Source organism: Equus asinus, chromosome 9 (genome assembly GCF_041296235.1).
Source record: "Equus asinus isolate D_3611 breed Donkey chromosome 9, EquAss-T2T_v2, whole genome shotgun sequence".
Classification (NCBI taxonomy): Eukaryota; Metazoa; Chordata; class Mammalia; order Perissodactyla; family Equidae; genus Equus; species Equus asinus.
Window position 1 is genome coordinate 25866551 of NC_091798.1, and position 144179 is coordinate 26010729.

The following is a 144179-nucleotide window of genomic DNA, read 5'->3' on the forward strand; positions in this document are numbered from 1 at the left end:
GAAGAAAATTCTTAAGATTCCAATGGCCAAACTGTTTTGTTTTTCTAAATTAATCCAAGATACCAAAAGATTCACAACTGGAAGAGATGGGATAGATCAAAGGAAGCATAACAGCATTTGGTTTCCAGCCAGTTTCATACTAGTTTTATACTAACAGAGAACCACAGCAAAGCCTAGTCTTTAAAAATTCACCTAAATTCCTTTGGCCAATTATAGCAGACATTTTTTGGCTGTCTAGCAGCCATTCCTTCTTATTCATTGATTTTACTCTGATTTCCTTTTGAAACTTCATCCCCTTATTCACTCTCAGGTTATGTGCTTTCAGTGGATATTCTCTCCAAATTCCAAGGACAGAATCTATAACCCGGGCCTAGCTAATAAACTCACTGTATTTCAAAAGAGAGATTGCTCTTTCACTTGAACCTGGAAGAATGTAGGCTGGATCTGCTGCAATCAACTTGTCTCCTTTAGAGGAGAAAGAATATAGGAAGAGAGTCCAAACAGAAGAAGCAGAGAGAGAAATTAGTTTCTGGTGTGTCATGGTAACCCTTGGATTCTGCCATTACTGAAGTTAGACCTATGCCTGGACCCTTCAGGTACATAACCCAATATATAGTCCCCTTTTTAAAAGCAAATTTGGTTAGTATTTTCTATTTATTGCACATAAAGAACTCTAATAGACACAAAAAGCATATGCCAAATAAGCTTTTGTGACCTAGCCCAGGAATCTAATCACAATTTATAACACAATTTCTATTAATGATCATGGGTTTCAAATTAGATCTTAGGATTCTTGGAGACATCTCTTCCTTCCTTGCTGTCGCAGCATTTGTGGATAAAGGGAAAATTAGATTCTATCTGGCTGGGTCAGAGCAGTGTGTCAGAGTCCCTAAAATTGTGAGTGTAGCTCAATATTCAGTAACTTGCATCTCAGAATACTCCTAAAAGCATGTGTGACATCGCAAGTAGATGTCACTTCATCTTGTGAATAAAGTAAAAGAAAAGCATAAGCACCATGTACATAAACATCCTGATTTGGAAAGAGAATACTCATTAACCAAGACAATGAGTAGCTGATTTGTGCTTACTTTCTTTTGTTACTAAAAAAAAATAATTTACACTGAAATGAGAGGCCCAGACAATTCCAAGACAACAAAAATCTTAAAATTAAACAACTTGCATTTCCACTAACAAGACCATAGAATACATACAACAGAAGAGTGTTCAGGGGAGTTATTTTTACCCTCTCTGGGCCTCAAATTCCGTGCAGGAAAGGGACTAAGTCAGATGATCTTTCCTTTTAGTTCAAAGATTTTATGCTTCTGTTGAAAAATAATAGCTAATTCAAGTTACCAAAACCTGAAACAACGAAGGCCTAATATTAATCATAAAACAGCATAATAGTCTAGCATGGAGTATACTCAGATGAGCAGAAAATATTTTAATCTGTCCACAATCACATTCTGTGTGAGGCTTCTGACCGTCTCTCCCCAGAGCCAAAAGGCATGGGGTTCACATCAAGGCTTTCTTGTTATTCCAAACCAAATATATTAAAAGCTTTCTGCAAACGTCTGGCTAAAGTATGGAGTTCCTTAGAGTAGAGACTCTTCTAGTGTCCTCTGAGAAAGAGCCTCCAAGAAAGAAAGGTGAAAATTCAAGGATGCTGGCCTATTGGTAACATCCAGAAACAAGGAAAGGTAAGACTCCAAGTAAAGACAGCATCAGGACCTCTCCATTTACTTCATTCATGATGTGGGTTATCATGGAGATGGAAGGTCCAGTCTCGAAGATGGTGAAGATAATATAAAATTATCTTGGTGAAAATAACATAAAATTGTGACTTATAAAGTCTTTATTTAAGTCTCTCTCCCTAAATCAGGCTTGTAACTGAATATTGCCCAATTCCTTGGCATAGTAGGCACCATTTTACTCAGTAATAAACCAGCTCAAGTATTTGCTGGTCTCTACCATTTTTTAAAGTAACCCTGAGATACTAAGGGTCCAAATTACCTGGAAAGCGGGTCTTGGGTCTTGGTCGTTGTAACAATATACCTGCTTTCACATAAAATCAAGTCTGTGCCTTTTAAATACAGTGTAGTAATTCTGATTCCCACACATCAATCCTAGACCTTAGTAGTATTCCACAGAACTTACAAGTGAAAACAATTTACTTCTATTATTCCTAAAGTAAATAATAGCACTCCCTGAGAAACAAAATCCATTGTGAAGATTCCAAAGAGCCCTCGTTGTCCATAACAATCCTTTATTCATTTTAGACTCCTTTTCTCTGGATTTCTTGAGTCAGACCTGGCTTCTCTCTTCTCCCTCACACACAAAGAAAGGAGGAAGATGCACTGAGGCCAGAGCAACTATTGTTCTGACAATTTGACTGGAAAGAGGCAGTGATGCCTTCCAGAACTTAAAAAAAAATTCTGTGGAAGGGCAGTACAATTTCCTCCACTACCCAAACTCAATCAATAGTAAACCACAGGAGAAGGATTAGTGGATCAAACACCTTCTATAGCTTTTAGCCTTTATAGAACAATGGGAGTTATCACAGTGTTACATGTTCCTGGGGCAAATAAACTTAGCCCCCAGGAGCTCACAATGAGGACTCTTCCAGAGGACATCACAAAAATCCCATCTTGACTCATTTAACAGCAAGTAGCCTAACAACCATCCTATCTTAAGCCTCCAGAGAATATAGATTTATTACTGCTTGAGTCCTATGGACCAAACCTTTAATCCTTCATCAGATAATTCCAGTATCACAAATGATGTGGGATCCATTTTTTATATGCTCAGAGATTTCCTGGCAGTGGCTCCAAGATTCTTTCTGTTAAGGAGGACCAGGTGGTATCTTGTTTAGCGCTAAAGATGCTGCTTCTCCTCACTCATATTGTGTGTGTGTGTGTGTGTAATGGGGATGGAGCTATTGCCTCATTCATTCATTCCGCATATATTTAGAGATTTATTGTGTGCCTGGTACGTGTGATACATGGAAATGCACTGGTGACTACAACAGTCATCAGTTCAAGTTCCTATACTCATGGAGCTTACAGACGAAGGTGGAAGAGAAGGGTAAATATTTGAACAGTCAATTCAATAAGCAACGATGAAGAGAATGAGAGAAGCCAGCCCAAGGAGTGCTAAGAGCATAGAGAGGGATACCTGACACAGGTTTGAGGAGGTAGGAAAGGCCTCCCAAAGATGGTGCCCTCTGAACAAAAACCGAAGGGTGGGAAGGAGCTGAACAGGAGAAGACGACAGAGAAGAATTTTACAGTCAAAGGTCCAGGGGAAGGAGTCACAAAGCACATTGGGAAACTGCAAGTAGTTCAGACTGGGTAGGGCAAGGAATATGAGACTAGGGTGGACAGAGACACGTGGCTTGAGAAGCAATAGGACTCAGATCATGATGAGCTTTTGGGGCATATTAAGGAGGTAATCTGTGTTCTCAAGAAAAATCCCTTCTCAGTCCTTCTTAAGAATGGAGGAAATATATCTGCCTTAGTTAATACAAATCCAAGGCATTCAGTCAGTGAATTAAGGACATTGTCTTAAGGAACAGCACAATATCTTGTAGAAACAGAAGATATGAGGAGGGGATTGGATTCCAGAGGCTTCACGTGCTTTTGTCCCAAGGAAGAGATGAGCCAAGAGTAGAGCTGGAATCTAATTGCTCAGAGCTGTGGTCTTGGCAGGTAGGGTGGACACTGCACATGCCCCATCCTTGGTCCCTTAGTCGTGAGTCCCCACCCTCACCCCACCTCTGCTTCATTACAATAAAAAGAGCCACATGCAAATGACATCAACAGGAATGAGGAGCCTGGCAGTACGTGGTCCAGCTCACTCCACCTTGAGCAAAGTTCTCTATGAGTTTGGAAGGAGATTGATGGTGCAGCACAAAAAAGAATGAGATTCCAAGTAGACTGGGCCTGACAATGAACCTCTCAGGTTCTGCAGACCCATGGTCTTTTCTAATGGCCTTGGTCATCCTTAACTCATAAACCAATGTTTCAGCCCTGCATTGCCTGGTCTGTCCTGATGCTTCATGGAAGGAAACCCCAGAGAAATCAAGTGAGTAAGTTTACAGTAGACAATCCAATAGTCTCTGTTTTACAGATGAGGAAACCTGGGCTCAGAAAGATGAATTAACTTGTCCAAGTTAGGCGGTTGATAATTAAGTTAGAGAGTCAGGATTCCAACCTCAAGGTGTTTGACTGCTAAGTACATGATCTTAGTCATTATATAATATCATCAACAATTTTTTTTTTCAGGAATCTTGAAACAATGCGCAGGTGACTTGTACCAGTGTCACCTCCTTGAGAGCATGTGCAAGCGAGCTGCAGATGACCACTCTTGAAGCATAGCCTCTATTAGTCTGATTGAGATATGGCACAGGCCACATCACTTTACGCCTCCCTTCTCTACTACCTTGAATAAACTCAGACTCCCTATTGTGGCCCACCATATGCTCTGTAGTGCCTGGCTCCACCTCTCTCTCCAACTTCATTTTATGCCTTCTCCTTGACTCCAGCCATATTGGTCTCCTTCTGGAGCTTTCATGTTGGGAAGAGCCTAACGCTGCCTGGAACTCTTCAACTGGCTCACTCCTCTCCCTCCTTCCAGGCCAGTACTAAAAGATGATCTCCTCAGAACAGCGTTGGGTGACAACTCAGTCTAAACACTTCCTGACTCTCAATCCGCAGCCACCATTATTCTTGATCACTTTTCCCTTTGCTCCATAATACCCATCACAATTACACACTGCTTTATTAGTGTGTTATTTCTCTGACTTCGGCTCAGAAGGGCAGTGTCCATGTCTTCCCATCTATGCCTAGAACAGTATTTGGAACATAGGAGGGGCTGGACAAATATTTGTTGAATGGATAAGTGAATTTTCAAGTGAAAAGGATTCAAAGGATGAGGATTTCTTAAATCCTCACAGCTTTCCATGGCTCTTATACAATTGCAAAATTCAGGATCCAAGCTTTCCCAGACTTCCCTTGTCCCTGCTCTGAATAAGAAGAATAGTAACTTCTCTGCACATACCACAGACTCCTCCCTGCTGGAGTCACTGGACGGTATCGACTGTGAGCCCAGGGCTGAGTCAGCAAGTGTTGCCCAGGGTACACACCTTTATCTTAATACTGCAGGAAGGCAGAGAAATCCCAGTCCTCCCACATCTACTTGTCAACAAACACGACAAAGATGAAATCTCTCAGAGCTCTGGCAGATAATGTTCCCAGCTCCTGCTATTTGGATTGGCTACAGGTAACCTCATGAAAGAAACTGCCTCTGGTCCCCGAAGTCACTACAATAAACATTATCTGTGTGCATGAAGGGACTATTGACCGAAAGGGATGAGTCTTTTGTTGAGAGTTCAATTGATTCTCTAAAAAATAAACAGTTATTGGCAGAGAGCCTGCTGATGGTGGATTTGAAAAGGAATTTTACAAAATTATTTTTAAGCAACAGCTCTAGTTTCTTAGGGAGAATGGATTGAATTTGGTGGAAAATGATAGAAAAACTTAATGTGGTTTTAAGCCAAAAACAAGAGGGATATTCTTAGTCAAGAAATATGTTAACTTAAGCTTGGGGTTCTCTGTCTCTACGGAGTTAGATTAGTCTTTCAAAATATAAAGAACTTCAGCCACTAGGCCATGGGTATCAGACAACTTGTTGCCACCTCTGGAGGCATTGATGGAACTGGGGCATCAAGGCTCGGTGACATCAGGAATCCACTACAGCCTAAGCCACTAGACCCTAACCCTGGATCTGGAATTCATGTCACCCCAAGGTCTGGGACAGACCTCTGGAAGCAAAGCTTCTTGAGAGCAAGGACTCCCCTTTAGCCCCCCCCCCGCCCCGCCCCCCCCGTGCTAGGCTCATTTCCTCACATATTGTAGATGCCAGAAAAATGTGTAAGGGTGGGTGAATAAATGTGCCATGATGTGGGACATAAAGCCCAGAGACAGAGAGATGGTACTGTTTTTCTTCGGATTTTGAAAATGTACGAAAATCTTTTTGGTACAAAACTATATACAATGCACATGCAATGCACACTTGTAAAAGAATAGACAATGATATTACAATCTACAGAGCATGTTTAAAGAGCCATAGGTAGGCTATGGCTGCAAAGGCCTCTTGGGTTTCCTTTGAATTGGATGAATGGGGCAGGTGACAGAGGACGAGAGAGGAGAGCTGTTGCCCTCTCCCACTGAGAACCAATTAGAAGGCTTTCTTTTGGAGAGTACCACTGAAGAGCTTTAAAAGTCTCTTTTGGGCGGCCAGCCTGGTGGTGCAGGAGTTAAGTTCACACGTTCTGCTTCGGCGGTGCAGGGTTCACCGGTTTGGATCCCAGGTGCGCACATGGCACTGCTTGGTAAGCCATGCTGTGGCAGTCATCCCGCACATTAAAAGTAGAGGAAGATGGGCATGGATGTTAGCTCAGGGCTAGTCTTCCTCAGCAAAAAGAGGAGGATTGGCAGCAGATGTTAGCTCAGGGCTAATATATGATTTCTCCTTGTGTTTTTTTTCTTTTGTCTTTTCTCAAAAGTTCATCTCTTCACTTTTTTTTTATTTTTTTTTTTGCTGGGGCAGATTTTCCCTTAGCAAACATCTGTTGCCAGCCTCTCTTTTTTTTCCTCCCTAAACCCCAGTACATAGTTGTATATTCTAGTTCTCCAACCTGAGCCGCTGCCACAGCACAGCTACTGACGGTGGTGTGGTTACGCAGCCAGGGACCCGAACCCAGGCCACTGAAGCAGAATGCACTGCACTTTAACCACGAGGCCATCAGGGCTGGCTCAAAGCAATACGATTTTGTAACATTCAAAACATGTATTGTTTTCTTTTAAGCTCATAAAGTTATTCCTCACCTGTAAAATGAGAATTTCTACCTTACAGTGCAGTTTTAAAGAGAAAGCAGAACAATGTTTGAACAAGACTTGGCATTTTGCCCAAGCTATGGTAAGCAAGCAACTGGTAGCTGCCGTTATTGTGACTATTTCTGTCCCCAGTTGGGTTTCCTAGGACAGAGATTAGCATGCAAGGCTTTATTAGGGCACGCTCTTATAACCAACAAACCAACACCTGTGGAAGGGAGGAGACAGAAGCAAGGTTGGCAGAGGGAGATGGTAAACTATGACTAGTGTCAACAAAGGCCTTGGTCAGAACCACAGAAAGCTCTGGACCAGGTTGGCTCTTCAATATTGTCATTGACTGGGGCAAGGAGGCTGGGCCTTTACAACTCCACATTGATGAGTCATTATTGCTGAGAAGGATGCAGGCTTTGGACAAGGCCTAAAGTTTTCCTCACTTGAGGCCATCGCCAAAGAGGGCTCGAAGTTGAAGGCCATCTTCTAGACACACTTGTATAAGCTAACAAAGTAAACTGTTCCTTCCTAAGGGGGTGTCTGGGTGCGTTACAGAGCTTAACCTAATTAATTAAGAAGAAGAGTGCTTCAGAGGCCTTCTCTGACTTGTCCAAGGGCGCAGTAACTAAACAGCAGTGCTAGTAATGAAAGTTACGTCTTCTGACTCTAACGGTCCCCTTCAGAGGCCCAGGACTCTTCTGAATCGTTCGGCATTTCTGTCATTTATTGTGCCAGCAACTGCTCTGCCTCCTTTAAGCCTACACAGATCAAGGAACATCTACGGAAGGTGGTTGTCTTGTCTTTAGCTGAGATCAAGCAGCTGAATTTACTCAAAAAAAGAAAAAAATTATAGAAAGGGGAGTTTTTTCTAATTATGCTTACCTTTATGAAGGTTCTCTTATTCTCACCCTGCTCCCCTCATTTGAAACACACACGTATGCACGCACACCATAGGCCTCTTAAAGGGTCTGTTTAGGTGATGATTTTGACCCACAGACCTACCAAATTAGAATCTCCAGGGATGAGCCCTGTAATATGCCTTTTTCACAAGCACCTCAAATGAGGTTCAAGCATACCAAAGTCTGCGAATCTCTGCTATAAATTAACCATGTTGCTGGTCCAAAGTTATGACTCCATTTTTTCCTTGTGTCTATAAACTGACTCCAAAAGCAATTAGTAGTAGCAAAGAATTCTCAAGTTAAAAGCATGTTGGAGATTAGTAAGTCTCCTTTTTTTTTTTTGAGGAAGATTAGACCTGAGCTAACACCTGCTGCCAATCCTCCTCTTTTTTGCTGAGGAAGACTCGCCCTGAACTAACCTCCATGCCCATCTTCCTCTATTTTACATGTGGGACACCTGCCACAGCATGGCTTGACAAGCAGCGCATAGGTCCATGCCTGGGATCTGAACCCGCATGTGAACCTAACCGTTGCACCACCAGGTAGGCCCCTTAAATCTCCATTTTTGAGAAGAAAAAAATCAGAGCCAGAGAGGAAAGGTGACTTGCCGGGGGCAAAAGAAGAGGTGAACGACCAAAGCCAGGCTCCCACTCGGAGTCAAGCCTTCTTAGTGCTCTAATAAGCTTCAAAGAGGAGTTTCAAACCACTTTCCAACAATGAAAGCAATGATTTTTTTTTTTAAATGTTCCAGGACTGTTCTCAGTAACATTGTAATGCAAAACATATTCATTTGGATCTGTTATAAATACCCTCCACTACCTATAACTATTCCCAACTTCTGTATCTTGAGACTAAAGACACTGCAAGCCTACTTACTTGAACATGTTTACCCAATGGGAAGAGGAGACTTGAAAGCCATCCATTCCAGAAGGAACAGGTTTTTTTCCTATAGATTCTTGGAAATAGACCTTGAAAATCTAACTTTTTTTTTTTTTTTGGGGAAGTGAGCTTGGGTTTCTAAATCTGTTCCTTAGAAAAGCAGGGAGAGAGAAGAAGGACACTGCATTTCAGAGTATGATCATATTTCAGATTATATTTTTCATTTGAAATCTCTCAGACTGATTAATAATTATAGTAACAACAATAATGATGATGATGATAGAAAATCAACCTACAGTTTCCTTTTTATTAGTCCCCATACTCAATGACTCAAATAAACATAAAATATGAAAGATGTGGCTGCTTCTATTGGCATCTGTGGTTCTCCAGGTCCCCAAATGGACTGTTGTTAATTCCATTTATAGCAAATTGAGGACATAAATAAACTCTTAATTTGGGTGCCTATGAAAATATGGCAGGCTGGCATATCAGCACAGCCAAAAATCTGCTTTAACTGGCATTCCTGCCCATTAATTCCATTAAAAGTTGCTAAACTCAGAGCCCAGCTTAGAGTCAGACACAGAGAGCTCCTGAGACTGTTTAGGAAGGCAATCTGGGATGGTATGGAACCCCAGCCAAGCAGTCAGGAGGTTTAAAGCTCCAATTCTGGCTTCCGCCAACACATGGTATATGTTTAGAAAACACTTTCTCTCCTGGTGCCTCAAGCATTGTGTCTACTGCTGGGTGATTTTCATATTCAAGCCTTGTTTCCTGGAGCTGTTCATAAAATCTATGGCTAGAGGAACTTCAGGATGTCACATGGACTACAACTCTGTCTCCAAGCTAGTCTGACTTCTCATCATCCCAGAAAAAAAATAGAGGTCATGTCCTTTTTAATTAAAAAAAAAAAAAACAACCACAGACATAGCCCCAGTAGTGGTGTAACTACAGACATAGCCTCAGAGATCAAGAGATTGGTCATCTCTGACACTCACTAATTATTTATTGGCTACAAGTCCTTGCTCCTTCCAGAATCAGTCTAAACTAGAGCTAGTTCAATATTATGATTCAACAAGAAGTTCCTCAATAATAACTCTAATCAGAAATGGCTTCTTTCTTGCTACCAAAAATATTTCTATTTAGAAATGTATTAGATTCAAAATAGATGCTTCTGGAAAAGTAGGGAAGGACTAGCAGTCATTCAAACTCTAGTGTAGATTTCAGAGCGCCAATTGTATCAATAGGATTAACACTGTCCAATTTAAGAAAGAAGGTGGAATTTAACCATAGGCTCTGGTGTAACTCATCAACTTAAAGGAGTCAATTAACCAGAAGTTGAGAGCACTGGCACCAGGCCTGCTCTAAGTTTGTAGGAGAGAGAACTGAATGATCAGTGTTGGCCCATTGCCTGCCCGCTGCTCACCCCTCCCTCAGGCAGGGGCAGGGACCATGTTCAGCAGCCTCAGCAGAACTGCAAGGAGCCATCGAGAAGGTAGTTCCCCAAAGGGAAGAATGTTGGAAGCAACATATGCCTCCACCCCATTTAAGCATCAGCAAACATACATATTCATTTGTGGGGATTTTTTCTGACTACAAAAATGCATGTTTATTATATAAAATGTGTTGCAAGGACTTAACATGAGTTGAGAGAGAGAGAGCACGTCTCACTTTGTGTCAGGCAAACGGAAAGGAGATGCAATAAACACATCCTGTAGCTAAGTCCCCTGGAAATGAACAGATTTTCAGACTTTTAGGAAAAGAAGTGGAATGTCCATTTGAGCTACTTATAAATGTCTTTAGCTCTTACCACAATTACTCCATGACTCGCTTAGAAAATGAAATAGATGCTATTAACTGGGTTGTTTCTTGCTAGCTCATGAATGACATAATCTAATCAGACATTAGACTTACAAAAGGAAGAGTATCTCCTATGCACCAAGGGAAAAACCTCCCAAGAAATCTTGAGAAAAGATATAATGTGTGTACGAAAGAGCTTTAAAAACTCTAAGTCAGTATTACAACTGTAAGACCCTTTTCTTCTGTATTATTATATAACATATTATTTGGAGTAACACAAGGAAAGGAGCATGTAGTCATTCTCATAGCAGCGACTAAGAAAACCCACAAACCCTTGGCTTTCCTCTCCTTGCCTGTTGGTATTCTCACATAAGGGATACAAGTTAGGGCACTGGGTGCATTCTTCCAATAACTCATGTGACAAAGAGAGGAGCCAAAGCCATCTCACATTTGTGTATGACCTTCTAAAACCATTAATAGAATAAAACAGAGAATTGATAGAAAGACTAAAACAAAGATGTAAATTACACAACAATTATTTAGAGAGTACCTACTTTGTTCCAGTAGATAATAACCCTTTCATTGTATTGGGGTGTCCGAAGATAACTATGAAATATTTTATGTGGTCCTTGCCCTTAGGGAAGTTTTAATCTATTTGGAGTTTAACCATGAATTCATTAATCAGCTCAAGACAATGGACATTCACTGGTAGATGAAAAAGCATGGTCCTGGTCCTCAATACAGCTCACAGTCTGGCAGGGAAGACGCTGTCAGACTATAGAGTAAACATTAAATAAAGGTACAACATGACACAGTGACATGAAACAATCCATTGAAAGGTACGTCACCACAGAACTGTAACAAATACCAAAAGACAAAAAGTTGTTGAAGAGAGCACATTCAAGGTTATCTCTGCAACATGCATTCTGATAGATTTTCTCGAAAACAAGAGAAAGGTGCAGACTTATGCAGTCTCTGACTGAGACTCTTGCAAAACTCTAGGTTTATTCACATGCACACAAAATAAATTAAAAAATTTGTCATTTTCCTTGTTATTGTATGTATTTGCTATGTGCATAAAACACTTTTCCAAATTATGTTGCATAATCCTCATAACAACACAGTGAAGTAGGTACTACTTATTTTCTTGTACCAGGTAGGAAAACAGAGCTGAGAGGGGTTAAGTAATTTGTCTGGGGTACTATAGCGACTAAGTGGGGAGGCCACAATTTGAACTCAAGTCTGCCCAGCTCCAGAGCTCACCCTCTGAACCCCTCCACCACATTGTCATGAGAATTTCATCCATTGCATGTGACATGGTGGGAAATCAGCAAGAACACTTGTTATTGGAACTCAGTAAATTCTGAGAATAAAGAAATGCAATGAGCCCCATTTGGATACACGCTTTTTGACCGCTGGCCCCCTTCTCGCTGGATCTTGACTAGTTTCAGGTATGCCACGAACAGCTGACCTCCTGGAGCATGCGTCACGGCTATGAAAAACCAGAGGGCAAAAGTCAAGTACCCTCAGCATCTCCTAGAAAGGGTAGAGGACTTTCCTGCTGACCTGAGTGGAGACCAGCTGCTGTGACTATTGGTTCAGTTAGAGTGAATTTCAGGATATGTGCAGGATTCGCGAAGATAATTGCTGAAAAGATATAGGCCAGAGCTGCTGTGGCCATCTTGCCACCAGGGGACAACTGGTATGAGAATTGAGCCGAGAGAGAAAATAGGCCAAGAGATGGGAAAGAGAAGTCAAGTCTCAGTGAACTGTTGACCCTCCTGTGTCCAGCTGGCTGGAAGCACACTCTGCCATCAGTACTTTTCAGTTACAGGAGCCAATTAGGACCCTCTATGCCTAAAAAACTGTTGAATTTTTTGTCATTTCCAACCAAAAGAATCCTAACTCCCTCAATGTAAAAGTGATTCCCAAAGAGGCTGAGAGTGTTGCCCAAGGTCATGAGGTCTCTTAATGGATGAGTGGGTCCATGAACACAGATCCCCCAATTCCCAGCTTAGCATGAATTCTACTACACTCCATGCCTCTTACCTGTAAGCATCAATAAACACAACTTCCCCCCTTTCAAACAGGATGAGTTTAAATGCTTTCTGAACTGGAATCACCTGTGCAGTGGCCCAGACCCTAACTCATGGTGTTCTCATCTGCTCAGGACAAGAGAGCCACCAGACATAATTTCCAAATGTGCAGAGTCACAATGTCTTTAATTATCTCTCCGACATGCAAGAAAGGCCCTCAGAGCAAACGCTATGCAACCAACTGTCCTCCTCAGTGTGGTTTCTATGGCATGGCCACAGACAGCTTCTAAATTTAAGCTCTCATTGCCTTTTAATTGGGTGGTTAAGTGTTGTTTCCCGCCCACTCTTGCTACTAGCTTAGCCTCAGGCTACTAATTACCAGCAGGACAGGTCAGTTGTCATGTCTGCATCAACTCCATCATTTCTGACACCCTCACACAATGACAGGCTTGCCCTTTTCCTTTCAGCAAATCTGGGTTAGTCAATGTTTGGCTTCATTTTCATGAATGCAGGATATCCAGTTTCTATCTGTGACTGCAATTATTCAGTTGGAGTTTTCTCAGCTAAAATGTGACTGTTCACTCAACATATATTTATTTATTCAGGGTCTTCTCTGTGCCTGGCCCCCTGCCAAGCCCTGAGTATACAAAAGAGACTTAAATAGACAAGGTCTTGCCCTCATGGAGGCTTTTGTCCAGTGGGAGAGATGGACAATGACCTATTGAAGAGTCTAATAAATACAAATTGTATTCAGGGCCAAAAAAGGAGAAGAAAAAACTGCTAGGAGGGAAAATAGGAAAACCTTATTTAGATGGGAAGAGAGAAGGCAAGGAAGGCCTCTCCGAGGAAGTGATAATCAAACTGAGATCTGAATGACAAGAAGGTGCCTTCCAGGGAAGAATGAAGAGCAGGGAATTTCACACAGAAGGAACAGCAGCAGAGAAGCCCAGAGGCAGGAAGGCTATTGATGGATTCAGAGAACTGAAAGAAGCCTGGACTATAGCAAGCAAGGGAGAGAAGCTGAAGATGAAGGGCAGCAAGAACCTTGGAGCCCATTTTAAGAAATTTGGATTTTATTTTAAGTGTGACAAAAAGCCACTGGAGGATTCATTCATACATTTATTCTGTGAGTCAGTCAACATCTACCAGGTTTACTGAATATCTACCATGTATCGGCCACCATTCTGGGCACCAAGAATACACTAATACAAAAAACAAAATCCCTGTCTTCCTGGAGCTTACATTCTAGATGGGGACTAACACAGAGACGTTTTATTTGTTCCACGTTCGTGAAAAGATTACTTTGGTTCTCTATCAAGAATGGAAGAGAGACCAGGCAACTGTCGTGTGTTACCGCCAGAGGTGATGGAGAAGCATGAGGGCATTCTGTGCTTCCCATTGCAGGCCAGTACTCCCAATGCCCCATTATTTAAGCACGTTGTGCCACTTTTTGGCTAGAGTGGTAATGGCTTTGCATGCTCCATTATTTCATCTCCCCAGTGGTCAAAACAATATTTTGAGAGGGCTGATCAAAGTTGAACTGCAGTGTGTGGCCCAGTAATGACCATTGTTGGGCAGAACCTTTGAGACTCATTGAAGCAAGAAGCTCTACAAACTTGGGCTGTGTGTTGAATACAGTCCTTGGGCTATAAGCTAAAAGCAAGACTGATTACTCAGTTCACCCTGGTAAGGCATTCCTTCCTCTTGACAACCTGACTATCTTTCCATGGTTTTCCTTCTCTTTCCATCTCTTCGCCTTACACACACACACACACACACATAGTGCTTTGCGGCAAAATGAATGTGCATTGGGTCCTACAGAGAACGAATTCAGAACCATGACCACATAATCAGAACAGGTTAATCCAGCTTTCCTCCAGGTGTAAAACCAAGGATCAACTCTATGTGTATTGGGAGCACTGAAGAGGAAATAAATAAATGTCCAGATTTCTATGTGTCCCACCTCTCCCCCTGCCCCTGCCACAGGACTTTCAGAATCTAAACCTCCGGGGGTGAAGCCCAGGAATCCTCATTTTCCACGTATTGTCTGGGGAGTTTTTTGCTTCAGTTCTATCACCATAGAACTAACTCATTCAGCTAAAGGTAAACCACACAACTTAAGTGTCTGCTCATTCCTCTATGCTTAGGGGAATATTACAGGAGCTCTAAAAGCCCTTCCTTCACTGCAATTCAATGACAGGCAGGATGTCAGAGTGGTTAAGAGGCTTTGGGTTGAGCCAGATCTAGGTTTAAATGCTAGCTCCACAATAACCAGCTATGTAACCATGACAAGTTATTTAATCTCTTTAAACCTTAGTTTTCCTCATCTGGAAAATGGAGACAATACCACCTCATATATTTGTCATGAGGATTAAATGAAGCAACAAGGCAAAATCTTCAGAAGAGTTCTGGCACTTAATATGAAGCAATGACGATGATCGTTCTATGATTTTCCTCCTCTCCTTCACCTTTGCCATTAGTAGGAACCAGAGAGGGTAAGAGAGAAGGAAAAAATGGAAATATTACAGAATAGTAGATCCTTGTCCTTTCCTCTCTAAAGTAGAATCTTTTATTCACCTTAATCACCATGCTAGGAACAATTTTTTAGCTGAGGACACACTCAATGGCAGCCTGAATCCTTATATAAGTGTAGAAATAGCTATTCCCGCAAGGAGTAGAAGCGAAACTCCCACACTATAGCCTTCCCATGCCCACTCAAGGCTGCAAAAGCTGGGCTTGTCAGAAAACACCTCCTTGATCCATCCCCAGAAATCTTTCTAACCTAAAGTTAATTTGATGCCACTAGAGGAGGGGGGGCAGGCAAGAGCGGGAGGTGGCATCTAAAGCCATCACCAGAATTTAGTTCTGTTTTAAACTTGTAACCTCATAAAGGCGAGAACCTGCTGAGAAAAAATTGCAAAGAGGAAAAAATGGCAGAAGCGAAACTTAAGGCTTAGAGAAGTAAAACATACTCTTTAGGACTGGGGATCATGACCCAAAAGACAGCTCCTCACTGCTTCTCCCTCTTCTGATGGCTGTCTCTTTGCAATAACTCATCTTTATCCTTTTTGGATGTGACCCTCCTAACCCCATTTTTAGTTATTCTGAGTTTGGAAGCCAAGGGAGTAAAATGAAATGTGGATTCTTCGGATGGAGAAAGGGAAAGACATAGAAATAAAGATGTGCTTTTCAAACAGGCCTTCAGTTTTTGAAAGCAGAAACGACACACATAGAAACATTGAGAATGTCACGGTGAACGTCTGTTACTAAATGACATGACTTTCAACAGAGAATAATGATACATGATAGGGCTTCTCTTTTTAATTCTTGAGCATACTTAGATCTGGGGAGATTGTGTTTCTGGTTGTGATGGCTGCTGTGTTTGCCCAGAACTTCCATTCCAGTTGCCCTCACACCATCTTGTTCTAGCAAGAGACCCTAAAGCTCTGACCACAGATAGAATATAATCTTGATAAAGCCAATCGTTGTACTGCCTCTCTTGGCCACAGTATTTGGACTAGCATTAGATTCGCGACCCTACCCAATATCAAAGCACTTCCCAGGAATTATCTAAAGAGACTGGCTGAGAAGAATCTCTTTTCCTTTCTATTCATGAAGCTATGAAGATGTGTGTCTGGAGCTGCATAGTGCCATATCCCTCAGCAAGGAAGACCATGAGGAAATGAAATTGATGTCTTGGAAAAAATTTGAGATGCTAAGGGAGAGTGACTCCAAATGCCATCAGGTCCTGAGCTTCAAGACATGGATTCAGTGAAGTATCATCTTTCCCTAATCTAAAGGAACTTGGGTCTCTATCACTTGGAATCCCATAAATCCTTATATAGTTACCTTGGGGCCCAAGATTACAAGACCCAGTAGATTGGGCTATGTGCTGACAGGGCCTTCAAGCTCAAGGAAAAAATAGATCTCTTCTTTAAACTTCACTCATTAAAAAAACAATATTATTTACAATAGCAGCAAAAAAATAATGAACTACTTAGGGACAAATTTGGTAAAATGTATCAAGAATTGTACACTGAAAAACTGTAAAACCTTGCTAAGAGAAATTAAGACCTAAATAGAGAGATACATATTTGTTTATGGATGGGAGCAGTCAATATTAAGATATCAATTCCTATCAACTTATATAGATTTAACACAATCTCAGATAAAATCTCAGCAGGATTTTTCTGGAAACTGACAAACTGCTAAATTCTAAAAATTCCAAAATTCTAATATAAATTACAAAATTTATATTGAGATGCAAAGGACCTAGAGTAGCCAAAACAACTTTGAAAAATAAGAGCAAAGTTGGAAGACTTACACTGCTTTGTTTCAAGACGTATATAAAGCTATGATGGTCTCCCAATCTCAGTACTGTTGACCTTTTGGGTTGAATAATTCACTGTTGTAGGGGTGCCATTCCATGTATTGTAGGATGTTTAGCAGCATTCCTGACTTCTACCCATTATGTACAAGCAGCATCCCCACCCCAGCTGTGACAACCAAAAGTATTTCCAGAAATTGCCAAATGCCACCCCCACCCCCCACCCCAGGAAAAAAAATCACTCCTAATTCAGAGCCACTGAGTTATAGTAACGAAGACAGTGAGGTACTGGCATAGAGATAGACAAATAAATCACTGTAACACAAACAAAAGAAAGAGACCCACACATATATGATCAATTGATTTTTGAAAAAGGTCCCAAGATAATTCAATGGAGAAAACATAATCCTTCAACAAATGGCATTTGAACAATTAAATATCAATAGGCAAATAGAAGAAAAGAAAAGAACGTCACTTCATACCTAACAACACATTTAAAAATTAACTCAATGAATTCTATACCTCAATGTAATATAACACTTCTAGGTCTTAGAAAACTTCTAAAAGAAAATATAGGTGAAAGTGTTTGTGACTTTGGATTAGTCAAGTATTTTTAATTATGGCATTAAAAGAAGCCTTTATAAAAGAACAAATTCATAATTCAATGACATCAAAATTTAAAACTTCTGTTCTTCAAAATACACTGTTAGGAAAAGATAAACAGTCTGGGAGAAAATATTTTGAAATCACTTATTTGATAAAAGACCAAATGTAGAAAATAAAAATAACTCTCAAAGGCAATAGTAAGAAAACAAACAACCCAATTAAAATTGGTAAAGAATTTGAACAGATACTTCTTCAAAGAAGATATATGATGGCAAATAAGCATGTGAAAAGATTTTCAACATCATTCGCTATTAAGGAAACGCAAGTTAAAACCACTGAAATACTAGTACATACTTATCTGAATGGCTAAACTTAAAAAGACCAACCATATTTTAGGATGTACATCCGAAAATAAACAAATAAATGAGCAACTACAACAACAACAAAAATTCAAAAAGAAAAAAGACCAACGATAGCAAGTGCTGGTGAGCTTGGGGAAGAACTGGAACTCTTACACACGCCGCTGGGAATGCAAAAGGGTGCAATCACTTTGGAAAACAATTGGGCAGTTTCTTAAAAATTTCAACATACATTTAGACTGTATTAGTTTGTTAGAGCTACCATAACAAAGTACGACAACCTGGGGGTCTTAAACAACAAACATGTATTATCTCACAGTTCTGGAGGATAGAATTCCGAGATCAAGGTGTTAGCAGTACTGTTCACTCCGAGGGCTGTGAGGGAGAATCTGTTCCAGGCCTCTGCCCTAGCTGCTGGTGGTTTGTTGGCAGGCTTTGGTGTCCCTCGGCTTGTAAAAGCATTACCCCCATCTCTGCCTTCATATTCACATGGCATCCTACTTGTGTACATGTCTCCATGTCCAAATTTTCCCCTTTTTGTAAGAGGATTGGTTCATTCATATTGGATTAGGGTCTACCCTAATGACCTCATTTCAACTTGATTACCTCTATAAAGATCCTGTCTCCAAATAGGTCACATTCTGAGGTACTGGGGGTTAAAGCCCCAACATATCTCTTTGGAGAACACAATTCAACTCATAATAGCTATCATGTGATCCAAACAACCCAAAGCTAGGTGAAAGTGTATATCCCCATGTTCACAGCAGCTTTATTCATCATAGCCAAAAACTGGAAACAAACCAAATGTTGAACAAATGGATGGATAAACAAATCATGGTATATCTATACAATAGAGTATTACTCAACAATAAAAGTGAATTAACTATTACTAGACACAATTATATAGATGAATCTCAAAACAGTTACGCTGAGTGAGAGAAGTCAGGCAAAGAAGAATACACTTTTTGTGACTCCATTTATATAAACTCAAGAAAATACATATTAATTTATAGGGACAGGAAGCAGATTAGTGGTTGCCTGTTGATATAGAAGGAGATAGGGAAAGCTGAAAAGGAGAGATTATAGAGGGGAACAACGGAACTTTCAAGGGTCACAGATTTGTTTGCTATCTTCATTGTGGTGATAGTTTCACAGATACAGATATTTATATGTCAAAACTTATCAAACTGTACCATTTATGTATGTGATTTTGTTGTATGCCATTTATATCTTAATAAATCATTTAAAAAAACAGTTTGTGCATAAAGCAGGCATCAGGTAATACAAACAACAAGAAGCTGTCATACTAACCTGATGATGATCTTATAAAACAGTTGGGACATCTTCAAGAAATGCCACTCCATCATTTAAAGACAGAATATTGATGTTTCCACAGTATTCATAGTCTTACCATCTAAGATGCCATAAAAGAAAATGCTACCATCTAAAAGAAGTATGATGCTTTAGGCTGGAGGAATAATACTTGCAAACGCTAACTATTTCACACAATTGAAGTGTAAATGGGAAATGCCATGGAAAGAGAAAAGGCTTTCAGACTGATTTGTCCTGCCAATGCCAATCAACTCATTTATTCAACACACATACACTGAGCTCAAACAGGAGTCTCAAGCTTGGATGTAGTGATGAATTAGATTTGTTCCCTGTCCCTAAGGAGCTCCTAGTCTGGTAGGAAAAGGGCAGAGGCTGCACATTCTCAACTTACCAGAGCACGGTTTGATTAAGGCACTGAGAGTGATGTGTGCTAAGTGCTAAGGGAGTCCAAAGGAGGGAGGGGAACGGGCTTAACAACTCTACCCAATTCTATACACAATTCATCAAAACATAAATCCATCGCAAGTACATAAATTGTCAGTTTAGGTCAGACTTAGACCACCCAGATCAATGTTTTATATCTGACAGTGATTTGTACCAAAGGGTATGGGGAAGAAACATACGATCATCTTCCTCAGTGCCAGTGTGAAAGTTTGGGCCTATTCCCCATACATTCTAGGCTCCTTATATTCTGCGTCTGTAAATTTAAATTTAGCTAAGTTATTTGGAGTCTAGAATACAGTGTGGGAAAGGATATAATTAGTCTATAGAATCAATAGTAGTCTCAATAAGATTAATTTGAACTTGATATATCAATTCAGTGAAATCCATCAGCCAAAGCAATGTTTGACAACTTGCAGACAAAATGACCAATTGATTTGCTATCTTCTTCTTTCTGTAATTGGTTGCTGCTTGATGTAGCACAGAGGAAGAGAACCTGGATATTTAATCAAAATGCCTAAGAGGCAGAAAGTGAGTGAATGGAGGTTAAGCACTGGAATCAGAGACTCTCCCATCAAGCTGTGTGACATTGAGTAAGTAAATGAACCTCTCTGAAACTTAAATCCCTCACTGATAAAAAGGGATACTAAGAGTACCTATATTCAAGAGTTGATCAGAGAATTTAATGAGCCAATGTGTGTGTGGTCCCCAGTTCATGGTACTTAAAAAATAAAATTTATAATTATTATTATTGCCACTGTTGTTATTTATGTTCTAGATCTGTTACTTGCTTTCTAGGTATATCTCCATTCGCAGAATCTTTAACCCTTTTTGAGCTTTCGTTCAATTATCTACAACATGGCAATAATGAGAGCTGCCCTATCTAACACGACAAATTAATTCAAGTAGTTATATTTGATAGGTGTGTGCCAGGCACTAAGGCTTTAGAGATGAGTAAGACATGATTCTTGCTCTCAAGGAGTTTCAGTCTAGTGAGGAAGACAGGCAAACAGGCAATGGAAATAGAGGATGAAGGAACTGTAATAGGCACTATACAGGCTGGTATGGACACTCAGAGAAGGGACTCCTTATTTAGCAGAGGTCAGGTAAGGCTACCTGAATGGAAGTTAGACATGAAAGTGTTCTTGGCAGAGAGAAGAGATATCCAAAGGCTGAAAGACTAGGAACAGTACATGATTTAACAAATAATAGGAGTTTAGATTGGCTGGAGAACGGAGTCCAAAGTAGTAAGAGCTGAAACAAATGCTGATGAGGTAAGTAGGGGCCAGACCAGAGGGACTCTTAAACCATGGGAAGAGATTTCAGCATTATCTTGAAGTATCCCTAATACAAAGCTGGTATTATAAACAAATGTTAAAATGTAAGTGAAAATAATACTCTTTAATTATAACGTTCTATTCAAATGCTGTCACTATCATGAGGTCTAGAGGGATTAGGCCTGAGTTATTGTGCACAAGATAGCTGCTATGGACTAAAGTTTTGTGTCTCCCAAAGTTCATTTGTTGAAATCCTAATTCCCAATGTGATGGTATTAGGAGGTGGGCCCTTTAGGAGGCGATTAGGTCATGAAGGTGGAGGCCTTATGAGTGGAAATAGTGGTCTTATAAAAGAGGCTTCAGAGAGCTCCCTTGCCCCTTACACCATCAGAGAATACAGGGAGAAGATGGCTATCTATGAATCACGAAATGGTTTCTCATCAGACAACAAATCTGCTGTCATCTTGATCTTGGACGTCCCAGCCTCCAGAATAATGAGAAATAAATTTTTGTTGTTTATAAGCCACCCAGTCTACAGTATTCTATTTTAGCAGTCCAAACAGACTAAGACAGAAGCCCATCACCTTATTTTCCCCACTTCCCTAACATACACACACACAACACAAAGAAAAAAATAACCTGTCGTATGATTGCTTACAGTTATAAGTGTGAAGTCCCACGCCTACTCACCACCTGCAAGAATCTTAGGAGGCCAATGAAATTAACCATTGCTGCTTTGTGACAATAGCTGCTGTCCACGGTTCTACTCTTACAAATTTTCTGTCATCCGAAGCCAAGAGCTCCCAGAGCGGCTGGTTTCCTGTCTCCACATTTGTTTTCCCTTGCTGAGAAGCAGGTTTGCTCAGAGCATTAAACGTGTTTTGCCAAAGGGAGGGAAGATACATTCAATGGTAAGCAGAGACCATACTGCTTGTCCTCAGATGTGTCTCTGTGTGGTGCTTTGGTCAAATCACTGAAAAAAATCATATGAGGAAGTTAAACATGTAGACAAAGAGAACAGACTAGTTGCTACCAGGGTAAAGGGGGGATGGGGGTGGGCACAAAGGGTGAAGAGGTGCACCTACAACGCGACTGACAAACAATAATGTACAACCGAAATTTCACGAGATTGTAAACTATCATAAACTCAACAAAAATTAACTTTAAAAAATCCATGAGGAAATGAAAACACTGAATTTCCTAGATGAAAACAAATGGTGACAATTTTATAAAATATAAGCAAACTCTTAGAACTTTTGTTGTCAACCACTCATAAACCTTGTTGTCAGATAGGCATGCAGCCTCGAAGCCCTAGAGAACTGCCAAGAAATGGTTTATACTATCACTAATATGTTACAAAAGGCTTGAACATCTAGTTAAAAAGTAAAAATGGAGAACTGGGGGAGGTACCAGAGATATAAATTGGGAAAGAGTCCATAGCAGAAGAAAGGAGTCTTTGAGGCATGCCAGGAGTAAAGTATACATGCACCATTTTAAATTGTTCTTTGGGTTGAAAATTGAAGTCTCTTTATTTGAGCCCCTTCATAAGAATTACTCAGAGGAAAGCTATAAAGTTTCCCATACATAAGAACATAAAGTATGATCCAAAGAAGCTTCAAAAAGGAAATTATTACAAGATGCCCAGCCAATTATGTGAGACCACACCTGTGCTTTCTATTCTGGACAGAGAAAGGGCTAGAGAACTTGCCTAGTTAATCTTAGAAGAGAAACTGCTTTCATCTGGAACCTCTCCTCTTGTAAGTTAGTTCTCTATGTTTGATAGTCACAGTTACTTAGCTAACTTTGCATAAAAATTCCCATCTTATAATCAAATCAAAAAACAAGACCTGTACACATGTCACCTACAAGAAACATACTTCAGGCCTAAAAACATTCAGAAACTGAAAGTAAAAGTATGGAAAAAGATACTCCATGCAAATGGCAATGAAAAGAAAGCTGGGGTAGCAATGTTTATATCAGACAAAACAGACTTTAAAATAAAAACTGTAAAAAGAGACAAAGAAGGACATTACATAATGATAAAAGGAACAATTCAACAAGAGGACATAACACTTGTAAGTATCTATGCACCCATCATAGGAGCATCTATAAAAAGAGAAATACACAGTAATGCAATAATAGTAGGGGACTATAACACTCCACTTACGTAAATGAATAGATATCCAAATAGAAGATCAATAAGGAACACTGGCCTTAAATGACACAATAGACCTGATGGACTTAATAGACACCTTAAAAAAATTTCATCCAAAAACTGCAGAACACATGGGCCAGCTCTTTGGCTGAGTGATTAAGTTCATGCGCTCCGCTTTAGTGGTCCAGAGTTTGCTGGTTCGTATCTTGGGCACAGACCTAGCACAACGCATTAAGCCATGGTGTGGTGCCATCCCATGTAGAGGAATTAAAATGATCTACAACTAGGATATACACTAAGTACAAGGGCTTTGGGGAGAAAAACAAACAGGAAGACTGGCAGCAGATGTCAGCTCAGGGCCAATCTCCTCAAAAAAAAAAAAAGAGAATATAACTATTTTATACAGGCAGTTAAAAGCAAGAACTTAAAAGAAAACTGCAGAATACATATACCTTTCAAATGTACATGGAACGTTCTCCAGGATAGATCACATATTAGGCCACATAAAAAGTCAATAAATTCAAGAATATTTAAATATACCAAGCATCTTTTTTTACCACAACAGTATGAAACTAGAAATCAAGTATAAGAAGAAAACTGGAAAAGCAAAAAATATGTAGAGATTAAACAAAATGCTACTGAACACTATCGGGTCAATGAAGAAATCAAAGGAGAAGTAAAAAAAAAAAATACCTGAAGACAAATGAAAATGAAAATACAACATACTAAAATTTATAGGATACAGCAAAAGTGATACTAAGAGGGAAGTTTACAGAATTACAGATCTGCCTCAAGAAACAAGAAAAATCTCAAATAAACAATGTAACAGTACACCTAAAGGAATTAGAAAATGGAGAACAAACAAAGCCCAAAATCAGTAGAGGGAAGGAAATAATAAGAATCAGAGTGGAAATAAATACTAAAAAAATAAAAGAAAAAAGAAAAAATCAGTGAAACTAAGAGCTGGTTCTTTAAAAAGATAAACAAAATTGACAAATCTTTAGCTAGACTCACCAAAAAAAAGAGTGAAGGCTCAAATAAATGAAATCAGAAATGAAAGATGAGAAACTACAACCGATGCCATAAATGCAAAGAATTGTAAGAGATCATCATCAAAAGCTACATGCCAAAAAATTGGATAATGTAGAAGAAATGGATAGATTCTTGAACCATACAACCTTCTAAAACTGAACCAAGAAGAAGTAGAGAATCTGAATAGACTGACCACTAGTACAGAGATTGAAACAGTAATCAATAGCCACTTAAACAAAAAGTCCAGGACCAGACAGCTTCCCCAGTCAATTCTACCAAACATTCAAAGAAGACTTAACATCTATCCTTCTCCAACTCTTCCAAAAAATAGAAGAAGAGAGGAAGCTTCTTAACTCTCTCTATTTTAACCAGACTAGGACAACACAAAAAAAGAAAATTACAGACCAATATCACTGATGAACATAGATGCAAAAATCCTCAACAAAATACTAGCAAATCAAATACAACAATACATTCAAAGGTTATATGCCATGACCAAGTGAGATTATTCCAGGGTTGCAAGGATGGTTCAGCATCAACAAATCAATCAATGTAATATACCACATCAATAAAATGAAGAATAAAAATAATATGATCATCTCAACAGATGCAGAGAAAGCATTTGACACAATACAACATCCATTTATGATAAAATATGTGAATAAAATGGGTATGGAAGGAAAGTATCTCAACATAATAAAGACCATATATGACAAACCCACAGCTAATGTCATACTCAATGGTGAAAAACTGAAAGTTATCTCCCTAAGAACAGGAACAAGACAAGAATGCCCATTTTTGTCACTCCTATTTAATGTAGTGTTGGAACACCTACCCAGAGAACCAGGCAAGAAAAAGAAATAAAAGGGATCCAAATTGGAAAGGAAGAAGTAAAACTGTCACTACTTGCAGATGACATAATTTTATATGTAGATAACCCTAAAGAGTCCACCAAAAAACTACTAGAAATAATGAACAAATACAGTAAAGTTTTAGGGTACAAAATCAATATGCAAAAGTCAGTTGCATTTCCATATACTAACAACAAAATAGAAGAGAAATTAAGAATACAATCCCATTTACAATTTCAAAAAAAAGAATAAAATACCTAGAAATGAATTTAACTGAAATCGTAAAAGACCTGTATACTTAAAACTACAAAACATTGTTGAAAGAAATCGAGAAAGATACAAAGAAATGGAAAGATATTCTGTGCTCTTGGAATGGAAGAATTAACATAGTTAAAATGCCTATACTTCCTAAAGCAATCTACAGACTCCATGCAATCCCTGTCAAAGTGCCGAAGTCCCAATGATGGGTTTCAAAATGTACTCCAAAGCTATGGTAATCAATAGAACATAGTACTGGCACAAAAACAGACACACAGATCAATGGAACAGAATCAAGAGCCCAGAAATAAACCCACACATCTATGGACAGCAAATTTTAGACAAGGGAGCCAAGAACATACAATGAAGAAAGGAGAGTCTCATCAATAAACAGTGTGGGGAAAACTGGACTGCCACATGCAAAAGAATGAAGTAGACTATTATCTTTCACCATACACAAAAATTAAGTCAAAATGGATTAAAGACTTGCATGTAAGACCTGAAACTATAAAACTCCTAAAAGAAAACGTAGACAGTATGCTCTTCAACATCAGTCTTAATGGTATCTTTTCAAATATTATGTCTCACCAGGCAAGGGAAACAAAATAAAAAATAAACAAATGGGACTACTAAATCAACTAAAAAGCTCTGCACAGCAAAGGAAACCATCAACAGAACAAAAAGACAACCAATGAATCAGGAGAAGGTGTTTGTAAACCACACATCCAGTAAGTGGTTAATATCCAAAATGTATTAAGAACTCATACAACTCAACAACAATAACAAAAACCCAAGCAAAAATTGGGCAGAAGATATGAACAGACATTTTTCCAAAGAAGATACACAGATCGCCAATAGGCATGTAAAAAGATGTTCAACATCAATAATTATTAGGGAAATGCAAATCAAAACTACAATGAGATGTCACCTTGCATCTCTCAGAACAGTTATAATCCACAAGACAGGAAATAACAAACGTCAGAGAGGATAGGCGTCATACACTGCTGCTGGGAATGTAAACTGGTGCAGCCACTATGCAAATTCCTCAAAAAGTTAAGAATAGAATTCCTAAATGATCCAGCTATTCTACTTCTGGGTATTTATTCAAAGAACACAAAAACAGAATGCAAAAAGACGTTTGTACCCCTATGTTCATTGCAGCATTATTCACAATAGCTAAGACTTAGAAACAACCTAGGTGCCCATCAGCAGATGAATAGATAAAGAAGATGTGGTATACATTCACAATGGAATACTACTCAGGCATAAAAAAGATGAAATCTTGCCATTTGTGACAACATGGATGGACCTTGAGGGTATTATTTCTAAGTGAAATAAATCAGACAGAGAAAGTCAAATATCATACAATTTCACTCATATGTGGAAGATAAACAGCAACAACAAACAAACACATAGATACAGAGATTAGATTGGTGGTTACCAGAGGGAAAGGGGGGAATAGTGAAAAGGGTAAAAGGGCATATAAGGCAACAGGTGGTAACTAGTCTTTGGGTGGTGTACATGATGTAATCCACACAGCAATTGAAATATAATGATGTACACCTGAAATTTATGTGATATTATAAACCAATGTTATTTGAATTAAAAAAAATGCCCATCTTCCTGGAGCTGCTAAGGCCATATAATAATATAAATTCCTAACAATTGTTATGAATTCTTGAAAACAATTTATTAATTTCTAGAATCATTAGAGTAATTATCAGGTAATAATAATTAGAATTACTGAAATGAATTATAGCAGGTAGCCATAAATAAGACAAGCAAATAATGAACCTGAAACTAGAAAAATCAAGTTGTAATATATTACAGATTCTGGAGCTACAGCACATATCCAGAGGAATACAAGTCTAAGAAAACTAGCTTTAAATTCATGAATTCTAATAGAAAACTCTGCTTCCAGTTCAATAGGGTAGAGTCTTAAGGAATGATAATAAGCTGTTGTTAGAGAAATCTCTCTGCCAACTAGCATGATCAGTATACCTGCAAGTAATTGATCAAATGCCTTGGTATTATTTCAAGTTATTCAGTTTCTGCCTTAGAAATCTTAACCTCTGATTTATAAATCCTTTCTGTAGAGTGTTTTCAGAAGTATAAAGATATTTACTAATTTTACAAATTTACTATTTATACAAAGTTAGGTTAAAAGGCCTATTCAATGCACAATTTGTCTCACATTGGTCACATATGCCCAAGTTTAACCGATTTGTAAGAGGAGCAATAGAATGAATACACTTGTTCCAGCAAGTTAGGGAAAGGACCACCAAATATTCAGCCAAACGCAGTATTAGAATAGTTGCTTCAGAGTGAATCCTGGGAGACACAATAATCATCAGAGATGTTGTACCATATTCCAACTGTCAAAAAATCATTGACTGCACAAGGCCTACACATACAACGGTTCAAGTAGTTAAGTTAGAGCAACACAATGAGTTTCTATTCATTACCAACCGGATGACAGGTCCTGAACTAAATGTCATGAAAACTACAAACTTGCAAGACATGGGTGCTGTCTAAAGAAGATTTCCATTTCCCTGGTGAAATAAGATTTTAAATATGAAACCTAAAGGAAAGTAATATAATCTAGCATTAATGAAGGGCTAAAATGTTTAGCAATTATAAATTTATCCTATTCAATTTATCATTTGTTGCATGTCTATGTGACAAGCACTATACTAGCCACTGAATGTATAAAATGAATTACACTTACTCTCTGTCTGCAAGAAACTCGTAGTAGGAAGTATAATTTCCAAAATTGTTTTCCATGGACACTGACATTTCCCAAACCACTTTGACAATTGAACAATTTTTTCCAGACTTGTGTTCTTCAGAGCAACTTCAGAAATGCTGATTTTAATCCATGAATGTCATAAAAATTCAAATAAGTGGAATACAGGATGATGGATAGGCCTTGGACTGGTGGATAGATTCAAGACAAGGAGAGCTCACGAGCAAGGTACGTACACAAGGCACACAGCAGATGATAGCTGGAATGACTGGACTGCCTGGACCACAGGCCCCAGACCGAATAGAAAATAAAATTTGGTAAGTGAATTGAGACCAACACTGGAGGATCTAAAAACACAAATTGAAGACTTTATTTTCTTATTTTTATTTTTTCGAGGAAGATTAGCCCTGAGCTAACATCCATGCCCAGCTTCCTCTACGTTATATGTGGGACGCCTACCACAGCACGGCTTGCCAGGCAATGCCATGTCTGCACCCGGGATCCGAACCGGCGAACTCCGGGCCGCCAAAGGAGAACATGCACACTTAACCGCTGCGCCACCAGGCCAGCCCCAAAGACTTTATTTTTGTTAAGAAAGTGACACGAAGAACCAGCCATATCTTTAAGAAGCAAGCTAGCCATGATATTTTAGTGCATCCTGCACATAAAGAAAAAAACCTGGAATGTACTCAGAGGGTAGTAAGACCCATACTCTCTGTCTCAATGCAGAAAAAGGGGTCAATGTGGTTATGGCAACAAAAGGTCAAAAACGGATACTTTGCATAAGAAAGTATGCTAAAACTACATAGAAACAAGGTAAAAGATACAGGAAACTCAATTTGCTTCCCAACAGCAGAGTCAGTCTGGGGCATTAGAAAGGAAGCCATTATCAAGACAGCCAGAAGGACTTTGATCTTTGAGGTCTCTTGAGAGTTAGTAGCTACAAAAACTTCTTGAGTTTTAAACTTGGGTTAACTGGGTTCAAACCCCATTGCTGTCATTTACTATCTATTACATTTTCATCTAAAACATTTGTTTTGGTTCTATACCGTCACTCACACACAAGGCTCTACAATGTATGAGCTCCAAGAAATTTTATAGTTTTTTTTCACTTTTATTTGGTCTTTCAACAAATATTTTCTAAGCATCTGTTACGCATCAGGGACGGAGCTGGGCACAGGAGGTTCAGCCTTGAACAAGACAGACACTATTGCTGTCCCTAACTACATAAAAATATTATTATTAATGTACAGAAAACTAAGAAGACATCCCTTGCACTATTTTCATAGACCAGCTCATTATGGTAGATCTAATGTCTTCAACAGTGTGCTTCATAGATGTCAGAATTGAACGGGACATGTTAATTTGCTATAGATACTAACCAGACTTTTTAAAGAAAGTACAAAATCATCAACTTGTATTAATACCAGCAACTGACTTTTATTCCTCTTCAGAGGACGTGAAAACCATCACTGGCACTTAGAAACAGAATGGCAGAATTGCAAACTTACCATGGAGTAACCTTCATCTGAACTCCTGTCAAGCTGAGGACTGTATCACTTCCTGTGGTCTCTCTTGTTATTAGCTAATTTCCTACATTGACCTGAATTCAACATCTTTACTGTAGTCATTAATTTTAAAAGGTTCATTTGGCAGTTTGTTGAAAGACATCATCTTTCTCTGGATAGTACCAACCTCGATCTCCAAATTGTTTTTTTGTAAGTTGGATCAGGAACAGGAAGTGGAATTGTTCTCTTGTTTTGATATTGATCTTGCTTCCTTTGGTGAGGATCTGCTCTGAGCAGAGGAGTCCAGCTGCCTTGGACCTAAGATTCCAATTCTTGCCTGTCTAAACAGTGCAACTGACTTGGGACAGAATTCCTAGTACAAGATTAGCATCACTGCCTAGGTGACAGCCACGTTCTGATTGAACTTGCAACTTTTCTCTCATATTTAAAGCCCTGTTTGTTCTAAAAATCTAAATGCTTACTCTACTTATTTCTATAGTTTAGAGTTTTTCAAGAATAAACATGCAATATTTATTACTGTTCTGGCCTCAACCAGTGATACAGCCAGAAACATCAAGGTCAGAATGTTTTTCAGGACACCCTCTGCCCCTGATCCAATCCCACTGCACATTTATGAGGATCTGTTCTAGACAGTCAGGCTATCCAGCCATGGATTTGAATTTATTTCCCGAAACTTCTGAGATTCTCCATCCTCACTGAAAAATCACTGGAAATTTTACATTTTTTCCACTCTTTGACAGCCTCATGGCTCTCTGCTGTTCTGTCACCAGCTGGATTATGGTCCACTAATGGTGGTGGATTCCAAAGAGACAGAAGGCTGTTTTCAATCCATTTGTTATTTTAATGACAAAGAATCACCCTATAAGCCTTGTTAAAACCTCATTTAGTCTAGAAAAAATAGAGGCACCAAGACACTCAAGCAGGAACATGGTAATATCAACATTCATCAAAGCAGAAATAACGGAGTGGAAGGGGGCCTAGGAAGGCGGTCCGGGAGGCATATGACCATCCCAGAATGAGTCAGCAGAGTTTTTAGCATTAGCTACTACATTCTTTAATCCTCATTTTATCAGAAATTAGAAACTTTTCATACTTGTTCCCAAATTTGAGAGAATAAGTAGTTAGTAAAACCATGCACACAGTCAAAACATCAGGAAAAATGAATTAATAGAACAATAACTGGTGCAAGGATCTTAGAGAGTATCTGTTGCACTTTAAAAATGTGTAAAGTAAAGCCCAGAGTGGAGAAGTGACCAAGGCTCTCCCTCAGAGTCTTTTAAATGGCCTAACGTCCCCTGAAATATCATTTGCCAATACCCATTGTTCTAGACTTGACTCTGCCTCTTATTGGCTGCATAATACTGGACAATTTTCCAAACCTCTCCATGCCTCAATTCCCTCATCTGTAAAATGGGGATAACAATAGTGTCTACCTCATGCTATTGTGGTAAGGATTAAATGAGATACGTACATGAAGTGCTAATCACATAATAAGCATCTGATAAATGATAGGCAACACTAGTATTATTTACAATGTGAAATTTTAGTATAATGCACTCCTCTCCCCTAATGCTTTCTTGTTCAGTCTCATTCCCTCTCTTTCACAGATGTGTCCTATAAACACAGAATGTATAGTCAGGAGATCTGGCTTTGAATCTCAGCTTTGCCAAGCCGCATGTTGGGTGGCCTTAGGCAAGTTACCAATCTAGGCTTCAGTCTCCTCATTAGAAAATAAGAGAGTGGGATCAGTTGATATCTATGGTTCTAAACATCTCTACTGTTAAATGGATTCTAGAATCTAGACCACTGACAAGCTGTGCAGGCCATTTCCCTGGATTTTCAGTCAGTGGGAAAAGCTTCTAGTGATACTCAGCCCCACAGATATTCTCTCTTAGGGACTAGGAGAAGGTGGAACTCTAAGCTCCGCTCTCTGTTCCAACATCTCTTTCCAGGAGTTACTCTGAAAACCACCAAATATTTCCCCATGGTTTGATAAAGCCTGGACCTGCTGAAAGACCCCTCCTCTCACTCTCTCCTCTACCAGCATGCCATGGGCCTTCACAATCCGCCATTACCCTCCCCAACACCATGGCAGCTTCTGATTCACTTTCAAGGAACCCTAGTTATCGAGGATCGGGGCAAACGTTGCTGAAGAGGCCCACTGTAGCCCAAACAGAACATTTTCACTTTTAAAGGCCTTTGTTTTCAATACATGAATGTCACCAAAAGAGACAGAAAGAAGTCTGGGAATGAAATTCAAAGCAATTGTCTCTATAACATGGTCTTTGAAGCTCTACCAGATGTCATTTTTTAAATGTGTATGGAGAATTTCCTACATGCAGGTGTTGTTCAAAGAGCTTCAGCTAGATTAGCTCACTGAATCTTCACCACAATCTTGGGAGTTAGGTACTCTGTCATCACTATTTTACAGATGAGGAATCTGAGGCATGGTCCTACCATGATCAAGTCTGTAATTTTCCAACAAACATCACCTGCCTGGCCACTGCAACTACGATTTAATCTGCTGGTCATACTTATCTTGTGCAGTTTTGAAATAGACTTGTTTCTTTTTGAGGCAGTATTTTCTTATTCTGTTATGGGTTTTAATTGAGCCTTCTTCATATCTACATAGCAGATGCGTAAAATCATTAAGCACTACTGAAAACTCTCAACAGGAATATTGATTCTTCCTACAGTTCTTCCCTGACGTGGTTATTACTGACAATTTAGACTTATGCATGTTAAAGTAAATTGACCTGGCATGTGCTGCTAACTACAATCTGTGATCTTTGAAGGCCCAATTTTACATCCTCAGATGAAATGATGCAGTTGTGGGGGGTGGGGTGAGAAACAGGGAAACGTTTGTTATTCTTGACAGCAACTTGAGACTATATGAATGAAAAGTTTCTCTTTTTTTCTGAATGTCTTTTTAAAAATAAATTATCTTTTAAATTTAGGGGCTTTGGTTCCTATATTAGTCAGGTTTTTCCAGAGAAACAGAACCAATAGAACATAGCATTTAAATCATATACATCTCATATTTTATATATAAAAGACTTACTTTAAGGAATTGGCTCAGGTGGTTATGGAAGCTGGGGATGTCCCATGATCTCCTGTCTGGAGCTGGAGACCCAGGTGAGCTGGTGGTATAGTTTACATCTGAGTCTGAAGGCCTGAGAACCAAGAGTAAGTTCCAGTACATGCCCAAAGGTCTAAGAATGAGCAGCAGTGATGTCAGTCCCTGTCCAAGGGTAAGAGAAGCTTGATGACCCAGCTCAGTCAAGCAGCAAGGGCAAATTCTCCCTTCCTCTACCTTTCTGTTCTATTTAGGTCCTCAACCAACTGATTGAGGACCAACTGCACTGGGGAGGGCAATCCGCTTTGCTCAGTCTTCTGGTTCAAATGCTAGTCTCATCCAGAAACACCCTCACAGGCACACCAAGAAATAACGTTTAACCAAATGTCTAAGCGCCCAATGACCCAGTCAAGTTGACACATAAAATTAACCATCACAGTTTTACAGTTCCTGTAAGTTAAATGACACTGTTGAGAAGTCAAATTGTACAACATTAGAAAGTGGTAAAAAAAAAAAAATTAGCATTTTTTTCCTCAAATCATTCAGGAAAAATGGACCAGCTTTGGGTCACAGAAAGTTCCACACATTGTCTTTTTTCCACTCATCTGTAAAATTCCTTAAGGCCAGAAATTATATTTTGCAAACTTACGTTTCCCTCAAAACAGAATGATTCTTAGAAGGTAGGAGGTACAGTAAAACTAATGCAGGAAAATACAAAGTCATTGTATACTTGAAGGGAATTATGAGATCAGCTCATTCCACTGAAATGTAACTCATAAGTAAAAGCACTTATGAGTAGAAGACCTACTATGTGCAAGTTTGGTATTTAATGGCTAAAGAATCAACTGGAATCAGTATCACCCTCTCCAGAGGTATTCACACAGAATTCGGCTCAGACCAAATTAATAGCAACTGTGGGCAACATCTTAATTCTTTCCGTTGCTAAATTACTATGGAGATGAATTTTAGCAACTTAATCCACCCAGCTTAAACTAATTCTTCATTAAAGCGTAACTTTCTCCCATAGGGAAACTTCTAAACCCAGCAGATATAAGCATGAACACCTCCAGTTTGTTTTAATTATTTTTCTTAAATGAGAAGCTGAGCACATTTTGCCAAGGATTAAATCACCTCAGGTCTCACAAATTTGGTATTCTTGAACTAAATCAATGATCTCGTGTTGCAATTCTTTTGCAACTGGAGGAAAATCACTTCACGTTGCTAGGGGAAAGTATTTAAATGACCCAGGAATGTGGCAAAGGGCTTAGGCAAGTCCACACCTCCTAACATTTCTGCTAAATTCAATATGAATATCTTAAAAGCCAGCAGATTACATTTCTCCTTAAATCTCTAATAGGCTTTCAAATGAGCAAGAAATTATTTTTTAAAGTTAAAACACTTAACAGAATGAGAAGACAAACCACCGACTAGGAGAAAATATTTGCAAAAATCATTTCTAATAAAAGACTCTCAACCAAAATATGTAAAGAACTCTTAAAACTCAACAATAAGAAAATGAACAACCCGATTTAAAAATGGGCCAAAGATCTGGACACCTCACCAAAGAAGATACACAGATGGTAAATAGGCATATAAAAAGATGCTCAGCATCATATGTCGTTAGAGAATTGCAAATTAAAACAATGAGATACTACTACATATTTATTAGAATGGCAGAAATCCAAAACACTGACAACACTAAACGCTGGCTAGGACGTGGAACAACAGGAACCCTCAATCATTGCTGATGAGAGCGCAAAAGGGTACAGCCACTTTGGAAGAGAGTTTGGCAGTTTCTTATAAAATTAAACATACTCCTACCATATGTCCAGCAATCACGCTCCTTGATATTTACCCAAATGAGTTGAAAACTTATGTCTATACCAAAATCTACACGTGATGTTTACGGCAGCTTTATTTATAATTGCTAAAACTTGGAAGCAACAACCATGTCCTTCAGTAGGTGAATGGATAAATAAACTGTGGTACATCTAGATAATGGGATATTCAGCACTAAAAAGAAATGAGCTATCAAGCCACGAAAAGACATGGAGGAATGTTAAACACATGTTACTAAGTGAAAGAAGTCAATCTGAAAAGGCTACATACTGTCTGATTCCAACTATATGACATTCTGAAAAGGCAAAACCATGGAGACAGTAAAAAGATCAGTGGTAGCCAGGAGTTAGGGAGGAGGGAGGGATGAATAGATGGAGCACAGAGGGGTTTCACGCAGTGAAACTTCTGCATGATATTATAGCGGTAGGGACATGTCGTTATACATTTGTCAAAACCCATAGAATGCACAGCACCAACAGTGAAACCCAATGTAAACTATGGACTTTGGATGACAATGACAATGCAAATGTCATTGCAGTTTCATCAATTGTAACAAACATACCACTCTGGTGGAGGTTGTACATGAGTGGGAGCAGGGGACCTGTGGGAACTCTGTACTTTGCTCTCAATTTTTCTGCAAATCTAAGAAACACTAAAAAATAAAGTTTATTTTTAAAAAAATCAAACACTTGCTAAACCTCAGAATCCACTCTCATAATATATGTCCCTTTATTTTCACTTTTTAAGATATCTGCTTATTCTTAATCACAAAATACTTCATAAAATTCATGATTCTTTCAGAATTATCTATTAAAGTGGATTTTTAAAAAGTGTCTACTCTTGGACCCAGCAATTCCACTTGAAGGTATCATCTTCAAAGAAATGTTTTCACAGATGCACAAGAAATGTACACAAAGGTGTCCGCTGCAACATTGCTTATGATGTAAAAAATTAATACAACTAAAATGTCCATCAATGGGACAATAGCTAAGCAAAAAAAATTACATCAATACTGTGAAATAATATAGAATGAAGTGAGGCTATATGAGATCATATAACATATTCAAGGCATACTGTGTTATAAAAGAAAGTTACAAAAGAATACACGTACTATAGCCACATATTGGTAAGGAACCACACACACCAAGCAAGTCTATGTAGTTTGACACTTACCCATATTTATGAAATAAATTGAAAAAGTTTTAGAAGAATAAATCCCAAATGATATTAGTTTTTTACATCTGGAAAGAGGAGTAAAATTGGGAGGAAGGTATACCAAAGTAGATCTTTATTTTATCTTCACTGTTAATGGTTTTCATAATAAGATATTCATGTATTACTATTATAATTAAAAATAAATTTTAAACTGTTGTCTACAGTTCAACCTGCTTTGTTAGAAATAGTTTAAAATCTGTACTGTTGAATGTAGCCCTAGTGTTCAGAATGAGGTGATAGTCGATCTGAATTATAACTCTGTTTTTTGCCAGCTCTATTGAGATATAATTGACAAAAATTATATATATTTAAGGCGTACAACATGATGTTTTGATATACATATGCAAACCAAAATGATTACCACAATCAAGCTAATTAACATATCCATCACCTCATATAGTTACCATTTTGTGTGTGTATAAATATCTACTCTTAGCAAATTTCAGGTATACAATAATTTGTTATTAACTACAGTCACACACCATATAATGACATTTCAGTCCATGACAGACCACATATACAATGGTGGTCCCATAAGATTAGGACCATGTAGTCCAGGTGTGCAGTAGGCTATACCATCTAGGGTGCACAAGTTCTCTATGATGTTTGCCCAACAACAAAATCGCCCAGCAATGCATTTCCAGAATGTATCCCCATCATCAAGTGATGCGTGACTGTGTAGCCACCATGCAATACATTAGACCTCCAGAACTTATTCATCTCACATAACTGAAACTTTGTACCCTTGACCAATATCTTCCCATCTCTCTATGCCCCAGACCCTGGTAACCACCATTCTACTCCCTGCCTTTATGAGTTCAACTTTTTAGATTCTACATATAAGTGATACCATGCAGTATTTGTCTTTCTGTGCCTGGCTTATTTCACTTAGCGTAACGTCCTCCATGAACTATAACTTTAAAGCAGCATCAGAAAGATGGGAAAACTGGGTTGGGAGGAAAGCACTCATTAAAATACTAAAAAATTTAATCACCACAATGAGAACACTGACCTCTAATAAAGTATATGTCTCCTCATTGAATTATTTCCACTTGTACATGTGTGATCAAGCGTAAAAGTTTGCTTTTAATTTACTTTACAAGACCTTCTCCGTATCCTTCTCCCCAAACCACACAGTGCATTATTAAAGCAATAAAATAAACCAGATTCCACATAATTCAGCATCTTAGGCACACCTAAGGTCTAATAAGGCAGATCTTAAGAATAGTGGTAGAAGTAGATTCTTCATACCTCTGAGACTCAACATAGGCACCCAATCCTAAAAAGCAATCCTTTTCTTCAAAGTTCAGAAAGAAGGTTTGGACGGCATCCTCCATTAAACTTCCGAAACGCCACATCAACCACATTAGAGCGCAGGCACTTTGTTCTGGTTTTTTACAGTGAAAGATTTCAACATGATTTGATGGGCACCTGCTTTAAGATTTCAGCTTATACTATGAGAATCCTTGCAAGTAGATGATCCTGGGGTAGGGACAACTTCTTGGAACCATGCTGTTTGATTACTGTTTGGTCACCAATCTAGATCAAATGGTGTCGGAAGAATTAGAACAAGTTTTGAACATACCTGGAGCCTATCCTAGGCTCACCTTTTCATGTTCTTATATGGCAGCACGCACAATACCATTTCTACAAAATCATTTTGCATCAGCTCAGAGTAGGTGCCCAAAGAATCAGGTGCATAAAGAGACACGAGTTTTGAAGGATCCAATCAAATAATATCCCATTCATTTGATGGCCTTTTATACTTTGGAAAAAGTAAGTTTGATGTACTTGGACAAAATCAAACTCAGGGGAATCTGTTTTCTATGCAAAACAGTGGTTCTCAACCAGGGGCATTTTGCCCCCCAGGGGCATTTAACAATGTCTAGAGACAACCTTAGTTGTCACAACTGAGGGAGGAGATTGCTACTGGTATCTAGTGGACAGAGACTAGGTATGTTGCTAAACATCCCACAATTAACAAGTCAGTCCCCCACGACAAAATGGATCTGGCTCAAAGTGTCGACAGTACCAAGGTTCAGGAACATTATTCCAAGTTAACATTTTTGTAAATTTTTTTTCAGTTGCCCAAGTCAACTTCTTTACCTCCCACTCACACCACATCCACCCCAACTGGACTCTCTTCCCCTCATCCCAAGATGTCATGAAGTCACCAGTGAGCTCCTATCACCCAGTCCAATGAATGCTTCTCATCCTGTTTGACTCTTTTATGAAATATTCTCTCCTCTTGCTTCTAGAATCCTAAATTCTCCTGGTTTGCCTCTTCTCTGTCTTCCCTGTCTCATTTGTAGATTTGTCTTCTTTATGTGGCCATTACGTGTTAGTGTATGATGATTTGCTTTTAGGCCCTCTCTCTAATATTTCTCAAGGTAACTGGATCCGTTTCCTACTTATGCTTTAACAAATTACCACAAACTTAGCACCTTAAAAAACACAAGTTTATTATCTTACAGTTCTGGAGATCAGAATTCCAAAATGGGTCTCACTGGCTTAAAATCAAAGTCTCAGCAGGGCTATGTTCCTTTCTGGAGACTCACAGAGAAAATATATTTTCTTGCCTTTTCCAGCTTCTAGAGCTGCCCCTATTCCTTGACTAGAGGCTCCTCCCATTTTAAAAGCCAGCAATGACTGGTCAGGTCTTTCTCACATCACCCTGATACTGACTCTTCTGCTGCTCTCTTCCACATTTACAGACCCTTCTGGTTACCTTGGGACCACCTAGATACCCAAGAAAATCTCCCTTTTGTATAGTGAGCTGAATAACAACCCTAATTCCATCTGCTTTCTTAACTCCCCCTAGCCATGTAAGGTAATATACTAACAGGTTTTGGGAATTAGGACATGGACATCTTTGGGAGGCCATTCCTGTCTACCACAGTAACTCACCTTCAATACCATCCATTTGTACACAGATCACTCTCAATTTTATATTTTGTATCTCTAGTCTAAACTCTAGATCCACATATTCAAGTGTTCAGGAGAAAACTCCAGTCTCAAGCCAAACTCATAAACTTTCTCCCCAAAGAAGGTCCTTTGGGTTCCCAGGTTCAATGAACGGCATCATGAGCCACTCAGTTATGCAGGCTAGAAATGTGGGCCTTTGTCATTCTGAACAGTTTCTTTTCTTTACCTCCATATTCAATCTACTACTGAGTCCTATTAATTTCTAAATATCCCATGAATTTATCTACTTCTTACCATCTCCACACACATCCCACCGCTCTAATTCAAGAGACCTTCATCTCATCAGAACTAACTAGTCCACCCACACCTACTTTGACTCCTCCAATCCCCATTCTTCGTATGGCAGAAGGATCTTTGTAAAATTCAAATCTGACCAAGTCATCTCTCTGCTTAAATTCTTTAATGGCTTTATGTTTTTCTAGGAGTAAAACCAAAACACTTGAATATGGCGTACAAGGCTCTGCCCAGTCTGGCGCCTGTGTACCTCTCCAGCCTCATACAGTATCAGACCACATTGCTGTTCTCCCAGCCTGGGAAAGCAGCCACCTCTCTCCTCACAGAACATTGGCGCACAGTGTTCTCTGCACGGAATGTGTTTTTCATTTCTCTCTTACTGTATTTAACTTCTATTCATCCTCAGCTCATAATTTAACCATCACCTACTCAGGGAAGCCTATCCTGGCCTCCCTGGCTGAAGGTTTAAAGCACCATGCCCCTCTCTTTTGTAGCGCTCGTATAGATGCAATTTTAAATTTCTTTGGGAGATTATTTAATTAATAATTCTCTTCCCATTTGATTGTGTATACCATGAAAGCAGAACAGTGTCTGTGCTCACTCCTGAATTTCCCAGTGCCTGGCCCCGGTCTTGGCACAGGGTTGGCACTCAATAACTATTTGTTAATGGATGAATGTGACTGAATCAATGAGTAAGATGTCTATTGCTATATATATAGTCATAGCAATGATCAGTGCTGCTTATTCATTCAATGATCTTGCTGCTTATCCATTCAACAAAGTTTTACTGAATGTGCCTTTGTTTCAAATACCAGTAAGCAATTTTATTTTATTTTCTAATTAGCATCTTCAGCTGTACGAACAAAAGACCAACAATATATTGTAAGGTCAAGAGAAAAGTGAAATGTTCTTTTGGCATCCCTGATTGCTCCTCTAGATATCATTTTCTTCCCCTGAGATAAATTTGGACCACTCTACAGGAATGTGGCTTGACTCTGTCCTCAGCATCATTGGCAACAATTCTCAAAGCTGCCAATGGCAGTTGTGGACACTCATTGGAAATGACAGCAGATTTCAACATGGCCTTGACTTGCATGATGTTTTTCTAATGCTTAAGGAGTTTGGTCATGTGTCAGAGCTGCTCATGTTAAATGATCTATTAGGTGCCATGATCTCCAGAAAGGTCATCTGTCACATTGTAGGCCAGAAGTGTCACCTCTGTTTAATGTGATATGAAGCCAAACTCCCAAATCAACTAGAGAGAAATTGGCATATGTCACTGCTGACTGATCAAAAGCTGAGGGTCTCAGTTCACACGTACAATTGTGCAAATGAAAGCTCCTCTTTATCAGTGCATAAACTAAATGTATAGCGGTTGAAGACTCTATGACTTATGGCAATTGAATTTTAATAGTATGATATTATTGGCTTAAAGTAATCGTATAATGAGTATAAAGTAATACCTTTAACGAGTATTGTTATGATGAGTGAGAACTTTTTTTCAAAGGGGTACAAAAGGGAAACTTTTGGGAGGAATAAGTGCAAATACTAAACTGAATTTGCCAAACAAGAAAGAGTTTAACCATGGAAAAAGTCCAAGAATTCATTTTCAGATATGACTGTGTGATATTTGTGAGGATCACAAGTGATCCCTAAGTCGGCTAAAGATAACACTAGACACAGTAAGATCTAGTTTGAAAGAAAAATCACAACATCAATTAAATTGAAATTAAGTTTAGTGAAGGTCTCAGTAGAAGGGAGATACAGCACTCTTCAGGAGAGCCCCTAATAGTTATCAATAGGCTAACCAACAATGGGCAATTATAACAATTAATTATGAGGGAAAATAATACAATTTAAATATTTGTGCTAAAAAGTATGTGCATGCATTCTATCTGATGTATTTCAATATCACGAAAGACATCAGCTGGGTTCACTCTGAGCCTTTGTCCCAAGATATTTAAAAGTAAAAGAGAAAGTGTGTGCTTTAGGCTGACATTTCATCATTATTTTGCATAATCTTTATATGTTTCCCTTTTTTGTGCTTTTTCCTTTTTTACAGTCCAAGCAATCTTAGCAATAATCAAGAAGGCTGTTAATGTGATTTATACAGCTGAGATATAAGTTGCATCCCTTAGAGAATTCTCAAGTGTGTGAAATTTTTTAAATGGACTAGGACCTTGCAGAGCCTCATATCTTCTTTCCCTTCAGACAAACACTTAGAAAGGCAAAGCACTTGAGTTATTTCTCCAAAACAGACAGTTGCTGCAAGAGCAGGCTGGGACTATAGTCTCCAGACTTATACTTCTGTGCCTTTCCAATATATCATGACATCTCCCACAGCACTCAATTCTTTCAGACATGATTAGTCTTTATAGTCTTTGCTCAAGTAGCATGACTGCCTCCTTACACTTAAAAGAGACATTAAAAGACCCAAAGAGTGCAAACTATAAAAGAGAATTGATAAATTGACAACGTTATACTTTAGAAGTTTGGCACCACAAAGTACACCATAAACAAAAGACAACCTACAGATGAGAAGACATTATTATTGGACATAACTGAAAAAGGACTAGTCTCCAGAATATATAAAGAGCTCTTATAATTCAAAAAGAAAAAGATTACTCAACAGAAAAAACATGACAAAGTATAAAGAAGAAATTCATAGACCAAGAAAATGAAACAGATAATAGGTGAGTGAAAAGATGCTCAACCACATGGTAATTAGGAAGATGCACATTAAAACAACAATGAGATAGCATCAGATTGACAGAAAAAGTTAAAGTCTGACAAAACCAAGTACTAGTCATGCTGCAGAGCCATGGGAAATGTCATATACTGCTGCTAAGAGTTTAAATTGGTTCAATAACTTTGGTCAACCACTGACAATATCTAGCAAAGTTGAAAATGCTCATACCCTACAATCCAGCAGCTTTCTCCTAGATCAGTCGTTCTCAAGAAAGAGAGGAGTGGTTCAGCCCCTGGAGGACATTTGGCAATGTCTGAAGACATTTCTGATTGTCACATCTGAGGTGGCAAGGGGAGGGAAGGGACTAGAGAGGGATACCACTGCAAACCAGTGGGTAGAGGTTAGGGATACTGCTAAACATCCTACACCACACAGCTCGTGCATGCTCAAAATATCTGCCTCAAAATATCAATGGTGCTGAGGTTAGGAAACTGTCATGGGTTGAATGGTGGCCCCCAAAAGATTTGTCTACCTGGAACCTGTGAATGTGAGCTTATTTGGGAAAAGAATCTTTGTATATGTAATTAATTGAAAGATCTCAAAATGAGATCACCCTGGATAATCCAGATAGGCCCAAAATCCAGTGACAAGTGTCCTTATAGAAGAGAAGACAGACAGAAGAGAGATACAGAGGAGAAGTCCATGTGAAGACAGAGGCAGAGACTGGAATGAGAATCCACAGTCCAAGGAGTGCCAACAGCCACCAGAAGCTGGAAGAGGCAAGAAATGGAATCTCCTCTAGAGCCTCTGGAGATAATGATGGGCCCCTTGATTTGGGACTTCCACCCTGCAGAACTGTAAGAGAATACGTTCTGTTGTTCTAAGCCACCCAGTTTGTGGTAGCCCAAAGAAACTAACATACTGTCCTAGACATATGTTCAAGAGAAACACGTGCATATGTATGGGAGGAGAAAGGTACAAGGTTGGTTACTGAAGTTCACCACAGCCGAAAAATTTGAAACATCATGAATTTTTATCAGGAGGAAAATTGGAAAATGTATTAAAGTATATTCACTTAATGCTCTTGAGCAACAAAAATGAACAAATTAGAGCTGCATGTATCAGCATGTATTAATTTCAAAAATATAATTTTTGAGAGAATAAAAGCCAGTTCAGAAGGACATACATGGTATGATGTCATTTATATAATGTTTTAAAATCCGCAAGGCAATATTACACAATATTTGTGGATATCTAAATCTGTGGCAAAAGTATAATAATGTCAGTGATAAACAGTGAACCCACAACAGTCATAACTCCTCTTGGGGATATGGAGGAAAAGGAGACAGGAGGGGTATACAGGAGGCTTCCATTCGCATCTGAAATATTTAATGTCTTTAGTTAAAATTAACAGATCTGATGAAGATTTGGCATGATTTTAAGATCTGACAAAGCTGGGTGTTTGGCATGTTGTAACAGTCTCTGTTATTGCCTATTCTAAGCCATTTATGATAATATTAACTATTCGATGTTTTTAAGAAATGTATGCCATGTAAAATAAATCCCAATGATGTTTATAGGTGTCTGGGGAGTAATGAAGAGAGACTGAAACTATGAGGAAACAGGATATAGGTGGAGCCTTTGATCCAACACAGACATAGAGCCCTAAAGAGCTAAGCTTCCACAGCCCAGATGATTCCCTTTTCCATGTTTTCTTCAGGGATTCTCCCTCCTTTCCTCCCCACCTCTCTCTTTTCTAGCTCTTTTGTTATTTGATCGTAGTTGAGAACCTTCTTATGTAACCTCCTCCTTAGTTTTCCCATGTTAACTCCACTTCACAATTGAATCTGTGACAGTTATAAAAGAGAGGGGGAAATGAGGATGGAGAGACCTCAGTCTTTCCTATTTTGGTCATCACCAGCCTGCCTGGAGATCTGCATCAGTGAGTTATACTGTACCAACCAAACTCTTCCCAGATTCGGAGGGATTGCCACTACGATATTTTCCATGGGACCTCTGAGCATAGCAGCAAAACTGTCTTACCAGTGCTTCTGGGTCCCAGCTCTGGAGTTCCTCTAGGAAGGCAAAACCAGCTGAGCAACACAAACGAATTTTGTGCACCTGGTCCAGCTTATGATTCTGTATAAAATGCAAGTCCAGTTTGTGATTATGAACTTAGTCAAAGAACACTGAAAGAACTGTTAGGGAAGGTATCTAACGGGAAAAAAATTAATAAAAGACTATGCTTCTGGTATGTGGGGGAAACTGGCAGTTTGGAGATGTTTTGGGAAGCAAAAATATCCAGATTGCCTAACAGCCTAAAACACCTAGGCAATAGCTCATCCCTTCCTTTCATATTGTCTCTCATGGCAAAGACCAGATTTTGGTAACTGAATGATTGGCCTGAAATAATCAGGGAGACAGCAATGTAACATCTGTTCTTTTGGCCATAGTAACTGTCATAAAAGGAACTCCCTCACTCATGAATTTTTAAATTGGATGGGGCACTTCCAAATGTGGGATGGAAACACAGCACTATTCTTCCAAAAGAAGAAAAACCACCCTGTATTTCCATTTTTGCAGCTCATTATCTTTGTCCGCTACATATAATCTGCTGCAAGACTTCTCATTAGGAACTTATGCATAGCATTATTCTTGCTAACCTTGATGTTAACCCCAAAGCTTCTGGACAAGTGCTATCTTTACATTTTGCATATAATCTGCTCTTTTCCAAATATATACTCACTAGAATAGAAATGAAATATTTATTTATGCAATTATCTGTTCACTGTCTACATACCTGGCTAGAATGGATGCTCAATGAGTGGAGGGACAGCACTCCATGAGTGCCTGGGTCCACCACTGTATCCTAGTGCCTAGCCTAGAGCTTGCCCCATAGTAGGTGGTTGTAATGGACTGAATTATGTCCCCCCGCAAATTCTTATGTTGAAACTCTAACCCTCAATGTGACCATACTTGGAAATAGGACCTGAACAGAGGTAATTAAGGACAGTGAGGTCATAACATTGGGGTCCTAACCCAATAGGACTGGTGTCCTTATAAGAAGAGCAAGAGGCACGGGAGCTCACTCTCTCTCTGTGCGTGCACAGAGCATATGCCATATGATTTCATAGCAAGAATGTTGCTGTCAACAAACCAGAAAGAGAGTCCTCGCCACAAACCTACTCTGATGTCACCTTGTTCTTGGACTTCTAGCCTCCAAAACTGTGAGAAAATAAGTTTCTGCTGTTTAAGCCACTCAGTCTGTGGTATTCTGTTATGGCAGCCGGGGCTGACTAATGCCTTGTTTAAATAAATTCTTGCAAAATAAATGGTGCTGTGATGATGCTGATGATTATAATAAATTGCAGGCTGACAGAACATAAACAGTAAGTGTCGAAAGGTATACGCTATTGAACCAATTTTAAATAACTCAAATTTAGTTCTTTTTAAATACACAAAAATACTTTTTACCCTCAGATCAAAGATATTTAAATTATATTTAACAATACTAATATAATGATATATGTCAATTTTACCTCAATAAGAAAATGAGAAAAATGTTACATTTACAACTGAAAATAGACTAAAGACTTGAATGTAAGACCTGAAACCATGAAACTTCTAGAAGAAAAAATAGGCAGTATGCTCTTTGACATTGGTCTTAGCAGCATATTTTCAAGTACCATATCTGACCGGGCAAGGGAAACAAACAAACAAAAAAAACAAATGAGACTACATCAAACTAAAAATCTTCTGCACAGCAAACGAAATCAGGAACAAAATGAAAAGACAACCTAACAAGTGGGAGAAGATATTTTCAAACCATATATCTGATAAGGGGTTAATCTCCAAAATATATAAAGAACTCACACATCTCAACAACAAAAAAAACTAACAACCCAACTAAAACATGGGCAACAGACATTTCTCCAAAGAAGTTATACAGATGGCAAACAGGCACATGAAAAGATTTCAACATCACTAATTATCAGGGAAATGCAAACCAAAACTAAAATGAGATATCACCTCACACCCATCAGAATGGCTATAATTAATGAGAAGAAATAAGCGTTGGAGAGGATGTGGAGAAAAAGGAACTCTCGTACACTGCTAGTGGGAGTGCAAACTGGGTAACCACTATGGAAAAAAGTACAGAGATTCCTCAAAAAAGTAAGAATAGAACTACCATACGATCCAGCTATTCTGAATATTTATCTAAAGAACATGATAACATGAATACATAAAGATACATGCTCCCATATGTTCATAGCAGCATTATTCACAATAGCCAAGACTTGGAGGGGCCAGCCCCATGGCCAAGTGGTTAAGTTTACCCGCTCTGCTTCGGCAGCCCAGGGTTTCACTGGTTCAGATCCTGGGAACAGACATGGCACCACTCATCAGGTCATGCTGAGGTGGAATCCCATATAGCACAACCAGAGGCACTCACAACTAGAATATACAACTATGTACCAGGGGCAGGGAGAGCTTTGGGGAGAAGAAGGGGAAAAAAAAGATTGGAAACAGATGTTAGCACAGGTGCCAATATTTATTAAAAAAGAAGAAGAAAAGACTTGGAAGAAACCTAGGTGCCTATCAAGGGGTAAATGGATAAAGATGATGTGATATATATACATAATGGAATACTACACAGCCATAAAAAAGGATGGAATCTTGCTATTTGTGACAATATGGATGGATGTTGAGGGTATTATGCTAAGAAAAATAAGTCAGAAGGAGAAAGTCAAATACCGTATGATCTCACTCATAAATAGAAGATAAAAACAACAACAAACACATAGAGACAGAGATTGGATTGGTGGTTACCAGAGGGGAAGGGGGGAGAGAGGAGGGCAAAAGGGGTAATTAGGCATATGTGTGGTGATGGATTGTAATTGGTCTTTGGGCAGTAAACATGATGTAATCTACACAGAAATCAAAATATAATGATGTACAACCCCCACCTCCCCAAAAAAGAAAGAAAGCTTATTTAGATGATCAAAAAGGAAAACAAACAAAACAAGGATATAGAAAAACAAATTTCATTCTTGATTGGGTTATTTTTTTAAGTAAGAAGAAGTATTCATTTCAATTTTTAAAACATACTTGACCTTCTTAATCCATTTTGGTAATTTCCATGATTATTAAATAGCAATGCAAAATGTTCATACAATCCAAAAAATGTTGAGTAATTCTTTGTCCAAAGCACCTTGATTGCCTGAGGACTTTATTCACCTAAACATGGAATTAAAGAAGGAATAATTAATATTCCTTTAGGAGGTGAATCATTTCTTCTTGGCCAAATATATATGTATTACCTACCCCAACCTCATCGATATTATGTTTCTCTTATCTTCTCTTTAGTGCTCTATTCATTTGCTTCATTGCACTTTCACAACTAGAACTTATAGATTTGTATATTTTAATCTCTTTCACTAAATGGTAAGCTCCATGAGGAAAGAAATTACGTCCAATTTTATCCTAGCACAGAACTCTCTGTAGCTAGTACCATGCCCACCATATAATAGGCACTCAATAAATAAGTTTATTCATTGAATGAATAAATGCACTTTAGTGAAATAAATTTTTTACCCTTTTCATCAAACTCCAAAGGCAAATAAAAACCCTTGCCTTCATTTTAATATCTAAAACCAACCCAATAAATTCAGATACCTCCAAAGGACCATTTGGAGATTATTTTCACACCCCCGGGGTTCTGTTCCACAACCACAGGCAACACAGAAACATTTTCTCTTGCTAGAGCTGCATGACTCCATCAAGGGGAATAAATGCTGCCAGTGACTTCCAAACATGCCTCTGGACAACTGGCAAAAAAGAGGGTAAAACTGGCCTTGCCGAGTGGACCAATCACTTTCTCTGAATCAGCACTCAGCATGGTTGACTTAGCACCCAGGAACTGTTCTCCAAAAGTCCAGAAAACAAATACGCTTGCTTGATGAATGGGAATGTGTTTGCGCTTGCTATTCGTTCTGACTCACAGTGACTGATGTGTGGTGCTATGGGTCATAATGAAAAATCACAAAAATCTAATCATCGGTACCTATAATGAGCTTCCCTTAGCTAAACTCCCTGCAATTGTATCTGAGCAAAGATCTTTCCAACATGCTCGGGTGACTTGGGTCATTACCCAATCATTTATATTTCTGGAAAGGCCTTTGAACAATAAGCTGGGAGTGTTTCATGGTCTTTAAAATCAAGTCTTTCAGAAAACACAGTGTGAAAAAGCAAAAGTTCATGGCATAAATCTTTACGTTGGTTTAAAGTTTAATAACTCTACGCTGTTATCTTCTAGTCAATTACTCTGCATATAGGGGAGTGCATTATACTCAGTGGACTTACTGATTAGTGAGGAATAAGTCGGGGAGGTGCATTAAGCCTTTTAGGCATTAGAACATCATTTAGTTCATTGGAGAAGGTCATTTCCTTACAGCAAGGAGCCAAGTTCCCTCTGAAAGACGAGCCATCTAATCCCAGCTCACCCACATGATCCTGCCCAACGTGCATTTTCCTAGTTTAATTTCCTCTGTAGGTTTTCTTTTATTTGTCCTACTTTATTTCTTCCATTTTATAGTCACGTTGTCTAATTTAAACTTAATTAAAACTTTCCATTAGGAAAAAAAAAGACAGTTCAGGAGACCTCCCAGGAAACACTTCATTAATGGGAACAACTTGATAAGCAAAGTATCTTCCTATGCAGACTAGACCCACAGCTGTGGCTTCAAAGATCTGACATGTTTTTTCCAAAGCCTGGCTCGAGTTGGCCAATGAGGACGAAATGCCTCCAGGCTAGAGAGTTTGGAGTCTAAGATCACGCAGCTTTGGCTTGAGGTGCAGGAGAGCATTGCGTTCACCTGACAAATATGATTGACTCGGGAGTGACCCATGATCCAAACGAGAGCAAACAAAGCCAAACCAAAGGAAGGACTTTTTCTAGAGCTGTTGGGAAGATGCTCTATCTTCTCTGTGCTTTTCAAGCTGATAAGATGCAATTCTGAAATTTCTGGAAGCCTAGGAAGCCAACACAGAGGAAGGCAGAGCCTAAAACTCCAAGAGACAAATTCTTGAAAACACTATTTAAATACCTGGTCCAGCTGTGCTTGAAGCAAGCACTACTACTGTACTCTCCAGGGACACAAGACAAACCTCACCCCTTTTTCTTTTTTTGCCTCAGAGTTCAGACCTACTGAATCAGAATCTGCATTTCCACGAGATTCCTAAATGATCTATATGCCCATTAAAGTTTCAGAAGCACTGTTTTAGCCCTTTTGAGTTACATTCTATCACTTATATCCGAAATGTTCTTAATAAATATAGGTCGGTTCTATTATTATATCTGATTTTACAAAATAGGATACTAAGACTTAGTGAAGTTCGGTTGTTCAAGATCATACAGATAGTAAATCGTGGAGCCGGCTCAAGACGCAGCCTGCCTGGCTCCAAAGCACGTGTCCTTATCTACTGGGTCATACCACACTGACCGTTTGACCCTGATTGACTGTTATCAGGTGAGTCTGAAGTCTGATGGGGGACGCCAGCAGGCTGGAGACTCAGGGAAGAGTGGCAGTTCCAGTCTAAAGGCAGTCTGCTGGCAGAATTCCTTCTTGCTTGGGGAAGGTCCGTCTTTGTTCTATTAAGGCCTTCAAGTGATTGGATAAAGCCCACTCACAGTATGGAAAATAATATTTTTTACTCAAAATTCACCAATTAAAGCTCAACCAAACAAAAGAAACCACTGTCAGAGAAACATCCAGAATAACGTTTGGCCAAAAATCTGGGCACCATGACCCAGCCAAGTTGACACATAAATTTAAGCATAGCAGGGCTAGCCCAGGGGTGTAGCAGCTAAGTTCACATGCTCTGCTTCTGCGGCCCGGGGTTCACCAATTCAGATCCCAGGCGCGGATCTATGCACTGCTTATCAAGCCATGCTGTGGCAGGCGTCCTACACATAAAATAGAGGAAGATAGGCACAGACGTTAGCTCAGAGCCAGTCTTCCTCAGCAAAAAGAGGAGGATTGGCGGCAGATGTTAGCTCAGGGCTAATCTTTGTCAAAAAAAAAAAAAAAAAAAGAATTAATCAACCCAATTTTATGGATTGATAGCGGCAATGCCTTTGCCTCCTTGTGTGGAACCCGGCAGATTCAACCACCTAAGAAAAGCGCAGCAATAGGTTCATCCTAAAGATTAGCAGCTAACGCTCTCCAAGGAGTTTTATGCACCGCTACGGCTTAGCCTGGAAACACAGCAGAGGCCAGTCTGGCCACAGCACTCCTGCTCAGGGGTTTCCTAGGTAGTGACATGCAAGTTCTTGTCAATACCGGTAAGGGCTACAAAGGCCACTGGTGACCAGAAACATGAAGGGTAGCCTGAGAGGACACGGCTGGCCAGGTGGGATCTCTGCCCCTGGTTTTCTGTCTGAGAGGAATGTCACTACTTTAAAAAGGACATGAACGCCACATAAAGCTGCACTCACATAGAGTAGTTTGTCAGACTCCTATCTCTTCCTCATTTGCCTTAATTTCACTGTTTATTTTGTCAATTGAATGTCACATATTTCAAAGAAACATTTGGGTTTCATCACGTTACTCTTTAGTTTGTCACCTTGGTTTTATTCAAGTGGATGTGTCTTCATGCTTTTAGAAGAAAAATCCACCATATTCTCCTTATTTTTATGCTCACCTTTAAACTGATTCTAATTTTATTTCTAAAAGATTTATCTCCATATTTGCTCTATTAGTTGTTCTGTTTTTCAAACAGACAGACCCTGGGAAATCCATAGGTTACCTCCTCCGTAAGATATAATTCCCTGTGTAGAAGGCACCCCTGACTTACTGGGATGACAGTCGCTCCTGACTTATCACATCCATCTTCTGTTCCGTGAGAAGGCATGGGGTTTAGGTCCACTGTCTCTCATATAGAACACAGCTCAGATAGCAACATGCCACAGCTGGAAGGACCCATTGCAATGTATGATTTTGTCTTCCAAGCCTCTGGATACCATTCAGTGATATTTGATGGGAGCTGCAGGCCCGACCTCTACAAGGAACCAGGGCACGGCTAGGCCTCCTGAAGGATAGCCAAGGTGCACAGTAAATAGCCCATGCTCAAGTTCCAAACCTGTGAGACCAAGCAGACAATAAGCCCACTTATTTACAGGTTGATTCAAGTCATTCCTTCTACAGATTCAAAAGGGAGTCCACTCAAATTCCTGGACTCTTACAACCTCCCCAAACTGAACCAGGAAGAAATGGAGAATCTGAATAGGCCAATCACAAGTAAAGAAATAGAAACTGTAATCAAAAACCTCCCCAAAAATAAGAGTCCAGGACCAGATGGCTTCTCTGGAGAATTCTACCAAACATTCAAAGAAGATTTAATACCTATCCTTCTCAAACTATTCCAGAAAATTGAGGAAGATGGAGTACTCCCTAACACACTCTATGAAGCCAACATCACTCTGATCCCCAAACCTGACAAGGACAACACAAAGAAGGAGAACTACAGGCCGATATCACTGATGAACATAGATGCAAAAATCCTCAACAAAATTCTGGCAAACCGAATACAGCAATACATCAAAAAGATTATACACCATGACCAAGTGGGATTTATACCAGGGACACAGGGATGGTTCAACATCCTCAAGTCAATCAACATGATATACTACATTAACAAAATGAGAAACAAAAACCACATGATCATCTCAATAGATGCAGAGAAAGCATTCGACAAGATCCAACACCCATTTGTGATAAAAACCCTCAATAAAATGGGTATAGAAGGAAAGTACCTCAACATAGTAAAGGCCATATATGACAAACCCACAGCCAACATCATACTCAACGGACAAAAACTGAAAGCCATCCCTCTGAGGACAGGAACAAGACAAGGGTGCCCACTTTCACCAATCCTATTCAACATAGTACTGGAGGTGTTGGCCAGAGCAATTAGGCAGGAAAAAGAAATAAAAGGAATCCAAACAGGCAATGAAGAAGTAAAACTCTCGCTGTTTGCAGATGACATGATCTTATATATAGAAAACCCCAAAGAATCCATAGGAAAACTATTAGAAACAATCAACAGCTACAGCAAAGTTGCAGGGCATAAAATCAACATACATAAATCAGTAGCATTTCTATACACTAACAATGAACCAACAGAAAAAGAACTCAAGAACTCAATCCCATCCACAATCGCAACGAAAAGAATAAAATACCTTGGGATAAATTTAACCAAGGAAGTGAAAGATTTATACAATGAAAACTACAAGACTTTCTTGAAAGAAATTGACGACGACATAAAGAGATGGAAAGACATTCCATGCACATGGATTGGAAGAATAAACATAGTTAAAATGTCCATACTACCTAAAGCAATCTACAGATTCAATGCTATCCCAATCAGAATCCCAAGGACATTCTTTACAGAAATTGAACAAAGAATCCTAAAATTCATATGGGGCAGCAAAAGACCGCGAATTGCTAAAGCAATCCTGAGTAAGAAAAACAAAGCCGGAGGTATCACAATCCCCGATTTCAAAACATACTACAAAGCTACAGTGATCAAAACAGCATGGTACTGGTACAAAAACAGGTGCACAGATCAATGGAACAGAACTGAAAGCCCAGAGAAAAAACCACACATCTATGGACAGCTAATCTTCGACAAAGGAGCTGAGGGCCTACAATGGAGAAAAGAAAGTCTCTTCAACAAATGGTGCTGGGAAAACTTGACAGCCACATGTAAAAGAATGAAAATCGACCATTCTTTTTCACCATTCACAAAAATAAACTCAAAATGGATCAAAGACCTAAAGATTAGGCCTGAAACAATAAGTCTTCTAGAAGAGAATATAGGCAGTACACTCTTTGACATCAGTTTCAAAAGAATCTTTTCGGACACTATAACTCCTCAGATGAGGGAAACAATAGAAAGAATAAACAAATGGGACTTCATCAGACTAAAGAGCTTCTTCAAGGCAAGGGAAAACAGAATTGAAACAAAAAAACAGCCCACTAATTGGGAAAAAATATTTACAAGCTACTTATCCGACAAAGGATTAATATCCATAATATACAAAGAACTCACACAGCTTAACAACAAAAAAACAAACAACCCGATCAAAAAATGGGCAGAGGACATGAACAGACATTTCTCCAAAGAAGATATAAGTATGGCCAATAGACACATGAAAAGATGTTCATCATCGCTAATCATCAGGGAAATGCAAATCAAAACTACACTAAGATATCACCTTACACCCGTTAGATTGGCAAAAATATCCAAAACCAAAAGTGACAAATGTTGGAGAGGTTGTGGAGAAAAAGGAACCCTCATACACTGTTGGTGGGAATGCAAACTAGTGCAGCCACTATGGAAAACAGTATGGAGATTTCTCAAAAGGTTAAAAATAGAAATACCCCATGACCCAGCTATCCCACTACTGGGTATCTATCCTGAGAACCTGAAATCAGCAATCCCAAGAATCCCATGCACCCCTATGTTCATCGCAGCATTATTTACAATAGCCAAGACGTGGAACCAACCTAAATGCCCAGAAACTGACGACTGGATAAAGAAGATATGGTATATATACACAATGGAATACTACTCAGCCATAAAAAAAGGACCAAATTGTTCCATTCACATCAACATGGATGGACCTTGAGGGTATTATGTTAAGCGAAATAAGCCAGACAGAGAAAGACGAACTCTATATGACCCCACTTATAGGTGGAAGTTAACATATAGACATGGAGAACTGATCGGTGGTTACCAGGGAAAAGGGAGGGTGGGGGGAGGGCACAAAGGGTGAAGTGGTGTACCCACAACATTCCAACAATAATGTACAACTGAAATCTCACAAGGTTGTAATCTCTCATAATCTTAATTAAAAAAAAAAAAAAACAGCTTAGAGAACATGGAAAAAAAAAAAAAGGGAGTCCACTTGTGGATTTCTTCCCGCAGTGAGAAGGATCAAATAGAAACTCTCTAAATCAGGACCTATCCTTTAAAAAAAAAAAGGGGGGGGCTGGCCCCGTGGCCGAGTGGTTAAGTTCGCGTGCTCCGCTGCAGGCGGCCCAGTGTTTCGTTGGTTTGAATCCTGGGCGCAGACATGGCACCGCACATCAAACCACGCTGAGGCAGCGTCCCACATGCCACAACTAGAAGGACCCACAACGAAGAATATACAACTATGTACTGGGGGGTGTTGGGGAGAAAAAGGAAAAAAAAAATAAAATCTTTAAAAAAAAAAAGGGGGGGCTTTGATTAGGTTCCTGGACTTAAAATGTTAGCATGTAAGGAGAAGGGGAGACCTACTTCACCTCCAGACCCACCTAGAATATTCTTGGAAAGCAGAGAAGCAATTCAGTTTCTCTGCCTCTCCATCGCTCAGTACATTACCAGGCTACAGTCTTCAAGAAGTGACTTTAAACAGCCTAAAATGAAAATCTCATCAAGTTATTCCCCTGCTTTAAACTCTCAATGACTTCAACTAACCTAGTGTTAATAATAAAAACAATACCACCAGAGGCTGGCATAGTTTGCTATGTGTCAGGCCCTGGCCTAAACGATTTATTCACCTCCACCTGCCCTTCTCCCCCACCTCATACTCTGTCGGGAACCCATGCTGAATTTCTCCACTTCCTTGAAATGCCAAGCTCCCTTCCGTGTCTGCAACTTCCAATATGCTGTTTCTCCTACAAATACTTCCCCACTCTGCTCCTGACCAACTCCTCCACTATTCGTATCAGCTTAAATATCACGTCTATAGGGAGGCATCCCAACCACCGCTTTCTAAGTTACTTCCCCTACTTATATGCTTCCTGGGTGCCTTCACTTCCTGTCTTGTAACACTTTCACAAGTATAATTTCCTGTTCAATGTCTGTCTTCCCCACCCAACTATGAGCTCCACAAGTGCAGAATGCTATTTTTTCCCTCATCAACGTACCCGTAGTACACCATAGCTTCACACACAGTAATGTTTGATGAATGAGTATATGAAAACACTCCCCTCATGAAATAGGAAATATTATTATTTCTGACATCTTCCCAGTTTGTTCCCCAAAATTTGGGGGGCCTTCTGTAGGCATCCCATAACAGAAAGTTTCTTTGTCCATGATGCCACCTATCAATCACCAATAGAGGTAACTAAATGCACTTCCCAATGGGTCCAGGCAGAGACAACTACCCCTACCCCTGAGCTTCCTGACCGAGGGCCTGGACTCAAGCCCCCTGTACCACTCTCTCCAGTGACAGTCCTCGAGAAGCCTCCTTATGTGTCTACAAAGTCAGCAAATCCAGTTTGTCAAAAGCCCTGATGGTGCTAAATGATAACATGTTAGATACATCTTAATGCAACACTATTGACATATCATCCCTAAGGAAGAAATTTTTGTTGAGGATGGACCTACTATGTGCTAATATCATTAATGATAATAATGACTATGATGACAATGATGCTGATAACAATGACATCACAATTACTTCTTGAGCACTGGCTCATACTAAACCCATAAGGATATTAATCCACTGCATCAGCATGGTTCTAAATGTGGTCAGAGAACTATGGACATCAGAATTACCTGGTGTTTATTTAAAACATAGGTTTCTTGTACATACCCCACAGAGACTTGAATTAGAATCTCTCAGAGTGGGGTCCATTAAGCTCCCCTTTAACGTGTCTTAAAATTTGGGAAGTGTCACACTAAACTACAATCTCTCCACAAATCGTCTCAAATCTACTGCCTCAGCTTGTTAAGTTAACCTCTCTCTGCTTACTATATCCTTAAAAATGGATTGTAGACCACTCTGAAAGAGAGCATCTCCCCTCATTTTAGCTCCTAAAACCCATCTACATCCCCAATTAATCTGATAAGGACACACACTTGTGTGAATATTTATATATTCGTAGCTAGATATCGTTAACTTTTTATTTTGAAATAGCTAAATTCATAGGAATTTGCAAAGAAATATACAGGAAGGTCCAGTGTATCTTTCATCCAGTCCCCTCAACGTTAACATCTTATGTAACTATAGTACAATATCGAAGCCAGGTAATTAACCTTATTCAGATACATGCACTCATTTATATGTGTGTTTGTGTAGTTCTATGCAATTTTGTCCCATGCGTAGCTTTGTGTAACCACCACTAATATCAAGATGGAGTCATCACAAAGCTCCTTTGTGCTGCCTTTTTTTAGCCACACCCTCTCTCATCCTTCACTCTTGGCAAGTACTAATCTTTTCTCTATCTCTATTATTTTGTTATTTTAAGAATGTTATATACGTGGAATCATACTGTATGTAATCTTTTATGATTGGCTTTTTTCACTCAGCATAATTCCTTTGAGGTTTACCCAAGGCATGTTGAGTTGTTGTGTATATCAACAGTTCATTTCTTTTTATTTCTGAGTAATATTCTATGGTTTAGGTAAACCATAGTTTTTCTAAAAATCCACCCCTTGAAACACCCTTGGGTAATTTTCAGGTTTGGGCTGAATAAAGCTGCTATGAATATTCATGCACAATTTCTATGTAAGCATAGTTTTAATTTCTCTGGGATAAATGTTCAAAGCTATAACTGCTGAATTGTATGGTAAACTCATTTTTAGTTTTAAAGGAAACTGCTAAACTATTTTCTAGAGTGACTGCACCATTTTACATTGCCACCAGCAGTGTATGAGTGATCCAGTTTCTCTATCTCCCTGCCAGCGTTTGGTGTTATCACAATTCTGTCATCTGCAGAAAGAGACAGTTTTAGTCTTCCTTCCCAATCTGTATGCCTTTTATTTCTTTTTCTTGGCTTATTTCACCGGGTAGGACTTCCAGTACTAAGTTCAAGTAACCACAGGAAAGTAAGAAAAGAGAAACAGATGAACAAGAAACAGAGGAAAACAAATAAAATGGCAGACTTAAGCCTGAACATATCAATAATTATTTTCATTGTAAATGGTCTAAATATACTAATTAAAAAACAGATTTCCAGAATGGATTAAAAAAATCATGACCCAATTATGCTATCTATGAGAAACTCACTTCAAACATAACGACATAGGTAGGTTGAAGGCAAAAGGATGGAAAAACAGATATCATGAAACACTGATTTTTTTTTTAAATAGTAGCAATGGCTATATTAATATAAAACAAAGTAGACTTCAGGGCATAGAAGATTATAAGAGATATAGAAGGCCATTACATAATGATTAAAGGTCAATCCTCTAAGAAGATATGGCAATGATAAATGAGGATGTACCAAACAACAGAGTTGCAAAAATGTGAAGCAAAAACTGATAGAGCTAAAAAGAGAAATGGGAAAATCCATATTTATAGCTAGGGACTCCCATACCGTACTCTCAGTGATTAATATAAGTATTAGACAGAAAATCAGTAAGGATACAGATGAATTCAACCACACCCTCAAACAACGGGATCTAATCAACAATCTATAGAATATTCCTTCCCAACAATAGAATACACATTCTTTTCAAGCGCCCAAAACAGACTCTGCAAGATAGACCATATCCTAGGTCATAAAACAAACCTTAACAAATTTAAAAGAATTTAAACCGTACATAATATGTTCTCCCCTCATAATGGAATGAAACTGGAAATCAATAACAGAAAGACAACAGGAAAATCTTCAAACACATGGAAACAAGTGTCTTTCAAAACCTCCCTAAATCTCTCCTCTCTCACATCACCACAATAGATTATTGATAATATAAAATTGTCCTCTTCATCATTTATCCATATATTTATCTTGCAAGGTCTGACAAAAATAAGTAAAATAAGTGAAAGCATGGAAAAGTAATGCTACATGTCCAACCTGAAAAATGTTTTCTTATCCTCTCGTTTTAGGGAAAGTAGAGGGCACGGAGGTACCCCAAAGCTGTAGCCCCTGCCTGAGAGATGCCTGCAGGCTCATTAGTAACTCAGGATTTTAAACGTACTCAACTGAGATTTTAGGCGTCAAAGGTAAACCCACCCTTCTCCTCAGCAGCCTACTTCTTTCTGATGACACACAACCTTAAGTCCTATAAGCAAGGGAGGAATGGGTCCACTGGGCAGTGGTGTGATGATGTGTAATCAGGTGTAATTTCAGTAGAAAATTGCATTCTGCCCTTTTTCAGAGCCAAGAAGTACCGCGTGAATCCAGCAGAAGTGGTTCACTCTTGCCCCTTGAAGGACTGGGCCTGGTTTGTCAAGACTTCAATCTGTTCCACTCAGAGAAAAAGGCCTCTGAGGGACTTTAATCAAAACGCTGATGGACAGAGAAAGAGCCCAGACAGCAATGCCCTTTTCACTTGGGTTCAGAGCCAAAGGAGATAAGCCACTGAAAACAAGACTGTGGTGCTTACAGGGGTGAGACTGACAATGGCAAAGCAGGTGGGGCTAGAATTGTTTCTTGCTGCCTGTACTGAAATGGTCTAGAGGCAGACAAAAACACACGCTGCATGCAGTAAGTGTAGAGCTCCCAATTTGTTTACAAACACAGATGGTGCCTCTAACTTTGGCTTCTTTAATCAGTCTTATGTCCCATTGGCTCCTCGTAGAAAACAACTACCCAGTTCTAGCTAACAATTATGTTTTGATGGAAAAACAAGTGCTATTCTGCTGGTTAAACCTCTTCCATGGCTCCCAGATACCCTTGGAATAATGTCAAAATTCCTCACTGTGGCTTGTAGGCAATCCCTCATGAACTGCCCCTATCTATGGTGTACCTTCAGCTTCATCTGTCATCAACCTTCTCCTTTGTTCTGTACTCCAGCAAGAATGAACTTCTGTCAGTTCCTCCACTATATCATGTTCTCTCTCACCCCTGGGCCTTTTCATATCCGGTTGTCTCTACCTAGCACACACTTATGACTCTCTACCCAGCTCTTACTCATATGTTGGGTCTCATTTAAATGTCACTTCCTTCCCAGATCTCACCCATGCCAGATAGACACATCTGTAGCACCCTACACTGCCTCATCCCAGTCCTTATCCACTTTGTGGTTATTTATGCTTGCTTAATAGCCTCTTTCCCAGCTAGATTGGGAGCTCCATGTAGACAGGAACTATGTTTTATCTTGTTCATCATTTATCTTCTTCTCATACAATGCCTGGTACATGATAGGCACTGAGTAATTACTTATAGATAAATAAATGAATGATCAAAAGAATAAAAGCAGGAAAGCTAGAAGGTATTATTTTCTACCAACGTGTTAACGTTGCCTCTTCTATGAACACCATGCCCACTCAAAGGTACTATCACTAGGCATTAACAATCAGGGCATGGCCCTCTGCTTCCCAACCATGGATGCACAGTAGAACCATCTATACAACTTTCTCAAGACACCAATCTCTCAACATACTGACTCAGTGCTCTTCAATAAAAATTTGATGAATTAATATATAAACAATCATCAGAGAAGGATGGTTTTTCTCTTCCAAAAATCATCTTTAGCCTCCTCATTACTTATTACGTCATTGCTAAACAATGATTCTTTCCTGTCTTTCCATTTCTTTTGGTAAGAAATAGAAAAATAACTAAAATATAGGACAAAAGTTCTGGATTTTAAAAATAGCTATATGATCATAGGCAACAATTTAACCTGCTTGAACGTCAGTTTCTTTTTCAGTCAAATGAAGGTGGTAGACCCTGCCCCATCTAGCTCAAGATAAATGAGAGAGTACATATGAAAATGCTTCTGTGAACCCTAAAGTCTAGCAGAAAGTAAGCCATTTTATTATGTCAAAACTGAAACTCAAGACCAGAAATTAGTGTTCTTTGTTTTCTCTATATCAACTCTTAGAAAGTTATAGAAAAGTTTGGATGTGAATAGGACTAGAAAGGAGGAGATCAAAGACTAAATCATAAAACAGAAGCTTAAAATTCCATCCAGAATGCATAATATTCTGAGAGGTTCCTGTCCTGGATTTCTCTATCATCTAGTATCTGTGTTTTTTCTGGTACTCCATAGAAGGGATCAGAAAACTTTTTCTGTAAAGGGTCAAATAATAAATATTTTAGACTTGTCACAACTACTTAACTTTGTCATTATAGCAGGAAGGCATCATGGATGATATATAAACAAATAAGTGTGGCTACGTTCTAATAAAGCTTTATTTGCAAAAACAGGCAGTGAGCCAGATTATTCCCATGGCCAGAATTTGCTGACCACTGTGGTCCTGAAGAGCACTCTCTCTGTTGCAGACTGAGATTTCTGGAAAGCAGACTCGGAGACAGAAATGAGCAGGCAAGAGGTTTAGTAAGATGGGTTCAACACGTATGGGAGGGAAGGAAGCAAGACTGGACAAAGCAAGAAGTTGAACTGTGATGCTGTCCCAATAAAAATCTCAGTCCACTCCGCAGAAAGCTCTGGAACTGGGATGACTCTTCAGAGTTGTATCAGGTTGGGAGTAGGGGGCCAAATCTTTGTACCCCATATCAACTGGTCATTGGATGGGGCCTGCCCCAAGGAGGGGACGTGACCTTGGGCAAGGAGACTCTCTTCAACTGGGGCAATTCCTGTGAGTGCCAGCAGCCCGCAGCACTCCCAATAGCTGGAGGCATATGCCCTTCATTCCTGAAGGGGAATCCAGGCAGTGTACCATATCATCCACCATGCTCTCCCTTGGGATTTAGCTCTCTGTTTAAAAAGCTACAACTTGCTCATTTCAACATCTTATCAATGTAAAAATACTCATTTTGACTGTTTCTAAGATCACTGCATCCAGCTTTAGAAAATCTTAGCAGCATTGTCATATTCCTCAACTTTCTCTCTGAAAGAACACAGGAAGGAGTCAGATCATTCTAGTTTGTTGCTTTGTTGTGTTCTTGTCCAAATGCAAATCTCTGGTGGACAAGAAGGGCCATGTCGCTAGCAAAGAGGTCATGCCCAAAGTATCTTTAAGGCATTGCTTACTGTTCACCACCAAAAAGGGCAAGGTTTTCACGGCCATGTTACATTTGTGTAAGCTCCACCAGTAACAAGTCTGGTTCCCAAATGCTGCTTCAGGAATAAAGAGGGTGAAAAAAATCCTAGGAAAGGAAAAGCATTGCAGAAGGTTTTCCAGTATTGAAAACTTAAGAGATGTGCTTTAGGCCTTGGATTTAGTGCATTTAGTGGTATCCAAAGAGGAACGAGGTAAATTAAGTTGTGTCCTGGGCTAGATTATTTCTAGGTTGTTTTCTAACTCAGAGTCTAAGACTCCACAGGGTCTTCAACATTTTCCAAACTTTAGTTTTAGTAGTGACACATATCCTAAAGAATTATGTTTATGCTGACCTTTATCAACAAGCCAGTGCACCCACTGCAATCAAAATGCATCCTGAGTGGTTTCACAGCAATAGCTGTGGTTGACCGGCAGAGGAAGGATACACAGGATAACCTATGGCCCTGCAAGAAATTAATGCACAGGTGAAGACAGCCTCAGGGCTTTGAGAGTGGTTCTTATCAGGATGGGACTAGAACGCCTCGATTTTCTGGTGGACAGAGGCAGCAGCTCTAGCTTTGCACAGCCTTGGACCAGAGACTTCCCTTCTGGGCTTCATTTCCCCAAAGGCAAAGTGAGGAGAAGGCCCAAAATGAACTTTAAGCTTCCTCCTAGTCCCAACATTCCATGGCTAAAACATGAACTTAGTCCAGTAAGCTGCCTTGTGTCTGTGTCCCCAGAAGAATTAAAGCAAAGAGAAAATACCAAAGGAATATCTGAGCAAAGATATGATTTCTTTGGGAAGACAGAAAGTTACTGTTGAGACAACAGTTTTTCAATGTTCTCCACAAGTGGCTGCCCACGAGAGCTAGGCTTGTGTTTCATTAAGGTTTTGGGTCAGAGACAGACGAGAGAGAAGGTATTCCTTGCTAACCCAGGCTGTGGCATGCTTCACAAAATACCTTGAAAAGAATACAGACTCTGAGCTCTCTGATGGTTTACAGTCTTATCTAGAATTAAACAAAGGAACTAAGTAAAGTTTCCGGTCTGTTAAAATTCTGTTAACACGTGGATAAAGATGGAAGTGAAACTATTTACAAATAGATTATTAAACCAGAAAAGCTGCAATGGTCAAAGAGAAGCAATGTTTTGAAGTTGCTTAAGCACAGTGCCACACTGGTTAAAAGGCTACTAGCCAATGTCTGGAAACTCAATACCTCCTGCTTCTAATAATGTAATTGGATCTTCCTGTCTGTCTGGGGTTTCTAGTTGAGCATCAATCAATTTGCGTTTCTACCACTGAGGCGCTGAGATGTCTGTAGGTGTATCAGAAGAAAGAAACCTTGATAGATTGTGTAGATTAGCTCCACTTGTCCACATAAGGGTCGGTGAGGGAATCATCTGTGATTTGCAATAGTGCTGCCTGGGATCACCTTCATCATCTCTTCCCATTCAAAACTGAAAATCACCTGAGAAATTCGAATACGTTGAGAAAGAGAAGAGACGAGGAAAAAAGTATCAGAACACAGCTGGGATGCACAGTATAGTCATCTGTTTATTTGAACTGAATGGTTTGTGTCTTCAGGCAATCTCATTATTCTCCCCAGAGCAGAAGTGCTGAGGGAAGGCACAAACCTCATTAACCTTTGAATGCAGAAATCAATAATCTGCAATAAATCTAAGCTAATTTGTTGCCAATAAATCTCACAAAATGTTTTGTTGCTGGGGACTTGGGAGGGTGTGGTAAGAACTTCCACATCCACATCAAGATGCTATCCGGGGTTTGCCTTATTGGTTTTTAGGACCTTCTAACATGAAGCAAGTTATTGACATTTCCAAGAACATGGTTTTTCAGTGAGGTTAATTATGTTTTTTTTCAGTTGAGAATACAATGGGACCTTTTCACTTTCCATGTCTCTCTCCAATAAACGACATGAATAAAGAAAAATAGGCAGGCATCCACCTTCTCATATACCCCTCTGAAAGACAAGGATGTGGCCCATACTGAGAAAGTGGGAAGAGGTTCCTTGAGCTCGAAACTGGCTTTACTCATTTTATGACTAACACATGGTAGGCATCCAGAAAAATTTGGGGACCTTTGAGAGTCAATCTTTGCTTGGTAAATAAATACATTTGCTATATATGTGTGTGTTTCCTACATGTATTGTACATATGCACACATATACATGCATGTATATGTGTGTATGTATATTTGTATGTATACACATTACACATATATATAAAATGTCTCAGCAAGAGAATGGGATACTTACCTACTTATCTAGCAAAAGAAAAGAAGGGGGCAATAAAGTATTTATCAATTCCAGAGAAACGACTAGAAAACAGGGTGATAGGAAACACAAAGGGCCATGAGTCTGTATGTCAGTGAAAACTCCATGAGAGCAGCCTCTTTGTTGTGTCACCTCTAAGTCCCCAGTGCCTGAAACAGTGCCTAGGATAAAGCAGGTACTCAGCAAGTGTTTGATGGTTGAATGGATGGATGCATGAGTGGATGCGTAAGCAGATGAGGAAATATTTATCACAAGAAGGAGAAATAGGAGAGCAGTTGTTAGTTTTCTGTGAATGGTCTCTGTGGAGAGCAGAGTATTTGTAGACTAAAGCAACAGGACCAGCCCTGTGCACACATCACAAGAGACAAGCCATTCAAATGGCTCTCTCCCACGCTTTTGCATGAGCCTCTCATCAGCCAGGACAAGACTTTTGTCTTCCAGTGCAGTGCCTCCAAACCACACGGTCTAAATGTGAAAGAGCAGGTTCCTATCATCCTGTCTTATTTCACTGATGTCTCCTCTCAAGTCAAATGGAACCACTTTACATATCTCGAAACACAATTGAACCCTCTGACAACCAGGCTTTGTATTGAAGTGTTCCTGAGAGAAGAAGTCACCTTATTGCTTTAGCAAGCATCAAAGGGAGGGCTAATTACGTCCTCTAATGCAGGAGCTCCAGGTTCAGTTGAAACCACTTAACCAGATGCTCCTTACCCTGTTGGTTTTGCCCCCAGCCCACTGGAGGCCCTGTGCATTAGAGATTGTTATCTAATGAGCCAAAATCCACGCTGTAAGTAAGGGAAACAGGAAAGGTAGAAATTGTTGCCCCAACTTCAGATATCCACCAAGTGGTGTATGTCACTGCTCAGGTTGATTTAATGAAGACCTTTTAAAAGGATATTGATCAAAAGTGTCATCCTGGTCAGTCTGCATTGGCATCACCTGGATAGCCAGTTAACAATTCAGATTCCCAGGCCCTGCCGCCAGCAATTTGGGTAATAGGTCTGAGGTAGGGCCAAGGAATCTGTATTAACAAGCACCCTAGAAAAATCACAAGCTCACGAAAGCTAGAGACCCCTGATCCAAAAACAAATGTCCTCTCTCCTCCTCCATGAGAGTCTCACAAACACCCAGTCTTCACTGACATTGTAAGCACAGTCAAGAAAAAGCACTGAGTCGGTACATGTCCCTTGCATATGTGCTGTGTGACAGGGAGTATAGCGTGGTGGGTAAGCTTTGTTCTCTGGCGTGAGGCTGCCCGACGTTGAACCCCAGCTCTGCCCCTTCCTAGCTGTGTGAACTTTGGCCTGTTAATTATCCTTTTCACTCCTTACTTTCTTATTGTCAAATGGGGATGATAACCATAGCACCTGTCTCACTGGGTTGTTGGATTAATTAAGTTAATACACACAGAGTGTTCAGAACAGAGCCTGGCCCAAAAGAAGTGCCCACTATTAGCTTACGATGTCATAGGAACTGGGGATAATCTGTGAAAAACAGAGACATGTCCCTGTCCTCTTTGTGCTTACAAATAACAAGAAAAGCAAACGTTAAGCACAATCTCTAAATAGTGTCTCAACAAAATGCAAGTGTGAGAGTGCTTACCAGTGGTCATCAGAGGTACAAAAATACAGTCCTAACAAGGATCTGTCAGGACAGAGTTACCTGAGGCACGAAGGGTTTGGCAAAAGCCACGGGGTAGCAAGAGCAGGGTTCCGGAAGCCTCAAGATCAAGACTCTAGTCTTATTCCTGCCTCTACACAAAACTATGGCAAGCTGAGGCAGGTCCTTCCCCTTTCTGAACCTCGGTTGCCCCAGGTATAAAATTGGGGACTTAGCTGAGATGATTTCAAAGGCCCTTCCAACTGTGGCAGAGCAGCTGGACAGGGAACAGGTAAGCTTTGCAGAGACTGGAGCACCAGAGCTGGGCTGTGAGAGCCAGAGGCTCCATCCAGGAGGGGAGGCAAAAAGAAAGCGGGGCACCCAGGGGTCGAAACCAATCTCCCTCTTGCCAAAGTTTTCCTCAGCTCTGCCCTGCAGGCAAAGTGCTTTTGGTCAAAGGCATTCTTCTCAGAAATTGTACTTCTGAAGAAGGGTGACAGAAAAAAATACGGCTGTATGATGTGGGGAAAATAATATCTGGCTTATTGTTTGGGTCTGCGGAAACAGAGAAATGCACATTTTCACATTGCCATAAGTAATGGAAAATTAGATGAGAAATAAAGGAAGAGAAAGGAGAGAGGAAGGGGGAAGGAGGTCTTAGGCCGGGGGTGGGAGGGAGAGAGGGAGGAAACAAGAGAGGAGGAGGGAAATACAAGGAGATGAATCAGCTACAAGTTTGCGCCATGCTATTAGGATGCAGTCTGCAATTCAGCAGCTCACTCACTGCTGCTCTTTCTCTCCCCCTTAGCTCCCCCCATCCCTCAACTTCGACTCTATTCTAACTACATTACAGAACCTTTCAGCAGCTTCATCTCTCCTCATGTATTTCCTGAGTAGCAATAATAGATGAATGACAAGAACCACCAACCTACTTCCAAGGTAAAGATTGGAAATTGCCTTTATGTAAGTGAGAAAAATTTTTAGATTAACCTGACTGCCTACTGAACTCTTTTTTTCTGTTACAGACATTACCTCGAGCTGGAAAGAGAAAACAAAGAGTAGAAAGATGGAGTGTTAAGAGCCCACCTCATTTTGCAGATGGAGAGGAGAAGGCCCCGAAAGAGCTGTGACCAGCATAGGGTCTCAGAGCGAGGAGGTGGCGGAACTGAGAGTCATAACACAAGCCACCTGTCAACAAGTCCTAACGAGACACAGTCACAAGGACACGAGGGAGCATTTTGTATTGTAATAATTACATACACATTGAAATATGTATTAATAAAATTAGCATATCGCATCCATGATTTGGGGGGCATTATTGCTTAGGGCAAAGCTAAATTATATATCTATATTTAAAATGTGAATCAATTTAAGGGACAATATTAGGTAAATAATGGAACCATTGATATGTGTGTAACTGATGGCTCCTGACCAGATCTTAAATTATTTAGAGACCATGTTTCTAGCCCTTCAGTGAGGAAAAAAGAAAAGCCCAAGAAATGCACCCAGGCTGCAAACCTCCGGAGTGTCCTCTGAAAAGTCAAACAACTCACCTTGTGGTGCCTCCTCCCCCTTCCCCAAGTAAGCCAGGGAAATGAGAGTTCGGTGTTCAAAGGAGTCAGACAAGCATAATATTATATATACCCTCGACATCCATCTCCTGCATGAAACCTCATTGTTCCTGTGTAACAAAAAGTAAATATTTACCGCGAGCCAGGAGAGGTAAGGAATGATCAGCATTCAGGCCATCAATCACTGTGAGCCATGCTCCCATTTTAACAACCCTCGTAAGGGAGGGCAGGCAAGGACAGCAAAGACTGGCCAGGAGATAAGAGTTTGTCAGAGGAGTCAAATCGCTCCAAGTGGCAGACTATAAGGTGAGTTGTTCATGCGTGCGGGTTGTGAAGGTCCCTGAAGACGGTTTATAAAGTTCAGGCAGAAAGGCAGAGTGGTTAGGAGAATAACAGCTGGACTACATGCTCCTCCGCTTACCAGCCATAGGAGCTGGGGCCAGACAAATTCAGCTACATCTTAAAGTGGGGATATTAACAGGATCCTCTTCATAGAGTTGCTGTGAGGATTAAATGAGTCAATAAAGGCAAAGTGTTTATAACATCAGCGGAAGCATAGAAAGTGCTCATTAAATATGTCTAGGGGATGTAGGAAGACAGTAGCATCTCTTGATTGCAAAATGGCGGCTCAGGGGTGGTACCCAATCTGTTAACTATGATGCACTCACCTGTCCAGGAATTCGATCAGCTGATCTAGAATTTATATTATCCAAACTCACACAGCTGGTAAAAGCATATGTAGGACCCAAGCCTAAGCAGTCTGGCTCCAGAGTCCATGGTCTTAACCATTATGACTGCCACCCACCTCTCTTAAGAGAAGGAGAGATCTTTTTTTTTCTTTTATTCTTTCTTTCCCTGCTCTTCACGTTTCTCTCTTCCAGTTATAGGAATTGACTAACTCTCCATGGGAAAGGTAAAATGTCCCAGTGAAAATAAAAGCATCAAACAAGGGTTGGAAAACTGACATTGTAGTCCCAAGTGGTTTGGTTGGGGGAATTGAAAGTGATTAAGGCTGGTGGGGGAAATATTTGAGTAGAGGATAAATCTCTGTATGCTGAGGCGAGCTATAGCGAAGAAGGAAGAAAAGTCTCTCCCCCATGACTCAAGACAGAGACCTAATTCCACTAAGCTGGACGTTATGAGGAGAGAGATTCCATTCCAGTGTAACAAGGAACATTCCAGGAGACACCACATAGTGCCTGAAGACACAAATTCAATCAGACAAATCCCAGCCCCACCTCTCACTATTTGTGTGACCTTGGACAAATTAAACAAGCTCTCTAAGCCTCGATTTCTTTATCTAATATGGAGCAGGGCTTAGCAGTACCCACTCGTAAGACCAGTGCAAGGTTTAAATGATGAAGCATATAAAAAGGTTAGCAGCGCCTGGCTTATCATAAGCCTTCAATGCATGTTGGTTGTAAAGCTGGCCTAGATCATGAGTGAATGTAAATATTGCTCTGAGTAAGGACAACTATTTCCTTATATTTTATTCCTCTCTAGAGACTTTTATGTTTAAAATATTTTTGGAAGATCATTCATCCGTCCTTTCATTCATTTAGCAGATGTTTCCTGAGCCCCAGGGAGGTGTGAAGTTCTGAGGACAGAGCATGAACAGAAATGAAAGTGAACCTCCATTCTGATGAAGGACGCAAGCATGAAGAAATGATCACCCAATTAATTACATAACTGTCATTATAAGATGTGCTGTGAAAAATGACCCTAGTGCTGCCACCACAACATTTAACAAAGGGAATGATCTAGACTTAGGCAGGGAGAATATGGGGCCCTCCAAGGAAATGAGTTTCGAGCTAGGTCACCTGGGTGTGATTTGCGGCCCCACAAAGGCCTATGTGAGCCCCCAGAAGGGAGTTATAAGTCTTGTATGATCCAAGAAATCTTCACAAATGATGGCCTCTGATCTACGTCATGATGGGGAGCATTTCCCCAGGAAGCAAAAGGAAAGGATTTCTCTGCTATGGGACTTTGTAAAGACTTGGAGAAAATCTCAAGAACAGAGGCTCAGATAATATGACCTCTTTTATGAGTGAAATGCCATTAGCAAAAATCAAAGCAAACATCTATCCTTTAAAGATTTTCACTACAGAGTTATTTGTCAAGGAAAACTGGAAATACCACAACAAATAATTGTCCAACTGTTGAGAAATCTGGAGCTAAATTAAGTCTAACAGGACTTTCTACATAATACTACAAGTAAATTAAATATTGTGCTCTTCAAGAGCCTGTGATAACATGGGAAATCTTACTTAAAATACTAAGGGAAAATAGGGAGATGTGAAATCACAGTTAAGTGTGAGCACAACCACATCGTTTAAACCTCCAAAACTTACACTCTTGCAAGTCATGAATATGTTTATGGCATTGACTATGGTGATAGTTACACGGACATACACTTATCTCCAAATTCATCAGGTTGTGTACATTAAATATGTGCAACTTTTTGTATATCAATCATACTTCTATAAAGTAGTTTTTAAAATGCAACTAAAAATACAAAATTATAGTAAGAAACAGAAATGGAAATATAGAAAAATTTCCTATCAGGTTTTTTTCAGGATATACAAAAGTTGGTGGGTTTTTTTTCCAACTTGTATGTACTAAGTTTTCTATAGGAAGAATGTGGTTTTGATTTTGTCAATGATAGAAGTCTTTCCCTTTCTTTCCTTTTACTGGAAAGCTCTTCTGATCAACTTTTCCTGACAGGAAGACGCCCTGTCAATATCATTTCCTGTGCTGAAGTAAAGCCTTGGAGACACCGATGTTCATGCCTTAATATTTGAAGATTTCTTTAAAATGAAAAAAAATTATCTTTGAGGGATCAGCAGTTAAGCCAGTCAGTCTTGAAATACTTTATGAGATCAGCTGGCAGAGCACTGAAGGAGTAGAACACAGCACGGGCAGTTTCTGACGGAGAAGAGGAAGAAAGCTCATTTTGGAGAACAGGGGAGACAAGAAATACGAGAAATGATCCAGGTTAAGAAACCTCCAGGAAACAAAGACTACATCAATGAAGTAAAGGAATAAAAAGAAACAGAATATAAAACCCATTAGTTTGACCATCTTGGCTCAGGTTCCACAACCCTACATAAATTCTCCAGCCCTTCTAACAGATCTACCCATTGATGTGTGGTCTGCCTGTGTGTGTGTGTGTGTATGTACACATATATGTGTGTGCATGTGTCTCTCCATATATATACGTATATGTATATATCCGTGCATGTGTGTGTGTCTCTCTATATACATATATATCTTTGTGTGTGTGCCGCCTTTTTGTTCTCTCATATATTAAATGCAAATAATGACTGAAATTCCTTAGCAAAGAACTGATTTACAAGCAGTACCATTTAGAAGTCTGTGCAATCACAAACTGCTCTGCCGGTCCAGGCTAAGAACAAGTAGGCTACGATGGGGTCGGCTGTCAGGCAAGGTGATAGGTTGAACAATCACCAGCATGAATGTGTCTCTCATCCTTGGCCCTTTGACCATCTTCTGAGCCAGCGCTCCAAGTCAAGTTCTGACCACAACGAGGTTGACAAGATCTGTTCACAATCAAGGTCAATGAAATTCACTAGGAATAAGACACCCCTAGGAGAAAGTCATCCATTGAAAGAGATGGAACCTCACCAGACTGACGGGTTGACTGGTGGGAGTCAACGTGACTCTGAGCGATATTGTTAAGGGATGGCAATCATGCCTTCTGAGTCCACATGTGTATGTGCTTACAATGGTTAACCTCAGTAGTAAGGAGACAATCACCTGCATGCCACCATAGTGTCACATATCTCTATGGTCTACCCCCACCCTCTATTTCAGAATACCTTTTTGGTCTGCAGAAATGCCTGCTTACTCCTTTAGAGATCCTTGTGTGTGTGCAGCTGCACGTCCATATATGTTTCAATTCAGGTGGCATTGTGCAAGGAGAAAAAAAGAAAAAAGTATGAACTCTATTCTCAGGGAGCTTACAATCTATTAGAAAAGACAAATGTATACTCTAAAAAAAAAAAGCAAAAAAACTATTATAAAAGGCAGTATATGATAATCATTATAAAGAGGTAAGAAGAAATGATGCATGCTATTTTAAAGGTAGTTATAAAGAACAGTATTTAAGGACCAGGGCTCTTAGAGAAGTACCCTGCTACAGTACAAATATACTCAGGGGAGACATGTGGAGGGCAAGAGAAGTAACACATTTAAGACTTCGAAGCATGCTATCTTCAATAAACAAGGGATATGTTGGCCAACAGAGGGTATGCCACTGAGGGAATTTAACTGAATCCATTAATCACCTACCATGTACAGGACACAGGACAGGTAAGTTTTGGAGGGGAGACTGTAACACGTGATGCTGTCTCGAGAGCAAGGGCAGATGAGGACTGTCCTGTGATCAATGGGAAGGCACCAAGCCCTTAGGGCAAAAGAGAGAGCAGTGTAACAAAAATGAGTTGGTGGGATGGCTGCCCCACCCCTCAGTGTCTGCTTTAGAGTTTGGGGGTGTTGGCTCAATATTATATCCCAAATTATATGTCAAATATATTGGATCCACAGATATTTCTTAAATTCCAGAGACCATCCATCTAAGTGCTTTCTGGACATCTTCCCTTAGATTTTCCACAAGAACCACAGAGTCAACATGTCAAAAATGGAACTCAACTTCCCACCAAATCTCCACCCCGACTCCACACACATGCACATCTGGGTCCCCTTCCACAAACAGCATCACCGTTCATCCAGTCACCCAACCCAGAAATCTGGAAGCTATCTTCCACTGCTCCTTCTCTCTCATGTCCCACATCCCATAAATTCAAAGTCCTGCCTACTTATCCTTAATCCCTTTCTCTCCACCTCCACCACTACCACCTTAGCTCAGATCTAGTCAGTAGTCTCCGATGAGACTCCCAGGCTCCAGTCAATTACCACATAGAAGCCTAAATAGTACTTCAACACAGATCTTATCATATCACTCTTTCCTCCTATTCAAAACCCGTTGCTGGGCTCCTATTGCACTCAGGGTAATGGACCAAGCCCATGGTTCACAAGGCTCTTCATGACTCCTTTCTGTATCTTCTGCCTCATCTCAAAGTCCGCCCCCTCTTATTTCTGCAACCACCCTGGGCATCTTTCAGATCCCCAAATTCACCAAGCTCTCTCACACCTCAGGGTCTTTGCATATGCCATTTCCTCTGTCTGGGAAACTTATTGCCTATACCTGGGTAATTCCTCTGAAGAAAATCTTTCTCTGACCCCAGAGACCAACTTAGACTTCCTTAATATGTGCTCCCACAGTATCACTCTTGACTGAAAATGCATGTTGTATTGTCTGTTTTCCCCAAGAGCTGTAAATTAGGTGCTTTGTATATTGCTGTCATTAGTGCACAGGAAAAAAGATACAAAAGCACTTAAAAAAGTTTGTTGAATGAAGTAACGAACAAATAAAAACTGCTTGATGGCAAGAGGAGACATACCACCTACCCACCATCGTACTAAATCCTTGATGATACCAATGCTGACGTTCCCTCTTTCTTCCCAGTACAGATAGCCTCATCTGGCTTCTCAGTTAATGACTTGCCCATCACTTCACTAATTTCTTATCACTTCCACTTTATAGACTAAGTAATAAAGCTTGATGCTTTCTGGAGCAGCTCAACCTTCAGAAAATTACCACAGTCAAATCCAATTCTGAATCTTCATCTTCATCTTCTTTTACTTATTAGGGATTTTACTGGATGAACTGTATTACATTAATGGATTGAAATCTTCTATTTTACTCTCAGGCAATTAAACTTCCAAGCCTGAGCACAAATGCTTTATCAGAAAAGTAGCATCTCCGGAGAACTTTTCTTGAGCCAGATGGAATAGCAAAGCATCTTCTACTCAAAACTGCACTGCAAATGAAGCCTGGCTTCTGGGTTTGGGGAGCACTCTGACATCAGACCAGCTATACATTGGACAAGGAGAGGCTGGCTTGGAAGGATTCTGGATGGACCAATGCCTCTCTAGGTGTGGTCCATAGTCCCATCTATAGTGACATCAAAGCATTGAAACATCAAAACTGAGAGTAAGCACTTAGAAACATTTATAGCAAGTTAACATTGCTGGAATACTTTTATTGTATTCTACATAAGTATCAGTCTGTAACAATTGGAAATTAAAAATAAAAAACAAAACTGGTCCTACACTACAGGTAGTTTGGGAAGCGCTGGGCTAGACAAGTCTAGGAATGAATGCACCAGGAATGCCTCCCATTAGTTCTCCTCCGAGCCTCTTACATGAATCTGTGCTATAGTCCATTGTGCTCATCAATAACAGCAGCTCTGTAAGAACCTGATTTAACCAATTCAGGATAATTCAAAGAATCAAAAATATTGATGGCAAAAGAAGAAACAGTCTCTTTCACAAATGTAATTATCCAAGGCTGCTCTGCCTAATGACCCAATGTCATGTAGTGATGCTTGTGATACTCAACAGCTATGAAGTACCACGATATGCCAGGCCATTTATGTTTTTCATGTGCATTATTTAATCTTCAGAATTCTTTGGAGCAGGCATTTTGTAATCTTCATTTTAAGGGTGGGAAATTTGGGCCTAGATAGTTTAATTAAACCATCCAATGTCACACATCTAGCAAATAGTGACTTCTATATTAGAGATTTGATCACAAATCTTTAATAAGAGTCCAGAATCTGGATCCTTAACCCTAAACCAAACTGCCCCTTTCCCATCCACAATCTTTTAGCTCAATGGCCATCTGCTTAATTGCCCTTTATCATTCAGAGAAACACCAAAGCAACTAAAGTATAGAATAACAGAAAGAATAGTGAACTTGGGGTCAGCATACCTGGATGCCAGACTCATATCTATTATGAAGTAACTGCATCATATTAAACAAGTTGAATTCAAATTTTATCATGCATAAAATAGGGAGAACCATCTTGATCCACTTACCTACATCACGGAGTTTTTGAGAGGTTAAAATGAGATAATGAATGTGAAAATTCTTTGAAACCTGTCAAGCTATTGCATCATAGATATCAACATTGTTATCAACTTTGAGAACCAAGACCTGACTATGTTTATCTCAGAGGAGATTCAGAATCATTAGCTTGTTATAGTCTTCTTGTGAAATAGACAGTAATTTGGACTATTTAAATTAACAATTCCAGCCAAGGACATTCATCAGCCCAGAATTATGCAGTGCTGTTTTAAGAGGCATAGGAAATATATTCCCTCCCTCAAACAGCTTATCCTCTTGTCCAAGCAACCCTACTTACATACACTGAAAATGTAGAAGGTAGTACAAGATCATGCAGATGACCAAAGACTGGACAACACGGTACAGAATCAGAAAGAAAAAAGATCACTGAGGTAGAATGATTAGGAAGGGCTTCAAGAAGGAGCAAGCCACGAGTGTGGATGAAATCATACAGTAACTGAATGCGCCAAGCTGGAGAACCTAGAAGTCAGCTCCCACCTTCTGCACAGCGGGAAAGGGAAGCCCAGGTACGGGAAATGACGTGCCTGAGATCTCACAGCACACAGGTGGAAGTCAGGATCATCCGATCACAGTCCTTCCTCTTTATCACCTCTGCAGTTCTATATTTCAAGGGTGCTATGTTTACCCAAAGCAATAGGGTCCCAAAGTGAGGACTTTTAGACAGGTTGACAGATCTGTGGCAGACACATTTCTGGATACAGAAAGGAAGGGTGGCTTACTTAGCAAGAACCCTCTCCTCCTGTGCCAGAAGCCAGCCCTGCCTAAAAGTTAAAATAGGTAGTAATGAGAATAAGAATGCAAACTTCAAATGCCCTACGTGCTGAAACACTGTTTTTCAGACAAATTGTGTCCCGTGGGAGTGTGTGGAGGCATAAAACGTCTCCAGAGGCTCCTGACAAAGAACATACAATGGCCATATACAATTTGCAGCTGCTCAAATAGCACTTCACCCTCGCCTACCCACCTCCAAGATCCAAACAGCAACTCACGGCAAACACAGGCTTTCAGGACAATTCGCCGAACTCTCTGAAGCTGGACATGAGGCCACCATTGCAAAAAGGGCAGCTGGAGAAGTGTGGTCAAAATAAGGGTAGAGGGGCTACTGGCCTTCCTAAAACTTATACCATCACAGATCTGGATAGTGCTTCTCAAGGTGAAGTTGAGGCTACTTCAAGGCAGACCTGAGATTGCACAGGGACAGAAAGGGATCTGCTTTGAGCCCCAAGGCATCACCTCTGGTTCCAAACAGGCTTCCCAACATTTGAGCAGTTCAGGAATGGGGAAATAAATGGCTACAGGATACCCTCCAGCCAGACTGAATCCTTGCCCACGGAACACCCTTTGTTTCTCTGCCCAGGCCATTGGCAGACAGGAGAGAGTCCGGAGAGAATGCACTCACCTCTCCAGGGTGGTCTGGCCAAATGGGCAAAAACCTGTTGACAAGCCAGAACCTCGGCTTCTGCTGGGGCTTTACCACATCAGGAGTCTGCTCCTTGTAAAAATGTTTCCTCCAGATACAGCCAAGGGTGACTGCCACTCTATGACCCTGCTCTCCCCAAAGCGAGATGTTACTGTGTCCAAACATGCCATGGAGGGAGAAAAATAAAAGAGTGTAATCATTTTCCAGGGCTTCTGGCCACCACAGCAAATCTGTGCCTAGTGGCAATGGAGGATTTCTCTCTTTTCTTTTATCTCTCAATGAAAATGCAAAAGGAACTCAAGATGAAGCTACAGTTAATCTTTACTAAACATCTCAGTGTCTTGGTAGCTCATCTTTGGCAAGTCAAGAGCCTTGTCAACTAAGTTCAGAGGGTCCAAGTCATGACATTCCCTACAACAGTTTCATTTCCTTTGGTGGCACAACGAATGTCAGGCTTCCCACTTTGCTGGCCCCTTCCACTGCTACTACCCTGCATCTGGGCCTTATTTCTGACTATGGTCCTAGATGATTAGGTCAAGGAAAACCATTATGCTTCCTTTCTCTTGGATAGTGGGTAGTAACTTCCTTGAGTTCACTCTGACATATCCAGCTTCAATGGAAGAACTGCTGTGTTGGATTAATGATGCCTTCCACAAGCTTGGCGTAGGGTACAGGGATGAAAGTATGTATGTATCAGTGAGGGAAGAGTCTTTTAGTTTCATTGGCTGGGGCCCTGTCAGTTAGACTGACAAAATACAGATCAACAAGAGAAAAACAAGCTTATTAACATCCGCGTCATGCTTACACATGAGAGTACCCAGTGACAAATAACTCAAAGGGGTAGGTAGAATTGGGGCTTATATAGCATCTTAACAAAAGAACAATAAATTTTTAGAGAAGTGACAACACAAAGGAAAAGGGCATTGAGCTTCTAGGGTCAGCAAATTTTGGGAAGGCAAGTATGTGGGGAAAGAAATGGTAGATAAGGGCTCATTTTAGCAGGGTTTGTTATGTACGCTGCTCTGCTGCTGTCTCTGGGCTGATAAGGGTCTAGCACTGTCTCCCCTGTCCCCAGTGATTCACTTTTGTCTTTCCTAGTAGAGAGGGGAAGAGGGACTCCTTACAAATTTACATCCTGCTTTTGGGCAAATACAGGGAGGGCAGAAAGCTTTTCTAATATCCGCTTCTTCTTAACTGCCTTCTGCTCAAAATGATCCTTATGCCAAAGTAGCATGTTTTGGGGTGACTTATTCTGCCACCTTTCACATGGTATATATCCGCTATGCTGTGACATAAACCTTCTCTTGTCTTTTACGCTTGCTCTCAGAGCAAGGTCACTACAACAAGCTTTCAAAACAACTGTTTTCAACACATTAGGAGTATAGTACATAGATCTAAGCATGAGTAATATAAAACTGCATACATATCCACTGGCCGCCATATAGTAAATTCTTAATAAATATTTGAATGAATGGATGAGAGCAAGAAAAAATGCATACAGATCACATACAGATCGTATGTGCAAAGAGAAAAAATAGTAGTCTTGGAGAACAGGCTTCCTTGGGGAGCCCCTGGTATTTCTGTCCGGTTACTGGATCCAGTGCCTGTCTTCCCAGATCCTTTTTTTCCCTGACTGCCTGTGCACGATATCAGCAGAGGTGATATTAGCAGATTTCTTCCCCCCTGCATTTCCTGGTAAACTGGACCCTTCACACTTTATCATTTAGGATGCTTTCACTCCATATCACAGAAAACCCCAAGTAGCCCAAATTAAACAGTAAGAGATTTCTTATCCCATATTAATGTTAATTAATATTAATAAGAGGTCTGGAGTTAGGATGCCCTAAGGTTGATTAACCCAGTGGCTCATCAGCCGTGTTAAGGACCCGAACTCTTTCATCTTAAATAAGAAACCTTTCCAAAATCCTCCAGTAGACGTCGTTTTATGTCTCATTGGTTGGGATTGCTTCACCTGTCTACACTTAAACCAGTCACTGCAAAGGGGATTGCGGCCATGACTGACTTGGACATGGCTTAGGCTCTGAGTCACTGTGGGGCACAGGTCGATCCCTCCTGAAAACTGGGGCTCTGCCAGCAAGGGAGAATGGGAAATGGCTGTTGGGTAGGAAATGCCCCCCAAACAGCAGGGGCGTTCCTTGCCACAGAGGAGAGATGACATGACAGAAAAATGCTCTTATCTTTTGGTTCTTAAATATTAAAAGCCTAGGCTGATCACATGCAAATATTTGGGAAAATATGAGATGAATAAAAGCAAAAGTTTTGCTACATCCTTAGACTAGATAATGAGGACCTGAATCAAGTGAAGAGGGGAATGACAAAGGGAAGCCAAGGGAGCTTAGATACAAGGTCTCCCAGGCTCCCCACTTTACCTCTGTGTCCTCTCGCCTCTACCTCAGCCCAGGCAGAACCTCAGAAGGAAAAGACTACAGGACACAGGAGAGGATTGGAGGTTCAGAATACAGAAGCAGAGGGTTCCACAGCCCCCACTGGTGTAGAAGGAGTGCTCCCCCATCCCAACAAGCACCCAAAGCCAGAGGAACATGGACCAGTGAGTCAGTGACCCTGAAGAAGCTTTGTGGTGGGAACAAGAGAGGAACTCGAGATCAGAAGGTACACAAGACACCTCAGCAGTGGCTAAATGATGATGGTACACCCCCAGTGTTCTGTGAATGCCCTTTGGCTTAGTACTAACCCTATGGAAAGAGGAGAAACCCCCAAATCACTGAGATTAAGCTTCACTCCCAGGCACAAACACAAAGTAAATTCATTTACAGAAAACAAGAGAATGCTATGTCTCTTGCACATATGAGTTGGCAGACTGGGAAAGGTGCCTGCTTCAGATATATTTTCTGCTCAGTTTCACAGCCATACTCCAACCAATTTTTAAAGTAGGCTAGTAAAAACTAGCCTAAGGTTCACACACTTAGAAGCCAGCCTACTTCTCCAACGCTCTCTGACAATCCCATTTAAAGTAGGTTCCTCTCCTCAATATTCTCTCAGCAAACCTTGTTGTTTTCTATGCAGCCCTCACATATTTTGGAACGATACATCTACTTGCTTGTTTGGGAGTTGATTTTCAGTCTCCTCCACTATGTTGTAAGCTCTGCAAGCAAGGGGGGGTCTTTTAATCACCAACTAGCAGAGTGCCTAACACATAGTAGTTGTCAACATAAATTTTTAACTGAATAAGAATTTGGAAACAAGATCTGTGCTTGTGGCCACTATGTTATATCACATTACAGATTGTAAACCTGATCTTCCTAACAACTCTTGAGGTTAGGATCATTAAAAACCCCAGTTCACAGCTGATGAAGCTGAGGCCCAGATTGCCCATCCACATCATGCCAGTAAAGACAGTGTCAAGACGTCAGCTCAGACTTCTGGCCTCCTCATGGTGTTTTGCCCATTGCACTAGAGCTGAGAACCTTCTACTTCTGACATCACCTGAGACCCAAGAAGGGTATTTTTGCCTGAGACAATCCAGCCAAGGAGAAGCGAGTGGGTTTCTGTTCAGATCCCAGTTGGTTACACTGCCATGAATTTCAAAACAAGCCACAATGTTTCTCACTAGCATCTCCAGAATGCTAACGCAGCTTGTGATTTCAAGATATTCTTTCTACAACCAGAACCCCAGGTGGTCAACAGCCCAAGAAGCACTCTGACATTCTGTCCTATGCGTGTTCTATCCTGTACCTCCTGCTGGGGAAAGCTGTTAGTCCCAGCCTGGGTCACTACCCTTTGGAGTATGTGGAAAAGACAACAACAAACTTACGCTGATAAAAGGCAAAGTTGCAGAGAAAGAAAATAATGTGAACTCCCGCTGCTCTTGAATTAATTAGAAATATATTTTTCTTTCTTGAAAAAAGAAGAAAAATGGAACATCTTGTTCTTTGCAATTGCTAAAAAGTTCTCCTTTTCATAGAAAAGGTTAAGTAAAGCCACTTACATGCTCTTAGATTATTTTTTTCAAAGGAGCACACTGTTCCTTCAAACTTGGAGAGACACTATCTCATATGTTTCCAGACTGGTCCAAGGCTGTGTGTCTTCTTTGTATTCTTATTCTTAAAAATTCCTCATTTTATTATCATTGTTTGGAAAGCCACATTTCAAGATTGGTGTTTGGGGTTCTTTAGGATTTGATTCAGCTTCTTAGCAAAGTGACTTGATGTTTAGCACTTTTAGTCTTCATTTAGGGAGCAGCTATCCTACCACTAGGATCTTTAAACTGAAATCTCAGGTTACACAAATTGCCTCCAATAACTGGCCTAACCCCAATTCTAACAGGATCAGAGCCACAAATTTTAACTTTTAAAGAATAAAGTGCTAATCTTTCCAAAATTACAAAATAAAGCCATAGCAACCAACGTCTTAGAAAATCTTAAACTTCCACAATTTTAAGAAGTATTTCGTAAAGTTGTTATTCTTAAAGCCATCGACCATATGACTGATTATGTGTTGCCATGATCAAAACAGGTGATGAATCAGTTTTACCTTGTTAAAAAACAATTCAAAAAAAAATACTTCTTCCTCCTCCTCCTATAGAGAATCACACATTTTGTTTTATTTTTTAAAAAAGGAAATAAAAACTATAAGAGTCATTAAATGCACAGAGGACTGTGGGGTCATGAAGAACATTCTGCAAAGCTGAGCCATATGTCCATGCATCAGGAAGAAAGAAGTCTACAGAATGCTCAGAAAAATAATAATTACAGTTCTAGAGGGTTAGGTTTACAGTTAGGGAGATAATCCTGAACTTGGAACAATCTAAAAGAAGGTAGTGCTAAGAGAGTACCCAGGAGCAAGACAAAAAGAGACTAAAGTTATAGAGGGAAAGGAGAAAATCTCTTAGAAGGTAGCCATGGAAAAAATGTAGGGATGGCAGCAGAGAATATCTGACATAGTGGTTTAAAGATAAGCAAGTCAAAGACTATTGCCCTGGAATGTGAGCCCAGATTATAAATTTAAGTAGCATTACTCTAGAAGACAGGAGAGACAATGAAGAGCTGGACACTCTCAACATATTTTAAAGAAAGCAAAGCCATCAGAAGTCAGAGAATTATGCCTGCTCATGGTGAAAGAGGTGGCTTCAATGACAAGTCAGCTTGGGCCAGAAGTCAGAAGGTGAACTATGAGAACTCTATTCATTTCCTCTACCTGGATGATCCACCCCATATTTTCAACCTGTGAAAGTCTTATCCATCCACCAAAGCCTGTCTCAACTTCCATCCATTCTAAAAGTTTTCCCAGATCCCACTGGGCAAATTAATCTCACCATTTTTCACACTGTGTGTACCCTGGGATTGTAGTCTGCCTGGTATCACAGTTAATTCTGTATTGTTGATTCACTTACATTTCTCCTTCCAGAGTTTTCTTCCATGCAGCAATGGCAACCCATGGGGAAGTTTTATGGGAAAGTTCACACAAATTGGTTTATTTATGCTGCTTTTAACCCAACCATTGAGAGAGATGACAAATGGGCTCTATGTCCAAAATGCTTTTGAGAATGAGGCTTTCCTTTTCATCCAAAACCCACTCCCCTACCCAAATGACCTTCTCAGTCACCACACTTGCAGACTCAATAAGAACACTGTGTCTGAATAATAATAACACACATGTATCTTCTTTCATCCTTCATCAAAACAGCACTAAAGGGCATTGTAACTACTGATCTTAGAAAATAATCACCAGCGCCAAGCCCTAAAATCACAAACACATTTCTGAGGGCTTAAGTGTTCTCCCCAGTCCATGGTTTCGGGAACACTCTGAGCTGCCATTTCTCTGGGTGATATGAAAAATAAACAAGCCAACCTCACTCCTTCTGCCAACTTAAAAATTTGCATGGAATTACCATAATACGTTATGATTTCGTTTTAAAATGATTACTTCTGACAGGCTCCCCAATCTAAACAGAGTATCTGTGGCATAAAGAAGCCTTCACTTTTAAGAAGAGCTTTGTTGATACCATGCCTTTTAAAACATAAATCAATAGGCACATTTTAACCTCAAACAAGATCATGAGAAAAATCAGTTTTCATTTCTAAGAGATACACAAGGAATTATCTATGTCTCTCGTGGAGAATTTAAGGTGGAACATTATGCACTTCCTTGATATAATTAAGTCATACTTTATGGTCCTCTTGTTTTGTCTTCTGACATCTAGGCTCTTTAATGCCATCAGCATAACTTTTAAAACTACTTTTTTCCTTGTCATATGTGTCATACTATTGTTGACATTTTAGAAAAGACCTCCAAAGAAAAAAGAAGTAAAAATTACCCATATTTTTATCTCACACAAATCTTCATTTTATTGTTTAGATCTTCTTAATATGTATTTTCCAGGATTTTTATAAACAAGGAAATTTTGGTAATTCCATAAGAACTACTTTTTTTAAGCTAGTGGAACAAGTTTAGTCGTCTCCGTTTGCTTACATCACTCTGTGAAGGTTCAATGTCATGATTACTCTCAAACATTTTTTAATAAAGGTTCTTTGCACATTGTTTCAGTTTATTACTATTATTTCGTGTTTATGGGGTAGTTAACTTTCAAATCAATGGTGTGTTTACAATACCTATATTCTGACTAATTCATTGACAGCATCAGATAGGAAGTTTAGGAGACCAGAATTCTTGTCTCAGCTCTTTCATTATTTACCCGGATAATTGGGGCAAGTCACTTCTCATGCCACTACCGTTACCATCATGCTGAATCTGTTGCTGCATCTATAAATTAAAGGAATTGAATTAAATTGTCTCTATGTAACTTTCAGTTTTCTTGGTCTAAAATTCAGTGGCCTGCAGGGTCAAAGAACAGCTGGCTGAGAGATGGGGTTGTTAAGAATGACTCTGGGAAAGCCCATGACCACCGTGGGGAAAAATGGAGGAGTCATACTTATCACTAAGAATCAGTTCCTTAAGCAGCAAGGAAGAAGAAGAAACAGTCCTCTGTTCAATAGTGTTCTGGCCAAAATCATGCATGCATAAACAAACAAACATACACTATAAATTGTGAAATAAACAATAAAGTATAATCAAACATAATTTCAGAGAGACAAGTACTATCAACACCATAAAGCAGGGTAAAAGGATAGAACCAACTATTCCCAAAGGGATTTAAGAATAAAGTTTAGTAAAGTGTATGGATACTAGACAAGTATTTAAAATCAATAGCTTTCCTATATCCCAGTAATAACAAATTTGAAGATAGAATTTTTTAAAGTATTCCATTCATAAGAGTGATAAACTATAAACTAGTTACATATAATCATAATGAGAAAAAAGTAGGACATAGTAAAAAATGCATAGTGAAGAAAATACCACAAAACAATGAAAGAAGAGATGGATCATTCATAAATGGTAAATAGCTTTGAAATCCTGTAGCACATCACTTCAGGACAGATGCCAAAATAAATTTCACATATGTTAAAATGAAATAAAGTATTTCTAGTCTAGAAAAAAAATAAGTATTTATCACATACATGGCTGGAAAAATGACTTTCTAAACAAACTAAAGGAATCACAAAAGAAAATATCAATAAGGCTTAACCACCATAACACCTAAACTTCTATATTAAACATATATATACCACAATTGAAAGGCTGAAAATTCCACTTTTAGCCAAAATGAGGTAACAGGAACCAGATTTCCCCTTCATCCTAAACAACTAGAAAGTTGAACCAAACATACGAAACCAGTTTTCAGACATTGAACAATAGGTGGTGGATGACTGTGATCTCTGAGATAACAAACAAGGTGAGCCCTGCAATCATAAGCTTACCATCTGGATGTAATTTCTAAGCTACGGTACAGGGAAGGAGAAAGCAAGCAAAACATGATAGTCTCTTTCAGTTGAGGAGATGAAGATCAGATCAAAAATTTTGCAATCAATATCATAAAATTCACAATGTGCAATATCCAATTAAAAATTACCAAGCATGGAAACAAGCATATAACACATAGCCAGGAGAAAAATCAATCCAAAGAAACAGACCCAGAAATGACAGAGATACTAGAACTAGCAGGCGAGGATAATAAGAGAGCTATAATAAATATTGTCTACAAGTTCAAGAAGGAAGATGAACACTTGAGCATAATGAAGAAAGTTGATAAAAAAAATTTTTTAACTTCTATAGGTGAAAATAAAATATCTGAAATAAAAAAAGGAACCAGATAGGATTAACTGCAGATTAGACACAGAGAAGATCAGTTGAACTTGAAGCTATAGGCATAAAATCTATCCAAAGTGCGGAAAAGATAGACATTATTAAAGTCAAGTCATAGATCACTTAATGACTGGGGTACATTCTGAGAAATGCATCATTAGGTGATTTTGTCATTGTGCAAACATCGTAGAGTGTACTTACACAAAACTAGATGGTATAGTCTGCTACACACCCAGGCTATATCATACTACTCTTATGGGACCACCGTCAAACACACAGTCCATTGTTGACCAAAATGTCATTATGAAATGCATGACTGCCCTGGGAAAAAATTGTAAACCTCAAATATTTTACCAAATGCAGGTATCTGTTTAAAATAAAGTTCTTAGACAAACAACTTCCAAGAGAATTTATAACCAGTAAACCTGCACTACAAGAAATATAAGATTTTTTCTTACTTTTTATTAAGATTATGATAGTTTACAACCTTGTGAAATTTCAGTTGTACATTATTATTTGTCAGTCATGTTGTAGGTGCACCCCTGAAATACAAGATTTTTTGCCATTTGAAGCTCAATGAAAACAATTTGCCATTTTAACAACCTTAAAGAAAAATGACATGATTCAGAAAACACAAAATTCAATGCCAATTCATAATTTGAAAAAAAAAAACTCTCATAAAACTAGGGATTCCCCCAACTTTTCTCAAACAATCAGATATCTCAAAGAACTAAATATTTCTTTCATTGATTTTCTCTATTTTTCTATTTTCATTCATTTCTTCTCTGCTCTTTATTGTTTTCTTTCTTCTGCTTACTTTGGATTCACTTAATCTTGTTTACCTAGTTTCTTTAGGTGGAAGCTGAGTAACTGATTTAAGATCTCTCTTCATTTCTAATAAAATCAGTTAGTGATATAAATTTCCCTCTAAGTACTGCTTTAGCAGCACCCTACACATTTTGATATAGTGTGCTTCCTTTTTTTTTCAGTACAGAATGCTTTCTCATTTCTTTTTAGTTTTTTGACCCATGATTTACTTAGAAGTATGTTATATTGTTTCCAAATATTTGGGAATTTTCCAGAGATCTTTCTATTATTGGTTTCTAATTTAATTCTATTCTGGTTAAAGGACATACTTTGTATAATTTTAATCTTTCTAAATGTATTAAGACTTGTGTAGTATCCCAGAATAAGGAATACTTATTCTTAACTTGGTAAGTGTTCTGTGTGCCATAGGGGGGAAAAAAGTGTATTTTGCTGTTGTTGGGTGGAGTGTTCTATAAATATTAATCAAGTCAAGATGGTTAAGATTTTTGTTTAAGACTTATATATTCTTACCGATTTCTGTCAATCTACTGATTTACTTATTCTACCAAGTATTGAGAGAGAAGTATTTAAATCTCAAATTATAATTGTGTAGTTGTCTGTTGTTCTTTAAAGTCCTAACAGTTTTTGTTTCATGTATTTTTTAGCTCTCTTATTAGGTGTACAAGCATTTAGAGTTGTTATGGTCTTGACAAATTGACCCCCTTATCTTGGGAAATTACCTTCTTTTTCCCTGATAATATTCTTTGCTCCGAAGTCTACTCTATTTGATGTTAATTTAACCACTTAAGCTCTCTTTCGGTTACTACAGAAAAGTTTATCTTTTTCACTTTAAACCTATTTGGGACTTTATATTTGAAGTAAGTTTCTTATAAGCAGAATATAATTGTCTTCATTTTCTTATCCAATCTACTTCTGCCTTTTTATTAGGATATTCAGACCATTTACATTTGATGTAATATTTTTAAACAATAGATCAGTTTCTATTCGTACCATCTGCTCTTTTTTTTTTTCATCACTCTGGGATCACTATCTTTCATTATCTCATGTCCCATATCTTGAAACACCATTTTTTTATATACACTGTGCTTGTTTTTTTTAATTGTTTCAGGTGGGAGGATAAACCCAGTCTCTGTTACTTCATGTTGCCCTGAAATGGAAGTCCCTGGCATCCTCCATAGAAACTTTATTACTAACAGGCAAAGTTGGAAACAACCCAATGTCTGTCAAGAAGTGAATGGATAAACAAATTTTAATAAGGCCATATAGTGGAATACTACTCAGCAATAGAAAGAACAAATTCTAGCACACAAAAAAATGGATGAATGCACTATGCTAACCAAAGAAAAACCATACACAGGGGCCAGCCTGATGGCGCAGTGGTTAAGTTCACATGTTCTGCTTTGGCGGCCCGGGGTTCGCTGGTTTGGATCCTGGGTGCAGACATGGCACCACTTGGCAAGCCATGCTATGGCAGGCGTCCCACATATAAGTATAGGAAGATGGGCACAGCTGTTAGCTCAGGGCCAGTCTTCCTCAGCAAAAAGAGGATTGGGAGCAGGTGTTAGCTTAGGGCTAATCTTCCACAAAGGAAAAAAAAGCATACACAAAAACTACTTAATGTAGGATTCCATTTATAAATAATTCTAGAAAAGGCAAAATTAAAGTGACAGAAACCAGAGTAGTGGTTATCAGGCACCAGGGGTTGAGGGAATGGATTGACTACAAAAGGTCACACGACAACTTTTGGGATGATGAAAATGTTCAATATCTTGATTGCAGTAGTGGTTACATGACTCAACACACTTTTCAAAACTCATTAAATAATGTGCACTTAAAATTAATGAAGATAATTTTAGGTAAATTATACTTTAATAAAATTTTTTTGTCTGTTTTTTTCTGTTTTTTTTTTTTTTTAATGAGGAAAGTGGGCCCTGAATTAACATCTGTTGCCAATCCTCCTTTTTTTGCTTGAGGAAGATTGTCACTGAGCTAACATCTGTGACAATATTCCTCTATTTTATGTGGGATGCCACCACAGCATGGCTTGACAAGTGGTGCCAGGTCTGCACCAAGGTTCAAAACCCGCAAACCCCAGCCGCGGAAGCAGAGTGCATGAACTTAACCATTCTGCCACCAGGCCAGCCCCAAAGTAATATTTTTTAAATATTTTAAAGCCTAACAAAAATGGTGGCAAGGAAAAGGAGATTTTTCCATAAATGTGACAAAAATAAAAAGTTTTCAGTATATAAAAGACGACATAAATCCCTAAGAAAAACGCTAAGATTCCACAGAAAAGATGGCAAAAAATAAACAGAGAGCTCCTGGGAGAGGAAGGAGGAAAAATACTCATTGCTAGTGAGGGAGGGATTATCAAACTCTTCTGGTGAAAATGTAACTTGGCATTACTTCCTGGAAAGCACTTTGGGGGCTGGGACAAGAGTCTGAAATTATTCCTACTCTTTGACCCAGTAGTCCATACATAGGACTCTCTCTTAAGGAAATATTCAGAGAGATTAACGGATACACAGAAACATGAATGTTCACAGTACGATTAATTATTAGAGCCAAAAATAGCATTAAAAAATTGATATTTGATATCAGGAAAGTACTTTAATACCTTGTCGTTTGTCTTTTCAATGGACTGTTTTACAATCATCAAAAATTATATTTTCAAAGAATTGCAACGACGTGAAAATGATCTTGATATAACGTTAAATAAAGGTATTCAATTTTATTCTTGTTATTTGTAGTGAATTAAACATTGTGTGTGTGTTCAAAAATCTGTAAGAAGACATCAACATACTATGTTACAAACATGCTACTATTATAAACATAACTATTATTAACGAGGTTAATAGTGTTATTTCCAGGTTGTGGAATTATGGGTGGTTTTTGTTTCTTCTTGTAACCTTTTCTGAATTTTTTCATCTTCTACATTGATACTGAATTTCTTATGAAAGCAAAATAGGATAAGCATACATATAAACATTTAAGTGTCATTAATCTAAAATAAGAAATATAAAATTAGTCTGTGTTTGGTTGTTTTAAGGAAATAAGTGAGAACATGTTCTCACCCACCTCCCATGGAAATAAGTAGCATTATTTCCAGTATATCAATTTCTTGATAAACCATTACCATCACATATAAAACAGATTGCAAGGTCTATGCTCTTTCTAATTTTTTTTTTCCATCTTTCACTAAAATTTGCTGATTCACAACTATATAAAGATACAATGTTGATATTGGGGATCCAACATCTACAAACCTAAATCCCTGCCCTCAAGGAATCGAGTCTTACAAGGGAGGCCAGTCTATCAAGTTCCAATTGCAAGTTTGGAAAGGCTACCAGTAGAGCACAGTTGCCCTGAGATTACATAGTAGGAAAGAAATAGAATGCATCCACTCACTCATTCATTCATTCAACAAGTATTTATTGAATACCTACTAGTTTCAGGTACTATTTAACTTCCTGGTTATACAGTGGTTAACAAAACAGACGTAATCCCTGTCCTGACCACGATTAGGCAGTCAAGAAAGAGAGAAGGAAATGTGTGACACATTTGTGCTGTGGAGGAAACAAGCTACATTCAATGAAAGATTAATGGAAAGGGGAGTGATGTGAGAGCAGTAGCAAAATAGATGAAGGTATCAAGGAAGCCCTCTCTGGGGAGGTGGTGTTTGAGCTGAGACTGAAGGATGAAAATGAACCAGCCACACAAAGATAAGAGAAGACCATCAGGCAAGACTGAGCTTATGCAGTTCATGGGACTGAAAGACCAGCGTAACTGGAACAGTAAACAAATAGAAGTGTAGAACACGAGAGTTGGAGATGAGGTAGGGACCAGATCATGTAGGGCCTAGCATTTCTCAATGCTTAGATTAGACTGAAATCTGAGCTTCATGTTTTTATTTTTTGCATCTGTCAAAGGCATTTTAGCAAACATGCTTTTCAAGAAGCATTCTTGAAATTCTTTGGGCAGCTAGATGCCCAAGATGCTACATGAACTTGAGCCAGCTTAACATGCTCCGTTTCCTCTATCTACAAAAAAAGGAGCAAATTAGAATAACAGGACTGTTGTGAAAGAAGCTGAAAGTGAAACATGCCATGTGCATAGAAAAGTATTACCGTTCTGCAGAAAGCGACAGTCAGTTGAGACAGAGGATGGGATCTTTTGCATTAGAAATATAAATTTATTAGCTCTAGTTGGATGTTATTGAATGCTATCAAAAATAGCACTTCAGCATTGATTCAGAACTGTAGGGTGCATTATCAGCATAATTAAAATGAAAGAATCTAAGCCATTTCCCCATCTTACTTCCTTATTATTGTCTAATTGTTCAGATTGTCTGTCTGTTATGGAGACAAAGCAATTAAGCCCAGCAAGTTGCAACAATGGGGATCATAAAGCAGGGGCCTGCTTCATTAGCAACTTGGATATCAGCATAGAAAACTAAATTAAAGACAGAAATGCAATTGTAATTGGAAATAATTGGATGGTACAGTTCGCTTAACTAGGGAAGATATGCTATCTGCATTTGTAGGTTTTACTTCATGGGTCTTTTTTCACCTGGGCTCTTTAAATTGAGTTCTATAAACATCACGGTATCATAGTTGAGGTACTGAGCACTCAATGAGTGCCATATTCTTTTTCAGATAATGGCACCTGTCTTCTGGGAAGCCAGAGGAATTTTGTTTCACGTTAACTGTCAACTGGCGCAGGAAGAAGAGAGGAGAAGGGTCAATGCTTCTGTTAAGCACAAATCACCAGAATAAAAACTTCCATGTCTCTCCTGACCCAGCTCTCAGAAATACAGAGCTGTCTTCCAAAAAGCCAAGGTCTACTCTTGGAACATATATTAAAATAGCGATCATTCCTTAATGCATTTACAGTGCAAAAGGTTATGTTACAGCAGAAAGAATCACAGACATTTTTAGATCTTGGATTGACCGTAGTTTCAAAAGCTCCCTCATTTAAAAACTAAGGCTCAGAGAGGAGACTGACACTCCCCAGGTAAAAGCAGGTAGATAAACCAGAAGTGGAAAACACAGATCCCCTAATAATAACAATGACAACAACATCATAATAGCTCCCGTAATTTGTATTAATACCGTGCGGTAGACACTATGTCAAATGTTTCACATACTTTGTGTCATTTAATCCTGTAAGATATAGGAATTAAGATTTTATGGATAAGGAAACAGGTGCTCAGAGAGGTTATGCAATTTTCCCTGCTGTGAAGTAAAACTAAGATTTGAACCTAGTGGTGTCCAATTCCAAAACCTATGCTCATAACTGCTAAATGACACCACCACCCTATACCAAGGACGAAGCATAAAGTAAGTAATGTATCCTATTGTCCCATCACCAAACCAGAAACAAGTGAAAGCAATGGCACAGATGGGAAAATTGCCGATTCCTTAGAGCAAAGATCCACAAACTACAGCCCACCATCTGTTTTTTGTGTGGGTCATGAGCCAGGAATGGTTTTATATTTTCAAGTGGATAAAAAGGTCAAAATAAGAATATTTTGCGAGACAAAGAATTATATTAAACTCAAATTTCAGTGCCCATAAAATTTTTTGGAGCCCAGCCTCCTTCATTTACGTATTGTCTAGCATTGCTTTTGCGCTTGGACGGCAGAGCTGAGGAGTTGACAGAGACTGTGTGGCCCACTTAAGCCAAAAATATTTACTATCTGGGCCTTCACAGAAAAACTTTGCCAACTGGTGTGCCCTAAACCACACTTATTTCTGTCAACTGAACTAAGAATATGAATAAATATTTATATAATCGCTGTTCCACACTCCTGGGGAAAGGAGAAAGGAAGAGAGGATTATGTTGTAAGAGGAGGGAGGGAGGAAAATGCCATCCTTCATCTCAAAAGTTGAGGATCATTTTATCTACAGGGGTGATGTTTGTCCCTCAGAAAGGGGAGAGTAGAGAGGAGAGCCATGTTGGTAAGCCTCCTGAACTGCTTGATCCTCCATCCTGCCAAAGGAGAGACTCAGAGAAAATACTATCCAAAATCTTTTTTTTTTTTTTTTGAGGAAGATTGTCCCTGAGCTAACATCTGTGCCCATCTTCCTCTATTTTATATACGGGATGCCTACTACAGCATGGCTTGATGGGCAGTGCATAGGTCTGTGTCCGGGATCCAAACCAGCAAATTCCAGGGTGCTGAAGCAGAGCACACAAACTTAACCGCTATGCCACCAGGCCAGCCCCTCCAAAATCTTAATGGTGGCTTTCAGGTTGTAACTCTCTCATCCTTAGGTCACACAGTTGGCCCACAAAATGAGTTAGGTGAGATGGCAAAGGCCATCCTCTGTTTATACCAAGGAAACACAAAGGAAAAACAGTAATAATGCCAGGCACTGAACCCTATTATGTTCTCCCTGGAAACTCACATAAATTCAGTTTCCTGTGAATGTGTGAAAGAAAGGTGAATTCAGCTGGACATGAAAGTGATTTGTCCACCATTGGCTCATGCAATTCCCCAACTGCTGAACTCAGAGACTCTTCCCAAAAATACAAGCCAAAAGAATGACTCACTTGCTTGGAAAAAGAGTTAACCTTTTCGTCCACCAGAATCTTTTAGCAAATGAGCTTGGGCCAATTTCATTTCACATTGATTATTTTAGAATTGCCTTTGTAAACATAATTTGGATTCCCGTGTAGGATGCCTGTAGGAAAATTTTGGTGATTTGCTTACACTAGCACTCCAGTCTATGCAGCAGCTCTATTTCTCAATGTAAATTGGCAATCTGGTTCATATGCTCATTGGTCTCTATCAACTAGGGAAATAATCACTGTTGTTGAAATTCTGAAATCATTAAGACTTTAAGAAACAGACTCTGGATTGCATTAAACTCATCAAAGGCCAGCTTGTGACTCCTTCAAATCATGGCATCTGGTCGTCCCCTGGCAAAAACCTTCTCTGAAATTGTATACATGACACAGAGGCATTGCAGCACATGCAAATTTAACATATAAATTCAAGAGTGAGAAAGAGGCAGAACTATTTACATAGTTTGGATAATTCCATGTACCATTCCACTAAATGCACTTACCCTCTACAGCTCAGAAGAGAAGACAAGAATGTACTCTTCTCTCAGTCAGTCTTCATTCCCCCCTTCATCTTAAAATGTGAGCATCTCCTCATGTTGAGTGTGATTCTAGTATTTAAAGATACATGCTAGTCAAACTAGATGGCATGCAGATACTCGATCTGGTACTCACCTAAAGAAACAGTGACAAGTGGCAGTACTGGAGGTAACACAAGCTATATTGGACTTCTTGAGTGATAGAAGCTCAGTCTGAAATATCTCAGAGTAATTTTCAAAGAAAATTTTAACTAAAATGCAACTTTTGCTTTGTGCACTGACTCTGGTTCCTAACCCTCATGTAAGCTGTAACTTCACTGTAGGTGCCTTAACTCTTAGAAAATCTACAAATTCAAAGTGCAGGCACTTAAGCTCGATCTCATATGGGAACAAAGATGGGGAACTTTATTCTACCTGTTTCAATAAGAGCAATGATTCCTCTTAGATTGACACTTTCCATACTATGTTCCGTGAAACATTCATTGTTAATAGGTGTTCCTTCCATGCAGGGTTCTGCAATTTTAAGTCTGTGCAATGTTGCATATTCTCTTAGAAGTCAGAATATACATTAGCATTGCTATGGACTGAACTGTGTCACCCTCAAACTTTATATGTTGAAGCCCTAACCCCAACATGATATATTTGGTGACGGGGCCTTTGGGAGGTAATTAGGGTTAGATGAGGTCATGGGGTAGAGCCTTCATGATGGGATTAGTGACCTTGTAAGAAAAGACACCAGGGAGCTTGCCCTCTTTTTCTCTTTTCACCATGTGAGGACACAGCAAGAAGGTGGACGTCTACAGGCCATGAAGAGAGCTCTCATGAGAAACCAACTCTTCTGGCACCCTGATCTTGGACTTTCAGCCTCCAAAACGGTGAGAAAATAAACGTCTGTTGTTTAAGCCACTGAGTCTTTGGTATCTTGTTATGGCAGCATGCGATGAATAAGACAAACATCTTGAGAAAACCCTGCAGTAAAGAAATAAATCTAACTTTATAGAACCAGCATTTCTACATGCATTTGGGAAGAGGTCTCAGCTGTTTTTGTCCCATCCTTACTCCTCAGTGCTTCCCAGTAGTACAGAGTAGTAATCTGATTGATCAGATTTTGTCTAGAGATTGGTCCCTGATTAGTAGAGGGCAGAGTCACTGTGTACTAAAATCACAAATATACCCACCAGTGAGCAAGCTGACTTAAGGCCAGTCTCCTAGGATAGGTCTCCTTAAATATGAACACGCATACAAATCACATGGAGATCTTGTTTAAAATGCAGATTCTGATTGACTAGATCTTGGATGGGGCCCCAGATTCTGCATTTCTAACAAACATTCAAGTGATGCTGATGTTGCTCCCCTATGGACCATACTTTGAAGAGTATGGTGCTAGGAACAATCCCAACCATCTCGCTCCCTGTCTTCTCGTCTCTTCCTCACTTGTTACGCAGGGAGTTTCTATCTCTAGCAGCCATCCGAGGATCAGATTGGAAATTAAGAGGGAGAGAGGCCTTGAGCCTGAGGTGACTACTTCAACCTAGTTATACAGGACAGCTCCCATAGCAGTACTATGGTACCATGCACTAGCTCACATAGTAGTTTTGATTCCAATTTTCTTTGCCTCTAGTACACGAGGTCCCTTCTGTAACCTCACATTGACAAAAGAAGATTCATGCATTCTCGTGTCCCTTGGGCATAATACCATCTGAACATGATCAAAATTCCACCTGTGCCCTTTACATAATGCTTGCTTGATGATGGATCACTATTTACATGGAACATCTTTTAGCAGGGGGCTATGATGTGGGAAATAGAGCTTCTGATGTTTGTAAGTGTGTTTCTTTACCACTGAGATGATATGTAAGTTGGTCATCTTTCAGTTGATTGAGGAAAAGACTGAAGAAATTTCCTCTCAGATCCCCAGGCTCTGCCTCTCTCTACATATGGCAATTCAAATCCCACAGCCTCAAGGAGTGTAGTTTGGAGTTTGTAGCTCCATCTTTTTCTCACTAGGAAACAGGGGAGCATATGCCAGATCTGCGCACAAGCAACAGGTAGCCAAGATCTTCCATCTACCAGGTTAACATTTGCAAACAGAACAATCCAGGGGGACCCTCTCTGTCACTGCTCAGAGTAATAAACTGACCTCCTGGCGCATGTTAACTCAGCTGGAAAACTGGGCCTTTATTCAATGCCCAAATGCTGAAGGAGAACCATGCATATTTGGGAAATTAAATTACCAAAACAAACAGAAGGATCTTCTTACCTTACACCTGGCAGTTGGAAAATAGTTTCTCTTTGCATTTTTTTTCTGTCCACAAGTAGATTATCTTTGCTATTACATGATGATGGTGATTTCCTTGGAGGAAGAGGGAGCAGGAAGACCAGATGACTTCTCAAACTGCCTTGTAATACTTGAAGCATAGGTGTCCATAAAAATGAGTTTTTAGTATTTCTGATTTTTTCATCCAAGAAGGCAAACAAACTGTCTATCCTAGCTTGTAAGCTGTAAAGGACCAGCCTTCTAAAAGAAGGATTTGACAAATTCTGCTTTCTGATTTCCAGACCAAACGGAAAAACGTTTTTTAAAAAGTTTTAATGTACATTATACTGTTTGGGCTGCATGAATTGTTGGATTCAATAACAAAAAATTTTGGATATATCGGAGGGGATGGCAGAAAATTCTTATTTTTTTTGTTTCCCAGGGGTTCTCTTTAACATGAAGATTTGTTGTTGGCCCCTCAGCCGTCTTCCATTAATGGACTGTCATCACCTGTAGCTTCCAGAAGGGGCAATTCAAATGTGTCAAGATAAAGTCTCATTCATCTTGAATTAGAAATCAAGCATAGAGACCGAGAGGTATGGTTCCCACTTGGAACTCTAGAACTAGCAGAGTGGTTAAAAACAGAGTTATGGCACTTACAGTCTCCTGGGCCAAAAAGGTGAGGTATGTGTTTACAGAACTTTAAGATGATGGAAAGAGTTATTTCACTATCTATTTGGTAACCTAGAAAATTGAATATACTATCATCTATTTTGCATTTAGCAGTGGCTTGAAGGAAAAACTATGGAAGCATAACAGGAGAAGAAAGCTTTTAATAATAACTCCATACCAATGGTATCTCTTCATTTCGTACAACAATAATCCTTGGCATTTTTCTAGATATTTGTACTTTTAAAGTATTTAACATTTAAGACGTATGTGCCTATACAATAATCTGTAAGGTTGGCAGAGTAGGCAATAGAATGCCCAGTTTTTAGAAACCGTGTAAAACAATTTTCTAAACAAATGGGAAATTATTTCTCTCTATATCATTTTTCCAATTATAAAAATAATAATTAGCTACTTTGAGGAATGCGGAAGCTAACCCACTATTCAAATAAAAGGAAGGAACATTTTGGTGTATTTCCCTTTTCTGTGGCTGTGTGCCTTCATGCTACTACAGGTAAATATGTCTGCATAATTTTTTTTTAACTAAATTGAGCTCTTACTCCATATTGAGGTGTTTCTTTCTTGCTTTTAATCCATATTAAAATTTAAACAGGCTCCTAGGAAGATGGAGTAAGCAAACATATCTCTATTCTTCTCCTTAAGTACAACTAGATACCCAGGACTTTATACAGAAAACCCATGTAAAAAGATTCTAAAATGTGGAGAGAATACTAATCAGCTAGGGACCTCAGCACCCAAGAAACAACACAGTGAGTTTCCTAGGTTATTTGGTTTTTTTTGTTTGTTTGTTTCTTCACCTCATATATTCTAGACTCAGAGCTCAAAAAGCCAGCAACCCAGAAATGCCAACAGATACAGACAAAAAATAAAAATGAAAAACCAACACAAGCCTGCTCTCTCTAGCCAAAGACCAGGAAAGGGAATGCCTACCAAGACAGAAGACTTTTAGACAACAACCACTCTATTCTAGCCAAACACCACAGAAAAAACTGGGGCCCCACTGCAAGCCATGTGAGCAAGTAGCCCAGACCTCCACCCTTGCCAGGTTATATCAAGGATCCCCAATCTACCCCCTATCACTAGGGTGATGTCAGAGTAAAACTAATAGGAAGTGGGATCTTTGACCCTCAATGGTCAGTAAAAACTGCCCCCTTGTTGTGTCAAGGAAGACCATGTAGGGAGACTAAACTCCCATCCCTACTCAGCAGTAACAAGATCCATCCACCTCCACTAGGCTAATATCAAAGGAAGTCTAATGGGGACTCAGGACCTTTACCACTGCCCAGTAGTAACAAGACTACTCTCCCATGGTGTCAGCAGAGGCTATGTGAAGAACAGTAAACAAGGCATTCCTGCCCCCTCTGGGCAAGGAGGTATCAGTGGAGACCCAGTAAAGAGCCAGAAATCATCCCCCAGGCCATCAGTAATGAGGAACACTCCCCTTGGATGTCAACAAAGGTCAAGTGGGGAACCTAAACTTCTACTCCTACTTGACAGTACAAGGAGTGCTCCCCCTTCCTCTGCCAGAGTGGTGTCAGGAAAAAACAACTAAAACAAAAGGTTTAAATAAGATTCACAGTCTCACAGCATAATATCCAAAATGTCCAGATTTCTACCAAAACTCACTCATCATACCAAGAACCAGGAAGATCTCAAAATGGTTGAAAGAAGACAATAATTAATGCCAACACCAAGATGACAGAGATGTTGGAATTATCTGACAGAGATTTTAAAGTAGACATCATAAAAATGCTTCAAGAAGCCAATACAGATGAACTGGAAACAAACGAAAAAAATAGAAAGCTTCAACAAAGACAGAGAAAGTCTCATCAAAAATACAGAAGATATCGAGAAGAACCAAATGGAAACTTTATAACTGAAAAGTTCAACAACTGAAATAAAATATGCAGTTCATAGACTCAACAGCAGAACAAACGGGATAGATGAAAGAATCATTGCCAGACAGAACAATGGAAATGATGTATTTTAATCAACAGAGAGACAAGAGCCTAAATAAATAAATATGAACAGAGCTTTGGGGACCTGTGAGACTTTAAGGAAAAAATGTAACATTCATAAAATAGGAGTCTCGGAAGGAGAGGAGAAAGAGGGAAGTGCTGAAAAAGTATTCCAAGAAATAAAGACTGAAAACTCTAAATTTGGTGAAAGACATAGACCTGAAAATTCAGTAAACAAATTCCAGCCAAGATAAACAAAGAAATTTTCACCAAGGCACAGCATAGTCAAACTTCTGAAAACTCAAGACAAAAAAAAAAATCTTGAAAGCCCCAAGAGAGAAATGACACTTTACCCAGAAGAGAAAAATAATTCACATGACAGCAGGTATCTAATCAGAAACCATGGAGGGCAGAAAGAAGTAGCATATTTTTATAGTGCTAAAAGAAAGTTTCTGTCAACCCAGAATCCTATATCTAGTGAAAATATTCTATAGGAATGAAAGAGAAACCAAGATATTCTCAGATGAAGGAAAACTAAGAGAATTTGTGGCCAGGAGACCTACTGTAAAAAAATAATCTAAAGGAAGTTCTCTAAATAGAAAGGAAACAATAAAAGAAGAAAACTTGGAATATCAGGAAGGAAAAAAGAACACAGTAAGCAAAAATATGGATAAATACAATAGTCTTTATTATCTCGAGTTTTCTAACTTATGTTTCACTGTTGAAGCATAAATTGTAACAGTATCTGATGTGGTTCTAACTGTATGCACAGGAAGTATTTAAGATAATGATATTATAAACCAGGGATGGTAAAAGGACATTGAAGGATGTAAGGTTTCTATATTTTACTCAAAATGATAAGATAATGACACCAGTAGACTGTGATGTTACAGACACATATTATGTGATACAACCTCCAAAAAAGTTTTATACTATACTGTAATATAGTATAAACACTATAGAGAATCAAAATTAAATTCTAAAACATGTTTAAGTAACTCAAAGGATGGCAGAAAAAAGAAAACAGACGAAAAATCAGAGAACAAACAGAAAACAAAAAATAAAATTACAGACTTAAGTGCTAACATATCAATAATTATATTAAAAGCAAATGGTCAAAATACACCAATTAAAAGACAGAAATTAGCAGAGTGAACTAAAAAACATCACCCAACTATATGCTGTCTACAAGAAACTCACTTCAAATATAACAATATTGGCATGTTGAAAGTAAAATGATGGAAAAGATACATCATGCAAATATTAATTAAAAGAAGGTAGGAGTGGCTATAGTAATATCATGTAAATTGACTTCAAAGCAAAGACAATTACCAGAAACAGGGAGGGGCATTATATGGTGATGATAAAGTCAATCCACCAAAAAGACATAGGAATCCAAAATATGTATGCACCAAATAACAGAAATGCAGAATACATGAATCAAAACTGATGGAATTCAAAGGAGAAGTAGACAAATCCACAGTTATAGTTGGAGACTTCAACAATCCTCACTCAACAATTTATAGTACATTTAGACAGAAAATCAGCAAAGATATGGAAGAATTCAACACACCAATCAACAGAATCTGATCAATGTTTATAAAACGCTCCACCCAACAAGAGCAGAATACACATTCTTTTCAAATGCCCACAGAACATACACCATTTTTGTATTTGACTGTACCTAATCTGCTGTTTAACCCTCTTGCTTAGGTTTTTTCATAAATTTTTTCTTCAAGTATAACATACATTTAGAAAAGTACACAAATGTTGAATGTGCAGATTGACAACCCATGCAACCACCACCCAGGTGAAGACATAGAACGTTACCAGCCCAATGATGGAGTGGGTAAGTTCGCGCACTCTGCTTCAGAGGCCTGGAGTTCACAGATTTGGATCCCAGGCATGGACCTACCACTGCTCATCATGCCATGTTGTGGCGGCATCCCACCCAAAACAGAACATTACCAACACCCTAGAAGCCTCCTTTATGCTCCTCTCTATTGCTACTCCCTCACTTCCCTCTTTGGGAATGTCTATCCTGACTTCTAAAACTATAGATTACTTTTGCCTATTTTTAAACTCTCTATAAGTGGAATAATATAGTATACAATCTCCTGATTCTGGTTTTCACTCAAGTTTATGAGATTCCTTCACGTTGTTGTAAGGAGCAATCTGTATTTGTTAACATCTGTTGCTATAGAGTACTACATTGTATGGAAGTAGCACAATGTATTTATCCACCCTACTGCAGATGGACATTTAGGCTGCTTGCAGTTTGGAACTACTACAAATAGCTATAGGTGTTCTTGTACACGTCTTCTGGTACGTATGTATTGACTTATTTACGTTAGATATTACCTAGAAGTGGAATTGCTGATTTATGCTTTAAGCATATGTTCAACTTCAGTAGGCAATGCCAAACTTTTTCCCAAAGGAATTATACCAATGTACTCTCTCACCAGAAAGGCACAAGCATTCCTGTTCTCCACATCTTTTTCAACACTTAGTAATGACCACCTTTTTTCTAAGCCTTCTATTGTATCTCTCCATGGTTTTACTTTGCATTTCTCTATTTACTATCAAGATTAAGCACCTTTTAATATGCATGTCAGCCTTTTGTATATTCTCGTTTGTGAAGTGCCTATTAATTATCTCACATTTTTAAATTGGGTTGTTGGTCTTTTTCTTAGTAATTTCTAAAATTCTTTTTTAAATATATAGTATGAACTTCAGCTCTTTTCAATTATATTTATTGGAAATATCTTTTGCCATTCTCTCTTTTCACTCTCCTAATGGGGTCTTCTGATGAACAAAAATTCCTTATTTTCAGGTGGTCCAATTTATCTTTCCCTTTGTGGATGGGAATCTCTTTGTGTCCTATTTAAGCAAACTTGTCCTACTTCAAGATCATAAAGAAGTTACTTTCTGGGGCCGGCCTGGTGGCGCAGCGGTTAAGTGTGCACATTCCGCTTCGGCAATCTGGGTTTGCCAGTTCGGATCCTGGGTGTGGACATGGCACGGCTTGGCACGCCATGTTGTGGTAGATGTCCCACATATAAAGTAGAGGAAGATGGGCATGGATGTTAGCTCAGGGCCAGTCTTCCTCAGCAAAAAGAGGAAGATTGGCAGCAGGTAGCTCAGGGCTAATCTTCCTCAAAAAAAAAAAAAAAAGAAGTTACCTTCTGCAGGAAGATAGAAGTGTTACTGAAATCTGTGTGTGGTGCATTATAAGGGTCAAGATCCATGTTTTATACGGATATCTAATTGACTCAGATCAATTATTGAAAACCACCCTTTTCCCCGCAGCTGTGCAGTACCACTTTTGCCATAACTAAAGTATCTATGTGTGGATCTGCTTCTAGATTTTTTGTTCTGATCCATTGGTCTATTTGTCTATCTGTGACCACACATCACAGTGCCTTAATTATAATTATAATAAGTTTTGCTATTCAGTAGAACAAAGCCTACAACTTTGTTCATCTTCAAGGTTGTTTCACTGTTCTGATTCTTTCGTATTTCCGCATTTATTTCAGAATCAGCCTGACAATCCCCCCTCCCCAAAAGGAGAAAACCCTGCTGTGCTTACTTTTCCTTCTATTTCCTCTTCCCTTCCTGAACAATTTAATCTTAAAGTCATTAGGGATGGCAGAGCAAGGAAGGGCATCCACAGTGGATGAGGCAAGCAAGCTTTAGAGAAGGACGTCAGAGACTAAGCAGGATGAGCAGGAACTCCCTACTATCATTATTATTATTATTATTAAAGACTTTATATTTTTAGAGAAGTTTCATGTTTACAACAAAATTGAGAGGAAAGTATGAGATTCCTCATATACTCCCTGCCCCCACACATGCATAGCCTCCCCCATTATCAACATGAATCACCAGAATGGTACATTTTTTACTAAGGATGAAACTGTATTAACACATCATAATCACCCAAAGTCCATAGTTTACCTAAGAGTTCACTCTTGGTGTAGTACTTTCCATGGGTTTGGACAAATGTATATGACACATATACATCATCATAGTATCATACAGAGTATTTTCACCGCCCTAAAAATCCTCTGTGCTCAGCCTATTCACCTCTCCCCGACCCCTGGAAACCACTGATCTTTTCACTGTCTCTGTAGTTTTGGTTTTTCCAGTGTGTCATGTAGTTGGAACTATACTGTATGTAGTCTTCTCAGATTGGCTTCTTTCATTTAACAATATGCACTTAGGGCTCCACAACATTGGCGCTGGCCTGGTGGCACAGCAGTTAAGTCCGCACATTCCGCTTCAGCAACCCAGGGTGTGCCAGTTCAGATCCCGGGTGCGGACCTATGCACCGCTTGGCAAGCCATGCTGGGGCAGGCATCCCACATATAAAATAGAGGAAGATGGCACAAATGTTAGCTCAGGGCCAGTATTCCTCAGCAAAAGGAGGAGGATTGGTGACAGATGTTAGCTCAGGGCTAATCTTCCTCAAAAAAAAAAAGGTTCCACAACGTTTGTTCACAGTTTGATAGCTCATTTCTTTTAAGCACTGAATAATATTCCATTGTCTGCATGTATCACTGTTTGTTTATTTACCTACTGAAAGATGTCTTGGTTGCTTCCAAGTTTTGGCAATTATAAATAAAGCTGCTATAAACATCCACATGCAGGTTTTTTCATGGACATAAGTTTTCACCTCCTTTGTGTAAATACCAAGGAGTGTGATTGCTGGATCATATGGTAAGAGTATTTTTAGATTTTTAAAAACCACCAAGATGTTTTCCCAACTGGCTGTGCCATTTTGCATTCCCACCAACAATGTATGAGAGCTCCTGTTGATCCCCATCCTTGTCAGCATTTGGTGTCATCAGTGTTCTGGATTTTGGCTATTCTATAGTTGTGTAACACCATCTTGTCATTGTTTTAATTTTGTATTTCCCTGGTGACATATGATATGGAGCATCTTTTCACATGCTTATTTGCCACGTGTATGTCTTCTTTGTTGTCTGTTAAGATTTTTGGTCCATTTTTTAATCAGGTTGTTTGCTTTCTTACTGTTGAGTCTTAAGAGTTCTTTGTACATTTGGGGCCAGCCCTGGTGGCCTAGTGGTTAAGTTTGGCACACTCTGCTTTTGCCGCCCTGGTTCAGTTCCCAGGCATGGACGTACACCACTCATCTGTCAGTAGCCATGCTGCGGCAGCAACTCACACACAAAACAGGAAGATTGGTAACAGATATAAGCTCAGGCAAATCTTCCTTTTAATGAAGTCTAGGTCATCAATTATTTCTTTCATGGATCATGTCTTTTGGTGTTGCCAAGTGTATTTTATAGTCTCCATTTGATAATATTATTATTTAAAGCATTTCAAGATCTGATTCTCCCATTTGTGTTCTGCTCTTTCTCAAGATGGATTTTGTTTCTCCTCATACATTTTGTTGTTTACAGCACATATAAATATATATATATTTATATGATGCTTTATAAGATGAGCTTTGTCTATGGAAGTGTTGTATAACCTAGATTTTAGGTATATCTCCTCAAAGAAGCTTTGCAATTGCTTCTGCCAGGTGCCTCCAAAGTATTACCAGCTCAGGATGACTTTAAGGGTTACAAATTCCTACATCATTCAGGTAGTTGACCTTCAAATACCCACTCCAAATTGAGCAGACCAGTGATTACACTATCTTATTATAAACACTTTATTTTTCAGCCAATGCTTAGAGTGAGACAGACTACCTTGTTGATACACCCTACAATGTATGGACATTTCTCCTAGTCCACCCGTTCACTGGAATCCAACTTTATTCAAAGTGTGAGATGCTACATCCCACCTAGGATATAACACCTCTTCTACCACACATAGATACTATAATCTAAGCCCCACAGTTACAAAGGCCAGAAATCCCTACCTCCAGCCCCACCCCAGGACAGTCAGTGCTTCTGCTTGACATTCTGTTTCAATAGCCTTTCCATTTCTGGCCCCTAGGGATTTCCCTTACATTCTTGCAAGTGCAGCAACCATTTAAATGCATTGTTTAAGGATTGTTACATTTTCTCCAGCAGTTCCAGGTGTTTTGTAACAGGTGGTTTTCAGAAAAACTAATGTGCACATATTACTAGGATTGGAAGTCTTGTTACCTTTCTCAGCCTCAGCTTCCTCATCTGACAAACGAATTAATAAGATCAAATATGTAAAATATCTGGCATATAGATGATCAATAAAAGGCAACTACTATTTTTGTTATTATGTCATAATTATTTAACCTATTGCTCGCTATATTTGTTGACTACTTCTATCTATTATAGATAACACTTTACAGGCATATCTCAGAGATACTGCAGGTTTGGTTCCAGACAATCGCAATAAAGTGAATATTGCCATCAAGCAAGCCACACTAATATTTTGGTTTCCCAGTGCATATAAAAGTTATATTTACACTATACTAAGTGTGCAACAGCATTATGTCTAGAGAAAAATCTATGTACATATCTTAATTTAAAAACAGTTTGCTAAAAAATGCTAATCAACAACTGAGCCTTCAGCAAGTCATAATCTTTTTTGCTGGTGGAGGCTCTCGCCTTGATGTTGATGGCTGCTGACTGATCAGGGTGGTGATTGCTAAAGGTTGTGGTGGTTGTAGCAATTTCTTAAAGTAAGACGACAATAAAGTTTGATGCATCAATTGACTCTTCCTTTCATGAATGATTTCTCTGTAGCACGCAATGCTGTTTGATAGCATTTTACCCACGATAGAACTTTCAAAATTGGAGTCAGTCCTCTCAAAACCTGCCAGTACTTTACCAAGTAAGTTTAGGTAATAGTCTAAATTCTTTGTTGTTATTTCAACAATCTACTCAGCATCTTCACCAGGAGTAGATTGTATCTCAAGAAAACTTTCTTTTCTCATCCATAAGAAGCAACTCCTCGTTTGTTGAAGTTATATCATGAGATGGCAGCAATTCAGTCACACCTTAGGCTCTACTTCTAACTCTAATTCTCTTGCTACTTCAACCACATCTGCAGTTCCTTCCTGCACTGGAGTCTTGAACCCCTCAACGTCATCCATGAGGGTTGGAATCAACTTCTTCCAAACTCCCGTTAATGTTGATATTTTGACCTCTTCCCTTGAATCACAAATCTTCTTAAAAGCTTTGAGAATGGTGAATCCTTTCCAGAAGGTTTTCAATTTACTCTGCCCAGAGCCATCAGAGGAATCACTATCTATGGCAGCTATAGCCTTATGAAAAGTATTCCTTAAATAGTGAGACTTTAAAGTTGAAATGATTCCTTGACCCATGGGCTGCAGAATGGATGTTGTGTCAGCAGGCATGAAAGCAAGATTAATTCACTGTTCATCTCCATCACAGCTCTTGGGTAACCAGGTGCATTGTCAATGAGCAGTGATATTTTGAAAGGAATCTTTTTTTCTGAGCAGTAGTTCTCAAGAGTGGGCTTAAAATATTCAGTAAACCATGCTGTAAACAGATGTGCTGTCATCTAGGCTTTATTGTTCCATTTATAGAGAATAGACAGAGTAGATTTAGCATAATTCTCAAGAGCCCTAGGATTTTCAGAATGGTAATTGAGCATTGGCTTCCACTTCAACTCACCAGCTGCATTAGCCCCGAAGAGGAGGGTCAGCCTGTCCTTTGAAGCTTTGAAGCCAGGCATTGACTTCTCCTCTCTAGCTATGAAGGTCCTAGATGGTATCTTCTTCCAATAGAAGGCTGTTTTATCTACATTGAAAATCTGTTGATTAATGAAGGCGGCTACACTTAACATCTTAGCTAGGTCTTCCAGTTAACCTGATGCAGCTTCTACATCAGCACTTGCTGCTTCACCTTGAACTTTTATGTTATGGAGAAAGCTTCTTTCCTTAAACCTCAGGAACCAACCTCTACCAGCTTCAAACTTTTCTTCTTCAGCTTCCTCACTTCCCTCAGCCTTCATAGAATGAAGAGAGTTAGGGCCTTGCTCTGGATTAGCCTTTGGCTTAAGGGAATGTTGTGGCCGGTTTGATATTCAATCTAGACCACTAAAACTTTCTACCCATCAGCAATAAGGCTGTTTTGCTTTCTTGTCAATCACGAGTTCACTGTAGTAGCACTTTTAATTTCCTTCAAGAACTTTCCCTTTGCATTCACGACTTGGCTAACTGTTTGGTACAAGAGGCCTAGCTTTCAGTGTATCTCAGCTTTCAACATGTCTTCCTCACCAAACTTAATCATTTCCAGCTTTTGATTGAAAGTGAGAGATGTGTGACTTTTCCTTTCACTTGAACACTTAGAAGCCATTGTAGGATTATTAATTGGCCTAATTTCAGTATTATTCTGTCTTGGGACACAGGGAGGCTGGAGGAGAGGGAAGAAGACAGAGGAATGGCCAGTCAGTGGAGCAGTTGGAACCCATACAACATTTATCAATTAAGTTCACTGTCTTATATGAGAGCGGTTTATGGCACCCCAAAACAATTAGAATTGCAACAACAAAAAGAGCTCTTAAGGTTGCAGAAGGGAGAGAAAGTTTAGAAAGTCAAGGTGATGCGAATTCCTAGTACATGTGCCTATACTCCCCTTTCCCACATCGTCAGACATGCCTAATTCATCACAGAACTCCTCCCATAGAGCCTGGAAGCAACCTCAGTACCCTTCCCAATACAGCACTCCAAGTGACAACTGATTACAGTTGACCCCCAAGATAAAGGCTGTTTACCCTCCTTCATTTAGTAGATTATAATTTTCAGGTCATGACAGAAGAAAGAGGTATACAATATTTAATGTTGCTTTATATTTGAGCCAATACAATTTGCAGCTGGACACAAATGCTATTCTTTGATAAGATTTGTTTACCCAACATAGAGCCAGTCTCATTATCATTGCTGGAAAATTCTCCTCTCTCAGGGCAGGAGAAAAGGGAAGAGATCATACCTGGACTCTAGGAGATAATCTCAACAATGGTACCTGAGTTTCCCAGCTAGAGAGTGGACTTCCCAGGGGAAGGAGAATGCAATCAGACCATCTCTAAACCTCACCTGACCTTTAGCAAAGGTTTTTTTTCACTTGTGAAACTAAGATGACAGAGACCGGGAGTGAACATCTGCTTCTGTTGTCTTCCTCTTTGGCCTCTGAAACTTCAGCTCACAGTCACCAGAACTCAAATGCTCTCAGAAAAAAATGAAGGAGTTCCAAGTGATTACCAGACAGTGAAGACTCTGAATGCACCGAGACCTTATTTTTCACCTCATCAACAGCTCTCCATGGAGAGGAGCTCCCTAGAGTGGAACCCTGAAATGGAGATGTCAATCCAGGAGCCATGGACAAGGGTTTCTTTTTGGTCTGGGGCTCAGGGCTTTTTTGACTGAGATGCTGATGTGTAAACTAGTTAATCGCTGCTCAAGGAGCCAACCTCGATCACGGTTGTTAACAAGCCAATCTGACAGCATTCAAGTCCCTCTCACCCTCGTTTGTTTTTCCACTTGGCATCTTACGCTAGGGTGCTACTCGGGTTGTCTGCTGATGTAGTATTAAGACAGTAAATAAAATGACTTGTGTATCATAAAAGTTAACCACCACCAAGGGAACTTTTCCAAAATAAAGAAGTAGATTTATAATTCTCCTCCATCCAAACTAAGCATTTATATGATTAGTCTAACCTATACTTCCTGGCTCTTTGAGCCAATCACATCACTTCTGATAGCCTGCTTTTGCTGAACAATGGCAATATTCCTATCCATTATGAGTAAATTTCTTTATTCTAGCATATATATCAATAACAGTGCAAGCTACACTCTCATATGACACTTCACCATGTATGAGTATATACACACACAGCCCTGCTCTCTACCTTGTCTGGATCCCACTTCTTCTTATGTCCCACCTCCAGCCAAGATGGGACCATCCTTTTCTCCATTCGGTTGGGGAGAGGTTTCAGATGGTGAGGGCAGATAAAGAGAGGCCACAGAGACTCTCAAGGTGAGAAGGAGTCTGCCCTCAGGGTGCACTATTTTAAAGACAATCAAACTTTGCACTGCAATGATTTATACCTAGTAGTATAACTCCTCTACATACTAAAGAATCACTGTCTCCTCCTTCAACCTTGAGTTTAATTTTAAAAGTCCCCTCTCTATTCTTAGCCTCCATTGCCTTCCATCTGCTAGTCTCCGGAAAAGGGGAAGAAAAACACATCCAGGCACACACATGCTCTTCCCTAAGCTAGAAACCCCCACCCTTCTTCTCTGGCTGACAAACACCTCCTTATCCTTTGCTCTCTGCTTAAATCCTCTGTGAAAATGTGGACTGCCACTGGGAGACTTAGGCATTCCTCCCTAACATTCCTTCCACACTCCATTAGAGCAGATCTCTTCATGTTCCCCACAAGGGCCACATGTCTGCCTTCCTGATGCACCATGAACTCCCTGAGGCCAGGGACCCTTGCTTCTGATCTTACTTTCTCCAGCATTTAGCCCATTCTTAGGCAGTTGGATGGTAAGTGACAAATTTTGTTGGATGATTGGATGGATGAATCCCTGTGATGACAGCTTGCCTTATGGCAGGTTAAGAATCTTAGAATATGAAAGCTAGAAAGAACCACTAGACCCATCTTGTTCCATCCTCTCTTTTCAAAGACGAAGCCTACAAAGAAGTAACCTAATTAAGGCCACACAGTGAGTGGATGGCATGGCCTACCTGTGGCTGGACTCATAGCCCAGTCCTCCTTCCACTGAACAGTGTTTTTTTCATTCATTCATAGAAGAAAGACGTACTGAGACCATGCAGTGTGCCATGCCCTGCAGATACTGTGGTGAAAAGCACAGAGATGGTTTCTTCCTCATGGAACTTACAGCCTTGGGGGAAGAGAGCTCAGTATTCAGATAAGCAGCCAGGCCAGCATCAGAGGGAGGCAACTGAGATGAGTCATATAAGGCACGGTCCAATTCTGAATTTCTATAAAGTGTTGACATTTTGTTCACCAAGGATTTTTGGTCTCAGTTTTGATTTCTTTTTTTTTTAATGTTGCATTAAAATGTTATTTATCTTGATCTCCGAGTTTTTTGGTATCTCTTTACATTTTGTTCCTGAGGCAAGAACCTCGCTCACCTCACCCTGGTCCTGGCTCTGTAAGGAAATGAGAATTTAAAAGAAGAAGAAAGCAAATGGCCAAGCCTCTGTGACATGCATCTTCAGAGAACCTTTATGATTTTCTACAATTGTCGGTATATTTCTCAATGAGAAGAGATTTTGTATTTTGGAACATGGATTTGTTAATTCATTGTGTCATTGCTGAGACTACATACTTTTTCCAGATTCTAAAGTCACCTCCTAAAATGTGCCAATTTATTGGATAATTTTTGTGGTCCTCAACTAATTATGCAAAATAATTTCATTTTAAGTAAATTTTCATAACTGCTGGTGGCCTAAATTATCAACACATATCCCGAGATTTGTGTCACAAGGAAGACACCATGGGTTGATTTAAGGTACTTTTATCAAACAAAATAGAACTTTCATTCATATATTACTATCAAGGCTATTTCTTTGAAGTTGTTCACTATGTATTATTACCAATGGTGATGATGATGACAATATTAAAATAAATAAAAAGTATAGAAGAAAATGAAACTAAGCAAAAATGCCAAGTTACCACCATGAGTAGGCCATTACCAAAGGCCACTGAAAACACAGTGAGTCCACAGATTATATAGTTAGCGGCTTAAGTCCCAACAGCATACAATGCACTTACCATGCTGAAGCTGCTTACAGGTACCCACTGATGCTAAGGTGACGCTTTGATCCAGTGGGGAGAGCTAAGGGCACAGAGCCAGACTTACACATCTTGTGCTGGCATCACCACTAGCCTGCAGAATTACTTTGGGCAAGCAATTTGACCTCTCCATGTGTCAATCACACAGCTATCTGGCTGCTACACTGCTACCTTCCCAGAAACTTGTTGGAAAGAGGATTCTATAAGCAAAAAAACACTTTCTTATAAACAACTGGAAAGTGTCAGATTGCAGTCTCAAAGAGGACCCATGTGGACCCACCTTGCAGGGAAGATGGAATAAATGACTGGCGGAGGATACCATTGCATGATGAGCCCTCAGCACAACACAGAACTCAAAGGCAATTTAAAACAATTGACCCATATGAACATTAAAATAGATAAAAAGAATGCAAGTAAGAAAATAAAACTCGTTTATGTTGATGGTGTTAATGGCTGATCTTATTTCACATGTTAAACCTCATGGGATATTGACCTTGATTCTTTTGCCAGAACAATGGATCTGCTTGGGTTCAAATACCAGCAAGCCACATATTGGCTGTAAAACCTTACTTAAGTTATGTAAGCATCTATGTCAGTTTCATCTCATAGCATCACCAATCTTGATAGGGTTTTCTGAGGATTAAAGGAGATCAAGCACATATAAAGCACTTAGTACAGTGCCAGTTACGTTGGAAACAGGTGGTAAATGTGAGTGAGGAGGAGGAGGAAAAAAAGAGGGAAATCATGGTTTAAGTTTCACTTTAGTAATCCTCACAGCACCTAGAACAAAGCCTGGCACAGAGTAGGCATAAATAGGTGTTTGAATGAATAATAAGTGCTTACATGCACCAAGTACTATGCTAAAGAGAAGGAAAAAAGAGTAAGAAAGAAAGAAAGGAGGGATAAAGATAGACATCAAGAAAAATATATGGTCCCTATCTTTGGGGGTCAGGCCATTTGTTACTGCCCATAAGTACATATATATTTTAACCTCTGGCTATTTCTTCTTACACACAAAGTGGCCTATTAAGTACACTGCCCAAAGCTGTGCCCATTGAGAGGATGATTCCTTGTCATTGTCTTTCAAACCCAATCTCAAGACTGCAATGCAGCTTTTGTCATTTTCAACTTGCCCTCACATACCATGGCACCCATCCATAAACCAGGTTGGGCTTCTTTCCTCCTCTAACAGCAGGTCATGAAGGATACCCCATACAGCCAGAGGTACGCACCGAGGGAGGGGCTCTAGTGAGACAGTGGTGGACGACACAGATTTCTGGGATACCTGCTGATGAATTTCGCTTGTAGTCTTAACTGTGCTGAATCCCAGATATACCGCTTCTATCTTATATTGTATTGCTAGGCCCTCTCAACCTTATTACCTGGTGAGTATGTTGGGTGGTTTCAGATACGTGGTATCCTAGTATCCCATGGTGCTCCATCTTTACCAGGATCCAGTAATGTGGCAGGAGTTGTTTTTCAAAAGGCATGTAGAGGCATATCATTTTTGCACAAGATCCCCAGGATGCTGTGTTGTACTTCTCCCACTGTGCCTTGACATAAGCTCCACATGGCATCTTTCCCCATCACTGACGCCTCTAATACCCTAAAGTCTTCCTGGTTGTATGGGCCAAAGAGCAGGTTGCTTGCACTGTCGCCTGGTCCTGCCACAGACCCCTTTCCTGCCCTGGGCCCACTCAAAGCTAGCAGCCTTCTGCATCATTTGGTAAATGGGCTGGAGCAATATTTCCAACTGTGGGGCAGGTTGTTTTCAGAACCCAAATAGGCCTACCAAACACTCCGTTTCCTTCTTACTGGCGAGAAGTGCAAGATACAATAATTTGTCCTTTTCTTTGAGGTTGCCCTTACCACTGGACTCCTAAATATTTCACTGATGTACAGGTCCTGAATCTTTATAAGGCTCATCACCCATCTTGTGGAGAGCGTGTGCCTTCCAAAGCCTCTAGCATGCTAGCCACTTGTTCATTGGGCCTGATGGCATAACAAAATCAATGCAATAGATTAAGGTGATGTTCTGCCCAGCGTCCAGATGGTCCAGATCTCTTCCACAAGAAGAGTTAACATAGCTCTCAGGAAAAACTATAAATGTATACTGATCACTACAGATGAATATAAACTGTTTCTGATTCTTTTTTTCTGATCGGAATAGAAAAGGATTCTTTTGCCAAAAGAGTGGCCACATGCTGAGGTCATGTTAAAGTACTCTAGAAGAGTACTGGGACCCCAGCCACAATCAGGGCTTCTACACGGTCGATTTTGTGAAGATTTTCTTTTTATCCTCCAGGGCACACTGGGTTTCTTCAGGGGTCAGACTGGTAAATTAATTGGAGATTTTATGAGGACCAGCAGCCCAACATCATTTAGATGTTTAAAAATGTCATCTAGCCCCCCGCCATCCTGGAAAGCAATATTATTTTTGATTTACTCTAGTTTTAGCTGGGGTGGGTGTTGGGTTGCAGTTTTGGGGAGTCCGCTTGGCCTTCCCCCCCATAATAGCCCTTACCCCATAAGCTAAGGAACCAGTGTGGGGGTTGTGACAATTACTCAGTAACCTAACTTTGCATTGAGAGAAAGGAGAATTGACCACCAGGGGGTCCATTGGCCAAACAAACTTAATGTAAACTGGACCTTGTCCAGGACTCTATTTATTACCTGAATCCCACAAAACTCCTCTCTAACAGTGTCCTGGCATAAATCTAGGTACCAGGTCTCCAGATCTCAATGTCAAGTCAAGCCCTGGGTCCAGTGGTCCTTAAAAGTTTGACACTCCCCTTCGCCAATGCATAGTTAACAGAGTAGGTGGTCAAAGGTCTCTCTGGGGAAGGACTGGGGAAATCATTCCTACATATATTTTCCATGGTGTTGGGGTCCTTCCTCATACGCACTCAGCCTCCTTTTCAGTCAATGGGTTCAGAGTGAAAACTGGATCAGGTCTTAAAATTGGTCAAAAGGATCAAGACTTTTTATTGGGGCACCTGTCCTCAGCCTCTTGAGTTTTCTTTCCATGGTACCCTTGTTGACTGAATAGTACACTTCTTGGCAGCCCAGTAAGCATATCACAATTCCCTGTGGGTCAGGCCCTCTTTGCTGCCACTCTGACCCTGCCATTCATTATGATAATTGCATCCACCTGGCTTCTATTGTTTTGGGGGCCCTATCATTCCCAGGGCTATCAGTGAGCCTACTTCTGCAAAGGCATCTCCTACCATCACACCTGGCTTTAGAGGAGAGCCATCTTCATCCCTATCTTAACCCTAAGCTACTTACGCTGGGTCTAAGAATTCAGCTGGAAAAGCAGGAGGCTAGAGAAAATAATTTTTTGTGAAAAGGTCAATAGAATTCTATGGCATTTTTTTTATCCTCTCTATTCTCCTTTATCACCTGGCTGCCTCAAGAGTCATTGATATGAGTCTCTCAGACATCTGGAGAAATCATGGACCATTGTCAGACCCTTAACTAAGGAATCTAGAGACTTTGGCTAAGAACCTGAGGCAGCAAGACCGAGAGAGACTCATCTGCATTGGGATCTAGCCACCCATCCACAAAGGGCAGGAAGCAAGTATGCATAAAGAAAGGTCTCTTGGGTGCTAGACATGAGCTACAGGGGAGAGACAACACCAGTCTCCTAAATCCTTTCTTGCCCTTTACTCCCCTCTCCCCATCTTCCCCAGACTAACTTGCTAGGGATCAAGTGGGGAGAGTGAGGATAAGTAAGACGGTACAGAAACAGACAGGCTAACCAGGCCCCCATCCTCAGCTTTCCTTTTGGAAGTGGCCAGCCCATGCTGGGTGTGGGGGAAAAGGTAACTTTGAGATTCCAAGCCCTTTCTGGTCCATGGATAAGACATTAATTGCTGGACTGAGACTTCCTGGGGAACTGAAAATTCTAGTGAAGTTTTTATAATCCAAGAGCATAAAGATAAGCTACAGGACCTGCCTGATCACACCCAGGAGCTGGCATGATCTATTGGCACTGAGAACATGTTTGTGCACATGGACATGAGTGCTATGTACACAGAAGCAAAGGAGGATGGGGATAGAAGAGAGTGCACAGAATAAAGTTGTTTTTTGATCATGCTCTATGAGTCCCATCCATGTAATGTATGAATTACATGTGGTTTAATATTTTTTCTTAAAATTAATTTTTGAGCAAATATGTTTTATAGCTGCCATCGTGAGCTCACTATAACAGTTCTTTTCTATCCACTGGGAGGGAAGACCTTCAATTCTTAGGAAGTGTGTATTGATTTCCTCCTCTATAACATGAAGGGGATTTCCAGCTGTATGTGAGACCACTGTTGTCTGGCGTTATTTTCCTTGCAGCTGCTTTTGAAAAAACAAACTCTATTGAATTGTATACTTCATACATCTCAGGGCTCTGTGCTTATTATCCAAACACTGTGTAACTTGTTTTGAAATATTTCTCATAGCTTTTCTGTAGATTTTCCAGTCCTGTGAGGGAAAACAGCATGAAGTTCTGGAGTTTTCAATTCTGTCTTCTAACGTACAGGTAAGAGAGGCATGATGACTTTGATAAAACATGATGACTCATGTCATAATAAAATTGTTAATTCTTTATAGAAATCCTCACGCTAGGGGCTTTTCTCCTCCCTAATAATATGAGAGCAGATAATAAAACCATTAAACAAGTTTCCTCTTTGTGCTCCAAGAGCTGAAAAAGCTTTGGGAAGGATGGGAGGGAAGGAGGAGGAGGGATGAGCCAGACTTCTCTGAGACAGCTAGATTTTATTACCTCTGTTTTATCTATGAGTCAAACCAAATTAATCCCTTTTTATCCCAGTGCCCAATACAATGCCGGCACACAGTAATGCTCAGTACCTATTTGTTAAATGAATGGCAGCTGAGATTATAGAATCAGTACCTAGATACCAGCCAGATACCAGAGTACTGTGTAGGTCATGCTGAGCAGAACCACAAGGTTAAAGTAATTATTCTAAATCATCATATTGCATCCCCCTAAAACAGTACATTATGATTTTTTTCATAACGCTTATCTTATGAAAGTCTCACTTTATTTCTAACAAATATGAATACTCATTTATGTTAAAAGTACATATATTGCGTATTTATACAAACACACCTAGCTCAGAGGTTAGCACCTCCAACAAGTACTCCACACACACACTCTTCCTCCCCATTATATCTGTTTAACTTCTAGGAACCGTCTACCTTGCTAACCAATCTTATCTCCTAGTCTTAGGTCATGGGCCTTAGAAACAGGTTCAGGTGTACCTAATTTATCCAGGGCGTGCAGGGGAGGTGGCAGGTAGAGGAGGGGAGGAGGCGATGCAGTGAAGTGGGATGGATGTGAGGGGGGAAAGTAGGACAGGGCAGGCAGGGAAGTTGCTAAGCAGGAACGCCGTATCTAGTAAAGTCTAGCCTTGGGTTGGGTTGGGGAGGGGGTGGGGAGGTGGGAAGGGGAAGAGGTAGGCTCTGAAACATAAATCACACCAGAGAGTGTTCTTTCTCTTGAAGCCATACCAGTCAGTCATTGGCCGCTCCTGGGAGGGGGCAGGATGGGGACTGTAACCTCTCAGGATGGACTCAGCCAAAAGAGAGGCTCCAGAGAAGGTTCCATGAGCCACAACACTTGCACGACACTAGAAGGTGGGTGCGCCAGAAGGTAAAGAGCATATGGGAAGAGCCAAAACAGTCTATGACCATCCTCTTTGTACAATGAGGTCTATAAGAATCATAAAGTCCTTGAGAGCAGGCACTAATCTGGTTGCTTTTAACTTCTTACATCCCTCGGCACAGGGTGAGGAGAGCTGAGATCCACTCTTCCTCTTTCTTCAGGCCGTCTGGGAGGAATCTTTGATATGAGGGTAGAGATCTTCCCATAGGAGTACACAGCCTCTCACAATTTTAGCTGCCTACTGGAAATTCAGGAAACTAAGTCCTTCAGTGTGCTGCACCAACCCATGTCTGTGGCCCCCAGGCTGCCTTCTAGCAACACTCATCACTATAGGAAACAGGGAGCGTGTCAGACTCCAGCAGTTTTGAATGGGAAATCTCAGTCCCCCTCGGTGAGCAGCCAACACAGTAGCAGCCATCTTTACTGGCCAGCTGGGAAGATATTTGTTCACAGAAAAATCCCAGACTTCCTGGAAAGCTTCTGTGCTCAGAAGCTGCCTGACTGGCTCTCTCTAACATTGCTTGCAGGAGTGTAAATGGGTAGGACCATTGTGGAAAACAGTTCAGCAACAATAAATATAGCCAACATGGATCGAATGCTTTCTCTGCCAGAAACTATCCTAAGTGCTTTACACATTGACTCACTTCATCCTCATGACAACTCTGTGAACTAGGGTTATTATTATCATCCTTGTCTTCATATGAAGAGCTTTTAAAATGTTCATATCTTTGACCTGGTAATTCAGATTGTAAAAATTCCTCCCTTAAGAAACAATGCTTAATACAAAAGACCTTTACCCACAAAGAAGCTCATCAATGTGATATTTATCATAGCAAAAAAAGGTAACATCTAAATGTCCAACGAAAGGGGAACGTTTACTTTACAGTACCTCTAAACGATGGAATTTTATATAGCCATTAAAATCACGTTTATGAGGATTTACAATAAAAATGAAAAACTCTTACAAGTTTAAATGACATAAAAAGATACAAGATTTTCTGTTCAGAATGATCACAACACTGCAAACTGAAAACTACGCACATGGGGTTTTCTGGCTCAAGATGGCAGACTGAATATGCAACATTATTTTCACTGTAGGAGAAAGTCTTGATGGTGTTTGAAATCCAGATTATAAAAAACAAAGTAGAACAACATATGTTAAATTGGGAACATTTAATACGAACTTCAAAGCTTATAAACAAATACCTTTTTAAGCCCGGTCCCCAACATGGCCCAAGGTGTATAGCTTTTGCTCAAGATCATTTACGCACATGAATTCCTAAAGCCCAGATCTCCAATGCTGTCACTCCCTGAAAGGAGCCAGGACTCCTTAACACTACTCCTTACAGGGCAGTTCTTACATTGTGGGATAGGAAAAGCATCGGAATGGGCTGAATCACCACATCCCACTGCCCAATTTGAGCATCAAAATGGGAATAATAATCACAGTTAATTGAAAAATTGTGAGTCTCCATAAGGCCATGACTGCATAAGGACACACAAAAGAGATTATAAAGTACACAGAAAGGGAATTGTAACACAAAACAGGAATAAATAGGGCATACTTATTTTTTATTGATTTTAATAAGCAGCAGTGTATTAATACATATGCATTTTCTTTTTTTAAGTGCATTTTAATTTAAAGAGCATATTTACATATTGTGATGTATTATAAGAAATATATATTTGGTCCTTGTCCACTGTTCCTGGCACAGAGCTCCTAAAACCCTTGGAATTTCCTAAGTGATGAGAGCAATAAAGGCATCTTTTGTTATGTTAATGAGGTGACTTTTTGGACCACACCTAAGGATGGGGGATGGTTGCCAGTGGAGCCAAGCATGTGATTAGAGGGTTGGAACTTTCAGTCCCAGGCTCCTGACTTCCAGGGTGGGGAGAGGGGCTGGACGTTGAATCAATCACCAATTGCCTTAGGCTCACATGTGAGGGGATGGACTATAATTAGTTTTTGGGTGGTGAACGTGATGTAATCTACACAGAATTCGAAATATGATGTACATCCAAAAGCTAAGTAATGTTATAACCCAATGTTACTGTAATTAAAAAAAATCACCAGTTGCCAATGATTTAATCAATTGTGCCTATGTAATGAAGCCTCCATAAAAAGCCCAAAGGAGGGGGTTCAGAGAGCTTCTAGGTTGGTGAACACGTGGAGATTTGGGGATAGTGGCACACTTGGAAGGAACCTAGAAGCTCTGCGCCCTTTCCCACCTACCTTGCCTGATGTATCTCTTCCATCTTGCTGTTCTGAGATATATTCTTTCCTAATAAACCAGTAATCTAGTAAGTAAAATGTTTGCCTGAGTTCTGCGAACCACTCCAGCAAATTAATTGAACCCAAGGAGGGGGTCATCAGAACCTCCAATCTATAGTCAGTGGGTCAGAAGCACAAGCGATAACCAGGACTTGCAACTGGCATCTGAAGTGGGGGGAGATAGTCTTGTGGGACTGAGCCCTTAACCTGTGGGCTCTGATTGCTCCGAGTAGATAGTGTCAGAATTGAGTTGAGTATTAGGACATCTAGCTGGTGTCCAAGAATTTCTTGGTGATGTGGGGAACCCCCAGCTATGTCAGAATTGGGTGCAGAATCTGAATTGGGTACATATATATACTGTCAATGCAAAATAACCAATAACCATTCTATAGATAAGAGAGAGAAGGTGAGTTTTACTTAAGCCAAACTGAGGATCATAACCCAGGAAGGCCTTTTCCAGAAAGGAGGAAAGCATTCCAGAGAAGCATGGTTTTCAGTACATTCATATCTTTTCCGAACAAAGAATCATACATTAAACATGCCCAGGACACACATTCCTCAAAGTTTCAAAGAGATGTTCAGTTGCAAATTAGGTCAACCTGACCCTGATGTCAGGAAAGGGACTAATATGGGCATTAGCAATAAGGCATTACCAATAGGGCATAGGAGGAGAAGTATGCATTCTTATCTTAAGATAGTGCATTCTTCACTTTAATGGTTAAAGCAGGTGTACAATGTGTTTTGATAGGCCATAAATCAGTCTTTTTAGTTCAAGCTGAATCAGCTTCGAACCTGAATAGTTGTGCTATATACCTCAGTGTGTGAAAATCTCTTGTCAATACATACACACACACACACACACATTTTAAAAATTCGTGAAGTCCCAAAAAATGTAAGGAAAATGGTCCCTAAAGAGATAATTTCAGGAAGGGCAATCAGTGTCAAATGTCATTCCTAATAACCAAGTGGAAGGAAACTCATGCTCTTCATTAGTACACAATAACTAATTAAAAAGAAGGTCCAGTGGAGTGCTCTAAGATGATAAATTAGCTGCATTCCAAACAGTAAGGGGAATGAGGTGGACTTGACTCCTTATCTCCTAGAAGCTTAAACCTCAAGCTGACCCTATTAATTATAACGAGGTCCTGATAAGGCATGCATAAGTCTCCAATAATTTTAACCTACCAGGACAATATATCCTGTTGGCAAGACAATGGGATGGATCACGGCAGCCAGGCAAAACTTAAAGAGTATACCATTTCTACGAAAGACATCAGATTCAAAAAATATTTTAAATCCATATGAAAGGCAGAAATCATGACATAAAAAATAAATCCTGATCATAAAGAGAGATTTGGACTAATGATGAGAGGCTTGAGGTGGAATCACATTGGACCTCATCACCAAGGCCAATTACCTAACCAGTTGGATACCAACCCAAATTCTAAAATATCTACTGATCTTAAATGGTATTTTTTTTTTCTTTTGAGGCTGGCTAATATGACCACAACCCTAGGAAGATGGAAAAAATATCTAGCAAAACTACTGTAACCTTAAGAAGGTAACATTTGGAAGAAATAAGAAGAAGAATAGAGATAATGAAAAACCAAATTTAAATCTACAGTATTCACACTTTAGATTGGATTTTTAATCATAGCATAATAATCAGTTTAGTAATCATTAAAAATTGTTTGTATATATTACATTCTACATCTTAAATACTTAGCATTTAAGAAATTCTGATATATCAAAATTGTAGTTATAATAAATGCCTAAAGAGTTTATTAAATAAGTTTGCAACAATGTTTAAATATTTAGGGAAACAATTTATTAAATTCATAAGTATTGATTTATCAATTGTATAAGCGGTATACAAATATTTAGAAAAGTATTTAGAGGAATGTTTTTATTATTAAATTAGTAAGATTTTAAAATCATACTTAACACCCAATACAAGTTGTAGTGAATCTTTCTTCCATGCCCAGAATTTTTTTGGGCATTAACAAATCTATTAATAGTTATCACTTTCCCATCCTGAGATGCTATTAAAACAACAGTAACAATTTTCTTTTTAAGTCACAACCTACAATAGTGAAAAAAGAGAAGGAACAATAGAAGAACGATATGTTTACAAACTGCTCGAACACAGACAGAGATGGACAAGCGCTGGGTGATGAGCAGAAAGGAGGAAGCTGCAGCCCAGAAAAAGTTCAGAGATGGCTGAAGCTGAGGGGAACTAGGTACAGCAGAGGAAGGAGATGGGGGGAGCGGCGCAGATTAGAGCAAAAACAAGGGGATTGACAGCCAGACCCCACCCACCCACTGCCAGGAATGTAACCACCCACCTCCTGCTCCAAAACCTCCAAAAGCACTCTGGAGAAATTGAAAAAAACATCTGAGGACAACAAGACTAGTTAGCAAGAAGGTCCAGGTTTCGAAAGAGGAAGCGAAGAGGATCAGAATATGCCACTCCAAAATATGCCACTTTGACATAAGCATTATTTTGAGTTAAAGGCAATTGAGAAACAGCAGATGCAGAAAACGCTCTCCACCCTCTCTCTGCCAAAAAGCACGGCATAAATTTCTATTTGTGCAGGTAACATAAATTTCCTCTTGCAAAAGTGTCCCTTACCCCCTCTCCCATACCAGGAAGAAGAGACAGCTCTTATCACTCGAAACATACTGACTTGACTCTATGTAAACAAAGCTTACTGATGTAACCTTTACCTTCCATTACTTTCTCCCTTAGATTTACCTTCCCACAGTTCCCCCCAAGAAGTCCAGATACCTTTTCCAGTTGTGTTGTCACATCTCCACAGTTTTTCACTCTTTGTTAAAATGGTATATAAACTCGCTGATCTATCCATTCCTTTGGGGTTTTCACTTTTTTTTTTTTTTTAAAGATTGGCACCTGAGCTAACAACCGTTGCCAATCTTTTTTTTTTTCTTTCTGTTTTTTCTCCCCAAATCCCCCCAGTATATAGTTGTATATTTTAGTTGTGGGTCCTTCTAATTGTAGTATGTGGGACACCACCTAAACGTGGCCTGATGAGCGGTGGCATGGCCGCACCTAGGATCCGAACCAGCAAAACCCTGGGCCGCTGTAGCAGAGTGCGCAAACTTAACCACTGGGCCACAGGGCCAGCCCCCAGGTTTTCACTTCTTTACTATGAAGCCCCTCCCATGCCTTGTAAAAATATTAATATCAAATAAAATTTGTATGCCCTTTCTCCTGTATATCTGTCTTTTGTCAGTTTCATTTGCAGGGTACAATGCACTCAATCTAAGAGGGCAGAGGACAAAGTCCCCCACCTCCCCGAGCAGCAAGAAAAGCTCATGACATGATTGCAAAGAATGAAGTACCCGGAGTGGGATTTTTAAACATAAGGAGAATTGCTGCCTCAGACAAGGATCATTTCCAACACCTTTGATATTTCCTCCAAATAGGCAACTGATTACCCCACCTGAGGGACTGCTCATCAAGTTCCTCTTCCGTTTTTGTTTTTCACCATTATCTTTAAGAAGTATCAGTGAACATTAACAAATTTAGAGTCAGAAGAGTTCTCAAACCTACTACAGTCCACCCTCCCCGAGGCTGGGAAGGTGAAATGACATGGAAAACCACACCGTTGGACAGTGGCAGAGCTGGGTTTCCTGACTCCCAGTTCAGCACTCACGTAAGCAGGGCAGTTAGGTGAGGGTTTCACAGAGAATCCAGAAGCACAGCTAAAATCTTGCCCCCCCCCCAACCCAATTCTCCAATGCACACAATTCCAAACACACATAAATCAAAGCTTAAGGAAAGATCTGATGTTGAATTTATGGTCCCTCCCACAAACTGCCACCAGATCCATCGAACCAAAGAAATGTTTTCTTGACTTGAAAAATAAAAATATGTAAGTGCTCTTAGTATGTTGTTCACGGCCATGAAGCCACTGTTGCTTGAATAGATGAGAGTCACAGACTTTCATACATTTGAGTAGAGATGAACGCAATTTGTCATAAAATATATACATATGTATACAGAAAAGAGAAAGGCTGGAAATACTTCTGCTTTTTTTGTTTCTTTTTTGACTTGTAATGAGTCAAAGACACGAATAACAAATGATTCTCAATCACAATCCACAGAGCATCCACCTGGTGTGTCAGAAGGAAGCTTGACTATTAAGACTGGCCTAGCATGGACTGCAGCTCTTCCACAGACTTCACAAAACTCCATTTTCTTCTCTTGTCCTTGGTTTTTACCAGCGAAAATCAAAGGGATTGGATAATTCAGATGACCCTAAGAGTTTCTTTCCTCGTTCCTCCCATTTCTAATATTCTGCATCATCCTTAGTCCTCAATTTTTATGTTTATCCTCTTATTCCTGTAAGCATGACTGCTAGCTTTTGCAAATACGCACTCATATCCAAAATTAGAACAGCTGGAAATGAGATATCTTGGCCAATAAAGCTCAAACTATGAGCATTTGGCCTTCCTCATGGAAAAAGAGACTAAGTTGGTCTAGCCAGAAACTGAAAATATCATAATCCAAAACAATGTGAAAGTTGGCACCTAGAAGAGACATTTAGAAACGTATGGAAAATCTTATGAAGAAATCAGCCCCAGAACAATATTTCTAGATACATGATCAAGTTTACGAAAGGAGAACTATGCCTCAAATTTTGAATAGGACCTGGGCTGGGAATCGAATTTATTCAGCAAATTTTATTGACTGTCCAGATTGTGCAAAATGCTGTGCTCAAAGCTATGGAGGACACTTGGTCCCCTTCCCTGGGTTCAGAGTGTACCAGAGTTTAGTCCTTAAGAACATGGGTTTTGCATTCCTTCCTGACTACACCTCCTACTAGTTTTGTGAGTTTAGCCAAGTTACTTTTCTGAGCCTCCACTTCCTTATCCATAAAATTGTGCTGTTAATAATAGAGACTAATGCAACTAAAGCACTTAGCACAGGGTCTCAGGCACAATGAATTCTCAGTAAATATGAATTTATATGTTGTAAATAGTGAGTGAGGCAAAAAAAAAATGTCAACAAGTAATATAATCAAAGGCAAGACAGAATAAGTGTTATAGTAATGGTACAAGGAAACTGGCAGGAGAGGACAGAGGGAGGGGAAATAATTTCAGATAAGCACGCGCAAAATAACCTGCAACAGGTGAAGAAAGTAGGGAAGAATAAAGTTCTCACTTGGTTCTTTTCCTGGGACCCAAGATCAAACCTCAAGTTATTTCAACGTTTGCAAAATAAAACCTCTTTAGCGACAGAAACATTTTAAAAGTCATAACTGGCAAAAGAGTTTGGGTGATGTGGTGATCACAGGACACTGAGGCTGACCCAGGTGCTTGTCAGGATCAGGAGGCTACCTATGCCAAGTAATTAATTAAGATATGTCAGGCTGTAGTCACAGAATAAATTGGTCCATGGAAGCCTAAAAGTTAGGATGAAAAATGACTTCCAGCCCCATACTCTAGTTGCTATGTTTGTACCTATATACAACTCAGTTCAGCCAGAGTGATATCAGATCTGTTCCTATCCAATTTTCCAAGTAATAGGTAACTACTAAAATAGCTATCATCTTATAAAGGAGCTATTAAGAATAGTCCCATTTTACAGATGTGGTAAGTAAAGCACAGAGAAGGCAAATAATGAAGGTCATATAACCAGTCGTATGACCAAGAGGACCTCGTCTGATGGTTCACCATTCTAGTGCCTAGAAGATTGATGAGCACATAGTGGGTACTGTACCAATGTGTGTTTATTGAGTGAGCTGAAAAACCCAGCATTCGAACTCAGAACTGCTTGTCTGCCCTACTACACTCACTGCCTTTCTTGTTAATAACAAATAGTCATGGGTCTCAGGAATCACTTCCAAGCCTCACTTGGCAATCTATAGACACTAAAGTTTGTCAAAAGTCAGCATTCACTATTAATTTTTTTAAAAAGGAAACACTTACTGAGTACTTACCAAGTCCCAGGTACTGTGCCAAGTACTCTGCATATTAATTCCTTTAATCCTCATATCAACCCCTTCACTAATTTACTATTTTTATTTCCATTTTCAAGACAGAAAATTGAGGCACAGAGTGATTAAGAAAAGTGACAGAGCCAGGATTCAAACCCTGGCAGTTTGACTTGATGCCAGAGTCCGCACTGATAACTGCCTCAGCACACTTTATACTTCTTTCACAATTTCATCGTGGGCATCAATCAAATTGACTTTCAGTCCTTGACTGAAGAAGTAACAAACAGTGTGTCTTCTCTCCTCTTAGAATAAATCTTGATGGTGAGTACCCAAGCAGTGACTTTTGGAGGGAAACTTTGCTGACCCCGGCCATAAAACTAGATTCCAGTAGGAGGAAGGAAGTGGAGCCAATGGTGAGTGATGAATGGGTGGGATATTGAATGTGAGAGGAGCAGTGTGTGAGTGACAGCAGCTGCCTTGGTAATCTTTTACCTGCCTCCTCTCCTTGTAAAGTACTCACCCTACTACATTTTAATGAAAAGGCTGATTTGGGCCATGATTTAGTGGGTTTCTTAAACATGTGTCTTTCAGAGACGTGTCTTCAAGACATCTCTTCTCCTGACCTTGAAAGTTCAAAGGCAGAGTCAGGCTCATCCCTGCAGCACTGTAGGCCGTTGCCTAGGAGATGGGGTTTCAGTGGGTGGGAAAGGCTCTTCCCCAGGAAAAAGAGGAGGAGGGAAGCCAACTCTTTCCACTCTGTGAAGCCTGAAACTCCTGGAAAAGGGGGAAAATAACTTTTATTCCACAATGACAGATGGGGCTTATATGCAAAAACTCCTGAGAGAGGAAATACAGTGATTTCAATTCACATTAAAGAGGATAGAGCTAACATCAAAGCATTTCCTGAGAGTCCATGTGAACAGAAGAGTCAACAGGGAGGAATTGCGCTCCTGTAGAAAAGGAGGGGAGGACGCCACCCACTGCACAGATGAAGCCCAAGGCACCCTCTCCACCTCACCTTCAAGACTTCACAACTCACCCCTAATATAATTTCCCTCCTGGGGACTCTCCCCTGAGTTTATTATGCAGATTCCTCCTACTCATCCTCCAAGACCCTGCTCAAATGTCTCTCTGCCCATATCCCCTCACCCTTCCACATGGCTGCTCCATTCTTGCTCCCAGAGCACTTTATACATCCTTTTATCATCATTGTTCATATTAATTTAAAAGAGGAAAAGAAGAGAGAGGAGGAGAAAGGCACCACATGCTTTATGTCATGTCCTGCTGTTGTGAGGTAAGTACTATTATTTTCAAATTACCTATGAAGAAATGGCTCTAAAGATGTTAAATAACTTGCCAAAGTCACATATCTTTAGCAGAGCCAAGACTGCATCCTGTTGGCCATCTAAGCCAATCTGGCTCTAAGACCTCTTCCTAATCAAAATCTATCACCCATTGTCTTCATGGTCATCTTCCCTGGTACTCTACAAGCTAAGTCCTTGGAGCAAGAATTCTGCCAAATTTATTATTTCATTTCCCACTGTGCCCAGCTCAGTGTGTGACACAGACTAGGGGAAGGTTTGCTGAAGGGAGGAGGGAGGAGAGAAAGGAGGAAAAGAGGAAAGAAGCAAGAAATAAAAGAATGCTTTGATGAACAAGGAGGTGGCAAGAGGGGAGGGCTACAATCCAGTGTGTGAAAGCAAAGTTATTCCAATGAATGCATGCGTAGGTCCTTGGGCTTTGTCACCAGCTCTGCAAAGAGTGACACAGGCAGACATAGGCTCTAAACTGCAAACACAGTGGCAGGATCGCATTAACCTTAAACAGTGTCTGGTACAGATTATACCTTCTATCTGCTACGAACACAACTCTTTTAAGGATATTATCTAGTAGTTGGGACAATCTTGCTCTAAGAGGACTGCTATTTTTTTAACAGTCACTGAGCCAGACCCATTCAGTGTGCTTAGGGCAATGATTTCCAATTGCTTTGCAATTCTGACAGCCTATCAGTACTTGGCCTCAGGATAGCGGACACCCATCTTTAACAGCACTGTATGGCAAGCATTTTATCATTATTGCTTTTGCCGATTACCAATGTAAAGTCAGCTCGTTCCAAGATTTCAAATGATGCTGAAATGTGTAACTTATAAAGTGGAAGTTCCTCTGCCTCTCTCACTCTGCCAGCTTCCATTCTACCGTTTTCTTGGAGATAACCACAAGGAATCCCTGGCATACACACTAATAAAAGTATACTCTTTACACAGATGGGATACCGTGCTATATATGGTCCTACAGCCAACTTTTCTCACTTAGCCAATTTTAGATATCTTCCCATGGCAATACAGAAATCTTTTTCATTCTTTTTAGTATCTGCATCAATCTCCACTGTAGGAATGTACCATTATTTGTTTAACCAATCTCCTACTGATAGATATCAGAGCTGGTTCTATTTTCTTTTCTACTAAAAACAGTGCTGCATAAAGATCTCTATAGAGATGTAGATGGTGACGTAGACGAAACAGATGTAAACAGATGTAAACATAGATAGAAGTACACATATCTATATTTACATATATACATAATACGGATAGATATCTTTGAATCTTATGCAAATATTCTGTAGGACAGATTTCTAGGGTGAGATTTCTGGGTCAAAGGGCATGCATATCTGATTTTAATAGATATGACAAACTGCCCTTGAAAAAGTTATACTAATATGTTCTCCCATCATGTACTACACACGATGAAAAGACGACTTTTGGGAGTGTGATCCAGGCAAAAAACTGCTTTCCTAAGAGCTTTGGTTTCCCTCATTACAAAATTAGAACAGCTCTAAGATTCCAAATTTATGTAGAAAGAGTGGGAAGTGTCAGAAAACCAACTTGGAGATCACCCCTTTGAGATCATAACTAGATTCCTAGTGATCTGGAAGAATTCAGGTGAATCCCAAAGGTGCCTCAATGGTCCCCCGTGTGTAAAAGACAGAAAATACTCCCTATCCCCACTTCTCCCACTCCCCAATCCCACACACAGCCTTGCTAACAGGGGCTTATCAAACCCTGGGGCTCCAACCTCAGAGGCCTCCAGGGGCTAGAAGCTGAGGTCAGGCACAAAGCAGGCCAGGATACCCCAAGCTGAGTGATGTTCATATCACTATCATCCAAAATCCCCAGTGTTAAATTGCATCACAGATTTTAGCAGTTGGCTACCATATTTTTATGTCAACTAGCCAAGGAGAAACTAAGTCACTAGAGAGAAAGAACAAGGCAGAAGTTGCACATCATTTCAGGTCATAGGTAAAACATAGTAATCATGATGTAACTTCCTAGGCATTAGCACAAATTGCCTGGGTCCTCTGCTCCTTCCACGAAACCTGAAATCATTCCACTTGTCATGTCTCTTACTCCTTTCCCAGCATCTCCATCATTTTCCCAAACTCATTTTTCACTCTGATGCTGCGGATGAGGAAAAGGTTCATTCACATAGTAATAAATGAACCCCTGACTTTGGAAGAGGTGTAATTAGTGCACATTATTGCTTGGGCTAATGAGATCAGAGTAGCGCTGTCCGCACCCAACGTGCCTACTCAGGAATTTAAATTAAGTCCCACTCTCTGTGATTAAGTGGATACTCACTGAAACACTGCACTCCTAACTACTTTGTATTTCCATTCACCAACTCAGTATCAAATGTTTTATGACACTGAAAAGATGCTTAGTTTAAAAGGAACAGATGCCCAAATCTCCTCGTGCTCATTTAGAGAGACAACCTGATTTTTCTTTATCTGGGGTGTTATCAGTCAGGATTACACACAGGCCCAGGGACGCACAAGTGATTCTAACTGGATTTGGTTGAAATTGTTTCTTTATGAGCTGTATAAACAGAGCTTTAACAAAAATCCCACTGCCATGGGGAGAAAGAAAAGGTTAGACTTGGGAGGGGGTGAAAAGAGATATGTCTAAATGCTACTATCATAAAAGCTCCCTATTTTGTTTGGATAATCATTCTGGCAGGCAACAAGGTACCCTTGAACAAGCCAACAAAACTCTGATGAATTCCTACTCTATATCTGACCCTCTCTCGACACTGTTGTGTGGAGATGGTCCAATCTGATAGAAACAGTTTAATTTTTCTACTCAGATCTGGATTTAAATCTGTCTCAGCCACTACCTACAAAAAGACCCACATAAGACGCTTCAAGACTCTAAGCCTCAATTTCATCTCTTGTAAACTGGATTATATTAAAATTAAGAACTTCTCTTCATTAACAGGCACCATCAAGAGAGTGAAAAGACAAGCCATAAACATGGAGAAGCTATTTGCAATGAATATAACAACCAAAAAATCTAGTATACAGAATATATAAAGATCTCCTGAAAACAAACAAGAAAAAGATAAGCCACCAAATAGAAAAATGGGCAAAAGGAGTGAACACTTTACAAAGAGAGGGTCCAAATGGCTAATAAATATATGAAAAGATTCTCAATCTCATTAGAAATCAGAGAAATGCAAACCAAATGAAATCCCAAGATGCTATTTCAAACGCACACCAGAATGTGAGGGGGAAAAAGTCTAGTAATATCAAGTGGTAACAAGAATGTGGAGCAATAGAATATTTATACACTGCTAGTGGAAGTAGATTTTTTTAATAATCACTTTGAGAAACTATTTGGCGATGGGTAATAAATTTGAAGATGGGAGTGTTCCGTGACCCAGCAATTTTCAAGTTTCTACTTCAGGTACCTGTTTTAAGAAGCTCTCACAAATGTCCACCAGCATTCAATATGTATTTATAGCAGCATGATTTATAGTAATAAAAAATCTGGAAACAAGCTAAATGTCTATCAGCTATAGAGTTGATAAGTTGTGCCATATTCATACTGTGGAGTACTAGATAGTGAGAAAAAGGAACTAAGGTTACAAGGTACAACGTAAATGAGACTCAGGAGCATAATGTTAAACAAAAAAAGCAAATTGTAAAAAAATTTGTATAGCACGATTTGATTTATATAAAGTTTTAATAAATGCAAAATTAAATCCTATGTCAAACCTGGCAGTCTGACTTTAGAGCCCATCTCTTATAAACACAAGCCTACAATCTTCAGGGAGAAGAACGAAAAGATACAAAAGTGGCTATAGGTGAGGATTCATCCACGAATCACCTGGACCTCGTGACAGGACACTCCAGAGGTCTCCATGGAGTGATGCAATGTGGGTAAGGAGTCTGAGAGCAGAGACAGCAGTAACCCACATCTCTACAAATTATGCCTCATAGGTTCACTTCAAGGGGTTTTGCTGATTCTACTATGAGAAGATGTCTTACTGCTTGGAACCCATTAACCAGAGCTGAAGCCAGCAGGCTGTCCTGGCCCAGCCTAATGAGAGAAGTGTGCCTTCAAAGGGCAGGCATCCAGAAGGTGTTAGCTTGTGTCCACTCCTTAAGGCCATGTTAACACTGGGTTGCAGTCAGGATTCCCACTCACACATGAGCATCATGAGCATGAGAATCTCCCCTTCTCTTTTCCAAGGAGAAAAAATGGAGAAGACTCAAGTGGACATGAGGCAATTGCTATGGTCTGGACACAACACACAGGATCACATCTCATCTGCCCTGCAGCCCTGTGCGGCAGTTAAGATTATCTCAACTTATCAGTGAAGACACTGATGCTCAGACAATCTAAGTAACTTGCTTATGGCCACACAGCTAGAAAGTGACTAGACTGCATTCACACCTAAGTCTGCCAGCACCAAAGCCCCATAATCATCCTGTTAGGTATCCATGCCATCTCCTAGCAGCCTAAAGCTGGAGGCCATGTTAAACAACAAGAATGGGTGGTACAGTAGGTATGGAAGAGAATATTGAAGAGTATAAAGTGACAGAAATCACATCTGAAAAAAAGGAAAAAAAGGCTCCTGGCTATTGCAAAACCAGCGTCCTCAAAACACACCAAATGGAAGAGCATACACACACACACACTTTGGAGATTTTGTTATGGGAGAGGATTTGCGAGAGGAGCTGAGGGAAACCTCAGAGCTGAAAAAGAAGAAAAATCTCATAAAAATTACAGGTCTCAAAAACTCCCATCCTAACCCTTGTTGAGACCAGAAGTTGTTAATCTCTCTATTTAGATTGGGGTCGCGGTGCCATCCACCGCTGGGTTGTCTGCCTCAAATCCCTCAAAGGAAATCCAAGCACCTCTGTCTACTCCCACCCTTTCATCCCGGAGAAGTTAATAAATTAGCTATCAGAGGCTGTTTCTGTCTCCCTGCTCACTCGATTAATGATAATCTACTGGGGATGAACAATGTTCGGGCTGATGCCAGTAGAATGCTAAGGGAATTCCAATTAATTCCTCAGAAATGAACTCTCCTTTGACGGGTTCCTCTGCAGAAAGCCCCTGCATTTATCTCAGCCAACCAAAGCTGTGCTATGACTCAAAGCCTTTAGAGAAGGCAGCCTTTGACTCCGACTGGGCACTGCGGGTGTGAACCAGACACAGCAACTAGGGGACTGCCTGGAGTACGAAGGCAAGTGGGGGTCTTCCTGCCTCCCATACACCCCAATACCAAAACCCACCCAACACCTCACTCATTTCCATGACCAATCAGTCTCTCCACTGCCTTTATTCCAACCACTGCTCGTTGCTGTCATTCACAGAGTGTGCACTCTGTGCCAGGGGCTGTGGGGTACTGAGTGGTGGTTAGAAGCACTACTTTGGGGTGAAACTGTCCTGAGTGTCCTGAGTGGAAAGCTGGCACTGCCTTTCACCAGCCCTGTGATCTTGAACAAGTTGCTTAATTCTTCTGAATCTCAGTTTCCTTATCTATAAAATGGTTACAATGAAAATAACCCCATGCACAGAAGGGTTACAAGGATGAAAGCCCCTAGGACAACATATGGTGCAAAATAGATCAGTAGATTTTAACAAGCTCAATAGATATCAACGATTTTGATTATTATTATTATTCAAATTACTTCATTTAACCTGGTAAACTGTGTATTATTAATCCCACTTGACAACAAAGAAACCAAAACTCAAAGAGGTGAAGCCATTCTCATTACTGGCAGAGCCAGGTTTCACACCTACTTCAAGATGGAGTCAAGACTGGGATGTCTCTTCTCTGGTCTTTCTCTGGTATTTCTCTCAGATTTATTTGCAAGTCATCTTTCAGAACAGAGAAAGAGAGGCTTTATTTCAAGACTCCCTTCTGACACCTTCCAAAGGGAAAGAACATCTCTCCAAGAGGTTCAGCATTGAGTCAGAATCCAACAGCATAGGAGATCTCCCACAAGTCTGGAGGAGCGAGCCTGGGGTGCTGTAGCATCACCCAAGAGCTGGGTCCCCGTCTGGCAATAGGCAGCTCTCATTCACCCCAGCCACCAACATCCACCCCTAGCATTGGCTCAGACAGTCACATGTGCCACTCTGAACAGTTCCAGGAAGTAGCTTTTCTCAGCACAGCTTGGACCCCAATTTGAGAAGGATGTGGAAAAATCCAAAGATTATGAAAATCTGATTTGGAGAAGGTAGGATCTTTGAGAAAAAATTAAAAGTCTGAAAGACAGCTATTATCCTTCAGATGATTTCTATTTAAGCCCAGTTTTTCTATTGGGATATTTACTCTTAGGACCATTTGGGGTAATAGGGAGGGCATCCTGGTGCTTCATAAATGGTCGATGGCAATGTTCACATATCTGTTGTCATTCTTGTAGGAAGTAACTATGCCAACTCTGACTCCAAAAGTTTGGAAGGAAATCATCTAGTTAATAATCAATCTCAAAGGTCAGGAATGGCCCCCAAAAGATCCCAGTTTCCTTTTAATCACCTTTATGTGTGGAGATAATACATTTATGCTAAGTGTTCCACATACCCCTCTAGTCTCCAACATTTGTAAACTCTTTTCTCACATGCAGAAGAGGCTCGGCTCTTTCAATCTCTCCAGTGGCCTTTCTCAATAGTAAGAGACAGTAGCATCATATCATAAAGCTTATATGGGAGGAAGCTAAGCAAATCATGGCTGATACAGGGGAAGAATTCTATCCTCTGCACATTATCTCTTCATTTCATCTTTTAAGGCCCACTTTAAGTTTCATCTTTTCCAGAAAGTCTGCCACAGGCATAACTCCAGCCAAAAAAGGCCATGAAAACTCTTAGAAATAGTCTCAGTTGGTCGCTTATTCTTTACTGTACTATTCTATAATGATAATAATTCAATGCTGTATCATCATTCAGTGCTCACAAATACATTTGTCGTGTTCTAGAGTTCATTGTTTGACTTTTGTTTGTATCTTTTCTCTTTAAATTGATTGTCATCTCACTGAGGAAAAGGGATCAAGCTTCTTATTTGTACTTCCTGTTACCTACTGTGACTCAAGATACAAAACTGCGGTTTAGGGAGCTCGGGTCACTTGAAGGTGACGCCATTTGTGTTTGTGTCTTGCCAAACTTGTGGTGGTTTTATCAGCTTTTTTTAGTCCTGTTATGAGTCAAAGAAACATAATGGAGCCATCATGTCTAGGCTGAGACTTCCGGTGAGAAGAGTGGGAAGATGCTAATTTTCTTTCCCCTGTTAAGCCAGGAGGCCCTTCTCCTAGGAAGTCACTGTTGCTTGAGTGGGACCAAGGGAAGAGGAAATAGGGGGGCTACATCAGGCAGATGCTCATTTGGGCCTTTTGAGAATAGGGTTTAAAGGATTCTTGAGGTTTATGCACTGACTATTTCAGCTAACCAGGGTGTAAAGTTTTATTGTTATTGGTTACTCAGTACATTTTCTCTCCAGGTTCTGCGTCTTACACAGACCTAGCTGCTCCTGCCACCCATTATCTCCCATCCCAAGCACTAGGCCTGGCCAATCATAGCTTGCTTTGATTGGTTCAGTGATGAGCCCTTGGCCTGAGCAAAGCCCATCAGAGTCGTTCTCTAAGTTTAATATATAGGCATTAAAAAGGGTTAGTTCTCCTTCTACCATGGGGGTGCTAAGTTGGGACCATTCAAGCCTGCATCTGTTAGTAACCATCTTCTGTGGCTTTGTGAAAGAATCCCACATGTGGTATGACAGAATGAACTCACAAACAGAGGAAAGAAAACACAAGAGGCGGAGGGAGAAAGACAGCCTTCCTAACATCATTGAAGCCTCTGAGTCTAGTCACGCCTCACTCTCTTTCCACGCCAGACTTCCCAGTTTCTAGAGCAAATTCGTTCTCTTTTCACTTATGTATGCCAGTATAATGTGGTTTCCTGTCACTTGCACAGACAGAATCCTGAAAAATACAAGACAGAAGATCCAGCAGGAAAACAAAGTATACTCCATAAGGATACTGTCCTTCTCTGTCTTGTTATTGCTGTATCCTTAGCGTCCAGCTTGATAATTTAGTAAATGAATAAATAAATCTCTTAGGAAGCATAAATGCCTCTTCAGGAACTGGTCCAGCAGAGAAGAGGCAAGAGGCCCAGCAGGCTTCTGCATCATCACCATTTACTCTTTGAAGAAGAATAATCTTCCTTCTCTTTATTCTTGTCTACCCTATGACATCGTCATGACAATTTATTGGTTATATACTCCAACGTCCTAACTTGCCTCTTTTCCTTGGTGATGTCCTCCAGTTTTTAATTTCATATAGTGATTAGAATGCTTTTGAGGTTTCTGTGGAGTTGGTCCCTCAGACCTTTTGGGTTCTTTCTTCATCCATCCACATTCTTCAGCCCACTGCAGACCCTTACCCAACTGCCAAGAAGGTCTCTGGTAGGATGCTCCTTAGACATTTTACAATAACTTTCATGCCCCAAAGTAGAATCCTTCAGCAGTGGTAACTTAGCAACATGACAAAACACCTCCACAAGCAAAAAGAAGCAGGAAAGAATTGGTCTTTTGTCATACTGATTTTTCTTGCCACATGTGTGTCACTTACTGATAAGGAAAATAAACAAAATTGCCACCACGTGTATCTTTCCTCTGTTGGGGTTGACAGAGATGTCTGTGTACAAACATGAAACCAACAGAGCCCGTGTACACAAATGGAGTCTAGCAAATCTGCAATGTTTCTAAATCCCTCAGTTAATTTTTCAGCCCCACTACTTCCATATAAAATACTGGAGATTTAAACAGAGAAAATATTTGGAATAAGTTTAAAAGTACAGTCCTTTTCCTGTGCCTTGGCAGGGAGATATGGAATACCAAAGCAAGAATGTTCACACGTGTTCTGGCACCAGTGCATCCGGTGAATACCAATAAAGTACTTGGAATTAGGAAAAACATGCTGAGGATATCACTCCTGTTCCCTGCTTTTTAGATCTGCATCCAAGGTTACTAAATGGGCTCCTTTAATGAGACACTGGGTCATCAGTGGTAGTGATGGGGAAGCATGGCAGAAAGTCATGGCTAACAGGGTGAAACAGGTACCCCTGAGAAGAAGAGTCTGGGAGACAACAGCATTTGTGCCTTCTGAGTATCACAGGCCTTTTGTGATGTTGCTCCATGGTGTCCATGTTTACCAGCCAAGGAGATCACAGATGCCATCCCAACGTGTGCTCAACATTAAGTAACACTGATAAGACAACTCCAAAATGTCACCAGGGCGATCTTACCTGTAAGGAGATTAGTCCTTATCAATCCACTGCTTTAAAATCTTCAAGGAATCTCCATCTCCTGCAGGATAGAGGCCACCTTTCTTAGCATGAAACACAGAGCCATTGGTGATCCGGGACCTCTACACTCAGCCTCATCTCACACCTGATAGACTCATGCTGTTCCCTCCAAAAGCACAGACTTCCTCAGCATGTCCACCCATCTTTCAATGATGTGACCAAAATCCTATCCATCTCCTTCAGGAATCTTCCATAACCCCTTTTCTCCACCCTATACATCCTCAGGCTGGGTAAGGGCCCCTTCTTGGTGTTTCCAAATGCTCTGTACCTTCTACTCTCATTGCATTTACCACAGATCATTATAATTCTCCACTTATTAGTCGTCTTCTCCACTAGACTAAGACCTACTTCTGGGTGAGAACTGTGTCTTAAGCAATTCTGGATCACCAACAACTGGCAAAGAAATTGGCATATAGGAGGCACTCAAAAACTATTTATTAAATAATGAATAAATTAACTTCTAGTTTTTCCCAAAGTAAATCATAATTCCGCTTAAAATATACCCACAATCACGCACATATCCTTGCATATGCATACACACATGCACACATGGCTCCCCTTATTACAACTTCTAAAAAAAGAGGAAAGGAGTTATAAAACAATAAGATGTCAGCATTAGAAAGCAAATTGTTAAAGGCTAACCCACTTCTATGCGTGAACACTTTCTGTATCCAACCTAGTAAGTCATATCCAACCTGCTCATCTCCAATGACTGACAGGGAACTTGCCACGTCCAGAAGCAACCTTTTCTATTCTTGGGCTACTCTGAGTGTTAGCAGGTTCCTGCCTATGATGAGCTGAAATTTGCTTGACGATACTTCCACCAACTCACTGGTCCTAGCTCTGTTCCCTAGAGCTACACAGGACAGCCTAATCCTTCCCACGTGGCAGCCCTCCAAATAAAGAACCCAAGTCTTCTCTTCTCCAGGATGCTCAACACAAATTCCTTAAACTGACATCCAAACACTTGAGTCCTGAGTTCCCCTCACAGCCCTGGTCATCCTTCCTGGACATGCTCTAGAATCAGCCCTCAGGATCCTCTGTTAAAAACTTTGGTATAAATTCTAAAATGAAATTCTTAAACTTTATTTATTTTTATTTTTTTGCTGAAAAGAGTGGCCCTGAGCTAACATCTCCTCCCAATCTTCCTCTTTTTTTTCTTTCTCTCCCCAAAGCTCCAGTACATAGGTGTATATCCTAGTTGTGAGTCCTTCCAGTTCTGCTATGTAGGACATCACCTCAGCATGGCTTAACGAGCACTGTGTACATCTGCACCCAGGATCAGAACCGGCAAACCCTGGGCCACCAAAGTGGAGCACACAACTTAACCGCTACACGCCACCGGGCCAGCCCCTTAAACTTTATTGAACATTAAATTCACCTGGGGAATTGGTTGAAAATGCACTTTGGGGGACCCTACCCGCAGAGAGTCCAATTTCATGTGTGTACAGTAGGCCCAAGAAATCTTTATTTTAATAAGCTGTCCAATCAATTCAGCTATGGGAGGTCCACAGACCACTCTTCAAGAAACACTCATCTAAGATGCCACCAACCTTGGCATTCTCTTCCACAAATGGGGGTTAAATCTGCCTTCCTCTTAGATCAGAAGGTGAGTTGAGACCTAACTCCTATATTGGTTATAAAATACTGCCTAAATATTGAAAGCACATTAATGATGATGGAATGGGAATTGGGCATTCACTAAGCCTTCACATTTGAGCAAAGAAGAGCTGGCAGATGGCATCCCTTCATCAGAGACTGAGTTAGAAAGGTTGGTCAAGGGGCTGAGAGAGCAGATTTCATGCTCTTCATCCTTCCGAGTGGCAGTCTTTTAAGCAGCACAAAGATAAGTGATCTGCTCTCTGTATTTTCTAAATGTGTCATGGGAAGGCTTTTCCATTCCATAAATGCTCATATTAGTAAATCAAATCAGCTGAAGAAGCACTTAGGCATGATGCCTAGAGAAAAATCACACCAGCGTTGTTTCACTTCGTTAATGTTATTAGTAAATCATTAATTGCCACTGTTGATGAATCCTACTTAAAGAGAATCTTTCTCTTTAAGCTATAGAGAGTGAGCTACAGAGAGTAAGGCAGCTTGAAGATATTTCCAGGAAGGGAGGTGAAACTTAAAGAATGCTGGGAGCTCAGACTCCAGAATCAGACAGCCCTGAGTTTGAATCCTGGCCCTTCCATTTACTTATTTATTACCTTGAGCAAGTGATTTAACTGCTCAGACCTACTATTTTCTCATCCATTAATGGAACTTGTAATGGTTCCAATGTCATGGAGTTCTTACAAAAATTAAATAACGCAATGCAAGGTCCCAATTCATTAGGTATTATTTATTTCTCTATCTGTGCATGTATCTTTGTATTTATTCACTTATTATTTATTCCATATCCATGCTGCATGAATTCAATTGTCAAACTACTACCTCCATTTCACCATTTCATAGATGAAGACACTAAGGTGAAGATTTTGTAAATCGCCATTGGAAATAAAATTCCAGCCATTCAGCCACAAGACCAAAGCTCCATTCCCATCAGTCTCCCTCTCAGAATGATGCCTGGTATCAATAGAGCCAGAGCAGCTTCTCAGAGCAAACTGGCCTGACGCCCATCCTGGGGGAGCTAGAACAACACAAGAAGAAAAGCTACGCATCTAGATTCTCTTCTCTTCCATGTGTTCAATTATTCCTCCACTTGCTCGTTTCACAAATATTTATTGAACCCCTGTTCTGTGCCAGGCCCTGAGCTAGCACCCAGGGAACTGATGAGTAAAGTAAATCAGGTGTCTTTTGTCCCTTTTTAGGTCTCTGCTGAAATGTCACTGCCCCAAACAAGCTTCCTCGACTGACCCTCTATCCAGCAGAGCAGCCTCCATCCTTGTCACTCTCTGTCCCTTAGCTGTTTAATTTTTCTCTATTCCTTCACACACCGTTTTTGTATTTCTTTTCTTCCCCCATCCCCTGCTATAACGTAAGCTCAGGGGAGGCAATGACCTTCTCTAGTTTGCTAGCTTTTACATCCCAGCACCAAGAATAGTGCCTGGCCCACAGGACATGCTCAACAAATATTTGTTGACTGAATAAATAGAGGGAAAAATCTTGGGTGGGGGGCAGGCAGGGAGAGGAAGTAAAGAAGTGACTGTGAATCGTGAAGTACTAGGAGGGAAATCCACCGGGGTTGGCTAGGGAGTCCTGGGCAGGAAGACTCTTGGTGGATGGACAGCCAGACAGTGATGGAGCTCCTCCCCGAGGAAGTGGTGATTAATCCGGGGACAGATGAGCCACCCATGCATGCACAGACAGGGGAGGACTCTGCCCTTTGCCCCATGTGACCTTAGGCCTGTCACTACACTTTTCAAGCTGCAGCTGAATCAGGACTCAGCAATCAGAAGCAATTCTCCCCTGTCAGACCCCTCCGAGGACTCAGCATGCTGAAGATGCTGAGAGCCGGAACAGCACTAGGGCCCTGCCTGGGACGTGATACTTAACCAAAACGCCTTCATAAAATCCACTGCACGCACCACTGAAATTACAACAGAAAGAGGATTTAAGACTGGGCTTTCAGCTCGAGGAGCCATGCGGCTCTGCAATATTTTGGTTATGCTCTAATTAGTTGTTAGCATACGGTGCAGGTGTCAGGTAATCTGCACTTAGTAGAACGAAATCTGTAAGTAGCGGCCTGAATAAAGGGAGACTGGGAAGCCAGGGCACCCGTACCCTTGGAAGAAATCCACCATCCCCTGTGCCAAATGCAGGTGGGACACGGAGTAGAACTCTAAGGGCTGTGGCATGTTAGGGACGCAGGTGGGAGACAGGGATTTGACCATGAGCTGCTTAGCAAAGTTAGCTTCCAAACCAGTAAGGGCCGTGGAGCATCTGCGGGGAGGGCTGCTTTACACTCCTCATGGGGTGGACTGGGAGGGGAAGTATATCCACGTGTCTCCTGTTTTATTGAAAAACGAGACAGCATAAGTCATCACCACATCCTTGTATTAGGAAAGGAAAGCAGGCAGAGGGAGGACAAGCAGCTCAGATAGGGCAGAGTTAACCCCACAGGTCCTATCATACCCTCCACCACACCTCTCCTCCTCACCTACCTGAAAACACCATTCCTACAGTCTGAACCACAACACCCCAGACTCTGACAGAACTCTCACCTGCAGATTAAAACTACCGTACTCTAAGTCAGAGAACAGGATTATGTGCCCATTCTTGCATTTTAATTAGAAAAGAAATCCACTGATAAGGTGGGAACATTTGTCTACTTCAGGCAAAGCTGAGATGCTTTAGACCCAGGGAGACCTTGACGCAGTGTTCGGGAGACCTCACCTGCCCGTGTGTGAGCTGCTTCTCTTCTCCAGAGAAATGATTTTACAGCAGTTGTCCTACAACTCTTGGGCTGAATGTATCAAGTTAGTCTTCGTTAGTTGGGGTACCAAACTCTTGGCACATGGTGGCCAAGCGGCCCAGGTCCATCACTTCCACTCTGGACCTTAAAAGCCGAAGTACAGAGCATTCAGGAGAGAGAGTTTTACACAAGATAATTCACATTAAGCCACCAGCACTCTACCTAGAATATTGTTTGTTGGGTTAGCTTTGAAAAAGACATGATGTTGAGTGAATGGAACCAAGAATGGGCAAGTTTTAATGAAAACAGAAGTTAGAAAAGGACTCAAATATGGCCTACTGCTGGGGAGAGCTGACCTAGGGACACGGGGGTCTTACTGGCCCGGCCTGAGCAGTCATAGGAGGCACTGGGCACCTGGAGATATGGGCTCAGAGAGGGAGGCACAAATCAGAAAACTATCACCTTCCTCGTAGTTCTGCCAAGAGCATGCCCTGCTCTCCACACCCTGTTTGGGACTGAGTCTTTCCACCTGCAAAATGGCCTAATACCACCTACCTCTTAAGGTTGGGTAAAATATTAAGGGAAGTAGCATTTGGTAACGATACTGTGGCAGAGTAAGCATTCAGAAAGAAACCTGAACCCTCACTAACAAAGATTAACTTTATACGTTCAGCCCAAGGTTGCAGGACAACAGTTCTGAAACCATTTCTCTGGAGAAGAGAAGCAGCTCAGACACGGGCAGGTGAGGCCTCCCCAACACTACGTCAAGGTCTCCGTGGGTCTGAAGCATCTCAGGTTTGCCTGAGGTAGACAAACCTTCCAACCTTATCAGTGGATTTCTTTTCTAGTTAAAATGCATGAACTCCTGTAAGCTCCAGGTGCCCAGAGGAAGAGGAGCGTGCTGCGAGGAGGAGAGCAGAGAGCTACAAAGAATTTTCTTCCCTGCTTAAAATCCCACAAAAAAAAGGTTATTGCCTAAAAATGTGAACAAAGATGGTGATTGACCTGGCAGGAGGGGTCTCTATGGAGACACAGAGACATCAAAATAGGAAGGAAGAAGAAAGACAAGAATGGATGGCCCAGAGGTCCTTCCCCAAGGAGGCTGGTGGCGCCCGATTTCTTTCTGTCTCAGCTGGCACTGTCCAAGCAATGGCATGGTAGGGAGCCATGGAGAAGTCTCCATAAAAGGACTGTAACAGTAACAGTTGACCTTTACTGTGCATTGCCTCCATGCTAGCCCTCTGCGTTCAACATCTCATAGGCTCCTTACAACATCTCTTCTAATTTGATACTATTATTATCCCCATTTCATAGATGACAAACCTAAGGTACCAAAGGGGTAACTCTCTCAGGCCTCATAGCTAACAGTTAGTAAAGATGGGATTCGAACCCTAGAAGCTCATTAATAATCACTAACATTTATAACTAAATGCCAGACACATACTAAACCCTTTACCCCATCATTTCATTTAATCCTCATGACAACCTCAGAGGTGGCTATGGTCATGCATCCATTTTACAGATGAGTAAACTGAGGTTCAGAAAGTTAGGTGTCTCACTCAAAGTTATACAGGTAGTAAGTATTGGAAACAGGATCTGAACCCAGAATCCAAACGCATCTTGTCAAAGGCTGTGATCTATACACCACACCAACTAAAGAGCTGAGTACAAAGAGGATACGGGGTGTTACAACTGGAACACCCTGTGCTGTAGAAGCCTAGAGGGCCAGTGAGATGAATTTAACTGGGGGTCATTATGAAAGGCTGCAATGAGAAATCGCCTTTGATCTGGGCCTTGGATTATGCCAAGGGTAGCAAGTCTGTTGGCAGCAAACATTCCAAGCAGAGAAGGGAATGTAATGGGTGGAGAGGGTCAAGTTCACTAAGGGAACAGGGAGTCACCCAGGGTGGTGGTTTTCATGCTTCAGCCTTATCACAATCACCTGGAGGGCTAGCTAAAATTCAGATTGCTGGGCCCATCCCCAGAGGTTCTGAATCCAACAGCTCTGGAAAGGGGCCCTTGAACTTGCATTTGTGACAAGGTCCCAGAGGCTGCAGATGTTAGTGGTCTTGGATCACACTGTGAGAACAGCTGACCGAGGGAGAGTGGCCTGAAGGATGAATGTGGGGCAGGTGGAAGAGTGAATGCATTGGAGAGAAAGGGATGGGATGGGATGGGATCCTGAGAGAGCAGCCGCCGTGTGGCACATACTCTCTAAGACACTGTATGAGGCAGACTGAGGCTATGACCATTGCCCTTTGCAGGGGTCAAGCACTTTGTGCCTCCACCCCCATCCTCTGAGTGACCTTCTGTCCTGAGGGATCCCAGGTTGGATGTCATGAGTTCTAGGAATCTTCTTCCCAAACTCCTCCTGGATTTTGAGTGAGATATATTCTGAAAGGTATGCATCCCCTGCAGGACCAGCGTCACACTGCATTATAAAGGTACGCATCATGTGTGTCTCCCCCACTATAAGATGTAAGTCCTAAAATTAAGATCCAGTATCATGTGCTGCCTCTAAATCTGAAACAGGGAGGGCTTCAGATGGCCTAACCACAAGTTCCCCTCCCAACTCTGCTCCCACGGATAAGGGCCTCCTTATTAAGGTAGACCAGAAACAGTTGCTGCTTATCCCTGAGGAACAGGTTTCAGTTAATTGCCAGCCCATGGAATTGTTCAAACAGGCAATCACATCCTCCCATGGGAACCAGGGTCACCTCATCCTCTTGATACTACAAAGCCTGCTTCCCACAGCCCCTGGTTGTTCACTCTGTCCCAAATTGCAACCCCCATGTGGCCCTGCGTGGTGTGCAGTGTCCTCCTTCCCCATTCTGTGGGTATACATGACTGATAAACTGTTGTCAACTGCATCTGTGCATTGTCAGGCATCATGTGCTCAGCCATCCCCATGGCCCTGGGGTGGGAGTCCTTCCCTCATCAACTGGGCCAAGAGGAGGGGATGAAAACAGCCTAGATGACAAGCTCCATGAGAGGAGACTTTCTGCCCCTCTTATCGTCCTCTCCACAGCCTGGCACAGGCCCAGGGCGTGGTAAGAGCAACCAAACACACATGGATTGAATTGCTTCAAAGTCTCACAACAATCCTTTTTTAATTGGACAAATAAACAAACTAAGGCTTGAGAGTTGACATGACTTGCCAGGCCTGCTCACTGCCAGCCCACAGCAGAAGGACAATGTCCTTGGAGAATATGGATCTGTCCTGGCTGGGTGAGCAGATGACTGGGGATGTGGGTCACCATGCTGAATCAACTCCACCACAGCTCTGGTACTCAGCGGCTGCAGGAAACCCTGGGTGGTTTCAAATCACCTTCCCTCTCTGCCTGAGCAAAAATGAGAAGTTGGCCTGATGCAGTGGAAAGATCCACTCTCAGCTCTGTTCAGGGCACATGGCCTTTGTGTGTGCTCCAGTCACGCCAGCAATAGTACACAGTGTGTCCTAAGAGGGCCAGTCAATGTGCAAAAGCATCAGGAATGGGGATGTTTTGAATCAGAGGTGCCCTGGTTGTGTATCAGGGGTGATATGAGGAATTAGGAGTCCGCTCAGCTCTTACCAAGCTCATGTCATAAAAATAATTCAGAGACATCCATGACCTGCACATCTTGTGTCCAGCTCTGTGGTGGGCTCATTATGTACCACATGCCATTTAATACTCATGGGAGAGCTGAGAGCAGGTGACTTTTATTTCCATGTCACAGATGAGGACATTGAAGCCAAAAGGTCACAGAGCACACTGTGTGGCAGAGCTAGGGGCTGAAACCCAGATTATGTGGCTCCAAAGTCTGTGCTGCCAATGTCCCCTCCATGTCCTGGATATGATGGAGAAGGAAGAAAGATGACAGATGGCACAGTATCTGTCCTCTGAGAATTTACAGCCTACTTGGGGAAGAGAGAATACACACAGGAAAAGATAACTGAACAACTCTCACAAAGCGTCATATAAGGAGGACTGGCCTGATAGCATCAATGGTGGCTGGAAGTCACCTTTTGCACGACGGAAAAGCTGCACATCCTCACATCACATGACTTCTCCTCGGAGAAAACAACATTAATATGAAACTTAAAGGCCCATTTACAATGACATCAATGGTAAGAGCGGCTAACGTATAGTAGAGTTTTTCCTGTATACCAGACACTGCTAAGTCTTTATATGGAAAATTGAAGACCTATTTGGAATAATAGTATTTTCTTCCATTTATCAAGTGCTCTGTTACGTACCAGGCTTTGTACGAAGGACTTTTCCTAAACTATTTTATGTATATTCTGAAAATGACTTTCAGAGATCATGGTAGTATTTGTTCTGTTTTACAGATGAGAGTGCTGAAGCACAGAGAGGTTAAGCCTGGGTTTTCAAACTGAAGTTTGAGGCCCATTAGTGGGTTGTGAGATCAGTTTAGCAGGGCATGACAAGCATTGTTTTAAATGAATAGACAGGAGTGGGGGCCGGGGGGAATGACAGAGAACACAACATGTCAGAAAGCAAACCATGTGGTAAGCCTTATCTCCAATTTTATTTCAGTACGTGTATGCGTTTGCGGGCGTACAATGAGTAGTACTGTAAAATGACATGATGGCCGCTGGTCTCTGTGGAAGGTTTGAAAGCCGCTGGGTTAAGTGACTTGCCTGAGGTCACGCAGCTAGTGATTTGTGGAGCCAAGGTTCAGATCCACATAGTCTGTCTCCAGAGCCCACACCCTTTACCTCTTTCCAGGGCTGTCCAATAGAAATATGTAAAGTAAACCACATATGTCATTTAAAATGTTCTATTGCCACATTTAAAAAGTGAAAAACCACATTTAAAATTCCTAAAATTAATTTTAATAACACATTTTAGAAAACCCAATATAGCAAAAAATAATCATTTCATATGGTATATATACACAATGGAATACTACTCAGCCATAAGAAATGATGAAATCTGGCCATTTGTGACAATATGGATGGACCTTGAGGGTGTTATGCTAAGTGAAATAAGTCAGAGGGAGAAAGTCAAATACCGTATGATCTCACTCATAAGTAGAAGATAAAAACAGCAACAATCACATAGAGACAGAGATTGGATTGGTGGTTACCAGAGGGGAAGCGGGGAGGGAGGTGGGAGGGAGGGGTGACCAGGCACGTGTGTGTGATGATGGATTGTAATTGGTCTTTGGGTGGTGAACATGATGTAATCTACACAGAAATCGAAATATAATAATGTACACCTGAAATTTATATAATGTTATAAACCAATGATGTTACTGCAATAAAAATATACAGAAAATAAAATATTCGATATGCAAAGATGCTATTTAAAAATCATTCTGACCTGTAAAAATTAATTTTAAAATTAAATCATTACAAGTTGAGTTTTCTGGGGTTTTTCACTTTTTTTGTACTAAGTCCAGGAAATCTGGTGTTTTGCACTTTCAGCATCTTAGTTCAGACTAGCCCCCCTTCAAGTGCTCAGTAGCCACATGCGGCTGGTGGCTACCATACTGGACAGCACAGCCCTACATTACACTACCTCCAATATCCCTTTGGACACAAGGCCTTCATCCTCAGAATTCTGTGCAAGGGAAAATTTCCTGTCATGTTTCATCCACCCCTTTTACCTTCCAGTGGCCCCCTTCACACAGTTACCACAACATCTAAACCCAAACCCAGTGGCTGTGGCTATTTGTTTCTGCTCGCCTTGGCTCCTTTTAGATTTCACATCCTTGCTAGACTTTGGGGGAGAAGACCCAATGGGAAAGGAGCCTGCGGCCCAGACATGCTGGACCAGAGTGAAGAGAAAGGCCCTGAACAACAGGAACACGCTTGGGGCAGCGGCCCAAGCACACTGTCTGCAAAGCCGCAGCGTCACCGGCAGCTGAACACCAGCTTTTAGAAACACATCCTCCTATTCAGTTTTGCAGAGACACACTTGATCCTTCACGCTCAGCCCTGACAGAAATTAGCTCACCCCATTTCCATTTCTTTGCCAAAATAAGCAGACTGTGGAATTGCAAAAAGACCAATATCTGGAGAGTCATTAGAAGAGGCGATAGCTATCCAGTGACTTCAGAGCCACCCATGAAATAATCTGATAAATATCACATGTACATACGATATAAGCATGGTTGGTAGGCTTGAAGCCCCAGGTAGCCATTACCTAGGCATGCTCACAGCTCCTGTGCTTTGAGAGAGAGATTTCCACAGCGACGCATAGGAAGGCTAGGCTCAGTGACCAGCAGCAGCTGGGAAGCCAGAGCAGATAGCCTCCCGCTTCTGGCTCTTCACACATTCTCCTGGACCCCACTGCCTGTCTACTGAAGAAGAGTGCTTTTCAGTCCATCTATTTGGTTTCTAAAGAGGTGGCAAATCCTCGCACTGAGAGTGTGCTGAATCAGGTGGAAGACTCATGGTAGGGGAAATGTGAAAACGAAGCAGGAGCTGGAAGAAAACCATCGGGTCCTTTTGCCTGGATGGTATGGCATCACTCCTCAGATTGAGAAATGAAATTTTAAGTCCGTGGGGTGTTTGTTCATGGCAGTGGAAGGGATCAAGAGCTCTTCCATCATTCTCTGGCTTCTTATTAATTGAGCAAGTACTATGTGCCAGGCACCCCAGCTGGGTCTTGGCACTCAGAGAGGCACTGCCTACCCTCATTACATCTGGGAGCTTGCGCACCAGCCAACAAAATAGACAGCAGAGAATACAGCATTGCAGGGGCTATAATAGAGGTATAAACAAAGTGTGGTGGGGGCCTGGAGAAAGGGAAATTTATGTGCCTGGGCAGAGTCAGGGATGGCTAACTGGTGCACACAGGATGCCTATAGCTCTTTACAACTTACAAGAGCTCCTCATGAGTATTCTACTCAACTCTCATAATATTATGTCCAGTAGGGTACGCGTTTCATCACTGACGAAACTGAGGTCCAGGCATCAAGGACCTGTTTATACAATGGGGATAAAGCTACCCACCTCCTCGTGAGGCACAGAGAAGGCATTAGATAAGTGCCAGCCAAGCATATGTATTTTCTAATAGAGATGCCTGGCGCGCTTGCTCTGCCCTCCTGCTCTTTGTTCGAGAAGCTGCCCCGCCCCCACATCACAGAGTCCGTCTCACAGCCTCTGCCCAGGAGGACAGCTGCCACATGACCGCACCTATCAGAGACCCTCCCCTAGGAACTTGGAACTAAGACCAGATATATTTTTTACTCTCCATGGGCTACCTGGGCTAAGAGATTACGTAGAGCCACCTAGACAGATATTTTCTCCTACATTCATGAGGAAGGGAAATTCGATAGTCTATTCCTAAAAGCCAAAACATGAAAACAATCCAATGATCATCAGCTGATGACTGGATAAACAAAATGTGGTACAGTCATATAATGGAATACTAGTCAGCCATGAAAAAGGAGTGAAGTATTGATACCTGGTGCAACATGGATGAACCTCAAAAATATTATGCCAAGTGAAATAAGCCAGATGCAATAGGCACATATTATATGATTTCACTTATACAAAATGTCCAGAATAGTCAAATCTATAGAAACAGAAAGCAGATTAGTTGTTGCCAGAGGCTGGGAAGAGGGAGGAATGGAAAATGACTGCTTAATGGGTACAGGGCTTCTTTGGGGGATGATAAAAAACTTCTAAAACTAGAAAGTGATGATGGTTGCACAACTCTGTGAATGTACTAGAAACTACTGAATTGTACACTTTAACATGGTTATAAAGGCAAATTATACGTGATGTGAATTTTACCTTGGAAAAAAAATTCAAGTCTATGATGCTCTTTTGAAAAAAGCTGGTTTCAGCAGGTGTGTCCCCATCACAATTAAAAATTACTGACTAAAACGTAAGTGATTATCATGTCTTATCCAGGGCATACAATCTTACAGGCCAGTACCTGGGTTCGATCTGTGTCCTGTTGACTGCCAATCAAGTTCCTTTTCCCCCACACCATGCACTCACTTAACACGAGGGAGGAGAGGCCTTTGCATCCCTTAGCAAACAGCTGGCTGCTTCCCAAAACTTGCGAATAGGAGGTGAGCATCCATCCAGGTGTGTTGGTTTCGAGCACAGCCAACAGAAACCGGACTTTATTAAGAAGATGTTGGCAGGCCTTTTTGCTTCCCTGCTTTCGTGAGAATTCTCAATGGCTCCTATGTGCGTATGTCATTTTTCAGCAAAATCTAATATGTATGTGATTTCCAGGCAAAGAACATT